Source organism: Zophobas morio, unplaced genomic scaffold (genome assembly GCF_036711695.1).
Source record: "Zophobas morio isolate AGI-343-1 ecotype UQ-CSIRO unplaced genomic scaffold, CSIRO_AGI_Zmor_V1 ptg000008l, whole genome shotgun sequence".
Lineage (NCBI taxonomy): Eukaryota > Metazoa > Arthropoda > Insecta > Coleoptera > Tenebrionidae > Zophobas > Zophobas morio.
This window is the reverse complement of record NW_026972113.1, coordinates 10,486,308-10,599,141: the sequence shown is the minus strand read 5'-3', so window position 1 is coordinate 10,599,141 and position 112,834 is coordinate 10,486,308. Positions and strand designations below refer to the sequence as shown.

Below are 112,834 nucleotides of genomic sequence, written 5' to 3'. Positions count from 1 at the left end.
AAGATATTAAAGGTCCCCGACGTTTCTTGAAATTCTTCGTTCGGGGACCTTTAGATTCCTCACACTCTTTAAAAAAAGACACTAGGGGATTCTGGGGATCTTTCTCATTTCTAAAAAGACCAATTGGGGAGCCTGAGATGTTTGACATTCTTTAAAAAAAAAGACACTTGGAACTCCTGAGATTCTTATTGTCGTTCTTTATCTGTATTGAGTGTTCTGTGGTTCTTTAAAAAATAAGACACTAAATGTCCCTAGGGTCTTTCAGATTCTTAAAAAAATAACATTTGAGGTACTTGAGATTCTTGACATTCTTTAAAAAAAAGACACTCGAGATCCCCGAGGTTCTTTCAAATCCTTTAAAAAATTATATTCAGGAACTTGAGATTTTTTACATTTTTTTAAAAATACCAAGAGAGTCCAGAAAATCTTCCTCAATCCTGAAAAAAGACAATCGGGGACCTTGAGATTCTTGACATTCTTAAAAAAAGATACTACGACCTCCCGATATTTTTGATACTCTTGCAAAAAAGACACTGGAGATTCCCGAAGTTCTTTCAAATTCTTAAAAAATGACATTCGAAGACCTTGAGATTCTTGACATTCTTTAAAAAAGAGACGAAAGTCACTAGAACTCCCCGAGATTCCTTCAAATTCTTAAAAATAGACACCAGCGGATCCCGAAAATCTTTCTCATTCCTGAACCGGAGACAAAAAGATTCATGATATTCTTTAAAAAAAGACACTACAGATCCCCAAGGTTCTTTCAAATTTTTTAAAAATATACATTCAGTGACGTGAGATTTTAACATTTAAAAAAAAAGACACTAAGAGCACCCAGACAATCTTTCTCATTCCTAAAAAAAGACAATCGGGGACCTTGAGATTCTTGCCATTCTTTAAGAAAAGACACTAGAGATCTCCGAGGTTATTTCAAGTCCTTTAAAAAATTATATTCAGGAACTTGAGATTTTTGACATTTTTTTTTAAGATACCAAGAGAGTCCAGAGAATCTTCCTCATTCCTGAAAAAAGACAATCGGGGACCCTGAGATTCTTGACATTCTTAAAAAAAGATACTACGACCTCCCGATATTTTTGACATTCTTGGAAAAAAGACACTGGAGATTCCCGAAGTTCTTTCAAATTATTAAAAAATGACATTCGAAGACCTTGAGATTCTTGACATTCTTTAAAAAAGAGACGAGAGTCACTAGAACTCTCTTTCAAATTCTTAAAAATAGACACTAGGGGATCCCGAAAATCTTTCTCATTCCCAAATCGGGGTTAAAGAGATTCTTGATATTCTTTAAAAAAAGACACTAGAGATCCCCAAGGTTCTTTCAAATTCTTTAAAAATATACATTCAGGGACGTGAGATTTTAACATTTAAAAAAAAAAGACACTAAGAGCACCCAGACAATCTTTGTCATTCCTAAAAAAAGACAATCGAGGACCTTGAGATTCTTGACATTCTCTAAAAAAAAGACACTAGGAACTCTCGACATTTTTGACACTGTTGAAAAAAAGACATTCGAGATCCCCGAAGTTCTTCCAAATTCTTAAAAAATGACATTCGAAGACCTTGAGATTTGTGACATTCTTTAAAAAAAAATACTAAGAAATTTTCTAATTCCTAAAAAAGGGCAATCCCGGACCTGGAGATTTCTGACACTCTTTAAAAAAATAAGGATCCTCGAAATATTTGACAGTCTAGGAATTTGAGATTTTTGACATTTTTTAAGACAGACACTAAGAGAATCCAGAGAATCTTTCTCATTCCTAAAAAAAGACAATCGGGGACCTTGAGATTCTTGACATTCTCTAAAAAAAAAGGCACCAAGGGAACCTGAGATTCTTTCTTAAGAAAAAGACACTACGAACTCCCGATATTTTTGACACTCTTGGAAAAAAGACACTAGAGATCCCCCAAGTTTTTTCAAGTTCTTAAAAAATGGCATTCGAAGGCCTTGAGATTCTTGACATTCTTTAAAAAAGAGACGAGAGTCACTATAGAACTCCCCGAGATTCTTTCAAATTCTTAAAAATATACATTCAGGGATGTGAGATTTTGACATTTTAAAAAAAAGACACTAAGAGGACCCAAAGAGTCTTTCTCATTCCTAAAAAAAGACAATCGGGGACCTTGAGATTCTTGACATTCTTTAAAAAAGACACTACGAACTCCCGAGATTGAGACTCTGGACATTCTTGAAAAACAAAAGACGAGAATCTTTTTCATTCCTAAAAAAAGACAACCTGAAATATACTGTGACATTCTTTAAAAAAAAGTCATCAAGGTGGCCTAAGATTCTTTCTTTAAAAAAAGATACACGGAACTCCCGAGATTTTTAACACACTTGGAAAAAAAGACACCAGAAATCCCCAAAGTTCTTTCAAACTCTTAAAAAATGACATTCGAAGACTTTGAGATTCTTTAAAAAAAATACAAGGCACTTTCTCATTCCTAAAAGAGGACAATCGGGGACCTGGAGATTTCTGACACTCTTTAAAAAAAGACAATAAGGATCCTCGAAATATTTGACGGTCTAGGAAGTTGAGATTTTTGACATTTTTTAAGAGAGACACTAAGTGGACCCATAGAATCTTTCTCAATCCTAAAAAAAGACAATCGGGGACCCTGAGAGTTCTGACATTCTTTTAAAAACAAAGGCACTAAGGTAACCTGAGATTCTTTCTTAAGAAAAAGACACTATGAACTCCCGAGACTTTTGACACTTTTGGAAAAAAGACACTAGAGATCCCCGAAGTTCTTTCAAATTCTTAAAAAATGACATTCGAAGACCTTGAAATTCTTGACATTCTTTGAAAAGGAGACGAGAGTCACTAGAACTCCCCGAGATTCTTTCATATTCTTAAAAATAGACACTAGTCGATCCCGAAAATCTTTCTCATTCCTGAATCGGAGATAAAGAAATTCTTAATATTCTTTAAAAAAAGACACTAGAGATTCCCGAAGTTCTTTCATACTCTCAAAAAAAAAGACACTTGGAGAATTTGAGATTCTTGACATTCTTTAAAAAAGAAAAAGACACTGGAGGTCCCCAAGGTTCTTTCAAATTCTTTAAAAATATACATTCAGAGACGTGAGATTTTGACATTTACAAAAAAAAAGACACTAAGAGGACCCAGAGAATCTTTCTGATTCCTAAAAAAAGACAATCGGGGACCCTGAGAGTTTTGACACACTTGGAAAAAAAGACACCAGAAATCCCCGAAGTTCCTTCAAATTCTTAAAAAATTACATTCGAAGACCTTGAGATTCTTGAGATTCTTTAAAAAAAAATACGAGACACTTTCTCATTCCTAAAAAAGGACAATCCGGGACCTGCAGATTTCTGACACTCTTTAAAAAAAGACACTAAGGATCCTCGAAATATTTGACGGTCTAGGAAGTTGAGATTTTTGACATTTTTTAAGAGAAACACTAAGAGGACCCAAAGAATCTTTCTCATTCCCAAAAAAAGACAATCGGGGACCTTGAGATTCTTGACATTTTCTAAAAAAAAAAAAACACCAAGGAAACCTGAAATTCTTTCTTAAAAAAAGGACACTACGAACTCCCGAGATTTTTGACACTCTTGCAAAAAAGACATTCGAGATCCCCGAAGTTCTTCCAAATCCTTAAAAAATGACATTCGAAGACCTTGAGATACTTGACATTCTTTAAAAAAAAAATACGAGGCACTTTCTTATTCCTAAAAGAGGACAATCGGCGACCTGGAGATTTCTGACATTCTTTAAAAAAAGACACTAAGGATTCTCGAAATATTTGACGGTCTAGAAATTGAGATTTTTGACAATTTTTAAGAGAGACACTAAGCGGACCCAGAGAATCTTTCTCAATCCTAAAAAAAGACAATTGGGGACCCTGAGAGTTTTAACATTCTTAAAAAAAAAGGCACTAAGGAAGCCTGAGATTTTTTCTTAAAAAAGACATTACGAACTCCCGAGATTTTTGACACTCTTGCAAAAAAGACATTCGAGATCCCCGAAGTTCTGCCAAATTCTTAAAATATGACATTCGAAGACCTTGAGACTCTGGACATTCTTGAAAAAAAAAGGACGAGAATCTTTCTAATTCCTAAAAAAAGACAACCGAAGATATACTGTGACCTGAGATTCTTCACATTCTTTAAAAAAAAGTCATCAAAATAATAATCAAAATAGGAGAAACTTTCTCATTCCTAAAAAAGGACAATCGGGGACCTGGAGATTTCTGACTCTCTTTAAAAAAAGACACTAAGGATCCTCGAAATATTTGACGGTCTGGGAAGTTGAGATTTTTGACATTTTTTAAGAGAGACACTAAGAGGACCCGGAGAATCATTTTCATTCCTAAAAAAAGACAATCGGGGATCCTGAGAGTTTTGACATTCTTTTAAAAACAAAGGCACTAAGGGAGCCTGAGATTCTTTCTTAAGAAAAAGACACTACCACCTCCCGATATTTTTGACACTCTTGGAAAAGACACTAGAGATCCCCGAAATTCTTTCAGACTCTTAAAAAATGACATTCGAAGACCTTGAGATTCTTGACCTTCTTTAAAAAAGAAAAAGACACTAAGAGGACCCAGAGAATCTTTCTCATTCCAAAAAAAAAAAACAATCGGGGACCTTGAGATTATTGACATTCTCTAAAAAAACGCACCAAGGGAACCTGAGATTCTTTCTGAAAAAAGACACTACGAACTTCCCAGATTTTTGACACTCTTGCAAAAAAGACATTCGAGATTCCCAAAGTTCTTCCAAATTCTTAAAAAATGACATTCGAAGATCTTGTGATGCTTGACATTGTTTCTCATTCCTAAAATGGGGTAATCGAGGACCCGGAGCTTTTTGACACTCTTTAAAAAAACACTAGGATCTTGGAGATATTTGACGTTCTTTGTTTCTTTAAAGATACTAGGAACTCCTGAGATTCTTGTCATTCTTAGAAAAAAAGTCACTAGAGGTCCCACAGGTACTTTCAAATTCTAAGAAAAATGACACTCGGGGACCTTGAGATTCTTAATATTCTCCAAAAAAAAAAAACACTGCGAACTAATGAGATTCTTGACATTCTTTAAAAAAAAAGGCACTAAGGGGGCGTGAGATTCTTTCGTAAAAAAAAGACACTACGAACTCCCGAGATTTTTGACACTTTTGGAAAAAAAAACACTAGAGATTCCTGAAATTCTTACAAAATTTTATTTGGAGAACTTAAGATTCTTGGATTATTTGAAAAAAAAAAACACTAGGGGAACCCCGAGAATCTTTCTCGTTTCTAAAAAATAAAAATTTGGAGACATTGAGATACTTCGAAAAAAAGACACAAGGAACTCCCGAGATTTTTAACACACTTGAAAAAAAAAAAGGCACCAAGAGGACCTGAGATTCTTAAAAAAGACACTACGAACTCCCGAGATTTTTGACACTCTTAAAAGACATTAGAGATCCACAAAGTTCTTTCAAATTCTTAAAAATGACATTCGAATACCTTGAGATTCTGCACATTCTTGAAAAAAAAAGGACGAGAATCTTTCTCTTTCCAAAAAAGATAATCTGAGGTTCTTGACATTCTTTAAAAAAAAAAGTCATCAAGGTAGCCGAAGATTCTTTCTTAAAAAAAAGATACAAGGAACTCCCGAGATTTTTAACACACTTGAAAAAAAAAGACATTAGAAATCCCCGAAGTTCTTTCAAATTCTTAAAAAATTACAATCGAGGACTTTGAAATTTTTGACATTCTTTAAAAAAAAAATACGAGAAACATTCTCATTCCTAAAAAACGACAATCGGGGACCTGGAGATTTCTAAAACTCTTTAAAAAAAGACACTAGGATCCTCGAAATATTTGACGGTCTAGGAAGTCGAAATTTTTAACATTTTTTAAGAGAGACACTAAGAGGATCCAGAGAATCTTTCCAATTCCTAAAAAAAGACAACCGGGGACCTTGAGATTCTTGACATTCTCTAAAAAAAAAAGGCACCAAGGGAACTTGAGATTCTTTCTTAAAAAAAAAAGACACTACGAACTCCCGAGATTTTTGACACTCTTGGAAGAAAGACACTAGAGATCCCCGAAGTTCTTTCATACTCTCAAAAAAAAAATGACATTTGGAGAACTTGAAATTCTTGACATTCTTTAAAAAAGAAAAAGACACTGGAGGTCCCCAAGGTTCTATCAAATTCTTTAAAAATATACATTCAAGGACGTGAGATTTTGACATTTAAAAAAAAAGACACAAGAGGATCCCGAAAAACTTTGTCATTCCTAAAAAAAGACAATCGGGGACCTTGAGATCCTTGACATTCTCTAAAAAAAAGGCACCAAAGGAACCAGAGATTTTTTCTTATGAAAAAGACATTACGAACTCCAGAGATTTTTGACACTCTTGGAAAAAAGACACTCGAGATCTTCGAAGTTCTTTCAAATTCTTAAAAAATGACATTCGAAGACCTTGTGATGCTTGACATTGTTTCTCATTCCTAAATTGGGGTAATCGAGGACCTGGAGCTTTTTGGCACTCTTTAAAAAAACCACTAGGATCTTGGTGATATTTGACGTTCTTTTTTTCTTTAAAGACACTAGGAACTCCTAAGGTTCTTGTTATTCTTAAAAAAAAGTCACTAGAGGTCCCCCAGTTACTTTCAAATTCTTAGAAAAATGACATTCGGGAACCTTGAAATTTTTAATATTCTCAAAAAAAAAAAACACACTGGGAACTAATGAGATTCTTGACATTCTTAAAAAAAAGACACTGGAAGTACCCAAGTCTCTTTCAAATTCGTAAAAAATAACATCGGTGACCTTGGGATTCTTGACATTCTCTAAAAAAGAAAAAGACACTGGAGGTCCCCAAGGTTCTTTCAAATTCTTTAAAAATATACATTCAGGGACGTGAGACTTTGACATTTAAAGAAAAAGACACTAAGAGGACCCAGAGAATCTTTCTCATTCCTAAAGAAAGACAATCTGGGACCTTGAGATTCTTGACATTCTCTAAAAAAAGACACTACGAACTCCCGAGATTTTTGACACTCTTGCAGAAAAGACACTCGAGATCTCCGAAGTTCTTTCAAATTCTTAAAAATGACATTCGAAGACCTTGTGATGCTTGACATTGTTTCTCATTCCTAAAACAGGGTAATCGAGGACCTGGAGCTTTTTGACACTCTTTAAAAAAAACACTAAGATCTTGGAGATATTTGACGTTTTTTGTTTCTTTAAAGACACTAGTAGGACCTCCTGAGATTCTTGTCATTGTTTAAAAAAGTCACTAGAGGTCCCCCAGGTACTTTCAAATTCTTAGAAAAATGACATTCGGGAACCTTGAGATTCTTAATATTCTCAAAAAAAAAAAAAACACTGGGAACTAATGAGATTCTTGACATTCTTAAAAAAAATACACTGGAAGTACCCAAGTTTCTTTCAAATTCTTAAAAAATGACATCGGTGACCTTGAGATTCTTGACATTCTTTAAAAAGGAGACGTGAGTCATTAGAACTCAACGAGGTTCTTTCAAATTCTTAAAAATAGACACTAGAAGATCCCGAACTCATTCTTGAATCGGGGACAAAGAGATTCTTGATATTCTTTAAAGAAAGACACAAGAGATACTAGAAGTTCTTTTATATTCTCTAAAAAAAATGACATTTGGGGAACTTGAGATTTTTGACACTCTTTAAAAAAAGACACTAGGGATCCTCGAAATATTTGACGGTCAAGGAAGTTGAGACTTTTGACATTTTTTAAAAAAGACACTAGGAGGACCTAGAGAATCTTCCTCATTCCTAAAAAAGACAATCGGGGACCCTGAGATTCTTGACATTCTTTAAAAAAAAGTTACTAAGAGGGCGGGAGATTCTTTCTTAAAAAGAGACACTACGAACTGCCAAGATTTTTGACACTCTTGGAAAAACAACACTAGATATTCCCGAAATTCTTAAAAAAAAAATTATTGGGAGAACTTAAGATTCTTGTATTATTTGAAAAAAAAACACTAGGGGAACCCCGAGAATCTTTCTCGTTCCTTAAAAAAAAAAATTTGGAGACATTGAGATAACAAAAAAAAGACACAAGGAACTCCAGAGATTTTTAACACGCTTGAAAAAAAGACATTCGAAATCTCCGAACTTTTTTCAGATTCTTGAAAAATGACATTAGGAGACCTTGAGATTCTTGAGATTCTTAAAAAAAATACGAGACACTTTCTCATTCCTAAAAAAGGACAATCGGGGACCTGGAGATTTCTGACACTCTTTAAAAAAGACACTAAGGATCCTCGAAATATTTGACGGTCTAGGAAGTTGAGATTTTTGACATTTCTTAATAGAGACATCAAGAGGACGCAGAAAATCTTTCTCATTCCAAAAAAAGACAACCTTGAGATTCTTGACATTCCTTTAAAAAAAAGACACCAAGGGAACCTGAGATTCTTTCTTAAAAAAAAGACACTACTAACTCCCGAGATTTTTGACACTCTTGCAAAAAAAACATTCGAGATCCCCGAAGTTCTTTCAAATTCTTAAAAAATGACATTCGAAGACCTTGAGATTCTTGACATTCTTTAAAAAGGAGACGAGAGTCACTAGAACTCCCCGAGATTCTTTCAAATTCTTAAAAATAGACACTAGAAGATCCCGAAAATCTTTCTCATTCCTTAATCGGGGACAAAGAGATTCTTGATATTCTTTAAAAAAAGACACTAGAGATCCCCGAAGTTCTTTCATACTCTCAAAAAAAAAAGACATTTGGAGAACTTGAGATTCTTGACATTTAAAAAAAAACACTAAGGGGGCGGAAGATTCTTTCTTAAAAAAAAGACACCACAAAATTTTTGACACTCTTGGAAAATAAACACTAGATATTTCCGAAATTCTCTAAAAAATTTTTATTTGGAGAACTTAAGATTCTTGTATTATTTGAAAAAAAACACTAGGGGAACCCCGAGAAACTTTCTCGTTCCTAAAAAAAGAAAAAACATTTGGAGACATTGAGATACTTAAAAAAGACACTATGAACTCCCGAGATTTTTAACACACTTGAAAAAAAGACACTAGAAATCCCCGAAATTCTTTCAAATTGTTAAAAAATAACATTCGAAGACCTTGAGGTTCTTGACATTCTTTAAAAAAAATACGAGAAACTTTCTCATTCCTAAACGAGGACAATCGGGGACCTGGAGATTTTTGACACTCTAGGAAGTTTAGATTTTTGACATTTTTAAAAAAGACATCAAGAGGACCCAGAGAATCTTTCTCATTCCTGAAAAAAGACAATCGTGGACCCTGAGATTATTAACATTCTTTAAAAAAAAGTCATCAAGGTGGCCTAAGATTCTTTCTTTAAAAAAAAGACACAAGGAACTCCCGAGATTTTTAACACACTTGAAAAAAAAGACACTAGAAATCCCAGAAGTTCTTTCAAATTCTTAAAAAATGACATTCAAAGACTTTGAGATTCTTGGCATTCTTTAAAAAAAATACGAGAAACTTTCTCATTCCTAAAAAAAGGACAATCGGAGACCTGGAGATTTTTGACACTCTTAAAAAAAAACACTATGATCTTAGAGATATTTAACGTTCTTTGTTTCTTTAAAGACACTAGGAACTCCTGAGACTCTTGTCATTTTAAAAAAAAAAGTCACTAGAGGTCCCTCAGGTACTTTCAAATTCTTAGAAAAATGACATTTGGGAACCTTGAGATTCTTAATATTCTCAATAAAAAAGGCAGGGAACTAATGAGATTCCTGACATTCTTAAAAAAAAAGACATTGGAAGTACCCAAGTTTCTTCCAAATTCTTAAAAAATGACATCGGTCACCTTGTGATTCTTGACATTTTTTAAAAGAAAAAAGACACTAGTTCCCGCCGAAATTTTTGACATTTAATAAAAAGACCCAGACCCCAGATTCTTGTTTATTGCATACGTACACAAACCAACAGATTAAACTAGAAATCGACATCATCGTGCTCTACAAGCTGCGAAAAAACCCAAAACTGGGCAGTGAATAATGAAACTGTTTCTGTTATGAATCACAAAATAATACTCCTATATATTTTTTTATTATTATGTTGGTATTGAATTTATCACTAAATACGTCAATTTGTCGGAGCTCGATTTTTAAATTCAAAGTTGAATTTAAGAAATGGAAATTTCTGCACGTATTCAAAAAATTGCAGACAAAGCAACCGCAAATTTGTTGCCTGCAAAATCCGCAGGTCGACATAAAGTGGAATACCAAAAATTTATCAAGTGGTGTGAAGAAAATGAAATTAGCGAATTTTCGGAGACGACGCTCTTGGCTTATTATTTCCAAAGTAAATCGGAAATGGTGAAAGCATTCGCTAACTGCCGCAATTTTACTATTAATTTTATTAATAACAGTAAAGTAAAGTGGTTTAGTTCTTACCTGTAAATGTTTAGTTTATATCTTGTTGTACAATTCAATAAGTACGTTTTTTCGCAATACATTGTCTTGTGGTTATTATGATTCTATGAGGTCGAGAACAGACTGAATAACATCACTAAATAAAGTTTAAACTGTTTTTTAATTAACTAGAACAACTAGAACAAACAAAATCACATAATTACTATCGCCAGTGTTAACTGTCAAATTGCTACCAATCCTAATTTTGATCAACAAATTCCCCTGTTTATACTTTTTTATATTTGAACCACATTTGTTATAATAACACTTGTAACAATCAATTTATTTTTTGTGTTCCAACTATGACAGCCCAAAAAATCTACATCACACTTGCAACATGATTGAAATTTCAATTTCTGCAGCTGGTTAAGAACAGGAGTGCAGAAGACGTAAAAATCATGACTGGTGTATCCTTTGACAGCGCCATCTACCGATATACTAGTAATAAAAAAACCTGTAATATCAAATTCTGTCACCTGTTCGACAACCTATGATCCTGTCCTGAGATTGAAGCCCCAAGCTCGTCAGCTGGCAATTCTGACTGGAAGTCGACGACCAGCTGGCAAACATGTTTTGAACTTTTTGCCTGATGATGAAATACAAAAAAAATGTAGACATTAAACTATGGATTTTTACAGTGTGATCATAAATAAATAAAAGCGACATACTTACAACAAATATATTTAGTGCAATACATTATACAAATAAATAAGTCGTTAACCAACATGGCCGAATTTAGAGAACACAAATGTACCATAGCACCTACAAAATACTGAATAACATTATTGTTCAACACCTTTTCATGATATGCATAATATAAAAATGTTTCTTGAAAAATGGTCACAAAAAGTTGTATGTATAGTACACAGCAGTACAAAAGCTAACGCGTTAAGTCATTATATACAGGGTGGTTGAAGCAAAAGTAAGTAGGAACGATATTCAAAACTCACTACAGAAAGAACGTCAGTAGCAAAGGCCGCGAACTTGGTGCTTATCCTGAGATACTTAATATGTACAAGAAAAAAAATCTGAAGTCCTAACCCTAAAATAAATGCTCATGAACTCCTTAACAGTACACTGGAAATGAAAAATAGTAACAGTTATCACAATATTAGTAGAATGTACACTTCTACTCAACCTAAAGTAGTACGAGTTTCTTTGGAATCGCAGTGAATACAATTTTGAGTGTCACTCCAAACAAACAGGAATGATCAAGTGTCAGTTCTCTACCAACGTCAAGAAAATAAAACTCGCGAAGCCACAAGAAAAAAAGTTACCAACTACCCTAACCTATTCATCTGAAGCATTAATACAGCAGGAAGTTCTATTTTCTGATTGCTTTTTCGTCAAATCTACCGTATCCGTGTAGAGACACTCGTTCTTGTCGGCCCGGTTTTCCAACCTCAGCCAGTGCTGCACCGCCGTGGCGAAGGCCTCTTGGACGTTACTGGCGTTCTTCGCCGAGGTTTCGATGCACGCGGAGATCGCGTTCTCGTTGCACCAGGTCTCCATCTCCACCTGGGACACTTCCCGCTCGTTGGCCTCCACGTCCGACTAAAACCAACCAATAAAATCGCGCCACAACCCCACAAAAATTACCTTATTCCCTATGACAATGAATGGAAACTGCACGTTTTCCTTCACGTCGGCGTAATACAGAAACTCGTTTTTCCACATCTGCAAATTCCGGAAGCTGTGTTTATCATCGATGGCGTACGTCAGCATGCAGATGTCGCTGCCTCGATAAAAGGGGGTCCTCAACGTCTTGAACCTCTCCTGCCCCGCGGTGTCCCAAATCTGCAACGTGTACGTCTCCCGGTCGATCTCGATGTCTTTGTTCAAGAACTCCACTCCGATGGTGTGGAACGAGTGTTCGTCGAACTGGTTGGACACGAACCTGTTCATGAGACAGCTCTTCCCTACGCCCCCGTCGCCCAGAATCACCACCTTCAGCAGCGTGTTCTTGCTCGTGGGTCTCATGTTGACTCTTGAACCCATCTCAAAGTTTATTATAACATCATCGCGTTTTATGGTGCGGGGACTTTCCTGGTAAATAAACACAGATATGAGGATTCCACCGTCGTGACTCACGCAATCGATTATATTCTTACCAATTTCTTCCCTGTTTGTTGGTGTTTTTTTCAGCGATATGACTAACCGCAAATGTCAACTTGACGTTTGTCATGTGTCGGGTAACCTTGACGGGTTGGTTGGATTAAAGTGGGTGTGGACGTCGCTGGGTCCGTACCAATTTAAATGGGTCATTATGCAATTTAATTGTTGGGTTTATGATGCGTAGGTAATGAGAGGAAGTTCCGTTGCCTCCATTTTTTAAAAGTGGCGCGTGAAGTGTGACGATGGTCGCCAGAGGGCGCGCGCGATTTTCTTTGTTTATTGTTTTGGAAGATCTGTTTTTTTATGGTTGTGGGTGTGTATTTGAGGTATGTTGTGTCCGTGATAAGATAAAGTTGCTTGTTTTGAGCTTTTTTATGGGTTTGGTCGTTGTATTAAGGTGAAATCGCGAAGATAATATTGACAGTTGAAGGCAGTGGCGGCGGCCAAATTTGTTAACACGAGGGGCCATGCCAACTCTAATAAATGTACCATTACCAATTAATAAAAAAAAAACTCAAAAAATGATAAAACCGAGAAAACTATTAACAATTGAACACATTTTTTTGTTGGCAATTCTGAACTGTTGGTAGTAATGCTGTAAGTCAGTTCACAGTTGTCAGTTTTGACATTTGTACTTCGTTCTAAAGCAATCTTTTTCTAGAAACATATACAAACTAGGTACTTAGCAAAAAATTTTGACTTGACGTCATCGCATTTTTGGAAGGTTAAAATATCTCACCGAAATACAAGTATTTCCTGTGTATCACTGTCTACTAGTTCAACTAAAATTCTGATCAGGTTTTTAATTCAGTTGAATTATGGATTAGTTTGGTTCAATTCAGTTCAGTTGAGGCTGAATATAGTTCAGACGGAGTTCAGTTCAGTTTAGTAATGGTTGAAATTCACTTCAAGTGCAAATCAGGTTCAATTCAGTTCCGTTGAATTCAGTACAATTTCAGTTTAATTCAGGTTTATTTCAGTTCACTTTAATTTAATTCAGTCTTAGTTCACTTCGAGTTCAGTTGAGGTTGAGTACAGTCAAGACTGAGTTCAGTTCAGTATAATTCAGACCAAAGTTTAGTTCAATTCAGTTTAGTTGGGTTGAAACTCAGTTCTGATCAGGTTCACTTTAGGGGCAGATCAGGTTTAGTTCGGTTCAAATTTGAACCAGTACAAGTATGGACGGGTCAATTCAGTTTTAGTTCACTTCGGATTCAGTTGAGATTGAATATAGGTAAGACTTGGTTCAGTTCAGCTTAATTTAAACTAGAGTTTAGTTCAGTTCAGTTGTGATTGATAGTTAGATTAGATCAGGTTCGTTTTCGTTATAATTTGATTTAGTACGGGTCCTGATTGTTTTGATTTTAGTTCAGACCCTGTTCATGTCCAACTCAGTTTAGTTCAGATTTAGATCAGATCCTTTTCAGTTCTGGTTAGATTTAATTCAGTTCTGTTGAGGTTAGGGTAAGTTTAGTTCAATTTAGGTTAGGCTGATTAGGTCAAACTCAATTCAATTCAGAACCGAACCAGACCTAAACTGAGCTTGATCTAACCTGAACTGAACCTAGCGTAACCTGAACCGAACCGTATTAAACCTAGGTCAGAGTTCAGTTCAGACTCAATTCGTTTTAGTTCAAACTCTGTTCATGTACAGTTCAGGTCAGTTCCAGCCTTGTTTAGTTCAGATTTAGTTTACGTTCAGGTTATATAAGTGCAGTTCAGGTTCAGTTCCGATCCTGTTTAGTTCGGTTTATCTTAGACTAAGCTCAGTTCAATTTAGGTCAAGCTCAGTTCAGTTTAGGTCAAACTCAATTCGAGTCAAGACCGAACCTGAATTGAATGGAGCTTGACCTGAATTGAATTGAGCTTGATCTGAACTGAACTGAGCCTAGCCTAACCTGAACCAAACTGAATTAAACCTAGATCAGAATATAGTTCAGTTGTAATTGAAACTCATTATAGATCAGGTTCAGTTCGGTTCAAATTTGATTCAGTGCAGGTTTTACAAGTGCAGTTCAGGTTCAATTGCGGTCCAGTTTAGTTCGGTTTATCTTAGACTAAGCTCAGTTTAATTTAGGTCAAGCTCAGTTCAGTTTAGGTCAAACTCAATTCGAGTCAAGACCGAACCTGAGTTGAATGGAGCTTGGCTTGATCTGAATTGAGCTTGATCTGAACTGAACTGAACCTAGCCTAACCTGAACCGAACTGAATTAAACCTAGACCAGAATTTAGTTCAGATGTGATTGAAACTCAGTATAGATCAGGTTCAGTTCGTTTCAAATTTAATTGAGTAAAGGTTCTGTCACTTCTGACTCAGTTTATTTTAGTTCAGGCTCATTTCATGTTCCAATTTTGTTTTGTTCAGATTTAGTTCACGTCCAATTTAGTTCAGGTTCGATCAGTGTGGTTCAGGTTCAGTTCAGGTCCAGTTCAGTTCTATTTAGGTTTAATTCAGTTCGGTTTAGCTTAGACTAGGCTCAGTTCAATTCAGTTTAGGTCAAACTCAATTCAATTCAAGGCCGAACCTGAATTGAATTGAGCTTGGCCGGAACTGAATTGAGCTTGATCGGAACTGAACTGAGCCTAGACTAACCTGAACCGAACTGAATTAAACCTAGATCAGAATTTAGTTCAGTTGTAATTGACTCTCATTATAGATCAGGTTCAGTTCGGTTCAAATTTGATTCCGTACAGGTTCTGTCAATTTTGACTCAGTTCATTTTAGTACAGGCTCAGTTCATGGTTAGTTTATTTCAAGTTACAGTCTAGTTTAGTTCAGATTTAGTTCACGTCCATTTTAGTTCAGGTTCGCTCAGTGTAATTCAGGATCAGTTCAGGTCCAGTTCAGTTCTGTTTAGGTTTAATTCAGTTTGGTTTACCTTAGACTAGGCTCAGTTCAATTCAATTTAGGTCAAATTCAATTCAATTCAAGGCCGAACCTGAATTGAATGGAGCTTGGCCGGAACTGAATTGAGCTTGATCTGAACTGAACTGAGTCTAGACTAACCTGAACCGATCTGAATTAAACCTAGACCAGAATTTAGTTCAGATGTGATTGAAACTCATTATAGATCAGGTTCAGTTCGGTTCAAATTTGATTCCGTACAGGTTCTGTCAATTTTGACTCAGTTCATTTTAGTTCAGGCTCAGTTCATGGTCAGTTTATTTCAAGTTCCAGTCTAGTTTAGTTCAGATTTAGTTCAGTTCAGGTTCTATCCAGTTCTAGTTTCATTCACTTCAGGTCAAGCTCAACTCAATTCAGTTCAGGTTCTGGTTTAATTGAATTCAGTTCATTTCAGGTTCTGGTTTAATTTTCGTCAGTTTTAAGTCAGGCTTAAGTCAGTTCACGTTCGGTTCGGTTCCGCTTTGAATCAGTTCAGATCCTAAGATCAGTTCAAAATTAGCTCATTTAGTTCAGTTCGTATTCAGTTCAATTCAGGTTTAATCCAGTTCAGAACAGGCTCAGTTCAGTTCAAGTGCGGTTGGGTTCTGCTTTGAATTAGTTCGTCAAATTTCAAATTGAACTTGACAGTCTGTCAGTAGTACCAACTTCCAAACAAAATTACGAACGCACATATGATACTGTGTGATCAAAAATGACTGAGTCTGTTGGCAGCACTTTTTAAACAAAGGTGATAACTTGTCTTGTGTTTATGTTGGCATAAATAACTGTGTGACAGATGCGATAAAAATGTCAACAATCTGTCAATCTTGACAGCTGGCAACCGGAAATTATTGAAAACATGATGATAGATCACGCGGTAATAGCAAAAAAATCATGGTTACTTCATAAATTTTAATCAATAATATTAATAATAATGCTTTTATCGAGGTGACTCTGAGTTATACCTATACGTAAGTAAAAATTTCAGTTAATATTTAAGTAACTACCATTTGAGATGACGTCACCAAATTTTTGCAAAAGATAAACTAAGAAATTTCGATAGAGAGTTAAGAATGAAGATGGAAGCATTATTTTTATTAGTAATCTGTCCAGTAGTTTCGAAGCGGCTACTCCTTTATATTCCAACTAGAAAATATTACATTATTGAAAATATTCGCGGTGGACCCTTTGAAAAAGTGCGGTGTGGCGCCACTGCTTCACCCTAAACCTATAAACAAACTCCAGATGTCGCCTCGGTCGCTTCGAAATTTGCCAATTTACGCCCTCCAGCCGCCAGTTCCGGGCACGGGGGCCCCGAACCCCGTCGCAGCCCCTCATGCCGCCCCTTTCGGTTCGTTTATGATTTATTTGGCGTTCGTTGCGTCCGCAAAGTTGCCGCTCTGCCCCTTGACAGGTGACAGTAGGTGTCGCCACCGTCCATTTTTTAATTTCCATTGTTTTTACAGACGATTGTGAATTGAGCATTTTTTGTTAGTTTTGAGCGTCGAGCCGTGCGACAGTTGTGCGTCGTTTTTGAGGTTATTCGCGCGTTGGGGGCTGCCGCCGCCGGCCCATCGTGTCCTAGCGTCGAACGCGACCTCCCCGCACCCGATTACCGTTCGGTGCGTAAAAATCAGTCGCTGCAATGGTTTTACCTGAACTCGGTGTCAATAAACTCTGCTGAAGGTGTGCCGTGCATAAATCCGATCGTGAAAGTGAAAATTGCCATTACCTAACGCTGTGCTTTCCCAATATTTTCGGCTGTCTGGATCCGGCCAAGGATGCGTTTCCTCTGGACAGGGAGATAAGGGGTATGTATTGTGCGTGGTATGGACTCAGTGCGATTTTTTCCCGTTTAAACGCTAATCGGGGTGTAGAGCATGCAAGTAGAAGGTATTTGGATTTCGGCCCAAGGTGAGCATACATAAGTACAGTCATTCACCCAAAGCACCTCTCTCTCGGCTAAGTAAACGAGTGACAGGTACTCGAGTGTACTGTACACGGATTGAAGGTCGCGCCTCGGCGGTCACGTGACGAACAGGGCCGGCTCAAGGACGTTGCGTTTTCAGGCGGGTGCAATAAACCCATCGGTCGCGCGGGGAGATAACGATCGAGAGCGCGAGGATGAGTCGGGGTTTCGATCGAAGAGCGACGGATTTCGGCGAAGATTTTCGGATGGTGAAAATCTCGGGATCGCACGACGAGGCGAAGGCGTGAAAGTTTCGAAAGTGGTCAGGAAAACGGAGCGGTTTGTGCGGCGGGGGCTCGAAAGCGCGTTTTTGCGAAGCTCGAGGAGGTCCGGTAAGCGGAATGTGGCGTTGACGTCATCGGGTTTTGGGAGGGATATACTAAAGATTTTTTGACAGGCCTTTTTATTTATTACTGCGATGTTCAAGTTTTCACTTATTAGACTATTGTATGTAGAATATGCGAAGTGTTGCTTTTTTTTTTCAGGATTGCCAGTGGAACAAACTAAAAAATCCCAATTTCAGCCTCTGAGGTTTCAAATTTGGGCGTTTTATGGAATCTCTTTTTTGTACCTCTATTATTTCTAACCCGTTTTAAAGTGTACAATACAATATACAGTACAATATACAACACAATATACAATACAATATACAATACAATATACAATACAATACAATATACAATACAATATACAATACAATATACAATACAATATACAATACAATATACAATACAATATACAATACAATATACAATACAATATACAATACAATATACAATACAATATACAATACAATATACAATACAATATACAATACAATATACAATACAATATACAATACAATATACAATACAATATACAATACAATATACAATACAATATACAATACAATATACAATACAATATACAATACAATATACAATACAATATACAATACAATATACAATACAATATACAATACAATATACAATACAATATACAACACAATATACAACACAATATACAACACAATATACAAACAAATTGAAAAATCTAAAATTTAAAAATTCGAAAAACTAGAATATTGAAAAATTGAAAACTCTAGAAACTGAAAAATTCCCAAAATTGAAATGTTGAAAAAGTGTAAAATCGAAAAATGTAAAATTTATGTATACATATTTAAATGTAAAATCCCCAAACTCCGTTTTCGAAGAATTGGGAAATCGAGAAGTCGAAAAATCAAGACACTGAAATGGCCCAAAATCGAAAAATTAATTGAAAAACTGAAAAATTTAAAATTAAAAAAAAAAACGACGGATCGAAAAACCGGAACATTAGAAATCGAACAACTGAAAAATTCAAAATTCTGAGACCGAAATGTCGAAGAGTCGGAAGATAGAGAATTTGGAACATAAAAAAATAATTGGCAAATAATAGAAAAGTGGAAGAACTGAAAAAGTGAGAAATCTGAAATTTAAAAAATCGAGACATTGGAAAATCCCAAAACCGAAATTTCTAAAAATTGATAAATCGAAAACTTGAAAAATCGAGCATTGGAAAGGTGGTAAGATTTTAAAAATCTAAATATTAAAAAATTAAAAATTGGGAAATCGCAACATCAAAAAATCGTAAAATTTAAAAACTGAAAAATCAAAAAAAAAAAACAAGAAATCCTGAAATTGAAAAACCTCCAAACTGAATTCTCGAAGAATTGGGAAATCGAAAAATTGAAAAGTCGAAAAATTGAAAAATAAAATAAAAAATGGAAAAATCAAAAAATCAAAATATTTCAATCGAAGCATCGAGAAATCAAAAAATAGAAAAATTTAAATTTGGAAAAATTGACAATCAGAAAACTTGGACAACTGAAAAATCGAGAAATCTAAAATTCAAAAATTTGAAAAATTAAAGAATCAAAAGATTGAAAAATCGAGAAATCGAAATATGTATTGAAAAATCCCAAAACCGAAATATCGAAATGGATAATCGAAAACTTAAAAAGTCGGGAAATCGAAAAATGTTAAAACTCAAAAAAAACCGAGATGACGAGAAATCGTAATATCGAAGAATTTAAAATTAAAAAAAAATCGAAAAATTGAAAAACTGAATAATAAAAAAAAAGAAATCCAGAAATTGAAAAATCTGAATTCTCCATGACGTATGAAATCGAAAAATTGAAAAATCGAAAAATTGGAAAATCGATAAAAGGAAAAGTCAAAAAATTGAAAATCGAGAAATAGAAAAATAGGGAAACTGAAACAGACCAAAATCGAAAAATTAGTAATTGAAAAATCGAAAAACTGAAAAATAGAGAAATTGAAAAATTAAAATATCCAAAAATCAAATCACCGATAAACTGAAAAATCGAAAAATCTAAAGTTTAAAAAATCGAAAAATTTGAAAACCTAAATATCGAAAAATATATCCAAAAATTGAAACTGAAAAATTGAGAAATTTAAAAGTCGAAAATTTAAAAAAATCTGAAAATTGAAAATTCAAAAAACCAAAAAACCTGACAAATTGAAAAATTAGAATGTCGAAAAATTGAAGAAGGATTGGAAATCGAGAAATCAAAAAAACAAAAAATTCAAAATTAAATAAATATCGAAATATTGAAAAAATTCAAAAACTGAAATACCGAAAGATTCAAAAATTGAACTCAAAAATCGGGAAATCTAAAATTTAAAAAATGGAAAAATTAAAATTTCGAAAAATTGACTTCGATAGTTCTAATGAAAAATCGGGAAATCGAAATACAGTAAACCCTCGTTAACACGAACTCGTCGGGACCATGATCTTGACCAATTCGTGTTAACCGAATTCGCCATAACCGAAAATCACTTTTTGACATTTAAATAAAAAATATAACAAAAACAAATGTATGTATAAAAACAACTTATTTAAGCTGAGTTTTCTTCATAATAGATTTCTAACAATATATAACCAAATTTTGAGCATTAGTACTAGTACTACATACATATAAAATTTCATGGAGCAATTTTCCTAAACAACTTTCTGAAAAAATTTGACGCAAATGATCCCAACATTAATTTTTTTTTTATTTGAGATCGGGTTTTCAGAATGGTCGATTATGTAGATTTTGGAATGGTGAACTTTTTAGCTACTGCAGTTTGCATTTTCGTTTTAATATTAATGAATTTTTGGCCTCCTTTTGGTTTTTGATCTGCCATCTTGGACGTTAGCATATTGAACAATAAGAACGAACTGATTACAACTCGGTAAACCACACAGACATATTTTTGCGTTGTGCTTACTAGATGCCCATTAAGATAAAGTAAATCGTATTTGAGCACGATGCAAGGAGTTTGCACTTTTTGTTCGCGTTAACCGAGTGATTTTATATGAGAATTATAACTTGGGACCGAAAAAGTTGTTCGAGTTTCGTATTAACCGAATTTCGTGTAAACCGAATTAAGTTGCATTCATTTTATAAGTGGACTGTTTGGGACTTCGATTCCAGTTCGTAATAACGAGGTGTTTGTCTTATCCGAGTTCGAAGTAACGAGGGTTTACTGTAGAATCGAAAAAATTAAATTCAAAAAATCTAAAATTTAAAAAATCGAAATATGTATTGAAAAATCCCAAAGCTGAAACATCGAAAAAACTGAAAAAATCACAAAACTGATAAATGGAAAATCGAGAAATCTAAAAGTCCAAAAGTCGAAAATTTAAAAAATCGAACAATTATTGTAAAGTCAAAAACCTGATACATCGAAAAATTTAAAAATTGAAAAATTGAGGAATCGAAAAAGAATAAAATTTAAAAAAATCGAAACATTGAAAAATTCAAAAATTGTGAAATATTGAAAAATTCAAAATCGATGAATCAAAAACTTGAAAATTCCCAAAACTGAAAGATTTTAAAATTGAGAAATCTAAAAATCGAAAAATTGAAAAATCATAAGCCTGATTAATCGAAAAATTGAAAAGTTGGAAAACCAAAAAATTGAGAAATTAAAGAACTCAAAACAATTTTTCAATTCCCAATGGAAATCTAAAATTTAATGAATCGAAACATTGAAAAATCGAAAAACTGAAATATCGAAAAATCTAAAATTTAAAAAATCGAAAAATTTGAAAACCTAAATTTCGAAAAATATATCCTAAAATTGAAACTGAAAAATTGAGAAATTGAGAAATTTAAAAGTCCAAAAGTCGAAAATTTAAAAAATCGGACAAATATTGTAAAGTCAAAAACCTGATATCCCGAAAAATTTAAGAATTTGGAAAATCAAAAAATTGAAGGATTAAAAAATTTAAAAATTGAAGAATCGAAGAACACAATTTAAAAAAATCGAATATTGAATATTGAAAAATTCAAAATCGATGAATCAAAAACTTGAAAATTTCCAAAACTGAAAGATTTTAAAATTGAGAAATGTAAAAATCGAAAAATTGAAAAATCATAAGCCTGATTAATCGATAAATTGAAAAATTTTAAAAATTAAAAAAACTCAAAAATAGGGAAATCTAAAATTTTAAAATTGGTAAAGTTAAAATTTCGAAAAACTGAAGACTCGAAATTTCTAATTCAAAAATCGAAACAGCGAAAATATTGAAAAATCCCCAAACTGAAACATTGAAAAATGGAAAATCTAAAAATCTAAAATTCCAGAAATCGAAAATTTAAAAATCGAAGGACTGGAAAATCGGGAAATAGAAACAACAACAAATCAAAATAAAACTTTAAAAATACATACTGAAAAATTCAAAAACTGAAATGTTGAAAAATTGAAAAATCGATAAATCGAAAATTTTAAAATTCCCAAAACTGAAACCTGATTAATTGAAAAATTGGAAAACCAACAAATTTAAAAAGTCGGAAAATCTAAAATTTAAAAGTGGAAAAATTAAAATTTCGAAAAATTGATGACTGGAAAGTTGTAATGAAAAATCGAGAAATCGAAATATGTATTGAAAAATCCCAAAGCTGAAACATCGAAAAAATGGAAAAATCACAAAACTGAAACATTGAAAAATGGAAAATCGAGAAATCTAAAGGTCCAAAAGTCGAAAATTTAAAAAATCTAATGATTACTGTAAAGTAAAAACCTGATACATCTAAAAATTTAAGAATTTGGAAAATCAAAAAATTGAAAGATTAAAAAATTAAAAAATCGAGAAATCTAAAATTTAAAAATTGAAGAATTAAAGAAGAATAAAATTTAAAAAAAGAAAAATATGGAAAAATTCAAAATCGATAAATCAAAAACTTGAAAATTCCCAAAGCTGGAAGATTTTAAAATTGAGAAATGTAAAAATCGAAAAATTGAAAAATCATGAGCCTGATTAATCGAAAAATTGAAAAATTGGCAAAGCAAAGAACTGATTAAAGAACTAAAAAATTGGGAAATCTAAAATTTAATGAATTGAAAAATTGAAGAATCGAAGGATTGAAAAATTAAGAAATCGAAATAAAAAAAATTCAAAATAAAATTGAAAATTCGATAAATCGAAAACTTGAAAATTCCCAAAACTGAAAGATTGAAAAATTGAGAAATTTTGAAATCGAAAAATTGAAAAATCATGAACCTGATTAATCGAAAAATTGAAAAATTGGAAAATTAAAGAACTAAAACATATTAAAGAACTTAAAAATCTGAAATTTAAAAATTAGTAAAGTTAAAATTTCGAAAAATTGAAGACTCGAAAGTTCTAATGAAAAACTGAGAAATCGAAACAGCTAAAATATTGAAAAATCTCCAAAAAATCTAAAAATGAAAAAATTGAAGGATTGAAAGATTGAAAAATCGAGAAATTTAAAATGTTTATTGAAAATTCCCAAAACTGAATACCGAAAAATTGATAAATCAATAAATCGAAAAATCCCAAAACTGAAACATTGAAAAATGGAAAATCGAGAAATCTAAAAGTTCAAAAGTCGAAAATTTAAAAAATCGAACAATTACTGTAAAGTAAAAACCTGATACACCTAAAAATTTAAGAATTTGGAAAATCAAAAAATTGAAATAATAAATCGAAAAATCGTAGTATCGAAAGATCGAACAATCATGAAATCGGAACATCGAAAATTAGGAAATTTAAAATCGAAAAATCTAAAACTAAATATCGAAAAATTGATAAATCGACAATTCGAAAAATTCCAAAGGTATAGTGCGGTTATGGCTTAATTGGTACTCAACAGAATCGTAAATCCGCTTGCCCGGAAGGACCTTCTCCTATAATAACAGTAACAAATAAAAATTCTTATAAAGTCAAAGCCGTAAACACACTATATCTTTCGTCAGACTTTACCTCAAATCTCCAAATAATCCATAAAACGATAAAATTCTCGGTGACTAAGAAATAAAAACCTGAATTAAAATTATCGCCATCTCGACTTCGTAACTTTGAAGCTTTTACGAGCTCCGTTTGCGATAAACGTTATCATTCCGACCCGAACAACCATGATTCCGCTGAGACAGACAGTGTGACTTTCGGACGTAATTAAACCAATCATCCTCGTAATAACAGCGGCGTAGACGGATTTTCGAGCACTTATTGTTTGCAAAGTTCCGCATGATTTATAAATAATTCGAAAGCCACTTGTTATAAAATTAGACGTTGCGTTTTCGGTGTATGATTTGCAAAATCTAACCGTCCTAAATTCCTTCGTGCAGCCGTTATCAGAGTTTATCTGTCCTTGGCTGAATTAGCGAGTTCAGATAATTTGTTTATATTGTTTTTCGGAAAGAATGTTGCAAGGAGCGACGTTGGCCATAAAAGGAGCTAATGAGACGCTAATTGCCGGTTAAAATACTGTTATTTGTTAATACGTAATGTCATAGGTTTGAATGCACATAATCGAAAATATAAAAAGCAAATGTCAGGTAACCAATTATTGGAGAACGTGACGAAATATTAAAAATTCGGTTTTGCGAAAAATCGGGGGAAGTTTTGTGCATTCCACAAGGTTGGTTTTATCCTTTCGAATAATTTAGATAATTGTTCTGCACGCTTCCAATGCCAATTCCGCCCAAAGAACTTTCTTTTCGTTTTTTCGCACTTGCTAATTTTGGCGCAATTATTTTAAATTGGCGACTTTTCCGGTGTTGGCACAGTTTCCTCCTGGTTTCTTTTTCTAAGGTTATGAATCCGTTTATGTAGAATTTGCATTCGCGGAAATGTTCGCAGTAGAAACTCGTCGGTTTAGAATTTATTAGTCGTGATTTAGCCAAAGGTCAGCATTGAAAGGATGCGAAATGTGCAATATTAATTGTGCACTTTTCTTTGTGTTAATTTGATATAGTCGAATTGGAATGAATAGTCGGCATTGGACACAATCAAGAACAATCGCAGCGAATTTCTTTGAAATTTGGCACAATTGTTATTGGGGAACAAAAAGACATTATTATTCTCCGGTATGTAATCATATTTTTGTGTTTTTGTTACAACCACAAGAAAACAATAGCAGTAACTTAATAACAATCATGTAATTAACACACACACAGTCATAGCGAACTTACTCATCAAACTGTGATGACATGTCATTTTCTTAATTATTAATAAACGGTCTTTTACTAAACGTAAATTAAACAGCAAATAAGTACCTGTTTTCGCGAAGTACCAGTGACTAAACAAACTTCGTGTAATTTTATTTTATACACTCCTGGAAAATTTAAATTTGCGTTGTTGAAGTTTGAAATGACCACTCTGTATGTTACAATTAACCTTTGGGTTCTTTGTTTTATGAAAAAAATGTTTGTTGAAAGCGTTTCCGTTTATTTATTAATGCGACCGTTAATATCCATTTTCCTTTTCCGTGAGAGTGATTTGGAGTTGACCCCTTGTTTCGGTCGAGTACGTGGGTGTTTTAATATTTGAGTGCTGTTCAACATCCTGTCGAATTCGTTGCGGATTGACAGGTTTGGCTCGTCATTGGTGCGTCATTTGTGCGTTCTAGATGAGAAAATTACGAGAAATTTTGTTATTTTTTGATGTAATTTTATTATAGAGCGAGTGAAGTGAGCTCCAAGAGCGAGCGAAGCTCGAGTGTTCATGTAGTAGTTCGACAACAAAAAAGTTATTTGGTTGTAGCCTTCTGAAGGTCGATGACGTCATGTTAAAACGATGTTTAGTAGTAATGATACTATTTTGTTTTCCAACGACGAAAAGTAATACACGATAAATTAAAAAAGGTCCCTAGCTTCCGTCCGTCTGTCTGTTTGTTTGTCTATTTGTCTTTTTGCCATTTTTGCTTATGCTTTTTTAACGTTTTTTTGTTACTTTTTGTCGCTTCTTATGGTTTTTCTCCCTTTTTTGGGGGGCCCTTTTTGTTTTTAGTTTTGCGCATGGCCTTTTTTTAATGATTTTTTCGATTTTTCTGTCCTTTTGTCTGTTATTGCCCTTTAGAGCTTTTTTGTGGATTTTATTACTTCATTTCTTTTTGAATAATTTTCGACCTCTTGTATATTTTTTTTATGTTCCAAAACCGAAATATCGAAAAATTGTTAAATCTAAAACTTGAAAAATCGAGAAATCTAAAAGTTTTAAAAATCGAAGAACCGAGATGTCTAAAATCGAAAATTCGAAAAATCGAAATAAAAAAAAATTAAAAATCCGAAAATCGGAACATCAAAAAATTGCAAAATCGAAAAATTGAGAAATCTGGAAATTGAAAAATAAAAAGATTGATCGAAAAATATGAAACTGAAACAGCATAAAATCAAAAAATTAATACTTGAAAAATTGAAAATTTTTAAATTTCTTAAACTAATTATTCGAAAAATCGAAAAACTGAAAATTTGGCAAACAAAAAACCGAAAAATTGAAGAATCTAAAATTTAAAAAATCAAGTCTATTTTGTTGTGTTTTGTAGTCACCGTTTTTTTGTTGCATTCTTTGCCTCTAAAATCGAAAATTCGAAAAATCGAAATAATAAAAAAAAATTAAAAATCGGAAAATCCGAACATCAAAATATTTGCAAAATCGAAAAATTGAAAAATGTAAAATTTAAGTAATCGAAAAATTAGAAAAAAATTGAGACAAATCGAAACGTCGAAAAATGGAAAAGTCGAAAAATCAAAAAATTAAAAATGAAAAGATTGGGAAATCGAAAAATCTGGAAACTGAAACAGCATAAAATCAAAAAATTAATACTTGAAAAATTGAAAATTTTTAAATTTCTTTCTACTAATAATACGAAAAATCGAAAAACTGAAAATTTGACAAACAAAAAACCGAAAAATCGAAGAATCTAAAATTTAAAAAATCAAGTCTTTTTTGTTGTGTGTTGTAGTCACCTTTTTTTTGTTGCATTCTTTGCCTCTAAAATCGAAAATTCGAAAAATCGAAATAATAAAAAAAGATTAAAAATCGGAAAATCCGAACATCAAAAAATTGCAAAATCGAAAAATTGAAAAATGTAAAATTTAAGAAATCGAAAAATTATGAAAATTGAAAAATTAGAAAAAAATTGAGACAAATTTGGAAATTGAAAAATCTAAACGTCGAAAAATGGAAAAGTCGAAAAATCAAAAAATTGAAGAATGAAAAGATTGGGAAATCGAAAAATCTGGAAACTGAAACAGCATAAAATCAAAAAATTAATACTAGAAAAATTGAAAATTTTTAAATTTCTTTCTACTAATAATACGAAAAATCGAAAAACTGAAAATTTGACAAACAAAAAATTGAAAAATCGAAGAATCTAAAATTTTAAAAATCAAGTCTTTTTTGTTGTGTTTTGTAGTCACCTTTTTTTTTGTTGCATTCTTTGCCTTTTATATATATTTTTTTTGTGTAATTGTTTGACCTCTTGTTTTGTGATATTAAAAAAAATCCAAAACCAAAATATCGAAAAATTGTAAATCTAAAACTTGAAAAATCGAGAAGTCTAAGACCCAATTTACAGAAAGCGAAGTTAAAGTTAATTCGCGATTAACTTTTAATTGAGGTTCGTCGCTAGGCAACGTGCAGGTTTTAACCAATCACGGCCTAATATTCCACATTTTAATCCTGTGTTAAACTAATCGAGGATTAAATATTTAATTCGCTGTTCTATAAACCGGCCCTCAAAGTTTTAAAAATCAAAGAATTCGAAAAATCGAAATGATAAAACATTTAAAAATCGGAAAATCGAAAACGGAAAAATCGAAAAATCAAAAAATTGAAACAGCAAAAGAAACTGAAAATTTGTTAAATAAAAAGCCGAAAATGAAGAATCGATAGACGAAAAATCGAGAAATCAAAACATCGAATAATCTAAAATTTCTTTTTTGTTTTGTTTTGTGTCATCTTTTGTTGGATTCTTTGCCCTTTTTTATCGTCTTTTTATCACTTGTTGTTCCCATTTCTTGGTGATTTTTTTTGTCAACTGTTGTCGCCTTTTTAGAGCTTTTTGTGGATTTTGTATTTTTTTTTTAATTTTTTGAACTCTATTTTTGTGATATTATTTTTTGTGGTGGCGGTTTTTCGCGTTTTTTAATTTTTTCTACATGTTTTCACATTTTTTTGTTGATTTTTCTTTTATTTTGTTTGTTTTTTCCTACATTTCTTGTGGCTTTTTGTTTTTTAGTCGTTGTTTGATTTTGTAATTTTTTTCTTTTTTATATTTTCCTTTTTCCCTCTTTTTGGGCCTTGTTTTATTCGCTTTTTTTGTCACAATTTGTAGTCATTTTTTTCTAATGGCCTTTTTCTAAATTTTTTAATGGATTTGTTTGACCTTTATTTATTCATTTTTTTAGTTTTCTTTTTGGCTCTTTTTTCAATGTCTTTTTTGATGAATTTTTGACTCATTTGATAATGTTTTGTGGTCTTTTTATCGCACTTTTTTAACCCTTATTTATCGCCATTTTGTCACCTTGATCCTGGACTTTTTCGCATTTTTTATGATTTTCTGTGACCTTTTTGAATCACTTTTAGTCATGGCCGCCTTTTGCGGTTTTTTTTTATTATTCTTATTTTTGTCCTGTTTTCGCAATTTTTGTCGCCTTTTTTGTGGAGTTTTCATCGTTTTTTATTTTATTTTTTTTCTACTTTTCCTGTCGCTTTTGATTTTTTGTTGATTTTTTGACCTTTTTTGTCAATTTTGTTTGTCTTCTTTGTTGATTTTGTCTTCTTTTTTTGTGGCATTTTGTCACTTGCGTTCTCTTTTTTTTGTTGTTTTTTTTGTGATTATTTTTGCCATTTTTTTACTCACCTATTGACGTGTTTTGGGCCCATTTTTGGTAATTTTTTGTAATGGCTCATTTCTCATTTCAGGAAATAAATTTTTATTTATTTAATGGATTTTTTTGTCCTCGGTTTTTGTGAAATTTTTTTATTCTTTTCTATTTTTTTTTTTACTTTTCTTGTAGCAATTTTTTGTTTTATTTTGACAATTTTTGCTGATTTTTTTGTAGGTTTTTTAATACGTTCTTTTTTATCCTGTATTTTTATAACCTTTTACTAATAATAATAATAATAATACGAATATTTTGTAAAGACCTTTGGTCCCTTTTTTCGAGTTTTTGCCCCTTTTTGTATTGTAGCTTTTTTGTTGTATTTTGCCACTCTTCCTCTCTTTTTTGTGGTCATATTTGCCTTTTTTTACTCTCCCATTTTATTCGCGTTTTTTGCTCCAGTTTTGGTCACTTTTTAATGATCTTTTTCTCTTTTTTTATGAATTTTTTTGTCTCCTGTTTTTTCTTTTTTTTTTGGTAGCATTTTTTGTGGGCTTTTGGCCCTTTTTTTAGTGTCTTCTTTTTGTTTGCATTCTTTGTGAACTTTTTTGACTCATTTATCTTATTTTTTGCCGCCTTTTTTTTGTGGACTTTTTTTATTTTCTATTTTTTACTTAGCTGTTTTGTAGCCATTTTTTGTCGCCTTTTTTGACACTTTTGCCACCTTTTTTTGCTGCATTTTTTATGGATTTTTTAGTACGTTTTTTGGTATTTTTGTCCTGTATTATTGTGTCTCTTTGTATGGACCTTTGGTCCATACAAAGCGGAGTTTTTGCCGCTTTTTGTTTTTTTTTGTCACTTTTTCTCAATTTGTATTTTTTGTGTTCTCTTTTCTGTTCTCCTTTTTTTGCTACATTTTTGGTCACTTTTTCTAATGGCCTTTTTCTCATTTTTTTGTGGACTTTTTGGCACATTGTTCATTGTATCCTCTTTTTTTTGTATTCTTTGTGACCTTTTTTGACTCTTGATCATTTTTTGTCGTCTCTTTTGTGGACTTTTTATCATTTAATTTAGGTTTTACCTATTGCGCATTGAATTATTAATAATAATAATAATTTTTTATTTTCTTTTTTTACTTTCTTACCGCTCTTTGGTAGCAATTCTTGGTTTTAATTTTATCACTTTTTGTAATCACCTTGTTTTTGTAGCATTTTTTGTCGTGACCTTTTTTCTTAATTTTTTATTATTGTTTTGTCCTGTTTTCATGTTTTTGTGGACTTTTTGTTTTTTTTTTAAATCGTTTTTGCCACTTTTTGTAGCTGTTATTTTGTCACATGATGTAGTTGCATTCATTCTTTATTTTCTATTTTTATCGCCTGTTTTGTCATTTTTTGTTGCCTTCACTCTTGATTTTTGTCTTCAGTTTTTGTAACCTTTTGTGTGGACTTTATCAGTTTTTTATAACTTTCTATTCTTTTTTTTTGACGCATTTTGTCGTTTTTTATTTTTTAGTTGCGCTTTTTAGAACTTTAATAATCATTTTGTGGTGGCTTTTTTATTGATTTGTTGTCATCTGTTTTTTCATTTTTTGTCCTCTTTGTTATGGACTGTTTGTGCTTTTTTCAATGTTTTTGTTTTGTTGCATTTTTTGTTTTTTGAGTCAACACGCCTAAATCTATATCCCAGAATTTTTTGTGGATTTTTAGACAACTCTTGCAAAGAGAAAATTTTCAATTTGGATTTTTTAAATTTTAAGTTTTCAAATTTTTCGATTTTTTAAATTTTCAACTTCTCGATTTCTCAATTTTTCAATGTTTCAGTTTTGGGATTTTTCTAAATATGGATTTAACAATTTATCATGTTTTTGATTTTTTAATTAATCGATTTTTGTTAATTTTCAGTTTTGGGATTTTAAAATTTGTCTATTTTTTGTGGATTTTTAGACAATTCTTCAAACTTTTTTGGGGTCATAAAAAAATTAAATTTGCAAAACCAAATTTTTATAATTCATCAAAGAAACTGGATTTGTTTGATTGTACTTTTGGGGCGAGGGAAGTTCTCTCTAAATAACTATAGACCTTTTTTGTCTAATAGGTGGAGATAATAGTTTCAATACTTAAAAAAATAGACAGTCCGCTAAAAATGATGACAAGATAATATTTATTAACAACAAAAAGTCCTCAGTTGCATAATACAAAAAAAAAAACACTCCGACCAAAGTCCCAAGATCTCCTTATCTCCTTATCACACCTCTTTCGCTTCACCCAATCACCGTTAAACCGTAAACGCAAATTAATTCCGTCCATTCCCAAAGGTCACATCCACACACCGCCGCACGCCACTGCATCGACCGCACACACACTCACACTCGCACACGCCCCGTCCTTCCCCAGCCCGCCGCCGCCGCCGCTGCCGCCTTTCTCGCGTCCTCCTCTCCGTTATTACACGCCGACAAAGAAGGAGCCCAGCGACCAACCAACGACCGACCCAGCGTCCAGCTGGGCCGCGATAGCCCGCGCTCAGGTTGCTGCCGATGTGCGCCAAACAGGTAGTAGTACAAAGCGCAGTGGCGGTCGCTAGTGCTGGCCGAGCCGCGGACGAGGCCGCTTCGCGTACCGCGGAAAAATCGTAGTCGTCGTCGTGGGGAAAAATCGTCCGAGAGACGCCCGTGAAGGGGCGGCGAGTGAGTGCTGCGTGGCGCGCTGTCGTCGGGGGCGGCCGTTGGACCCGGTTCGCCGGATGACCTTGAGGTTGGACACGTGACCAAGGGCCTTGACCTTACCCCCACCTGGACGCGATCAGTACGTATAGGCGCTGTCTGTGGAACGAACGGTTCGGCGCGCTGCGGGATCGCGGCGGTGTTATCTAACGTGCGCTGGGGGCGGCGGCCGTTGGCAGTGTGGAGGCTGTGGCCCACGTTTCCGGCTGTCCGTCGTCCGAGAGCACGGCGGCGGTCCGTCGACGGTTAGTGGGTTAGGGATCCACGGCCGACTTGTGTTTGCGGAAAATGTTTTTTTTGATACGCTCCGGAAGCTTGATGACGTCATTTCGAAAAATTATCGAGTGAATTTTGGTTCTGGTGGAAATTGGAACGAATCACGTCGGCACGGTGTGTTGGAAATTTTAAAGCCACACTGAGTTTGTTTGGAACCATAAACTTTATTTTTGTTTATTTATTTATCCAGTTTTATTGACAGCGTAAACAGCAACGTAAATCCCAGGAAAGCAAAGATGTTATTGAAATTTATTTTACGGATTTTGTGGGCGTTTTGTGTATTTCAGTGAATTTCGCCCGTCCCTTCCAAACAGTTGATGACGTATTCGCAGAAATTACTAAAAACGTGCTGAAAATTTTGCCAACAGAAATGACGTCATCTCGAAATTTTACAATAGTGAATGTTATCTAAATTTTACAAAATGACGTACTCCTCCACTTGTGGTTTATGAATCCGTGTTGAGTTTTGCCGTGGCTTCCAAATTTTTGGAAAGAAAAATCAAAATTGTGTAACATTTTACAATTTAACTTTGAAATTGCAAAAATCGACTTTTTTGAAATTTTCTGGACGTTTTAACGTTATTGGAACCATGGTATTGCAAATGTTATCTTACAATTTTGGTGAATAAATCTTATTTCAATGTTAAAAAGTAACATAGAATTAATGAATCCATGCTCTAGACAAAATTTAAAAAAAAAATGAAATTGTATAACAATTTTTCCATTTTTCGGCTTTTCGATTTTTGGATTTCCCAATTTTTCAATTTTCGTTGACTCAATTTTTCGATTCTTTTATTTTTGTATTCAATTTTTCGATATGTCAGTTTGAAATTTTTCGACTTATCAATTTTTTTGTTTCTCAGTCTTTGGTTTCAGTTTTTCAGTTCTTCAATTTTTCGGTTTTTGGGTATTTCAAAATTTTTCAGTTTCAGTTTTGAGATTTTTCGATTTATTGATTTATCAATTTTTCGATATTTTTTTTGTGATTTTTTAAATATTAGTTTTCACGATTTTCCAATTTTTAATTCTTCAATTTTTTGCTTTTCCAATTTCATAATTTTTCGTCTTGACAGGTTTTTGATTTTTTGATTCTTCTTTTTCGATTTTAAAATTTTTGGCTTTTCGGTATTTCGATTTGAAAATTTTTTCGACTTTTGGAATTTTCGATTTCTCGATTTTTCAAGTTTTCGATTTTGTAAAAATCTTCAACGTTTCAATTCTTGGATGTTTTCGATTTTTTAAATTTTGGCTTTTTCGATTTTTTGATCTTTCGATTGCTCGATCTTTAGATTTTTCAATTTCGATTTTAAAATTTTCGACTTCTCGATTTCTCAATTTTTCGTTTTGGAGGATTATCAATTATTCGGTTTATCGAGTTACCAATTTTTCGATATTTAGGTTTTGGGATTTTCCAATACATATTTCAATTTTTCAAATTTTAGATTTTTCGTTTTTGCTGTTTCCAATTTTTCAATGTTTCAGTTTTAGAATGTTTGAATTTTGGAACTCTCAATTTTTCGATTATTCAGGTCTTCGATTTTTCTGTTTTACGATTTTTAAAATTTTCGATTTATCAATTTTTCAGTTTTAGTTTTTGGGATTTTTCAATGTTTCAATAATAATAATCTTGATTTATAGAGGATTCCGATATTTTAATAATTGTAGATTTCTCGATTTTTCAGTTTTTCAAATTTGCGATTTATCCGGTTTTTGATTTTTTAATTTGTCAATTTGTTAAATTTTCGATTGCACAATTTCTTAATTTCTTAATGATCCAGTTTTGGGATTTTAAAATTTCGATTTTTTAGGTTTTAGATTTCTCGATTTTCGGGTTCATCAATTTTTCCGTCAACTTTTCGAAATTTTTAATTTTAGATTTTTTTGATGTTTCGTTTTCTCGATCTTCCGATTCTTCCATTTCTCGGTTTTAGATTTTACAATTTTTCGATTTTTAAAATTTTTTCGATTTTCCGACTTACCCATTTTTCAATTTTTTGACTTTGGGATTTCCCAAGAGTTAGATAAAATTAATAAACTCTACAATTTTTAATACATATGTATTTCAATTTTTTAATTTTTTGATTTCTCGATTTTTCAAGTTTTCAATTTCTCAAATTTTCAACGTTTCAATTTTGGAATTTTTTTAAATTTTTTAATCTTTGATTTTCCAATTTTTTTATTTTTTGTGATCTTCGACTTCTTGCTTTTAGATTTTTCAATCCTTCGGTTTATTTTTCTATTTATCGATTTCTGGATTTTTCAATTTCTCGGTTTTTGGACTTTGCGGTTTTTTGAATTTTTGAATTTTCCAAATTTTCCATGTTTAATTTTTCAATTTCTGGATTCTCCTTTGTTTTTGATTTTTCAGTTTTGTAGTTTTTCAATTCTCCAATTTTTCAATGTTTCGACTTCAACTTCTCGATGTCTCCATTTTTCGATTATTCCAGATTTTTGATTTTTTAATTTGTTGATTTTTTAAATTTTCGGTTTCACGATTTCTTAATTTCTTAATGTATCAGTTTTGGGATTTGCCAACTGTTTCAAGTTCACGATTTTTTAATTTTTCGATTTCCGGGATGTTAAACTTTTAATACATAAGTTTAGGATTTCTCAATTTTTCAACATTTCATTTTTGGTATTTTTTTCAATTTTCAAATTTTTGATTTCTTGATTTTTCGGTCTCTCGATTTCTCGGTTTTTCAACTTTGCGGTTTTTTGAATTTTTCGGTTTTCCAATTTTTCCATGTTTCAGTTTTTCAATTTTTCGGTTTCAAAATTCTTGCGAGAATTCAGTTTGCGTATTTTTCAATTTATGTATTTCTCATTTTTTTGATTTTTCGATTTCTCGAAGGTTAAATCTTTTAATAGATATTTTAGTTTTTCGAATTTTCGATTTCTCGATTTGACAAGCTTTTGATTTTTGAATTTTTCAACATTTCAATTTTGTGTGTCATTTTTTTATTTTAGATACTTCAATTTTTTGAAGTTTCGTTTTCTCGATCTTCCAATTTTTCGCGTTCTTGGTTTTAGATTTTTTAATTTTTCGGTTTATCGATTTCCCGATTTTTCAATTTTTCAATTTTGGGTCCTTTCGGTTGCTCTGTTTTTCAATTTTTCGATTTCTCGATATTTTCATGTTGCGGTTTTTCCATTTCTCGGTTTTTTGACTTTTCGGTTTTTCGATTTTACAGTTTTTCCATATTTTGATTTTTCAATTTTTCCATTTCCTAAAATAAATATTGGAGAATACAGTTTAGGTATTTTCAATTTTTCGGTTTCTTAAATTTTACATTTTTCGATTTTTCAATATTTCGAGTTTACGATTTTTTGATTTTTCGATTTCAAAAATTTTTCAACATTTCATCTTTGGGATTTTTCGATTTTTTAATTTTAGATTTCCCCATTTTTCAATTTCTCAATTTTGGGTCCTTTCGGCTGCTCTGTTTTTCAATTTTTCCATTTCTCGATATTTTCATGTTGCGGTTTTTCCATTTCTTGGTTTTTTGACTTTTCGGTTTTTCGATTTTACAGTTTTTCCATATTTCGATTTTTCAATTTTTCGATTTCCTAAAATAAATATTGGAGAATACAGTTTGGGTATTTTCAATTTTTCGGTTTCTTAAATTTTACATTTTTCGATTTTTCAATATTTCGAGTTTACGATTTTTTGATTTTTCGATTTCAAAAATTTTTCAACATTTCATCTTTGGGAGTTTTCGATTTTTTAATTTTAGATCTTTCGATTTTTCTATTGTTCAATTTCCCGATTTTTCAATGTTTCGATTTTTCGATGTTCCAATTTTTCGATTTCCGGTTTTTCGATTTTTCAATTTCTCGACTTCTTTTTTTGATGTTTTCGTTTTCTCGACTGTTAAATTTTTTAATACATATTTCAGTTTTTCGATTTTTCGAATTTTCAAGTCTTCGATTTCGCAATATTGAAATTTGTTATTTTTTTTTTAATTTAGATTTTTCAAGTTTTTGGTATATTTTTCTATTTATGGATTTTCCGATTTATCGAGACTTTGGTTTTTTGACTTTCCATGTTTCGATTTCTCAATTTTTCAATTTTTCGGTTGTTCAATTTCCAGATTTTTCAGTTGTCCAATTTTTTTTGTTTTGAGCTACATATTTCAGTTTCTCTGATTTTTGGATGTTTCAGCTTTTCTATTTCTCGGTTTTTTGACTTTTCGGTTTTTCGATTTTCCAATTTTTACATATTTCAGTTTTTGGAATTTTCGTTTTCTTGTATATCTCGCTATTTGGATTTAAAACATTTTTCGACTTTTGGATTTTTCAAGTTTTCGATTTTGTCAATTTTTCAGCGTTTCAATTCTGAGATTTTTTCAGTTTTTTAAATTTTGACTTTTTTCGGATTTTGATTTTTCTGTAAACAAAAATACCAAATAGAACTGATTTTTCCAAGAAACGAGTTTTGTTGGGTTGCACTTCAGTGTCGAGGGAAGTTCAATTTTTCGATTTCCCGAAATAAATATTCTAGAATACAGTTTGGGTATTTTCAATTTTTCGGTTTCTTCAATTTTACATTTTTCGAGTTTCCGATTTTTTGATTTTTCGATTTCCTGAGGTTACATTTTTTAATACATATCTACACATTTCAATTTTTCGAATTTTCGTTTTCCTGTACATCTCGATTCCTAAAATTTTTCAACATTTCATCTTTGGAATTTTTTCAATTTTTTAATTTTAGATCTTTCAATTTTTCGATTGATCAATTTCCTGATTTTTCAATGTTTCTATTTCTCGATATTTTCATGTTTCGATTTGTCGATGTTTAAATTTTTCGATTTTTCAAATTTTCAATTTCTCGACTTTTCGTTTTTTTGATGTTTCATTTTCCCGAGTGTTAACATTTTTTAATACATATTTCAGTTTTTCGAATTTTCAAGTCTTCGATTTTTCTATTTTGAGATTTTTTCATTTTTTTTAATTGCAGATTTATCGAAATTTTGATTTTTCGACTTTCCATGTTTCGTTTTCTCGTTGTTACAGTTTTATTTCTCGGTTTTTCGACTTTCCGGTTTTTCAGTTTTTCGTGTTTACGATTTTTTGATTTTTCGATTTTTCAAATTTTCAATTTCTCAACTTTTCGTTTTTTGATGTTTCATTTTCCCGAGTGTTACATTTTTTAATACATATTTCAGTTTTTCGAATTTTCAAGTCTTCGATTTTTCTATTTTGAGATTTTTTCATTTTTGTTAATAGTAGATTTATCGAAATTTTGATTTTTCGACTTTCCATGTTTCGTTTTCTCGTTGTTATAGTTTTATTTCTCGGTTTTTCGACTTTCCAGTTTTTCCATTTTTCGTGTTTACGATTTTTTGATTTTTCAGTTTTTCGATTTTTCGAATTTTCAAGTCTTGGGTTTTTCTATTTTGGGATTTTTTGATTTTTCTAATTGTAGATTTTTCAATTTTTCGGTTTATTTTTCTATTTATCGATTTCCCGATTTATCGAGATTTTGATTTTTCGACTTTCCATGTTTCGATTTCTCGTTGTTTCAATTTTTATTTCTCGGTTTTAAGACTTTTCGGTTTTTCAATTTTTCGGCTTATTTTTCTATTTATCGATTTTTGGACGGTTCAATTTTTCGATTCATCGGTTTTCCAATATTTTGATTTTGGGTTAATTCAGTTTCTGTTTTTCGAATTTCCAATTTTTCCCTATTTCGATTTTTTAATTTCTCGACTTTTCGTTTTTTTGATTTTTCAATTTTTCGAGTTCGATTTTCCGAGTGTTAGTTTTTTTAATTCATACATATTTCAGTTTTTCGAATTTCGATTTCTTGATTTTTCAATTTTTCAATATTTTGAGGTTTCGTTTTCTCGATCTTCGACTTCTCCGTTTTAGATTTTTCAATTGTTCGATTTATCGAGATTTCAATTTCCCGATTTTTCAGTTTTCCATGTTTTTTTTTTGTTTTGGACTATTTCAATTTCTCTGTCTCTCGATTTTTCGATTTCTCGATGTTTCAGTTTTTCTATTCTCTCGGTTTTTCGATTTTCCAATTTTTACATATTTCGATTTTTCAATTTTTCGTTTTCCCAAAATAAATATTCCAGAATACAGTTTGGGTATTTTCAATTTTTCGGTTTCTTCAATTTTACATTTTTCGAGTTCACGATTTTTTGATTTTTCGATTTCCTGAGGTTAATTTTTTTAATACATACATATCTACATATTTCAATTTTTCGAATTTTCGTTTTCCTGTACATATCGATTTCTAAAATTATGGGATTTTTTCAATTTTTTAATTTTAGATCTTTCAATTTTTCGATTGATCAATTTCCTGATTTTTCAATTTTTCTATTTCTCGATATTTTCTTGTTTCGATTTGTCGATGTTTAAATTTTTCGATTTTTCAATTTTGAGATTTTTTTCATTTTTTTTAATTTTTGATTTTTCAAAATTTCAATTTCTCGACTTTTCTTTTTGTTGATGTTTCATTTTCCCGAGTGTTACATTTTTTAATACATATTCAGTTTTTCGAATTTTCAAGTCTTCGATTTTTCTATTTTGAGATTTTTTCATTTTTTTTAATTGTAGATTTATCGAAATTTTGATTTTTCGACTTTCCATGTTTCGTTTTCCCGTTGTTACAGTTTTATTTCTCGGTTTTTCGACTTTCCGGCTTTTCAATTTTTCGTGTTTTTAGAATTTTTTGATTTTTCGATTTTTCAAATTTTCAATTTCTCAACTTTTCGTTTTTTTGATGTTTCGTTTTCCCGAGTGTTACATTTTTTAATACATATTTCAGTTTTTCGATTTTTCGAATTTTCAAGTCTTGGGTTTTTCTATTTTGAGATTTTTTGATTTTTCTATTTGTAGTTTTTTCAATTTTTCGGTTGTATTTTTCTATTTATCGATTTCTCGTTGTTTCAATTCTTATTTCTCGATTTTAAGACTTTTCGGTTTTTCAATTTTGCGACTTATTTTTCTATTTATCGATTTTTCGACGGTTCAATTTTCCGATTCCTCGGTTTTCCAATATTTTGATTTTGGGCTAATTCAGTTTCTGTTTTTCGAATTTCCAATTTTTCCATATTTCGATTTTTTAATTTCTCGACTTCTCGTTTTTTTGATTTTTCAATTTGTCGAGTTCGATTTTCCGATTTTTCAATATTTTGAGGTTTCATTTTCTCGATCTTCGACTTCTCCGTTTTAGATTTTTCAATTATTCGGTTTATCGAGATTTCAATGTTTCGATTTTTCGATTGTTCAATTTCCCGATTGTTCAGTTTTCCTTATATTTTTTTTTTCTTGTTTTGGACTATTTCAATTTCTCTGTCTCTCGATTTTTCGATTTCTCGATGTTTCAGTTTTTCTATTCTCTCGGTTTTTCGACTTTTCGGTTTTTCGATTTTCCAAACTAAAATAAATATTGGAGCTTACAGTTTGGGTATTTTCAATTTTTCGGTTTCTTAAATTTTACATTTTTCGATTTTTCAATATTTCGAGTTTACGATTTTTTCATTTTTCGATTTCAAACATTTTTCAACATTTCATCTTGGGGATTTTTCGATTTTTTAATTTTAGATTTTTCGGTTTTTCGATTTTTCAATTTCTCGACTTCGTTTTTTGATGTTTCGTTTTCCCGACTGTTAAATTATTTAATACATATTTCAGATTTTCGATTTTTCGAATTTTCAAGTCTTCGATTTTTCAATTTTGAGATTTCTTAATTTTTTTAATTTTAATTTTTCAATTTTTCGGTTTGTTTTTCATTCGTGGATTTCCGATTTATCGAGATTTTGGTTTTTTGACTTTCCATGTTTCGATTCCTCAATTTTTCAATTTTTCGGTTGTTCAATTTCCAGATTTTTCAGTTGTCCAATTTTTTTCTTTTGAGCTATGTATTTCAATTTCTCTGTTTTTCGATTTTTCGATTTCTCGATCTTTTCATGTTTCGATTTTTGAAAGTTTCAGTTTTTCTATTTCTTGGTTTTTTGACTTTTCGGTTTTTCGATTTTCCAATTTTTACATATTTCAGTTTTTGGAATTTTCGTTTTCTTATACATCTCGGTATTTGGATTTAAAACATTTTTCGACTTTTGGATTTTTCAGTTTTTTAAATTTTGGCCTTTTTCGGATTATGATTTTTCTGTAAACAAAAATACCAAAAAGAACTATTTTTTCCAAGAAGCGAGTTTTGTTGGGTTGCACTTCATGGACGAGGGAAGTTCTCTCGAAATAACCTTCGACCAATTTCCATACACCATACAATATTAACTACACTGAACAGAATGCGCGAGCTACCACGGGTGCGCCAACAAGCATTCGCATAAAATTTCCATATCGCATATTTTTCGTTGGCGCAACCGAAGCGCTCGTCCTCCCGTCGTCGACATTTATGCCGCAGCTTTTAAAAATCCGTCCGTGAGCAGCCCCCCACCACGGCCGCCTGCACGAAAACAACCCAAAACCACGTTAGCTCGAAGATGGACGCTCTCCGTGTCCTCGGAAGGTCGAGCGGCCTCTTATTAAACATGCTAATTATACATGTATGGAGTGAGGGCATCACATCAGGAAAACATCCGCCGAGGCCGTCGACGGACGGACACTCAACTCGACTCAAATCAACAATATAATCGCATTCCTTCGCTGTTGTCGCGGCGCGCGATGGCGAACAATTTTTAACCCCCTCGAGATTCGTCGCACCTCGGCCCGACGCCTCGGCGCGAAATTTCCGTCGAAAACGCGATTTTTCTCGACACCGCGAGCCGGTTTACTTCAATTAGAATGCGGATCTACCTCTCACATTACCATGGATCCGATTGGGTTAGTTGAACCGCAATGGTTGGGTTATGAGCTTATTTACCTTTTTATTGAAAATTATTCGAATGCCGAACGGCGATCTGCATAACTGGATGCCGCGATTATCTCATCGGAACGCGTTGAAAGTCGGCTTCGGGGAGACGTCCTTGTGGAAAATGAGGATATCGAGATTGGAACGAACGCTCGAACCACTAGCTCGAGTACGAGAGTCACAATTGCGAAAAATCGAAAAAAACACATATAATTCGCCGCCATTTTGTTTTTTGTTTCGGCGCCGTTTCTTTTTCTTTTTTGACCGGAACGACCCTCAGCCCGGCCCTGCATCCATCCCATTACCGCATATCCATGAGCTATTTTTTACCTGTACGTTCTCTCCGACTGAGGCAATCTCCAATAACCTCGACTTTGCTGCACATAATTGTCGTAACTTTTGCAATGGAATGCGTCGGGTTTAGTTTTTTTTTCGCCCCGATGTTGGTAATGTGTTTCCAATCGATAGGTGAGCTAATTTATCGTGAAAAAACCGTTTCAACTGCACGCTCATTTAAAACTGGATTGTCATAATTATTATTATCCGAAGATTGTAATTAATTTGAACGGTGTGAGTCAAGCTTTTTCCTAAAACATACAAGGTGTGTCTTAATGCACGGGTGGTCCGAGGCAGTTCGAGGAAGTGCTCGAGAGGCCTTGTTGTGTTATTTGAAAATCTGCGGTGAAGGTTTCACGAGTGACACATCCAACTCGAAAATGTTGGGGATTAGAGTTGGCCACAACGATATGCATTTTATGGCTTACCTTGACCCACTACGTTTTTGGAAAAAATCCAAGAGGCGGATTTCAGAGACGAGTGTGCCTATTCCAGTGGAACACCTGTTTAAAGTAACACGTGTAATTTCCGGCGAATTAGTTTCACTTTGTACGTCGAGTACGGGCAATGCGGCGTCAATGTCAACACGTTCGTAGTCAATTGTGTGGAGAGATTTTAACGACATTCTAACATTCTAGGTTTATTATTTTAAACACGTAACTTAATCAGATAATTCAATTATAATTTGTTTCTTTGAAGCAGCGCAATGTCATTGTTGTAACGCTCGTGATTTTGGTTTTTTCTTTAATCTACGGAGTGTTCTAACACCCGAAACTGTAAAAATAGGTTTGCAACCGATTAGTGAGTGAGTGATTAATTTTTTGAGACATCCTGTATAATCAAATTAAAAAATCTGGATGTATTGGCATACTATAATTTTCACATTAAATTTCAAAGATTGCCAGACCACTTTTTTATTCGAGCATTCGGCGTTTTACCTATTTTAGGCAGTATTTATCTAGCAAAATTTTGAGATGACGTCATCCAGAGTGTCGATTTTGTAGTTTGTAAAATTTTTATTTCTTGCCCCAAAAAGTAGACTTCTACGATAAAAAGTAAAGGTGAATTAATAAATCACAAGTATAGAAATTTTTTTGAATCACCTATATCTGTTGACTCATAAATAGACGACTGGAAAAACAAATACAAGATTATAATAGCACATGATCGAAAAAAAGTCGTCCAGGAGCCTGTGAAATTTATTTTTGAAATTATGATGTTGGCATTACAGCTATTTGACATTTTATTTGACGTTTATTTTATCATAATTGTCAAAGTAAACAAAGAATGCGTCGCTGTTGCCAACATAATTGTTTTAACATTAAATTTCAAAGGTTGCTAGACGACTTTTTTTATTCGATTACATATTTCAGACAGTATTTATTTAACAAAATTTTGAGATGAAGCCATTGAGTTTTTTTTGTCGTAACCTTAAAAATTATGCAAAATTTCAGAACAGTCGATTTAGTTTGAAACTTAAATTGCAAAATTTGGTGGAAAATTTTGATTTTTTTTCCAAAAATTGGCACTTCTAGGATAAAAAGTAAAGCCAAATTGATAAACGACAAGTATAGAAATTTTAGTGAGACACCTGTATCAGTTGATTAATAAAATAGACGATTGGGTAAACATAAATACAAGATTATAATAGCATTGATCGATAGAAAAGTCGTCCAGTAGCCTGTGAAATTTATTTTTGACATTATGATGTTGGCATTGCAGCTATTTGACATTTTATTTGACGCTTATTTAATCATAATTGTCAAAGTAAACAAAGAACGTGTCGCTGTTGCCAACATAATAGTTTTAACATTAAATTTCAAAGGTTGGTAGACGACTTTTTTTATTCGATCACATATTTCAGACAGTATTTGTTTAACAAAATTTTGAGATGACGCCATTGAGTTTTTTTTTTTTGTTGTAACCTTAAAAATTATGCAAAATTTCAGAACAGTCGATTTAAATTGCAAAATGTTGATGGAAAGTTTTGATTTTTTTCCAAAAATTGGCACTTCAAGGGTAAAAAATAAAGGCAAATTAATAAACCACAAGTACCGAGATGTTTTTGAATCACATATCTGTTGATTCATAAATAGACGATTGGAAAAACATAAATACAAGATTATAGTAGCATATGATCGAAACAAAAGTCGTCCAGGAGCCTGTGAAATGTATTTTTGAAATTATGATGTTGGCATTGCAGCTATTTGACATTTTATTTGACGCTTATTTAATCATAATTGTCAAAGTAAACAAAGAACGCGTCGCTGTTGCCAACATAATATGTAGTTTTAACATTAAATTTCAAAGGTTGGTAGACGACTTTTTTTATTCGATCACATATTTCAGACAGTATTTGTTTAACAAAATTTTGAGATGACGCCATTGAGTTTTTTTTTTGTCGTAACCTTAAAAATTATGCAAAATTTCAGAACAGTCGATTTAAATTGTAAAATGTCGGTGGAAATTTTTGATTTTTTTCCAAAAATTGGCACTTCAAGGGTAAAAAATAAAGGCAAATTAATAAACCTCAAGTATAGAAAATTTTTAGAGACACCTGTATCAGTGGATTAATTAAATAGACGATTGGGTAAACATAAATACAAGATTATAATAGCATTGATCGAAACAAAAAGTAGTCCAGTAGCCTGTGAAATTTATTTTTGACATTATGATGTTGGCATCGCAGCTTTGTGACATTTTATTTGACACTTATTTAACCATAATTGTCAAAGTAACCAAAGAACGCGTCGCTGTTGCCAACATAATTGTTTTAACGTTAAATTTCAAAGGTTGCTAGACGACTTTTTTTATTCGATCACATATTTCAGACAGTATTTATTTAACAAAATTTTGAGGTGACGCCAATGAGTTTTTTTGTCGTAACCTTAAAAATTATGCAAAATTTCAGAGCAGTCGATTTAAATTGCAAAATGTTGATGGAAAGTTTTGATTTGTTTCCAAAAATTGGCACTTCAAGGGTAAAAAATAAAGGCAAATTAATAAACCACAATTACCGAGATTTTTTTTAATCACCTATATCTGTTGATTCATAAATAGACGATTGGAAAAACATAAATACAAGATTATAGTAGCATATGATCGAAACAAAAGTCGTCCAGGAGCCTGTGAAATTTATTTTTGAAATTATGATGTTGGCATTGCAGCTATTTGACATTTTATTTGACGCTTATTTAATCATAATTGTCAAAGTAAACAAAGAACGCCTCGCTGTTGCCAACATAATAGTTTTATCATTAAATTTCAAAGGTTGGTAGAGGACTTTTTTTATTCGATCACATATTTCAGACAGTATTTGTTTAACAAAATTTTGAGATGACGCCATTGAGTTTTTTTTTGTCGTAACCTTAAAAATTATGCAAAATTTCAGAACAGTCGGTTTAAATTGCAAAATGTTGGCGGAAAGTTTTGATTTTTTTCCAAAAATTGGCACTTCAAGGGTAAAAAATAAAGGCAAATTAATAAACCACAAGTACCGAGATTTTTTTTGAATCACCTATATCTGTTGATTCATAAATAGACGATTGGAAAAACATAAATACAAGATTATTGTAGCATATGATCGAAACAAAAGTCGTCCAGGAGCCTGTGAAATTTATTTTTGGCATTATGATGTTAACATTGCAGCTATTTGACATTTTATTTGACGTTTATTTAACCATAATTGTCAAAGTAAACAAAGAACGCGTCGCTCTTGCCAACATAATTGTTTTAACATTAAATTTCAAAGGTTGCTAGACGATTTTTTTTTATTTGATCACATATTTCAGACAGTATTTATTTAACAAAATTTTGAGTTTTTTTTTTTTGGTGGAAAATTTTGATATTTTTTTCCAAAGATTGGCACTTCTAGGATAACAAATAAAGGCAAATTAATAAACCACAAGTATAGAAATTTTTTTTGAGACATCCTGGATAAGCAAATTAAGAAGTAAAGATGTATTTGTAAACCATGAGTGTGGACTTATAAACTACGATCGAAACAAAGTCCTCTAGTAGGCCATGAAATTTATTTTTAAAATAATGATGTTGGCGTTGCATCTATTTGACACTTTATTTGACAGTTATTTGGCCACGACTGTCAATATGAACAAATAACACGTCGGTGTTGCCAACATAAAAAGTACTATGTACTATATTAAGAAAAAATAAAGCCAAAGATTAAACCCATCATGATCTAAATAGTAATAAAGTTTTCATTCGTTGACAGACCTAGGGGCGGAGCCTAATTGTAAAATCCATCTTCCCTTACAAAAATTTACCATTTTAAACGTATTTTAAGTTTCCAAGAATAAAAAAATCATCACAATTGAGATGGGGTGGGTGGACGGGGTTTATATATTTTTTTTGTCTTAATATACTTAGTATTCTTTGAACAACCCGATACTCAAAAACATGTTTTTAATTTCTTGTAAAGAAATAAGTATTTTGCAGTTAAGCTCCGCCCCTTTGATTCACAGCGAATAAAAAAAATCATCACAATAGAGATGGGGCGGGTGGGCGGGCTTAAATTTGCTTGTTTGTTTTAATGTGTGTAGACTTCTTTTCAGAACCTGGAACTTAAAACATGTTTAAAATGGAAAATTTGTATAAGGAAATATCGATTTTGCAATTAGACTCCGCCCCATAATTGCAAAATCCATATTTCCTTGCAAAAATGTACCATTTTAACCATGTTTTAAGTTTCTTGTTGTGAAAAGATGGCTATGTATATTAAGAAAAAAAAGACAAAATATAAGCCCCGCCCACCCGCCCTATCTCAATTGTGATGATTTTTTTTTATTCTTCGTAAGTCGAGAGGCAGAGCTTACTTGTAAAATACTTATTGTTCTACGAGAAATTACCATGTGAAATGTGTATGTGTTATACAAAGAAAACTAAAATGTATCGAGTAAAAAAAAAACACCAAAAAAGAAGCTCCACCCATTCGTGATGAACTTTTCATTCGTTGTAAGACCGAGGGCCGGAGCTTAATTGCAAAATTGATACTTTCCTACAAAAATTTACCAATTTAGACATGTTTTATTTTTCTTGTTCTCGAAATAAATCTACACATATTAAGAAGTAAAGGTAAAAGATATCCCCGCCCATCCGCCCTTTCTCGATTGTGATGATTTTTTTTTATTCGTCGTGAGCCAAAGAGGTGGAGCTTCACTGCAAAATCCTTATTTCTCTACGGGAAATTAAAAACATGTTTTTGAGTATCGTGTTGTTCAAAGAATGCTATCTATATTAAGAAAAAAATAAAGTCAAAAATTAAGCCCCACCCATACCTGCTCTGATCTAAACAGTAATGGAAGTTTCCATTCGTTGGCAGTCCCAGGGGCGGAGCCTAATTGCATAATCCATATTTCATTAGAAAAATTTTAAACGTGTTTTAAGTTTCTAAGAAGAAAAAAATCGTCACAATTGAGATGGGTTGGGGGGGAAGGCGGGGTTTACATTTTGTGTTTTTTTTTCTTAATATACTTAGTATTCTTTGAACAACCCGATACTTAAAACATGTTTTGATTATCTTGTAAAGACATAAGTATTTTGCAGTTAAGCTCCGCCCCCTTGGTTCTCGGCGAATAAAAAAAAATCATCACAATAGCGATAGGGTGGGTGGGCAGGCTTACATTTTGTCTTTTTGTTTTAAAATGTTTAGACTTCTTTTCACGAAGTGGACAATTTGTATAAGGAAATATCGCTTTGCAATTAGGATCCGCCCGATAATTGCAAAATCCATATTGAAATTTACATATTTCAGACAGTGATTTTTAACATTTTAAGATGACGTCATTGAGTTTTTTTTACCGTAACCTAAAAAATTTTGCAAAATTTCAGAATAGTGGATTTTATAGTTTAAAAGTTAAATTGCAAAATTTCCAAAAATTTGCTCGTCTAAAATAAAAATTAAAGATAAATTAATAAACCAAAAGCATAGAAATTTGTTGGAACATCTTATATAAGCAAATCAAGAAGTACAGATGTATTTGTATGCCATGAGCGATCGTTAAAAATTGGAATATCTGAAAATTGAGGAATTGAAAAACTCAAAAATTGAGAAATCTGGAAGACGAGAGATTGAACGTGGAAAAGTCGAAAAATCGGGAAGTTGAAAAACTGAAAAACCAAAAGCTTTAAAAATCGAAGAATTTAAAAATCAAAAAATCAAAATCCAAAATGTCGAAAGATTAGAAGATCGAGCGATCGAAATACCAAGAAATTGAAAAATCTAAAATTTTAAAAACCGAAAAATCAAAATATGGAAAAATTGACAAATTGAAAGATGTAACAACAGAAATCGGGAAAAACTGAAAAATCAAAAAAACAAGAAATCAAGAAATTGAAAATTCTTCAAATTGAGAAATGGAAAAAATAAATAATCGAAACATCGAGAAATCAAAACCTTAAAAAATCGAGAAAACGCAAAATCGAGAAGTCGAAAAATCGAAAAACTCAGAAATTGAACCGAAAAATTAATAATTGAAAAATTCAAAAATTTTAATTCAAAAAATTGGATAAATCTAACATGAGAAAGTCGAAAAATCGAGAAATCGAAAACTTGATTAATCGAAAAATCGGAAACTTTGAAAAATTGGAAGACTGAAAAATTAAAGAACCGAAAAATAAAAAAATAAAAAGCTTTAAAAATCCAAGAACTTGAAAACCAAAAAATCGAAATCCAAGAAGTCGAAAAATCAGAAGATCGAGCAATCGAAACACCAAAAAATCGAAAAATCTAAAATTCTAAAAATCAAGCAAAGGTTTAGTTGTGATCACATTGCAACCATTTATCTGTCGGACTACTGTTAAATATGTAGGAGTAATTTGTATGTTAATTATTTTTTCAAAAATCACATTTTGGACTTGTGTTTTTAAAATTGAGAGTGGACTTGGAATCGTGAAGAATAAAGAGCACAGAAAAAATCAATATTAAGTTATACGTTTCAGAGCCTGTAACGACCGGGTCAAAAAAAACAAACAAATTCCAGATAAAGTCGAAAAGTCGAAAATCTAAAATTTAGAAAATATCGGGACAATTCCAAAAAGTCAAAAAATCGAGAAATCGGATATTCGAAAAATAGAGAAATTCAAAACTGGGAAAATAAAAAAAATAAGGAATCGAAGAAACGAAAAGTAAAAAATCAATCATTTCAAGAATCGATCGACTAATTCAAAAATTGAAATTTTAAGAATCCATCGATTAATCCAAAAATCAGAAAATTCATATATGTATCGCAAAATCCAAAAATCGAAAATTCGAGAAATAGAAAGCGAAACGTCGAAAAATCCAAAAATCGATAAATCAAGGATTCCAAGTTAGAAAATCCATAACTCAAGAAATCGAAAATTTGAAGAACTCGACAATAATGAAGTTGGAAAATCCAAAAATTGAAAAATTGAAGTCTAAAAATCTAGAAATGAAAAACTGCAAAAATCAAGAACTCGAAAAAGACGAAAAACACAAAACAAAAAATTGATAATCAAAGAAATCAAGAAATTGAAAAATCTTCAAACTGAGTTTTCGAAAAATTGAAAAATTTGCTCGTCTAAAATAAAAATTAAAGATAAATTAATAAACCGAAAGCATAGAAATTTGTCTAGTAGTAGGCCATGAAATTTATTTTTAAAATAATGATGTCGGAGTTGCAGCTATTTGACTCCTTATTTGACATTTTTGTGACTGTAACTGTCAAAGTGAAAAGGACGCGTCGGTGTTGCCAACATATGTTTTAACATAGAATTTCAAAGGTTGCTAGACGACTTTTTTGTTCAATTGGATTGAAGTTTACGTATTTCGGACAATATTTATTTAATACAATTTTGAGATCATGTCATCGTAAGCTTAGAAATTTGACTATTTATTAAACTTTAAAAATTGTTGGAACGTCGTTGGATTTAGCTCGATCTCGTCCGGCGACCTGCAACGAAAGCGACATTCCTCAGAGAAATTTCGCGTCGTCTTTTTTGCCAAAATCTCGCGACTCGAGATTCCGCTTTAATAACCGCCATCCTGCATGCTCATTAATAAATCAATCTGCAAGAAGCTGCAAGTCAAACTCTCCTATTCATTCCGATTCTGATTGATGAAGTCCGCAAACCCGTAATTATCGAAAAAATCCATCGGCCGGAGTTTGTCATGAACCGTCGAGGATTTTTTGCGGCTCGGAGGCAGGCCCGAGGCGAAGCCGAGTTTTTCTCGCTTAGCTGATACGGACTCGGTGTCTTGACCCTACGGCGGCTCCACCCAGATCTCGGTGCATTCCAATATGCACGTAGAAATGCCTACCGAACAACTGCACTTACCCACTTGCACATAAATTAATAAAACCTTATAAGGTGTTGCCGGCTTGTACAGTTTCCATTTATTAAATGAATGCGAGTTGCGTAAGATCGAGGAAAGGGTGGTGGTGGGTTAGAACGCGTCAAGTCATCGATTTTTTTACCATTCGCGGCAATTATGACGTTCTTGGAAGCCCCCACCTACCACTATTTGAACTAACCGCAACAAAAAACAACCCATAACATGTTATGAGACTTTTGTTCAATACTCGCCACATATTGAGTTAAGTCAAGCGCTGAAAGCTTTGTGCTTTTTTGTGCGACTTTTTTCGACCAAAGTTTATTGACAGGATTCAGTGTGGTATTATAATACATATTTAGTAGTTACTAATCGAATCTTGAAGATATGGCGATAAAAAACCGAAACTCGATCACCTTGTGTGCGAATTTATCGAATCACGAAGCGGAATTTTTATCGAACCGCAATGTGTAATTTTATTTAAAGGCGAGGAGGTTTAAATGTGGTAAAATAATGCGTGGAAACGTCGAGGATTAAAATTCGGGCGAATTTAATGACGGGTAATTACAGGACGCTGCGCGCTCAAATATTTCGGGTAGGTCGCTGACGAAAAACGAAAATAACGCGGGACCGGGTCGAAGCGGCCGCCCTGCGATACACCCAACGCTGAATATTTCAAATTCGTGTTTCTACACCTTTTGCAGTGAGTCAGATGCACCGGTTTCGCTTTCTCACGTGCGAAATAGTTACAAAACCGAAGCGATTCGAAGCATCCACTAATCGGGTTCGGAATTTGGAAGGGTATCCTGCAATAAATCATTCGCCGGCTTGTGAAACACAAAGGTTACAAAATACGAGTCCATTCACATCCAAAACTGGTGCATTCACGTAAGCACAGGTCGGTGCAGTGTCTTTTGCAATTATAACGGTCCGAGTAATTGAGTAATTATTAAGCACGCTCGGAAAAACGCACGAGAATCTTAACAGATATTTATTAATTTGCATTTGCTGGATGGGATATAAATATTCAAGATTTTAGAGGCTGGAGATCTTCCGTTAGCCGTCCGTTATGTTCTGCGTCAATGTGGACCAGGTGTGCGAGGCTCCAGAGCTATTTTTTCTGGTAATTAACCGAGATGCGAGATACCGGAGAGGATCGACTCGGTGAAAAATCCGACGTGGAAAATTGCGCGTCGGAGTCGGGTTATTCATTGTTGACACGAGATTACTAAGCAGATCGTTGACAGGACACGAAGTTTCCCATTACGCGAGACCGACCCATAAATAATAGATTGTGAAACTAATTGTATGGTAAATTGAATTGTGAATCATAAATTATTCTTGCCGAGACCATCTATAATCGGACTTTCTTTTCTCTTGGTTGGTCATTTCGATTTTTTAATCGAGAACTCAACTTTGACAAGTTCGAGTAGAGAAATTGTGGCGCAGACGTCACGATTGTGGCGCCAAATTCAAAATTTCCGTACGACGATTATTTATTATTTGATTAAAAATCCATTCCTGAAAATTTATAAAAGCACGTATCAAAGGCGTTTTGTCGGTTTAAGTTTCTTGGTGTCGAAATAAGTACGCATATTAAGAAAAAAAAAGGCCAAATATAAGCCCCGCCCACCCACCTTATCTCAATTCTGATGATTTTTTTCATCCATCGTAAGCCGAAGGGCGGAGCTTAACTGAAAAATCTTTATTTTCTTACAAGAATTTACCGTTTTGAACGTGTTTCAAGTTTCTACGATTAAAAGAAATCATCGCTAGTGAGATGGGGTGGGTGGGCGGGGTTTATATTTTACCTTTTTTTCTTAATGGACATAGTCTTGTTTGAACAACACGATACTCAAAAACATATTTTTATGTTATCAGTAGATGCATTTTTATGGTGTGATATTTTTGTGCAACTTTTTCTTTTCGTTAGTTCTAGAATATGAGAAAGTAGGTCTTCTATTTCCGGTGTCTGTCTGTTGGCGATTTTTTTGGTACATAATCACCTAGCAAAATTCATTTGTCCTGTCAAAATTTTGCTAGGGAAATTCGACCGATTTGTTTTTTTTTTTGTCATGTTGGCAATATATTTAAAATTTTATGATAGCATACTTGATTATCAAACTGACATTTGTGACACCAAATCAGGTGCCAGTAATTCCTTAAAAAGAGACACTAGAGAGTCCCCCACTATCTTTAAAATTATTAAAAAAAGTCACTTCGGGATTATATATTTAAAAAATAAAAAAGACACTAGGGGCCTCCAATATCGTTGAGAATTATTGAAAAAATGACACTAGAAACCCATATATTCTGTTGAATTGTTACAAATTCTTAAAAATGACACTAAGAGCCTCCGAGATTATCGAAAATCATTGAAGAAATGACACTTAGGGTCTCCGAGAGCCTTGATGATCATTGAAAAAAATGACACCAACTAGAGACACAGAATTCTTTTGAATTCTTATAAATTCTTAAAAAATGACACTAGGGATCCAGAAATTCTTTAGAATCCTTACAAATTTTTGAAAAAGTGATACTAAGAGCCTCCGAGATCGTCGAGGATCATTGAAATAGTGACAGTTCGGACATAGAAATTCTTTAGAATTCCTACAAATTCTTTAAAAAGACACTAGGGATCCAGAAATCCTTTGAGTTCTTACAAATTCTTAAAAAATTACACTAGGGACCCAGAGATCCTTTTGAATTGTTATAAATTATTTAAACAATGACGCTAAAAGCCTTCGAGATCATCGAGAATCATTGATAAATGACACTAGGGACCCAGAAATTCCTTTGAATTAACACTCTCTCTAGCGTCTCCCAAATTCCTAGAGAATCATTGAAAAAATGACACTAGGAGCCTCCGAGATCAACAAAAATCATGACACTAGGACATAGATATTCATTCTTTAGAATTCATATAACTTTTTAAAAAATGACACTAGGGTCAAAGAGATTTTTTAAGAATTCCTCCAAATTCTTTAAAAAAGTGACACTAGTGAACCAGAGATTCCGTTTAATTCTTACAAATTCTTAAAAAAGACTATGGACCCAGAGATCCTTTTGAATTCTTACAAATTCTTTAAAAAATGACACTAAGAGCCTCCGAGATCATGGAAAATAATTGAAAAAATGACACTAGGGACCCAGATATTCCTTTTAATTCTTACAAATTTTTAAAGAAGACACTTGGGACCCAGAAATTCTTTTGAATTAACACTAAGACTCTCCGAGATCCTATAGAATCATTGAAAAAATGACACTAGGAGCCTCCGAGATCAACAAAAATCATTGAAAAATGACGCTAGGACACAGATATTCTTTAGAATTCTTACAAATTCTAAAAAAATGACAAGGATCCGGAGATCCTTTTGAATTCTTACAAATTCTTTAAAAAAATGACACTATGGACTTCCGAAAATCTATAGGATTCCTAGAAATTCTTAAAAAATGACACTAGGGGCAAAGAGATTTTTCTAAATTCCTACACATTCTTAAAAAATGACAGTAGGGACCCAGAGTTCCTTTTGAATTCTTATAAATTCTTTAAAAAATGACATTAGGGACCCAGAAATACTCTTGAATTCCTACAAATTAAAAAAAAACACAAATGGTCTCCGAAATCCTACAGAATCATTGAAAAAATGACACTAGGAGCCTCCGAGATTAATGAAAATCATTGAAAAAATGACACTAGAGGTCCAGAGATCCTTTTAAATTTTTAAAAATTCTTTAAAAAAAGACCCGAGGTCCTAGAGAATCATTGAAAAAAATGACACTAGGAATCCAAAGATTTTATTTATTTCTTACAAATTCTTCAAAAATGACACTAGGAGCCTCCGAGATCAACAAAAATCATTGAAAAATGACGCTAAGACACAGATATTCTTTAGAATTCTTACAAATTCTAAAAAAATGACACAAGGGATCCAGAGATCCTTTTGAATTCTTACAAATTCTTTAAAAAAATGACACTAGGGACTTCCGAAAATCTTTAGGATTCCTACAAATTCATAAAAAATGACAGTAGGGACCCAGAGATCCTTTTGAATTCTTATAAATTCTTTTAAAAATGACATTAGTGACCTGGAAATTCTCTTGGAATTTCTACAAATTCAAAAAAAACACAAAGGGTCTCCGAAATCCTAGAGAATCATTGAAAAAATGACACTAGAGCCTCCGAGATTAATGAAAATCATTGAAAAAATGACACTAGGAACCCAGAGATTCTTTTGAATTCTTACAAATTCTTAAAAAATGACACTTGGAACCCAGAAATTCTTTAGAATTTCTACAATTTCTTAAAAAATTACACTAGGGGCTCAGAGATTGTTTTGAGTTCTTACAAATTCTTTATTAGACACTAAGGTTTCCCAAGACCCTAGAGAATCATTCAAAAAATGACACCAGGGACCTAGAAATTCTTTTAAATCCTTATAAATTCTTTAAAAAAAGACACCAAGGATTCAGGATCCTTCAGAATTATTAAAAAAATGAGACTAAGGACCCCGACATTCTTTTGAATTCTTATAAATTCTTTAAAAAAGACAGAGGTCTCCGAAATTCTCTTGAATTCTTAAAATTTCCTTGCAAAAATGTACCATTTTAACCATATGCCTAGTTTCTTGTTGTAAAAAGATAGCCATGTATATTAAGGAAAAAAAAAAGGCACAATATCAGCCCCGCCCACCCACCCTATCTCAATTCTGATGATTTTTTTCCTCCATCTTAAGCCGAGGGGTGGAGCTTAACTGAAGAATCTTTGTTTTCTTACAAGAATTTACCGTTTTGAACGTGTTTCAAATTTCTACGATTTAAAGAAATCATTGCAAGTGAGATGGGGTGGGTGGGCGGGGTTTATATTTTACCTTTTTTTTCTTAATGTACATAGTCTTTGAGCAACACGATACTCAAAAACATATTTTTAATTTCTTGTAAAGTATTCAACTATTTTGCAGTTAAGCTTCGCCCCGCCCCCTTGGTTCACGGCGAAAAAAAAAAATCATTACACACAAGAATGTACAAGAAGATATTGAAAGAGGAAGAAAAAAAAAACTATTGTGGTGTAATCAGTATATCTGGCAACCCTGCTGACGTTTTGCATGGTCATTTCTTGTAAAGAAATAGAGGTTTTGCAATTAAGCTCCGCCCCTTTGGCTTACGACGAATAAAAAAAATTCATCAGGATTGAGATATGGGTGGGTGGGTGGGGCTTATATTTTACCTTGTTTTTTTTTTAATGTTGTGTCATCTTCTCGCAACAAGAAATATAGATTTTACAATATTAACCTCCGCCCCTCGATCTGACAACAAATGGAAAATTCATCATAATTGTGATGGGCGGGGCTTAATTTTTGGTTTGTCTTTACACATCTTCATGTTTTTTATTTTTTTGTAGAGAAATAAGGTTTTGCAATTAAGCTCCGCCCCTTTGGCTCACGACGAATCAAAAAATCATCACAACTGAGATAGGGCGAGTGGGCGGGGCTTATATTTTGCCTTTTTTTCTAAAATATATAGCCATTTTTTCATAACATGAAACTTAAACTAGTTTAAAATGGAAAATATGTGTAGGTAAATATCAGTTTTATTTCCTTGCAAAAATGTACCATTTTAACTATGTCCTAAGTTTCTTGTCGTGAAAAGATGGCTATGTATATTTAAAAAAAATGGAAAATATAAGCCCCGCCCACCCGCCCTATCTCTATTCTGATGATTTTTTTTATTCGTTTTGAGCCAAATGGGCGGAGCTTAATTGCAAAATCCTTATTTCTCTACAAGAAATAAAAAACATGTTTTGAATATCGTGTTGTTCAAAGAATACTATGTGTATTAAGAAATAAAACAAGCCAAAAATTAAGCCCCACCCATATCCATCCCATGTTCAATTGTGTGTTGAATTTTGCATTCGTTGTCAGACCGAGAGGCGAAGCCTAATTGCAAAATCCAAATTTTCTGACAAAAATTTACCATTTTAAACGGGTTTCAAGTTTCTAAGAATAAAAAAAATCATCACAATTGGAATGGAATGGGTGGGCGGTATTTTATGTTTTTCCTTTTTTTTAATATGCATAGTATTCCTTGAATAAGACGATACTCAAATACTTGTTTTTATTTTAAAGAAATAAACATTTTGCAGTTAAGCTCTGCCCCCTTCGTTCACGACGAATAAAAAAAATCATCACAATAGAGATAGGGCGGGTGGGCGGGTTTACATTTTGTATGATGAATTTTCTATTTGTTGTCAGATCGAGGGGTGGAGCTTAATTTTGTAAAATCTATATTTCTTGTTGCGAGAACATGACAAAGCATATAAAAAAAACAAGGTAAAATATAAGCCCCACCCACCCACCTATATCTCAATCGTGATGAATTTTTTTATTCGTCGTAAGCCAAAGGGGCGGAGCTTAATTGCAAAACCTCTATTTCTTTACAAGAAATGACCATGTGAGACGTCACCATGGTTGCCAGATATACCGATTACACCACAATAGTTTTTTTCTTCCCCTTTCAATATCTTCATGTTCTTTTCAGAAGATCGGAATTCCCTATTTTTTCTCAAAATAGTCTATTTTCAACAATTTGATATCTCAAAAATATGGAGTTCGTAATTGAGCTCTGCCCCTCCGTCTCACGACCAATAAAAAAATTGATCACAAGAGAAGGCGGGTGGGTGGGGCCTCTTTTTCTTAACATATACAGTTTTCTAGCAAATCGATGCTTAAATCATGTTTCACAAATTCTTGTATAATTTCTTGTGATATGAACATTGTAAATAGGCTCCGCCCCCCGTTTCACGACGAATAAAAAAATAATCGCATTTGAGATGGGGCGGGCGGGCGGGGCTTGTGTTTGGCCTTTTTTTTTTTTCTTTTTAATGTACCTAGTTTTTTTCACAACAAAATACTTCAAACATATTTAAAATGGTAAACTTTTGTACACAAATGTGGAATCTGCAATTAAGCTCCGCCCCTCGATCTGACAACAAATGAAAAATTCACCACAATTGAGATCGGGGCGGGCGGGTGGGGCTTTGGCTTCTTGTGCATATATATAGTTTTCTTTCAATATATCCGTATCCATCCCAACCTCAAGTGTGATCAATTTTTCATTCGTTGTCAGACCGAGGGGCGGAGCCTAATTGCAAAATCGATACTTTCCTACAGAATTTTACCATTTTAAACATGCTCCTTTACCTTTTCCAAATTCAAAATTTCCGTACGACGATTTCATTTATAACTTTCCAAATCCTCTAAGATTATTTGGTTGTTGTAAAATTACTGTACGTAAGAATAATCTGTTCTTACCCTACTCTCGCCAGCACAAAGCCTGCCCTCGCGCTTTCGTAAATCGACCCAATCACTCAACGGCGGCGCCACAAGACACCGATGCGTGGGTCGACGCAGTCCAGACGACATTCTCATAACCTCCAATTAGTTTCGCTTACACGTAGCGAAACCGTTCGCCCTTGTCAGCACGGCAAAAAAATCATCGCGCAAAACGTAATAATAATAATGGGAACGCTTGTGCAACGTCGGCGTCTGCGGTCGTACGTTGCGATTGAAATTTTTCGGATTTTGGGACGGCCTTTGCAAAAAACGAGACAAAAAACCGACCGTGACATAATCCATGGCGACCACTTTTGTGGATTTCGATTAATGAGGTCGGCGTTTCGCTGACCGCGCCGACGATCGAGATAGGTCAAGATGCATCCCGTGCGGACACGGGATGAGGTCATGGTGGAAATAGTCGAGTCTGACTTGCAAAGCCGCAGATGTGTAAGCAAGCCTTTAGGCGGTGATGTGTGTGACGTCATGTCGTGATAAAATTTGGCCCGCCCACCCACCCCACCGTGAGTCGGATGACGGCCCCCGGCCGTTGTTCGTACGGTCGTGTGTTGAGGTAGTTCGAAAAGCGCCAGTCGGTGTTTTAAATAGAACGGAAATATCTTATGATTGAGTCACAATGTCGCTTTTTCTTGTCTTGTGTTATAAAGTAGCGTTGAATGGATAATCTATTTTTATTGTTGCGGATTGTGATAAATATTTCACTTTTGTGGGATTAAGTCGTAATGGAAGGCGAATGCGGTAATGGCAGGTGATAAATTAGCTGCAATTACGTAAACAGTTTAAATTGTTGAACATTTGTGTCTATTGTGGAACGATTAATTCGATAAATCACTCTCTTGGCTCGTAATTGTCGCAATTTGTCGTGCGGAGCGGTTGGGTTTTGCTTTAGATTAAGAGATATATTTTTTAAAGCTGGTCTAGAACCCCCATTATATCTTACGTGGTTTTTGTGTTGTAGTTGATGCCGCCTGAGGAGACCATGCCACAGACCTTCGGGAGCGTCGGGGTGAGCTGATCTAGGCCGTCATGGCCGCAGACATGAGGTCTCCCAACGTATCCGTCACCCCCATCAACATGGAGCCCCCGTACCCGTCGACGCCGCTGACCAACTGCGACCTCCCGACGGGGGAGCCGCAGCGCACCAGGAGCGCGCCGCACCCCGGCCTCCTCAACGGCGACGTCCTCGACAGCTCCGACGCCGAGGTGGCGCAGATCGACTTCCAGTGCGCCGTCAACATGAGACACAAGAAGAAGAGGGACGGCGCCGACGTCCCCAGGCCGATGTCGTGGGAGGGCGAGCTCAGCGACCACGAGAGGGACATGTGCGTGGACGACGACGGCGGCTCGCAGGTGCGTTCGCTCACACTCGCCCCCAGGTCCTTAAATTTCCGTTGCAGGTCCCGGAGAACCTCTCCCTCTCCCAGCCGAAGCTCAACACCATCGTGAGCCTCGACTCGAAGGAGAGCCCCCTGATGCGGCTGAAGCAACCCCCGATGGGCAACTACTCGATCCACAGCACGCCCAGCAACTCGCCCCTGCTCGGCCAGAGGCACCCGGTGACCGGCGTCCCGATGATGGGGCACAAAGACATGATGCACAAGGCCTTGAACGTGCCGCCGACGCCGAGCCCGGACTCGGCCATCCACTCCGCATACAGTGTGTTCAGTTCGCCGAACCAGAGCCCCCTGACGCAAAGACATATCACGCTAACGCCGAACCTGAGCCGGAACAATAGTGATGCGTCCCATTCGAGCTGTTGTAGTTATTCGAGTGTTTCGGTTTCGGTCTCGCCGACGCAGCAGTTCTCGCCCACGCACAGTCCTATTCAGGTCAGTGGTCGATTTTCACCATTTTTACCCCGGACGCAAGATGCGCTATGTCATGAACGCGATATACGCCGGACGCGGGATGCGCCGCATCGTGAACGCGAACTGTATATACATTTTTTTAAAAATTTGTAAGTCGGTCAAAGTTTGGAATGCCGCTTGCTTTCTTCGATTAATTTATTGTTCTGCCCACGCGGCGAAGGATAATGTAATATCGAGGTGCGATTTTACATTGCAGAAACGTTGACATTATGAATACGATATTCACTTGAGAGTGGCTAATTAGTGCCTACGTTGAAATGGCGTTGAATTATTTATTATAAGTTGCGTGTGTTTGTAATCAAGTCGGCCTGGGTGGTGGGTTAAAAATTGTGATTGTTTGAGAGACGTGGAGAAAATTTCCAGGGACGTGACTTGCGGTTATTAACACTATTATAAATAAAAGGTCGACGTATTGAAAAAGTGGCTCGAATTTTGATCGACAGACAATGGGTCGGTTTTTTTGTAATGGAGATAAATATGCGATAAAAGGGAAATTCGATGATAAGTTGAGTGAAATTTTCGACGTTTTAAAAAATTCGTGACGTTGGAGATTGACTCGAAATTTTGTTGTTTAATTTTCTTGGTTTTTGAATGCCGACTGTTTGGTGAATTCAGTTTTTTATTTTTCGAATTTTGGAGAAGTATTTTTCGAAAATTGGAAGAATATCAGAAGCCACGGACATTTTTGGCAGTGTTTTCATAAATTTTGAATTATTGGTGAAAGAATTTTTATTATTTTCGATTTTTGGAAAATTAAAACAATTTTATTTAATGTTTCTGCAATTGTTCTTGAAAAATTTTGTACTTTTCGTGACAGCCGAGTTTGGCTTGAACCATAAACAAAAAAGAAATTTAAAACAATTTAATCAACTTTTATTCATTTATTAAAAAAAACTTAGCAATTGTGACAAATTTTCAAAAATTTAAAAGTGATAAAAAAATTTACAGATTAATTAAATTTTGTATTTTGTTATTATTGAGTGTTTGGTGAATTCAATTTTTTTATTTTTCAATTTTTGAAAATTTTGCTTTCTGGAAAAGTATTTCTCAAATCTGTTATCAAAATTAACGTTGTAATATTTTTTGAACACTTTTTACAATTTTCGAAAATTTGAAGGATAACAGGAGCTCTTTTAAATAAATTTTGTATTATTAGTGAATGAAATTTTGATATTATCGATTTTTAACAAATTAAAATATTTTTATTTTGTTTCTGCTGTTGTTTTTGGGAAATTTTGTACTTTTCGTAACACCGAGTTCGGCTTGAACAAAAAACAAAACAAGAATTTAAAACAATTTAATTGACCTGTTTTTCAGTTCATTTCAAAAAATTAAAAATTTTGACGAATTTTCAAAAATTGAAGAATGGTAAAAAATTTTGCTGATTACTATTTAAATTTTGTATTTTTTAATTAGTGAGTGATTGGTGAATTCAAAATATTTTTCAAACATGTCAAAATTAACGTTGTAATTTGGCAGATCTACAGTTTTTGAAAACTTGAATGATAGATAACAGGAGCTCCTAAGGACATCTTTGGTACTTTTTAAATAAATTTTGAATTATCAGTAAACGAAATTTTGATTATTTACGATTTTCTAAAAATTAAAATAATTATGTTTCGGTTGTCTTATTGTTTTAGGGAAATTTTATTTTCGGAACGACCGAGTTTGACTTGAACAAAAAACCAAAAAGGGATTTTAAAACAATTTCATTGACCTGTTTTTCAGTTGTTTAAAAAAGTGGAAAATCTTGACGAATTTTCAAAAATGTTCGTTTATAATTTAAATTTCGTATTGTTAAATTATTGAGTATTCGGTGAATTCAATTTTTTTTATTTTTCAATTTTTGAAAATTTTGGTTTCTGAAAAAGTACTTCTCATAAATTTTATCAAAATTAGCGTTGTAATATTTTTGGAACACTTAACAGTTTTCGAAAATTTGAAGGATAACAGGAGCACTTAAGACATCTTTGGTATTTTTTAAATACATTTTGAATCAGTAGTAAATGAAATTTTGTTTATTTTTGATTTTCGAAAAAAAACCAAAAATGGATTTTAGACAATTTATTGATCTATTTTTCAATTTATTTAAAAAAGTGGCAAAGTTTTGACGAATTTTCAAGAATTGAAGAACGATGAAAGATTTCCCTTATTATATTATGCATTTGATAAGATAAGACTGATTTTGGTAAATGACATACCCTCTAAGAAAATAGAGGGTGGGTGGGCGGGGCTAGTATTTGATGAGATAAGACTATTTTGGCAAATGACATAGTCTTTAAGAAAATAGAGGGTGGGTGGGCGGGGCTAGTACTTGCTAAGACAAAACTGATTTTGACAAATGACACACGCTCTAAGAAAATAGAGGGTAAGTCTTATCTTACTAACATAAGATTGACGATAAGTCAACAAACAAAAACAGAAAGAGGACAGGAAAACGAAAACTTTTACGAGTGAGAGTGACGCATCGAAAAATAATATTTTCGATTTTATAAAAATTAAATTAATTCTATTTTATTTTTCGTACTGTTTTTGGGAAATTTTGTTCTTTTCGTAACGACCGAGTTTGGCTTGAACAAAAAACAAAAAAAAAATTTTAAACAATTTAATTGACCTGTTTTTCAGTTCATTTAAAAAAATGGAAAATTTTGACGAATTTTCAAAAATTGAAGAATTGTAATAAATGTTGCTGATTATTTAAATTTTGTATTTTTTAATTAGTGAGTGATTGGCGAATTCAAATTTTTATTTTTCAATTTTTGAAAATTTATCTAGGTTTCTGGAAAATATTTTTCAAAAATGTTGTCAAAATTAACGTTGTAATTTGGCAGATTTACAGTTTTTGAAAACTTGAATGATAGATAACAGGAGCTCCTAAGGACATCTTTGGTACTTTTTAAATAAATTTTGAATTATCAGTGAACGAAATTTCGATTTTCTAAAAATTAAAATAATTTTATTTCGGTTGTCTTATTGTTTTGGGAAAATTTTATACTTTTCGTAACGACCGTGTTTGACTTGAACAAAAAAGCAAAAAGGGAATTTAATACAATTTCATTGACCTGTTTTTCAGTTAAAAAAAATGGAAAATTTTGACCAATTTTCAAAAATGTTCGTTCATAATTTAAATTTCGTATTGTTAAATTATTGAGTATTCGGTGAATTCAATTTTTTTATTTTTCAATTTTTGAAAATTTTGGTTTTGAAAAAGTACTTCTCATAAATTTTATCAAAATTAACGTTGCAATATTTTTGGAACACTTCACAGTTTTCGAAAATTTGAAGGATAACAGGAGCACTTAAGACATCTTTGGAATTTTTTAAATAAATTTTGAATGAGTAGTGAATGAAATTTTGTTTATTTTTGATTTTCGAAAAACAAAAAACAAAAATGGATTTTAGACAATTTATTGATCTATTTTTCAGTTTATTTAAAAAAGCGGCAAAGTTTTGACGAATTTTCAAAAATTGAAGAGCGATGAAAGTTTTGCCTTATTATATTATGCATTTGATAAGATAAGACTGATTTTGGTAAATGACATACCCTCTAAGAAAATAGAGGGTGTGTGGGCGGGGCTAGTATTTGATGAGATAAGACTATTTTGGCAAATGACATAGTCTTGAAGAAAATAGAGGGTGGGTGGGCGGGGCTAGTACTTGCTAAGACAGAACTGATCTTGACAAATGACATACGCCTAAGAAAATAGAGGGTAAGTCTTATCTTACTAACATAAGATTGACGATAAGTCAACAAACAAAAACGGAAAGGGGAGAGGAAAACGAAAGCTTTTACGAGTAAAATTTTCGATTTTATAAAAATTAAATTAATTCTATTTTATTTCTCCTATTGTTTTTGGGAAATTTTGTTCTTTTCGTAACGACCTAGTTTGGCTTGAACAAAAAACAAAAAAAGAATTTAATTGACCTGTTTTTCAGTTCATTTAAAAAAATGGAAAATTTTGACGAATTTTCAAAAATTGAAGAATGGTAAAAAATATTACTGATTATTTAAATTTTGTATTTTTTAATTAGTGGGTGATTGGTGAATTCAATTTTTTATTTTTCAATTTTTGAAAATTTATCTAGGTTTCTGGAAAAATTTTTCAAAAATGTCAAAATTAACGTTGTAATTTGGCAATCTACAGTTTTTGAAAACTTGAATGATAGATAACAGGAGCTCCTAAGGACATCTTTGGTACTTTTTAAATAAATTTTGAGTTATCAGTGAACGAAATTTTGATTATTTTCGATTTTCTAAAAATTAAAATAATTTTATTTTGGTTGTCTTATTGTTTTGGGTAAATTTTGTACTTTTCGTAACAACCGAGTTTGGTTTGAACCATAAACAAAAAAGAAATTTAAAACAATTTAATACAACTTTTATTCAGTTTATTAAAAAAAAACTTAGAAATCGTGACAAATTTTCAAAAATTTAAAAGAGATAAAAAATTTTACAGATTAATTAAATTTTGTATTTTTTAATTATTGAGTGTTTGGTGAATTCAATTTTTTTATTTTTCAATTTTTGAAAATTTTGGTTTCTGAAAAAGTATTTCTCAAATCAAAATTATCGTTGTAATATTTCTGGAACACTTTACAGTTTTCGAAAATTTGAAGGATAACAGGAGCTCTTAAGGACATCTATGATATTTTTTAAATAAATTTTGTATCATTAGTGAATGAAATTTTGATATTATCGATTTTTAAAAAAATAAAATATTTGATTTTGTTTTTGCGGTTGTTTTTGGGAAATTTTGTACTTTTCGTAACACCGAGTTCGGCTTGAACAAGAAACAAAAGGAGAATTTAAAACAATTTAATTGAACTGTTTTTCACTTCATTTAAAAAAATGGAAAATTTTGACGAATTTTCAAAAATTGAAGAATGGTAAATTTTGCTGATTATTATTTAAATTTTGTATTTTTTAGTGAGTGAATTCAAATTTTTATTTTTCAATTTTTGAAAATTTATCTAGGTTTCTGGAAAATATTTTTCAAAAATGTTGTCAAAATTAACGTTGTAATTTGGCAGATTTACAGTTTTTGAAAACTTGAATGATGGATCACAGGAGCTCCTAGACATCTTTGGTACTTTTTAAATAAATTTTGAATTATCAGTGAACGAAATTTTGATTATTTTCGATTTTCTAAAAATTAAAATAATTTTATTTCGGTTGTCTTATTGTTTTGGGGAAATTTTATACTTTTCGTAACGACCGAGTTTGACTTGAACAAAAAACAAAAAGGGAATTTAAAACAATTTCGTTGGCCTGTTTTTCAGTTGTTTAAAAAAGTGGAAAATTTTGACGAATTTTCAAAAATTGAAGAATGGTAAAAAATTTTGATGGTTATTATTTAAATTTTGTATTTTTTAATTAGTGAGTGATTGGTGAATTAAATTTTTTATTTTTCAATTTTTAGAAATTTATCTAGGTTTCTCGAAAATATTTTTCAAAAATGTTGTCAAAATTAACGTTGTAATGTGGCAGATTTACAGTTTTTGAAAACTTGAATGATAGATAACAGGAGCTCCTAAGGACATCTTTGGTACTTTTTAAATAAATTTTGAATTATCAGTGAACGAAATTTTGATTATTTTCGATTTTCTGAAAATTAAAATAATTTTATTTGGGTTGTGCTATTGTTTTGGGGAAATTTAGTACTTTTCGTAACAATCGAGTTTGGCTTGAACCAGAAACAAAAAAGAAATTTAAAACAATTTAATACAACTTTTATTCAGTTTATTAAAAATAAACTTAGAAATCGTGACAAATTTTCAAAAATTTAAAAGAGATATAAAATTTTACAGGTTAATTAAATTTTGTATTTTTTAATTATCGAGTGTTTGGTGAATTCAATTTTTTTATTTTTCAATTTTTGAAAATTTGGTTTCTGGAAAAGTATTTCTCAAATCAAAATTAACGTTGTAATATTTCTGGAACATTTTTTACAGTTTTCGAAAATTTGAAGGATAACAGGAGCTCTTAAGGACATCTATGATATTTTTTAAATAAATTTTGTATCATTAGTGAATGAAATTTTGATATTATCGATTTTTAAAAAAATAAAATATTTGATTTTGTTTTTGCGGTTGTTTTTGGGAAATTTTGTACTTTTCGTAACACCAAGTTCGGCTTGATCAAAAAACAAAAAGAGAATTTAAAACAATTTAATTGACCTGTTTTTCATTTCATTTAAAAAAAATGGAAAATTTTAACGAATTTTCAAAAATTGGAGAATGATAAATTTTGCTGATTATTATTTAAATTTTGTATTTTTTAGTTAGTGAGTGATTGGTGAATTCAAATTTTTTATTTTTCAATTTTTGAAAATTTATCTAGGTTTCTGGAAAATATTTTTCAAAAATGTTGTCAAAATTAACGTTGTAATTTGGCAGATCTACAGTTTTTGAAAATTTGAATGATAGATAACAGGAGCTCTTAAGGACGTCTTTGGTACTTTTTAAATAAATTTTGAGTTATCAGTGAACGAAATTTTGATTATTTTCGATTTTCTGAAAATTAAAATAATTTTATTTTGGTTGTCTTATTGTTTTGGGGAAATTTTATACTTTTCGTAACGACCGAGTTTGACTTGAACAAAAAACAAAAAAGGAATTTAAAACAATTTCGTTGACCTGTTTTTCAGTTGTTTAAAAAATTGGAAAATTTTGACGAATTTTCAAAAATTTTCGTTCATAATTTAAATTTCGTATTTTTTAATTAGTGAGTATTCGGTGAGTTCAATTTTTTAAAAATTTTTAGAAAAATTGAAAATTCCAGTACCTAACGAAAATCGAAAACTCAGAAATCAAAAAATCGAAAAGAGAAATATAGGAGAATTGAAAAATGAAAAATCGGGTAATCAAAAACCGAAAATTAAAAATTTGAAAATCGAGATTTTGAATAATCGAAAAGCCGAAAAATGGAAAAATCGTAATTTCGAAAACTGAAAATTCGAGTAACGAAAATCGAAAACTCGATGAATCAAAAAATCGAAAAACAAAAAACTGAAAATTCGAATTCGATGAATCAAATATTTTAAAAGCGAAAACCGAAAATTAAAAATTCAAAAATCCAAGAAACGAAATATCGGAAATCGAATAATTGTGGAAAAGTTGAAAAATCGAGAAATTAAATTAAAAAAAATTGAAAACCAGAGATCGAAAAATCGAAATTTTGAAAAATTGAAACCTGGAAATGTCAAAAATCGAAAAATGAAGCTTTAAAATTCGAGTAACGAAAATGGAAAACTCGGGAAATTGAAAAATCGGCAGATCGGAAAGGAGACGTTTGAAAACTCAAATTTTGGAAAATTGAAAAGTCGAAAAACGAAAAAATTGAAAAATGGGGTAATTGAAATTGAAAAAATTGAAAACTAGAATATCGAAATTTCGAAAATTGAAAATGAGAAAAATCGAAAATTCTAAATATCGATCGAAAACCCAAAAATTCAGGTTAGTACCTGCTAAAATAAGATCGATTTTGGCAAATGATTGTTTTAAATTTTTCAAAAAAAAAACGGAGTCCAAAATTAACTCAAAAACAGGTCAAGTCAGAATTTTCCAAAAACAACACCGAAGTCCCCCAAAAATTGAAAATTCGAAAAATTGTTACTTTTCGAATTTTCAATTTTTCGGATTAATGATTTCCCGGTTTTTAAACTTTCGTTTTCTCAATTTTCAAAAATTTTCGTTCATAATTTAAATTTCGTATTTTTTAATTAGTGAGTATTCGGTGAGTTCAATTTTTTATTTTTCAATTTTTGAAAATTTCGGTTTCTGGAAAAGTACTTCTCATAAATTTTATCAAAATTAACGTTGTAATATTTTTGGAACACTTAACAGTTTTCGAAAATTTGAAGGATAACAGGAGCACTTTAAGACATCTTTGGTATTTTTTAAATACATTTTGAATCAGTAGTAAATGAAATTTTGATTATTTTTGATTTTCGAGAAATTAAAATAATTTCATTTTGGGACATTTTGTACTTTTCGTAACGACTGAGTTTAGCTTGAAGAAAAAACAAAAGTGGATTTTAGACAATTTATTGACTCATTTTTCAGTTTATTTACAAAAGTGTAAAATTTTGACGAATTTTCAAAAACTGAAGAGCGGTAAAAATTTTTGCTGATTATTTAAATTTTTAATTTTTCAATATTTGAAAATTTTGGTTTTTGCAAAGGTATTTTTAAAAAAAATTGTCAAAATTAACATCGTAATTTGGCCTATTTACTGTTTTCTGTTATTATTTTTTGGGAAATTTTGTACTTTTCGTAACGTAATTTAATTTAGCGTTTTTCAATTTGTTCAAAAAAGCGGAAAATTTGGACGAATTTTTAGAAATTGAAAAGCAGTAAGTTTTCATTTATTGTTTAATTTCTTGATTTTTAAATATCGACTATTGAATCAGTTTTTGTATTTTCAGTTTTTCTGGATTTAAATTTTTTGAAAAGTATTTTGGTAAAGTTAATGATGCTTATTTTTTACAATTTTCGAAAATTAAAAGGATAACAGGACATTTTTAAAGACATTTTGAATTCTTGATGAATCAAATTTTTATCATTTTCGATTTTTGGAAAATTAATTGTTTTTCAGTGCATTTTTAGACAACAAAAAATTGGGTCGTTATTAAGCAGATAAACCAAAATTTAACCCAAATTTGTACTTGATCCACTTCGAAAAATTCGTGACGTCATACATACATGTTATTAATTTTTGGGAAATTTTGTACTTTTCGTAACGTAATTTAATTTAGCGTTTTTCAATTTGTTCAAAAAAGCGGAAAATTTTGACGAATTTTTAGAAATTGAAAAGCAGTAAGTTTTCATTTATTGTTTAATTTCTTGATTTTTAAATATCGACTATTGAATCAGTTTTTGTATTTTCAGTTTTTCTGGATTTAAATTTTTTGAAAAGTATTTTGGTAAAGTTAATGATGCTTATTTTTTACAATTGCACATTTTACAATTTTCGAAAATTAAAAGGATAACAGGACATTTTTAAAGACATTTTGAATTCTTGATGAATCAAATTTTTATCATTTTCGATTTTTGGAAAATTAAAATTGTTTTTCAGTGCATTTTTAAACAACAAAAAATTGTGTCGTTATTAAGCAGATAAACAAAATTTAACCCAAATTTGTACTTGATCCACTTCGAAAAATTCGTGACGTCATCCATAGAGTGCTAGATTGCGGAAAAACGATGATGTCATCTCTTGTCAGAATCGTGCATCCCTTCCACGAAACTGATGACGTCATCTTAAACATCGATAATTTTTTAGATTTTCTCGATAACTGTCGTCGTCAAGATCTAGACGTGGTGTTATCGTTTAATGTAGCACTAGCGATTAAACTTACAGGTGCATTTAGATAAGATCGAATGACACGTTCCAGACGCAAAAATGACGAATTACGCTACACAAAGAACGTCTGACAGATCTTTCATAACTCGAGCCCACTTTTCAATTAGCCCCATTATGTAATTTCCGTTTCTTTAAATATTTGCCCACGAAAAAAAGCCGCAAAAAATATCTGTTATTTTAGAAGCTGTTATTAGTCATTTGAAACTCGTTTAGTGATTCATCCTGTATGCGTTAGGCAGTAAGGTACCGTAAACGGCACCAAAATGCCAATAATAGGAACCCGAATCTTAGCGATAATTAACTGTACACTAACAAAACACGCAGAATTCACACCGAAACCATCCGCAATTGTTCCAGCCATAAAGGTCAAACGTCGCATTTCAGGCGAAGACGCTAATTTGCATTGACGTTATTTCAGGGTCGCCATATGCACAGTATTCACAACAGCCCTCTACATCACAACGTACTCTACAGAAGTCTACAGGAAGACCCCAGCGTCCAATACAATGACCACGATGGCCTCGACGAGGCCGAAGATAAGACTGGCTTAGTTCATACCTCGCTCCCCGCCCAGCCGGGCATATCCAGACAGCAGTTGATCAACAGCCCATGCCCGATCTGCGGCGACAAAATCTCGGGATTCCACTACGGGATTTTCAGCTGCGAGTCGTGCAAGGGCTTTTTCAAACGCACGGTACAAAACCGCAAGAATTACGTGTGCTTGAGGGGGGCGGCGTGCCCGGTGACGGTCGCCACCAGGAAGAAGTGCCCCGCGTGCAGGTTCGACAAGTGCCTGCAGTGCGGGATGAAACTCGAAGGTGATTTTTAATTATTTGACAGACATGCAATAACCGGTTATGGTTCCAGCAATTCGCGAGGACCGGACTCGTGGGGGCCGTTCGACGTACCAGTGTTCGTACTCGTTGCCGCCGTCTTTGGCCAATCACGCCGAATTGAGGGCTAGCAGTAACGACCTGAGACAGAGCGTGGAGGCGCACCATGGTCTAACGGTCAAGCTGGAACCTGGAGATGGGTCCACACACCACAAGCGAGGGACCGTGCCGGGGTCCAAGGGTGTCCCGCCGTTATTGCAAGTGAGTGTGTCAACAACCCGAGTATCCGCTCAGTGCTAATCCCGCTCCTAGGAAATAATGGACGTGGAGCACCTGTGGCACTACAACGAAATGGAACTGAACAAACTGAGTACCGAAGGCCACCTGGGGAAAGAAGGTGGAAGCGGCGCCGTCCATAACCTGTCGAATCACCCTCTCCTCGCCGGTACCGCTCTAGCCGGCTCCACCGACACCAACCCCGACTTCGTAGCGAATTTGTGCAATATAGCCGACCGCCGACTCTACAAGATCGTCAAGTGGTGCAAGAGCTTACCCCTCTTCAAGAACATATCGGTAATCACCGCAATCATCCCCGCACTGGGTACAAATTTCGTTCCAGATCGACGACCAAATCTGTCTCCTCATCAACTCCTGGTGCGAGCTGTTGCTGTTTTCGTGCTGCTTCAGATCGATGTCCACCCCGGGCGAAATCCGGGTGTCTCTGGGCAAAAGTATCACTCTAAACCAGGCTAGAGACATGGGCATGCAAGCTTGCATCGAGAGGATGCTGAATTTCACGGAGCAGCTGCGCAGGTTGCGGGTGGACCAGTACGAGTACGTCGCGATGAAAGTCATCGTTTTGCTCACATCAGGTGGGTGGAAATAGCGGTGTGAGTGTGACTTATTGAGGGTTTTAGATACGTCGGAGTTGCGCGAAGCGGAGAAGGTGAGGGCTTCGCAGGAGAAGGCGTTGAAGGCGCTTCAGGACTACACGCTGAGTCATTATCCTGATAGTCCTGCGAAGTTCGGGGAGTTGTTGTTGCGCATTCCGGAGTTGCAGAGGACTTGTCAGGTGGGTGGAAATTCGTAGCGGGTGTCTGGAAAATGGCGTACATAAGTATGGCGGTTTCAGAAGTCCCAATTTTGATCATTTTTTGGAAAAATTAGTCTTCAGTACTTGCTAAGATAACGCTGATTTTGGCAATGCGGTACCCTCTAAGAAAAAAAGGGCGGGTGGGCGGGGCTAGCTGCTAAAATAACACCGATTTTGGCAAATGAGATCCCTGCAAGAAAGTTGAGGGCGGGTGGGCGGAGTTAGTATCTGCTAAAATAAGATCTATTTTGGCAAATGACATACATGACATGGGTGAGACGAGATACCTTCTAAGAAATGAAAGGGTGGGTGGGCGGGGGTAGTACCTTCTAAGATAAGACCAATTTTGGAAAATGAGAGATCCCGATATGATTGAAAATTCGAGTAACGAAAATACAAAACTCGAGAAATCAAAAAAATGAAAATTGAAAAGTCTAAGAACTAAGAGAATGGAAGAATTGAAACAATGGGAAGTTCGATTATTTCGTTTTCCCATTTCTCAATTTCTCGACTTTTCAATGTTTTGATTTCTCAACTTCTCGATTTTTCATCCTGGACATTGATATTTTTCAAAAAAAAAAAATTAAAATTGAAGATATTTCTCGGGTTCTCAATTTTTCGATTTTCCGCTCTTTCAACTTTCGATATCTCAATTTTCGATATTCCAATTTTGTTTCAATCTTTTTATTTTTCGATTTTTCGAGTTTCCAATTCCTCGATTTTTTAATTTCTCAATTTCTCGATTAATCGATTTTTTTATTTTTCCACTTTTCGATTATTTTGTTTTCAGATTTCTCAATTACTCGACTTTTGAAAGTTTTGATTTCTCAACTTCTCGATTTTTGATCCTGGACATCGAGATTTTTGGAAAAAAAATCAATATTGTAGATATAATTTTTCGATTTTTTGACTTTTCAATTTCTCTATTTTTCAACTTTCAATTTTTCGATATTTCAATTAACGATTTTCAGTTTTTCGCGATTTCAGTGTTGGAATTTTTCAATTTTTCGATTTTCCAATTCCTCGATTTTTCAATTTTTCGAGTTCTTGATTTCTCGACTTTTCAATGTTTTGATTTCTCAACTTCTCGATTTTTCATCCTGGACATTGATATTTTTCAAAAAAAAAATCAAAATTGAAGATATTTCTCGGGTTCTCAATTTTTCGATTTTCCGCTCTTTCAACTTTCGATATCTCAATTTTCGATATTCCAATTTTGTTTCAATCTTTTTATTTTTCGATTTTTCGAGTTTCCAATTCCTCGATTTTTTAATTTCTCAATTTCTCGATTAATCGATTTTTTTATTTTTCCACTTTTCGATTATTTTGTTTTCAGATTTCTCAATTACTCGACTTTTGAAAGTTTTGATTTCTCAACTTCTCGATTTTTGATCCTGGACATCGAGATTTTTGGAAAAAAAATCAATATTGTAGATATAATTTTTCGATTTTTTGACTTTTCAATTTCTCTATTTTTCAACTTTCAATTTTTCGATATTTCAATTAACGATTTTCAGTTTTTCGCGATTTCAGTGTTGGAATTTTTCAATTTTTCGATTTTCCAATTCCTCGATTTTTCAATTTTTCGAGTTCTTGATTTCTCGACTTTTCAATGTTTTGATTTCTCAACTTCTCGATTTTTCATCCTGGACATTGATATTTTTCAAAAAAAAAATCAAAATTGAAGATATTTCTCGGGTTCTCAATTTTTCGATTTTCCGCTCTTTCAACTTTCGATATCTCAATTTTCGATATTCCAATTTTGTTTCAATCTTTTTATTTTTCGATTTTTCGAGTTTCCAATTCCTCGATTTTTTAATTTCTCAATTTCTCGATTAATCGATTTTTTTATTTTTCCACTTTTCGATTATTTTGTTTTCAGATTTCTCAATTACTCGACTTTTGAAAGTTTTGATTTCTCAACTTCTCGATTTTTGATCCTGGACATCGAGATTTTTGGAAAAAAAATCAATATTGTAGATATAATTTTTCGATTTTTTGACTTTTCGATTTCTCTATTTTTCAACTTTCAATTTTTCGATTTTCCAATTTCTCGAATTTCAATTTCTGGATTACTGAATTTGAAAATCTAAAAACCGAAAATCGAAATTTCGAATATGTAATCGAAAGATGGAAAAATTGAAAAATCGAGAAATTGAAAAATGGAATATCTAAATTTCGCAAAAAATCGAAAAACTGAAAAATGGAAGAATTGGAAAATGAAAAATCTGGAAATCGAATAGAAATCAAATTGACAATTCGAATATCGAAGTATTTGAAAAGCGAAAATCGGAAAACCGAAAATTCGAAAATCTATAATCCAAAAATTAAACATTGAATATTGAAAAATCGAAATTTCGAAAACTGAGAATGGAAGGATTGAAACATTAGGAAGTCGAAAAGAAAATTGAATACCGAAAAATCGGAAAACCGAAATTCTAAAATCTAAAATTCGGAAATCGAAAAACCAAAAAATTAATAATGAAAATCGAGGAATTGAAATTGATAAAATTGAAAACTAGAATTTCAAAAACTAAAGTCGAAAAATCAAAAATTCGATGAATCAAATATCTGAAAAATCGAAAATTAAAAAAACGACAAATTGGAAAGTTGAAAAATTGAAAAATTCAAGAATGGAAAAATTAAAAATTTGATTGACTAAAAACCAGAGATTGTAAAAATTCTAAAAATCAAAAATCGAAAGAACGAAAAGTGGAAAGTTTGAAAATTCGAGCAACGAAAATCGAAAAGCGCAAAATCGGAAAGTAAAAAAATTAAAAAGTTTAAAAACTGAAGAAAGTAAAAATTTTAAAATGGAAAATTCGAAAAATCAAAATCGAAGTTCGTAAAGTAGAAAGAGTGAAAATTCGAGCGTTGAAAATCGGAAATTCGAGAAATTGAAAAATCGAAGGAAACATTAAAAATTCGAACATTGAAAAATGAAAATTCCATGAATCGAGTTTTCAAAAAACCGAAAAATCAAAAATTTCAAATTTCCAATAATCGAAACGTAGAAAAAAAAAAATATCGAAAGTCGAAAAATTGAAGAATTTAAAAATCCAAATTTTGAAATATCGAAAATTCGATGAGTCAAATACATTTTCAAAAAATCAAAAGTTCGAAAATCGAGATATTGAAACATCGAAAAACTGAAATTGAACAAATTTAAAACTAGAATATCGAAAATTCGAAATATCAAAAACTCTGAAGCTGACAAATCAAAAATTCGGTAAATCAGATATTTGAAAAAACGAAAATTCGAAAAGTTGGAAAATTGAAAAATTGAAAAGTCGAAAAACTGGTGACTAGAAAAGTTAAAAAATCAAGAAATCGAAAAATAAAAAAACTGAAAAGTCTACAAATTGAAGAATGTCATTATAAAAATGAAAAATTACAAATCGAAAAATACAAAGAATGAAAATTGGACCAACGAAAATCGAAAAATGGAAAAGTCCAAAAACTGAAACAAATTGAAAATTCGGGTATCGAAAGCTCGATGAATTAATTATTCGAAAAATTGAAATTAAAAAAATTGAAAACTAGAATATCGAAATTTCGCAAAAAATCAAAAAACTGAGGAATGGAAGAATTGAACAATTGGGAAGTCAAAAAGAAAATTGAATTCCGAAAAATCGGAAAACCGAAATTCTAGAAACTAAAATTCGGAAATCGAAAAACCAAAAAATTGAAATTGATAAAATTGAAAACTAGAATATCGATAAATCGAAATTTCGAAAACTAAAGTCGAAAATTAAAAAAACGACAAATTGGAAAGTTGAAAAATTGGAGAATCCAAGAATGGAAAAATTAAAAATTGTATTGACTAAAAACCAAAGATTATAAAAATTCTAAAAATCAAAAATCGAAAAACGCAAAGTAAAAACATCGAAAATAACGGAAAGTAAAAAAATTAGAAAGTCTAAAAACTGAAGAATGTAAAATTTTAAAAATGGAAAATTCGAAAAATCAAAATCGAAGTTCTTAAAGCAGAAAAGTGAAAATTCGAGCAACGAAAATCGAAAAACGCAAACTAAAAACATCGAAAAATCTGAAAGTAAAAAAATTAAAAAGTCTAAAAACTGAAGAATGTAAAATTTTAAAAATGGAAAATTGGAAAAATCAAAATCAAAGTTCGTAAAGTAGAAAGAGTGAAAATTCGAGCGTTGAAAAGCGGAAATTCGAGAAATTGGAAAATCGAAGGAAACATTAAAAATTCGAACATTGAAAAATGAAAATTCCATGAATCGAATATTCAAAAAACCGAAAAATCAAAAATTCCAAAAATTGAAAATTCGGAAAACTGAAAAAAAATTTAAAAGTCTGAAAACTGAAGAATGTGACTTTCGATTTCTCAATTTTTCAATATTTCAATTTTGGTTCAATCATTTTATTTTTTAATTTTTCGAGTTTTCAATTTCTCAGTTTCTCGAATTTCGATTTCTGGATTACTCAATTTTTGGATTTCTTAACTTTTTCAATTTTCGATTTTTCAAATTCTCTATTATTTCGTTTTCCCATTTCTCAATTTCTCGACTTTTCAATGTTTTGATTTCTCAACTTCTCGATTTTTCGTCTTAGACATTGATATTTTTCAAAAAAACAAATCCAAATTGAAGATATAATTTCTCGGGTTCTCAATTTTTCGGGTTTTCGATTTTTCGCTCTTTCAACTTTCGATACCTCAATTTACGATATTCCAATTTTGGTTCAATATTTTTATTTTTCAATTTTTCTAGTTTCCAATTCCTCGATTTTTTAATTTCTCAATTACTCGACTTTTTAAAGTTTTGATTTCTCAACTTCTCGATTTTTGATCCTGGACATCGAGATTTTTGGAAAAAAAATCAGTATTGTAGATATAATTTTTCGATTTTTTGATTTTTCGAGTTCTCGATTTTTCAACTTTCAATTTCTCAATTTTTCGATATTTCAATTAACGATTTTCAGTTTTTCGAGATTTCAGTGTTGGAATTTTCCAATTTTTCCATTTTTAAATTTTCGATTTCTCGATTTTTTCATTTTCGGATTGTAAAATTTTTTGATTCTCAAATTTTTGCATTTTCCAATTTCTCGATGAAGGGATTTTTTGATTTCTCGACTTTTTGATTTCTCGATTTTTCGACGTTACGACTTTTTGGTTTTCCCTTTTCTAGATTTCTCGAATTTTCAATTTTTCGATGATTCCAGTTTTGGATTTTTTCAAATTTTCTAGTCAATTTTTCCTCGACTTTTGAATTTTTCGATATTTCAGATTTGGGATTTTATTTTCGATTTTTCGACATTTTAATTTTTCAATTTTTTAAAATTTAGATTTTTCGATTTCTCCATTTCTTGATTAATTGATTACTCACTTTTTCGATTTCTTGACTTTTTCATTTTTCGATTTTTCAAATTGTCGATTATTTCGTTTTCCCATTTCTCAATTTCTCGACTTTTCAATGTTTTGATTTCTCAACTTCTCGATTTTTCGTCTTAGACATTGATATTTTTCAAAAAAAAAAAATCAAAATGGAAGATATAATTTCTCGGGTTCTCAATTTTTCGACATTCCAATTTTGGTTCAATCTTTTTATATTTCAATTTTTCGAGTTTCCAATTCCTCGATTTTTTAATTTCTTAGTTTCTCGATTAATCGATTTTTTTATTTTTCGACTTTTCGATTATTTTGTTTTCGGATTTCTCAATTACTCGACTTTTCAAAGTTTTGATTTCTCAACTTCTCGATTTTTGATCCTGGACATCGAGATTTTTGAAAAAAAAATCAATATTGTAGATATCATTTTTCGATTTTTTGTCTTTTCGATTTCTCGATTTTTCAACTTTCAATTTCTCAATTTTTCGATATTTCAATTAACGATTTTCAGTGTTGGAATGTTCCAATTTTTCCATTTTTAAATTTTCGATTTCTCGATTTTTTCATTTTCGGATTGCAAAATTTTTTGATTCTTAAATTTTTGCATTTTCCAATTTCTCGATGAATGGATTTCTTGATTTCTCGACTTTTTGATTTCTCGATTTTTCGACGTTACGACTTTTTGGTTTTCCCTTTTCTAGATTTCTCGAATTTTCAATTTTTCGATGATTCCAGTTTTGGATTTTTTCAAATTTTCGAGTCAATTTTTCCTCGACTTCTGAATTTTTCGATATTTCAAATTTGGGATATTATTTTCGATTTTTCGACCTTTTAATTTTTGTAAATTTTCGATTTTTCGATTTCTCCATTTCTTGATTAATTGATGCTTTGATTTTTCGACTTCTCAATTTATAGAATTTTCGATTTTTCGATTTCTCGATTGTTCAACTTTCTCTTAATTCTTCACTTTCCAATTTTCCAATTTTTCAGTTTAACGATTTTTCAATTTTTCAGCTTCTGACGTTTTTAAATTTCCGACTTCTCAATTTCTCGATTTGTCGAATTTCAGTGTTTCAATTTCTCAATTTTTCATTGTGGGCGTAGTAGAGATTTTTGCAAAAAAAAATCAAAATTGTAATAGCTATAACAACTTTTTGATTTCTAAAAGATTCCTTTAAATTTATCTGGAAATAAAACACCGGGGGACCTAGAATAACTGCGAACATTTTAAGGGTGCCGTCTGGAGGCAAAATATCTGCCTGGTCAAAGTGAGAATAAAACGACCCGGGAGATGCTGCCTCCTGTTAGTGAATTGCTAAAATGTGAATAAATGCAGCACCGATCCGTAGAATTCTACATTTTACTGTACGGAAATAAGTTTTAGTACACAAGCCGCAGTGCCTGTCTAGCCATAATAGTTGCAAACAAAACCCGGGTACCTGAATTTACCCTTGACCGTTCAAAACCGGAAAGATGTAAAACTCACTGATTCATTTTCCTATTTTGGCTACAGTTAATTCTTTCCAGTTATTTATTTTGTTTCCGTACTTAAATTGTTTTCGGTAAATATATTAAATATATGTAAATATTAAAGTACCTCCTACTGTCGGGGAATCATCTGTAGATATGTGATTTATTCCTATCAAGGATGTGTCGTTTGTCTGAATTACAGGAACATCATGTAAAGCAAAAATTGGTCGCGCCAAGGTACTATTTACGAACGGGAGGGATTTTCCACATTTGTAGGCTAAACTTGAAATAAGAGAATTAACAATATTTCCGGTATAAGTAAATATTTTTATTATTTTCCTACTATCTGCACTGTCGGACATGCCCATTCATTACAAATAGAATATTTTTGGCGGAAAATGTTTCTTAAACTTAATAATGTATAAGAGTTTGGTTTTGTTATTTACTTTATCGTTTGCAACAAAACAATAGTAATAAAAATAAAAATATATTTACCAAGTAAATAACAATAAATTGTTAAAATTATTAGCCGCAATCGTTTGAAAATGAATAATAACGTGTCCTTGAAGCTATTAGCCACATAACAAAATTTTTTACTTTCTTCAACGCAAATCATTAGTACGTTGTATGCAAGTAATTCTAAGCATTCAACGGTGGTTTTTTATGTAAGTACTAAAATATTCATGTTAATTATTTTGGCGGCTAACTGCATGGCAGAAGGCAGTTTATTTAAAAATTTGACTTTGCTTAAACTGTTTGTTAGTATATCGTTTTGTAAGGATTTAAATAATTAATTTTAAATTTTTAATAGAAGCAGCTGCTATTTTTTATGCATATTAACTTTGACTTGCACTTTTAATTTTACGTATATCATATGCTTGCGCATCGTAAACCTCATTTTTTTGTATAAGGTGTAAATATTTTTTGTTCACTACATATTTGTCATACTGTTTCGGAAAGATTTAATTTTAAATTTTAGGCTTGAACAACAGCTTGAACGTAATTTTAAATTCGGAAAAAAATTGCTACTCAAATGGAGTCGAAAGCGTGTACAAGGGATAATTTCAGTCCGCAATACCAGTCCCACTTCCGGTGACAAACAAAAGTTGTTAAATTTATTGTAGGTGGTTGTTTACATCTGGCTGGTAGAAATGGTAGAGTCCTATGAATGTAATTGTTTGAAATGCACGTAAAGTACCTTTTTTCGGCAAAACTCAGTTTTGGAACAGTTGCCAATGTTACTACCACTTTGTCAGTGTCTGCCTAAAACATAGTTTCGGTCGTCCACTTACAAATTATTTGCACTATATTTTTGTTGTTACACCTTATTTTATAATAATGGCTCGTGACAAATTTTATCTACGCAAAAAAAAACAAAACGTGCAATTAGCACAAAAAATTGTACAAACAGTAAAAAAATACATAAGTTTATTGAATTGAAATAAAAACATCCAACTTAAACGAAATCATCAATACTTTTATCAAGTATGTTATAAGCTGTGAAACATTAATCCTTTTCCCGTCATAATTCAAACTACAACATTTTTAGATTCAAGGTCAACTGGAAATTTGTGAAAAGGAGATTTGCTACTTTGTGGTTTATAGTGGAGATAAGAATGACCTCCATATAGAAACAATATTTAGAGATCGAAAAATATGGACAGAAATTATGTTTCCAAAATTAGAAAAATTCTATCGCTGCTGTTTGGCTCCTGAAATAATACTGAACAGGAGGTCAAAAAATTTGAAATGTTTAAATTTTGTTGGTTGTCTGTATGCCCCATTTTTTAAGGGATTAGTAATATATAATTAAAATAAGCAGCATTTACAAATATTAATATTGCATGGGTTCGGTTTAACAAGTGTGTGCTGTGAAATTATACTGAGTATTACAGTCTGGATAGAAAGTCGCTAACCCGATTTGTTCTGTTACTGTCCTACAGAAGATAATATGCTTTTCTACCTGCCATCAACTCATCTCTCTTTAATCATACCTATATCGGCGTAGGTTGATTATGATTACAAAACTTTGACATCGTTTTACTTCTTTCATCTTCAGCAACAACTCAATGACGTTTCAGAGTATATATAATAAAACACGTTTCAATTTTATTTTTCATAAAGGATAAAAAATAATTAATATAAAACAGATTTATATGTGCCTCAGCTGCGGAGGATTGTAAATACCTTTTGATCTCTTAAATAAAACATACTTTACTATAACTAACTTTTAACGTATCCATCTTTTTTACTCTTTTAGTAAAAAAGATGGATACGTTATTTTGTCACTTCTAAAAACCGAAATGGTATTGTAAAATCGGAAATGCGATATCAAAATTTTATTCCGATAAATCGCTGAGTAAAAACAGCTCCCCCTGGTGGACAAGGTCCACATTAAATTAAGTCTGCAACCAAACCAGAATCTAAGTAAACCTGTATTCTGCTACGGCATCATAGCGCGTTTAATGGCGATTTCTCGTTTCAACAGATTCTGTCTTTTCGAGAGTTATTTACCTCAGTCGTGAATTTTTTAGGATTATAAATGGTATCAAAAGAAAGCTGACACTTTTCCCCAGGGGACCTCCTATCTCAGAATGCAAATCACTTCAGCACTTCTTCAAAAAATGCATCAATGTACCGGTTAAATCTGGTGTAAAAATTGGCCAACTTTATAATTTTTTTTTGTAAAAACTGCGGACTAGATATGAATATAAATATGGAGGTCCCCTGGACTCAAGTTTCTTAATTCGAAATATAATTTTTTTAAAGCGATATATCCCGTATTTTCAAAATGCAACTCCGGAAACCACGACGATGTTTTCAATGTATTTAGTATAGGGCAAAACCGATCCAGACGCGAGCCTTAAACGTAGAGTTTTGACAACTTTGACAATTTTTGATATGTCAAATGTCAAATGGAACTGTCCAATTATTACAAAAACAACACAACCATGTCTTTGTACATTCTAACTGAAATGGTAATTTAACATCAAACAAAGAGCGTAGCGATTTTCCAGACACCCGGTATAGTGTGAATATCAGTGTTTGACTGTGGTGGAATTTCAGGTGGGGAAGGAGATGTTGACGATCAAGTCGAAGGACGGCGACGGGCCGAGCTTCAACCTGTTGATGGAGCTCCTCCGAGGGGATCACTAGATGTGCCTTATTAGCTTTGGTGGCGGGGTCATACTTACAGACAGTATTGCTTATTACTCTTAGCTTTAAGTGGAATTTTACGTACTTAGTAACGTGCTGGACACTCGATTCACGTTTCCAGCATGTCTGATATTGAAACTGACATAGTTATAGTTTGAGTTGCAGCTCTGTACAGACATGCGGAAATTTTAAGGTTAGGTTTGACGGAATTGTATATATATTTTTAAATTAAGTTTCTATTTTGATATTTTTTATTATATATTATCTGAGGCTATTTATTGTGCCGAAACGTTGACGAATTTTTCTAACAGTTATTTTAGTAAGGCGTGCTCAAAGTATCTAATACGAGTCGGGCATAGTTTTTGCAATCGATTGTATAGCGCTTCGTGATTGGTCATCGAGTGGCCAATCGAGTCACGTTTTCACGTTTACACGGGTCACTCGATGATGGAGCATGAAAGCCCTACTGTTCCATTCCAATGGCGTGTTGATTTCAAGCGGTCAAACTGCTTTGCACGTAACGTAACGTACTCAGCGTAACGCATGCGCAATCATGAACAATTAGATTAGCCATCCTTGACGTCACGTTACGAATTACGGTATGCGTTGCGCTCGTGGACAAGACTATTGTTGTAAATAGTCTTTTTTATTTATTCAAAAAAAAAATAAAAAATAAAAATATTTTTGTAGTGCCAACACTTTAAATTTGTCTTTCGTTACGCACTCTATTAAAAATTGTTTTATTTATTTATTCGGACGCAACTTGTTATTTATTGTTGGCGTTGACTTTTAAAGTTGTGGAAAATTTTAATGCACGATTTTCGCTGCATGATCATCTGTACCAGTGTCAATATTAAAAAAAAAAAAAGAAAAAACATAAGACTTAGGGGAGGCCTTCCATGCCTGCATACAATGCAGTATTAGCCCTAATACTTTTTGTACTTGTCATTTACTAGCAATTTATACAAAAACAATTTTGTATTGAAATATTTAAATATACATTACATCAAAACAAGTCGTTTTCATTCATTAATATATTGTAAATAAATTTTAACTAAAGTTGTAAGCACAGAATGATGTATTCGTTAGACAATCTAAAACCTAGTCAGCCTACAGCGATAAATTTATTATTTACACCAATCACAATCATTCTTTCCTCTCGTCCTCGTCCTCCTCCTCCCAGTCGTCCATCAACTTGTGCACCGTCTCCCCCGCCGCCTTCGCCTTCTCCTTCTGGTCCGACTGCTGCGAATCCGTGTCCTCCCAGTCGTCCAGAATGGAGATCTTCGTCGAGATGGTCTTCTGGTGCGAGTCTTGCGAAGACTGAGAATTCTCATCATTGTACTGACTAGTGGAGGTGTCGCTCTGCGACAACTCGGGCTCGCCGGCCACCTCCTCCCTCGTCTTCTCGTCGTCCCCCAACTCCTCCTCGACCTCCTTATCCTCCTTTTCCTTCGTTTCGTCCTCCTCTGCAACCACCTTGCTCGCTTCCTCAATTTCTTCGTCAGTTTTCTCCGGTTGGGGTTGCTGGGGTTCCGCTTCGTCCTGGAATTCCACCAAGCTCGACTCCGGGATTTCCTCCCGATATTCCTCCCGAAGGGGGGACGCTTCTCGCTTTTCTTCCACGGGAGGCGGAGCCGCAGGCTCCGGCTCCGCCTCAGGTGCAAGCACCTCCCCCACTTCCGTTAACTCCGCCTCTTCCGCCTTCGTAGTCTCGACTTCGTCCACCTTTTCGGGTTCTTCAGGCGTCTCTTCAGGTATCTCTTCAGGTGTTTCTTCAGGTGTTTCTTCAGGTGTCTCTTCAGGTGTCTGCTCAGGTGTTTCTTCAGGCGCTTCTTCAGCCGGTGGCGCCTCTTCTTGACTCTCCACCACCGCCGGCTCCGCCGCCTCCTGTGGGGCGGTTTCCTCCGCAGGCACTAAAGGCGACGTGAACTCCAGCTGCTCGCCCTGCGTTAAACTCTCGATTATCGCGTCGGCGCGCGCGGGCGGCGCTTCGGGTTCTTTCGCCGGCTCCTCCTTCTGGACTTCCGGTTTGCTCTCTTCGTCGTAGAGAGACTCCTGTTTTAATTCCTGGTGGTTTTCGATCTCGCGCTGGATCATCTCGATTGACTCGATGTGAGTATCCTGGGGGTTCATCACGACTTGGCTGGCCGTGGAGGTGATTGTGGCGCCGTTGCGGATTTCGAGCATGCCTTGGGAGTTCACCATGATGTTGTCCTGCGAAAATAGCTCCAATTTATTGTGAAAAAAAGTGGTAGGTTATTTCGATAGAAGTTCCCTCGCCCGTGAAGTAATAAAGCCCGCTTTTTTGAAAAATTATAAAATTTGGTTGTGATTTTATCGAAAGGTCGCAAATCGAAAAAAAACAGTTGAAAATCGAAAAACTAAATAATGACAAAATTTAAAAGTCCAAGAATTGAAGAATGAAAAAGTAAAAAATCGGGACATGGAAAAGGAAACAAATCGAAAATCGATTCAAAAAAAAAAAAAAATTCTAAAATCAAAACGTTGAAAAATTAAAAAATTGAAAATTTGAGTAACGAAAATAGAAAACTCCGGAAATCAAAATATCAAGAAATAAAGTTGAAAAATCGAAAAACTGAGGATGGAAGAATTGAAAATTGAAAGCTTGGAAAATCGAAAATTCTAGAATCTAAAAACCAAAAAATTAAAAATTCGAAAATCGAGATTTCGAAAAATCCAAGAAACGAAATATCGGAAGTCTAATAATTGGATACTTTTAATATCGAAAATCGAAAACTCGGGAAATCAAAATATAGGGAAGTAAAAAAGTCGAAAAATCCAAAAGGAAACAAATGGAAAATTTGAATACCGAAAAATCGGAAAACCGAAAATTCTGGAATCTAAAAATTGGAAAACGAAAAACCAAAAAAATTGTAAAAATTCTAAAATCGCGATTTCCAAAAATCCAACAAACAAAATATCGAAAGTCGAAAAATCACAAATTCTAAAATCGAAAAGTCGAAAAATAGAAAAAATCAAAAATCGGGAAATTGAAATTGACAAAATCGAAAATTTGAAAAACGAAAATTCGAAATTTGAAAAATTGAAAATGAGAAAAATCGAAATTTCGAAAAATCCAAGGTCGAAAAATAAAAAATTCGATGAATCAAGTATTTGAAAAATTGCAAAATAGAAAAACTGAACAGTGGAAAAATTAAAAATTCGGGAAAGCGTAAAACAAAAAAAAATAAAGTTTAAAAACTGAAAACGTTAAAACTGAAAATTAAAAATTCTAAAAATCATAAAATCGAAGGAACGAAAATTAGAAAAATTGAAAATTGAAAATTCGAGGAACGAAAAACTGAAGAATGGTAAAATTGAAAAGTAAAAAAATTAAAAAGTCTAAAAACTGGAGAACATAAAAATTTAAAAATGAAAAATTCAAAAAATTAAAATCTAAAATACGAAAAGTAGAGTGAAAATTCGAGCACTGAAAATCGGAAATTCCAGAAATCAAAAAATCGAAAAGTAAAAAAAAAATTAAAAACCAAAAATTCAAAAATCGAAGGAAATAATTTAAAAATTCGAACATTGAAAAATGAAAATTCCATGAATCAAATATTCCAAAAACCTTATATTCAAAAATTCTAAAATCGACAATTCCAAATTTCCAAGAATCGAAATGTAAAAAAAACCGAAATATCGAAAGTCGAAAAATTGAAAAATCTAAAAGCGAAAAATCGAAACGTTGACAATTGGAAAAAATTAAAATCTAAAAATGAAAAAGCGAAAAGCAAAAAATTGAAAAATTGAGAATGCAAAAATTGAAAATTCGGGAAACCGAAAAATCAAAAATTCGAAAATTGAGGTTTCGAAAAATGTAAGAATCGAAATGTAGAAAAAACGAAATATAAAAAATCGAAATTTCGAGAACTGAAAATTTGAAAATTCGAGTAACGAAAATCGAAAACTCGGGAAATCAAAATTTCGAAAAATCCAAGATTGAAAAATCAAAAATTCGATGAATTAAATATTTGAAAAATCGAAAAAAAAAGCAAACAATTGGAAAGTTGAAAAATTGAAAAATAAAAAACTTAAGAATGGAAAAATTAAAAATTCGGGAAACCATACATTAAAGTTTAAAAGTTGAAGAACGTAAAAATTGAAAATTCGAGCAATGAAAATCAGAAAGACAATTCGGGAAATTAATAAATCGAAAAGTAAAAAAAAATTAAAAACCAAAAATTAAAAAATTTAAAAGCGGTAAATCGAAATGTCAAAAAATGGAAAAAATGAAAATCGAGAAATGAAATGGGAAAAATACAAAACTCAAAAAATGGAAGAATGTCGAAAATACGAAAAGTAGAAATTAAAAATGAAACAAATTAAAAATTCGAATATTGAAAAATCTAAATACAATGATAAAATATTCGGACCGAAAAATCAAAAATTCTAAAATCGACAAATCTAAATTTCCAAAAATTGAAATGTTGAAAAAAAAATAAATATCGAAAGTCGAAAAATGGAAAAAAAGGAAAAATCGCGAAACGAAAAAGCGACACGTAAAAAAATTGAAAAACTGAAGAATGCAAAAACTGAAAATTCGGTAGAGCGAAAAGACTTAAAAGTTCAAAAACTGAAGAAAAAAATAAAACAAAAAATGGATAATTCGAAAAATCAAAAAACCGAAGAATAAATAAAGATTGAAAATTATGGAAACGGAAAAATAAAAGTCTAAAAACTGAAAATTGTAAAAATTGAAAATTTGAAAAATCAAAAAATTGAAAGATTGAAAATTTGAGCAACAAAAATCTAAAATTTGAAAAATAGAAGAATTGGAAATTCGAAAAGGAAATATTGAAAAATCAAAAATTCGATGAATCAAATATTCGAAAAACCAAAAATTTCGAAAATACAGAACCCGAAAAATCGAAAACAGAAAAAACAAAAATTCTGAAATCGACAATTCCAAGAATCGAAGTGTAGAAAAAAACGAAATATCCAAAGTCAAAAAATGAAAAAACAAAAAATTGAAAATTCGGGAAACCGAAAAATAAAAATTTAAAAGTCCAAAAACCGAAGAATGTAAAAATTGAAAATTCGAAAAATCTAAGAAACGAAAAGTAGAAAGATTGAAAAATCGAAAAACTGAAGAGCGCAAAAAAATGAAAATTAGGGAAAGCTCAAAAGAAAAAAATTAAAAGTCTAAAATCTGTAAAACGTAAAATTTGAAAATTCGAAAAATCCAAAAATGGAATAATTGAAAAATTGGGACATCGAAATTAAAAAAATTGAATCGAAATTTGTAAAAATGGGAAAAACAAAAATTTGAAAAACTAAAGAATGCAAAAAACTGAAAATCCGGTAAAGCGAAGATTTAAAAGTCTAAAAAAATAAAAAATGGAAAATTCGAAAAATCAAAAATTGAAAAAACGAAAAGAAAAAAATTGAAAAATAAAAAAACCGAAGATACAAAGAATATTGAAAATTAGGGAAACCGAAAAATACAAGTCTAAAAACTGGAAAATGTAAAAATTGAAAATTCGAAAAATCAAAAATTCGAAAATGAGATATTGAAAAATTCAAGAATCGATCTAGAAAAAATGAAATATCGGAAGTCGAAAAATCACAAATTCTAAAAACGGAAAGTCGAAAAATGGAATACATTATTGAAAAATCGAGAAATCGGAATTGAAAAAAAATCGAAATTTCGAAAACTGAAAATCCGAAAAATCGAAAATTCAAAACTTCGAAAACTGAAAAAACAAAAATTTGAAAAATGAGAAGCTGAAGAATCAAAATGTAAAATGGAAAATTCCAAAATTTAAAATCGAAAAACCGAAAAATCAAAAATTCTGAAATCGACAATTCCAAGAATCCAAGTATAGAAAAAAACGAAATAGTATCGAAAAATGAAAAAAAAGGAAAAATCGAGAAATGAAAAAGTGACAAGTAAAAAATATTGAAAAATCGAAAAATCGGAGGATGTAAAAACTAAAAACCGAAAAGTAAAAAATTTGAAAAACTGAAAAGCCGGTAAAGCGAAAAGATTTAAAAGTCCAAAAAAATTAAAAATGGAAAATTCGAAAAATCAAAACTTGAAAAAACGAAAGGAAAAAAAATTGAAAAACCAAAAAACCGAAGAGTACAAAAAAGATTGAAAATTAGGGAAACCAAAAATAAAAGTCTAAAAACTGAAAAATGTAAAAATTGAAAATTCGAAAAGTCAAAAAATTGAAAAGATTGCAATAACTGAAAATCCGGTAAAGCAAAAAGATCTAAAAGTCCATAAAAATAAAAAATGGATAATTTGAAAAATCAAAAACTAAAAAAAAAACGAAAAGTAATAAAAATTGAAAAATAAAAAAGTCGAAGAATACAAAAAAGATTGAAAATTAGTGAAACCGAAAAATAAAAGTCTAAAAACCGGAAAATGTAAAAATTGAAAATTCGAAAAATCAAAAAATTCAAAGATTGAAATTTCGAGCATCAAAAATCGAAAATTTGAAAAATAGAAGAATTGGAAAATCGAAAAGGAAACAAATTGAAAATTCGAATATTTAAAAATCTAAAATTCGATTAATCAAATTTTTGAAAAACCAAAAAATCAAATATTCGAATATTCAAAAATCTAAAATTCGATGAATTAAATTTTCGAAAAACCAAAAAATCAAAAATTCGAAAATCGAGATATTGAAGAATCCAAGAATCGAAAGCTAGAAAAAATTAAATATTCGAAGTCGAAAAATCGCAAATTCTAAAAACGGAATACATACATTGAAAAATCGAGAAATCGGAATTAAAAAAAAATCGAAATTTCGAAAATTGAAAATCCGAAAAATCGAAAATTCAAAACATCGAAAACTAAATAAATAAAAATTTCAAAAATGAGAAGCTGAAGAATCGAAATGTAAAAAAAATGGAAAATTCGAAAATTTAAAATCGAAAAACTGAAAAATAAAAAATTCTGAAATCGACAATTCCAAAAATCGAAGTGTAGAAAAAAACGAAATATCGAAAATCGAAAAATGGAAAAAAAGGAAAAATCGAAAAATGAAAAAGCGAAAACTAAAAAAATGAAAAATTGAAAAATCTAAGAAACGAAAAGTAGAAAGTTTGAAAAATCGAAAAACTGAAGAACACAAAAAAATGAAAATTAGGGAAAGCGCAAAATAAAAAAAGTCCAAAACCTGAAAAACGTAAAATTTGAAAATTCGAAAAACCCAAGAATGGAATAATTGAAAAATTGGGACATCGAAATTAAAAAAATTGAAAAATCGAAGTACAAAAGATGAAAATTCGAGTTTCAAAAAATTAACAAATCGGAAATTTCAAAAATCGAAAATTCGGTGAATCAAATGTTAAACTTAAATGTATAACCTTAAAGCGTTCACGATTTCAAAGCACTAGGTTCTGCAAAATGTTATACAACTTTGATTTTTTCCTCAAAAATCTGGACTTTCTAGGGTAAAAAGTCAAGACGGATTCATGAATCACACATAGAGGAGTAATGAAATTCTGTAAAATTTAAACTAAAAATTTTGATTAACGATTTAAGTACCTTCCGATTACCTTGAAACACGATTTTGCAGTTTCAAAGTTAATTTGGAAAATGCTGTTATACAATTTTGTTTTTTTTTCCAAAAACCTGGATGTCTAGGACAAACACTCAACACGGATTCATAAACCACAACTTAAACAACATTTACTACAATAAACTAGTAACAGACGAGTGACAGAAACAGGGACCTATTTTTTCGTACTGTCAAAAAATTTACCTGTGACGTGATGAACTGCTCCTGCTGCCCATCCACCGGATGACTATACAACACCACGATATTCGAATTGTCGTTATTAACCTCCTCCTGATTATCCCCGTAGTCGTGGTCCGTCAACACCATCACCAACTCGTCAGTCGAACCGATATCGCCCGAAGACAACATCGACTGCGTTATCACCCCATCAGTCGTAATAACCTCGTTCTGAGTCGTCGTGAACGAGTCGCGCCCCGACAATTCCGGCAAAATAAACTCGGGCTGTTCGTTTTGGTCGCTGAACGTCTGCTGATTCGGTTGCAAAAATATCTGCTGACTATCATTCAAAACGACGATGTCGACCAACCCCAGACTCGTCGCTATCCCAGTAGCCACATTATTCAACGCTTCGGCTTCCGAACTCGGTTCTAGAGTGAGCTGTCGGGTGTGTTCTTGGCGCTCTTGAACCTTCACATTCGATAAAATGTTCACCTACGAAAAATAAAAAAATTGTAGTAGAGTGACGCGAAAGTGGCGCAGTCGGTTATTACTTTTTTCGAGCCTTGCGGTTCGGGGTCGGAGATGATTTCGGGGAGAATGTACTCGTCTTTGACCGCCTCGTCGTCGTCGAGCTCCTCCATGTAGTCCATCTCGTCTATGCTCACAATCCCGTCCCTCATGGCTTCGCTCTTGTGCTGCCCCCTCACGTGCGAGAACAAGTTAACCCCGGATTGGAACCGCTTCGTACAGTACTGGCAATCGTAGTTGCTCTTGTTCGACTTCCCCGTGTGACCCGTGATCTGTATGTGACTCGTCAAGGTCGTCTGCGACGTGAACGCCAGCTTACACTCCATACACTGGATCTCGTTTTTGCCGTGACGTAATTTGTGTTTCGTGAGTATGTTGGAGGAAAGGGCGATGAAAGGGCACTGGTCGCACTTGGGGAAGTTGTACCCGGGGGGCGGCTTCATCCCGTGTTTCGTGTACAAGTGATACATCAGCAGGTTCTGCTTGTTGCATCTGTGACCGCAGTACTTGCACAACTTCGGATCGAACTTTTCGTTGTGGACGTCCGTCATGTGTTTGCGGTACAAGTAGTAGAGGACGAACTCGACGGGCTCGTCGTCGGTGCTGCACCGGTCGCACATCCACGGAGCCTTGTTTTCGGGCCTCGCCTCCGCCTCGCGGTTCTTCACGGGCTTCGGCGACTCCACCTTCTGGATTTCGGTGACCTTCAACCTCGGCGCCCTCTCCACCTTCGCCACCTCCGGCGACTTATTCTTCGCCATGATCTTCAACCGAATGTTTTTATTCTTTTTCACTAGTTGTGGGTACTTTTTTAGAATCTCTGTCACGATTTTCTCGTGATTCAGCTCCCCGGCACTTTTCCCCTCCGTGGCGATGCTAATCGTCGTTTGTTTGTTCTCGGGCTCGTCGAACCTCACCTTCTTCACCACCCCTCCTTTCTTCTGCTCCGGCATCTTCCTCTTGCCGAGTTCCGGCATCTCCACGTCGTCCAAGTCCGCGTCTTGGCTCAAGCCCGACCTGATTTTCTGCTCCTTGACGTAGTTCTTGAGTTCCTCCATGTCTAGACTGGGGCTGCCGAGCTTCTTCGCCGGGATCGCGGCCCGGTTGGCGTTGGGTATGTGCCTGAGGTCGTCGAAGGAGGTGGTGGCGCGTTGCTCCTCCTCCTGGGTGAGGAGGGGCTTGCTGGTGTACGAGATTTCTTCGAAGCTGGTGTCCATGGGGTTGAGCGGGGGCAGGTCGTCGTCGGGCCACTCGAAGCGGGTTGGCTTGGGCGTGTTGTCGGGGATGGAGAGGGGGTCGGGGGGCGGGGCCCACTTGGGTTCCGAGTAGCTCAGTTGGGAGACGCTGTGCGAGTGGGAGGGCGACGGAGCGGGGATGCTCTTGCGCTTCCAGACGGGGAGTTTGCGACCGGGGAGGGGCGCCGGTAGATCCGAGTGGTGGGGGGGCTTGGGCGTGGACTTTTTCACTTAAAAATAGAAAGCCTACTCTTTAATAACTTCCCCCAACAAATTAGAAATAGAATTTTTCTTTTTTGTTCCTTTTTTAATTATTCGACTTATTAGTCGTTTTTTCAATTGTAGATTTTTTCTGTTTTATGATTTTTGAATTTTTCGTTTTTCAGTTTTTGATTTGAAATTTTTCTAATTTTCGTTTTAAAAAGATAAAAAAATTTGAAGATTTTCACTTTTTCAATTTTACGATTTTTTGATGTTACCATTTTCCAACTATCGGATTTTAAAACTTTTTCATTTATGACTTTTCAATTTTTCGATTTTTAATTTTTCAGTTTTTCCATTCTTAATTTTTAATTTCTTCAAATTTTCGATTTATAATTTCTTTTTTTTGCAATTCCAATTTTTTCAATTTTTCGATTTATAAACTTTGAATTTTTTATTTCTTTAATTTTCAGTACGCAACTCTTCAAGTTTACATTTTTAAATTTGTCAGTTTTTGATTTTTTTAATTTTGGATGTTTCTATTTCTTAGTCCGATTTTGTTTCTTTTTTTTTTTAATTTTACGGTTATTTCATGTTCTGATTTTATAACTTTTCTTTTTTCTCGATATAAAATTTTCCAATTTTTTGGTTTTCAATTTTTCATTTGAAATTTTTCTAGTTTTCATTTTAGATATAATTTTTTAAAATTTTCGCTTTTTCAATTTTCCGATTTTTGAATGTTTCCATTTTCCAACCATTGAATTTTAAAACTTTTTCATTTATATGATTTTTCAATTTTTCGATTTTTAATTTTTCAGTTTTTCGATTCTTCATTTTTAATTTCTTCAAATTTTCGATTTATAAATTTTGAATTTTTTATTTCATTAATTTTACGTATGCAACTCTTCAAGTTTCCATTTTTAAATTTGTTAGTTTTTCATTTTTTTTTTTTTTATTTTGGACGTTTCTATTTCTTGGTCCGATTTTGTTTCTTTTTTTTTTTTAATTTTACGGTTATTTCATGTTCTGATTTTATAACTTTTCTTTTTTCTCGATATGAAATTTTCCAATTTTTTGGTTGTCAATTTTTCATTTGAAATTTTTCTAGTTTTCATTTTAAATATAATTTTTTAAAATTTTCTCTTTTTCAATTTTCCGATTTTTGAATGTTTCCATTTTCCAACTATTGGATTTTAAAACTTTTGCATTTATATGACTTTTCAATTTTTCGATTTTTAATTTTTCAGTTTTTCGATTCTTCATTTTTAATTTCTTCAAATTTTCGATTTATATAATTTCTTTTTTTGCAATTCCAATTTTTTCAAATTTTCGATTTATAAACATTGAATTTTTTATTTCTTTAATTTAACATACGCAACTCTTCAAGTTTACATTTTTAAATTTGTCAGTTTTTCATTTTTTTTTTTTTATTTTGGATGTTTCTATTTCTTGGTCCGATTTTGTTTCTTTGTTTTTTTTTTAAATTTACGGTTTTTTCATATTCCGATTTTATAACTTTTCTTTTTTCTCGATATGAAATTTTCCAATTTTTTGGTTTTCAATTTTTCATTTGAAATTTTTCTAGTTTTCATTTTAAATATAATTTTTAAAAATTTTCGGTTTTTTAATTTTCCGATTTTTGAATGTTTCCATTTTCCAACTATTGAATTTTAAAACTTTTTCATTTATATGACTTTTCAATTTTTCGATTTTTAATTTTTCAGTTTTTCGATTCTTCATTTTTAATTTCTTCAAATTTTCGATTTATAATTTCTTTTTTTTGCAATTCCAATTTTTTCAATTTTTCGATTTATAAACTTTGAATTTTTTATTTCTTTAATTTTACGTACGCAACTCCTCAAGTTTGCATTTTTAAATTTGTCAGTTTTTGATTTTTTTTAATTTTGGATGTTTCTATTTCTTGGTCCGATTTTGTTTCTTTATTTTTTTTTTAATTTTACGGTTATTTCATTTTCTGATTTTATAACTTTTCTTTTGAATTGAATTTTAAAACTTTTTCATGTATATGACTTTTCAATTTTTCGATTTTTAATTTTTCAGTTTTTCGATTCTTCATTTTTAATTTGTTCAAATTTTCGATTTATAATTTCTTTTTTTTTGCAATTCCAATTTATTTCAAATTTCTAAAATTTGTTTTTCATAGTTTTTCGATGTTTCAATTTTTGTTTTTTTCGATTTATAATTTCTTCTTTTTGCAATTCCAATTTTTTTCAAATTTCTAAAATTTGTTTTTCATAGTTTTTCAATGTTTCAATTTTTGGTTTTTTCAGTCCTTCGATATTCAATTTTTCGATTTTGCAATTTTCCGTTTTTTCAGTTTTTCGATTTTTCAATTTTTCCTAACTTCAACGTTTCAAATCAAAAAAATTGAAAAATTGCAAAATTGTCAAATTGAAGAATCGAAAATTAAAAAACGAAAAAGTATAAAATGAAAACTTGGAAATCAAGATCTTGAAAAATTGAAGAAATGAAAAACTGAAAGATCAAAAATTGGGAAACTTGAAAATCGTCAATCAACAAATTAAATATTGTAAAATCGAAATATTGAAAATTAAAGAAACCGGAAAATCTGATAAGTAATCTAAAAGTTGCAAAATTAGAAAATGAAAAAATAGAAAACTAGAATATTGAAAATTCGAAATTTCGAAAATTGAAAACGAGAAGAATCGAAAAATTCGCAAAATCTAATGTCGAAAAATAAAAAATTCTATGAATCAAAAATTTTAAAAATCAAATATTAAAAAAACCAAAATTCGAAAAATCGGAAAGTTAAAAAATTGAAAAAGAAAAAACCGAAGAATGGAAAAATTGAGACTTCGGAAAACCAGAAAATAAAAAAATAAAAGTCCAAAAACTAAAGAAAAAAATAAAGTCGAAAAATCAAAAATTTGAAAACTAGAAGAATTGAGAAATAGAAAAATCAAAAAAGAAACCAAAAATCCGAATAATAAAAAATCAAAATTCAATTATCAAATATTCGAAAAACACAAAATTTTGAAAATTGAAATTTGAAAAAAGAAATCAAAAATCCGAATAATAAAAAATCAAAATTCAATTATCAAATATTCGAAAAACACAAAAATTTGAAAATTGAAAAACCGAAAAATCAAAAATTCTAAAATCGATAATTCCAAATTTTCAAGAATTAAAATCTAGAAAAAACGAAATATCGAAACTCGAAAAAAGGAAAAAATCTGAAAATCCAAGAATGTAAAAATTGAAAACCGAAAAGTAAAAAATTTGAAAAACTGATGAATGTATAAATTGAAAATCCGGGAAATCGAAAAATATAAAAACGGAAAAATCAAAAATTCTAAAATCGATAATTCCAAGTTTCCAAGAATCGAAATGTAAAAAAAAACGAAATATCGAAAGTCGAAAATTGGAAAAAAAAAATCGTGAAATGAAAAACCGAAAATTAAAAAAACTGAAAAATCGAAGAATGTAAAAATTGAAAACCGAAGAGGAAAAAAAATGAAAAACTGAAAAATTGAAAAATTGGAGAAATCAAAAATCGAAAAAACGAAAACTAAAAAGATTGAAAAAAAATTCAAGCACCGACTTCAAATTTTCGAGTCAAAAATGAAAAAGTAAATAAGTATAAAAAGAAAACTTGGAAATCAAGAACTTGAAAATTTGAAGAAACGAAAAATTGAAAAATCAAAAATTGAGAAACTTAAAAATCGTGCAAAATCGAAAAACTAAATACTGTATAATCGAAATACTGAGAATTAAAGAAATCGGAAATTCTGATAAATGATCCAAAAATTACAAAATCAGAAAATCTAAAAATGAAAATGAAAAAATAGAAAATTCTCAATTTCGAAAATTGAAAATGAGAAAAATCGAAAATTCGAAAACTGAAAAAACGAAAATTCGAAAAATTGAAAAAGAAAAATGAAAAACTGAAAATTCGGGAAACCGGAAAATTAAAAAATTTGGAAGTCTAAAAACCGAAGAATGTAAAAAATGAAAAATGGAAAATTGAAAAATCGAAAAATGAAAAGGCGAAAAGTAAAAAATCTAAAAAATCCAAGAATCTAAAAATTGAAAACCGAAAAGTAAAAAATTTGAAAAACTGAAGAATGCAAAAATTGAAAATCCGGGAAACCCAAAAATAAATATTTAAAAGTCCAAAAACCGAAGAATGTAAAAACTGAAAAATTGAAAATTCGAGAAATGAAAAATCGAAAAGCAGAAAATTGAAAGAAAAATTGTAAAATTGAAAAATCAAAAATGGAAAAACGAAAAATCGAAAGATCAAAAATTGATAACCTTTAAAATCGTGCAAAACCGAAAACTAAATATTGAAAACTCGAAATATTGAAAATTAAGAAATCGGAAAATCTGATAAGTAATCCAAAAATTACAAAATTAGAAAATCTAAAAATGAAATTGAAAAAATAGAAAATTAGAAAATTCTAAATTTCGAAAATTGAAAATGAGAAAAATCGAAAATTCGAAAAATCTAATGTCGAAAAATAAAAAATTCCCCGAATCAAATATTTGAAGAATCAAAAACTAAAAAACGAGAATTCGAAAAACTGAAAAAGAAAAAAAACTGAAAAACTGAAAATTCGGGAAACCGGAAAATAAAAAAATTTGAAAGTCTAAAAACTGAAGAATGGAAAAGTCGAAAAATCAAAAATCGAAAATTCGAAAAGTAGAAAGAGTGAAAATTCGTGCATCGAAAATGGGAAACTCCAGAAATCAAAAAATCGAAAAATCAAAAATTTGAAAAACGGAAATGAAAAATTGAAAAATCGAAAAATGAAAAGGCGAAAAGTAAAAAATTTGAAAAACTGAAGAATGTAAAAATTGAAAATCGGGGAAACCCAAAAATAAAGATTTAAAAGTCCAAAAACCGAAGAATGTAAAAACTGAAAAATTGAAAATTCGAGAAATGAAAAATCGAAAAGCAGAAAATTGAAAGAAAAACTGTAAAATTGAAAAATCGAAAATGAAAAAACGAAAAATCGAAAGATCAAAAATTGGTAACCTTTAAAATCGTGCAAAACCGAAAACTAAATATTGTAAAATCGAAATATTGAAAATTAAAGAAATCGGAAAATCTGATAAACAATCCACAAATTACAAAATTAGAAAATCTAAAAATGAAAATGAAAAAACAGAAAATTAAAAAATTGTAAATTTCGAAAATTGAAAATGAGAAAAATCGAAAATTCGAAAAATCTAATGTCGAAAAATAAAAAATTCCCTGAATCAAATATTTGAAGAATCGAAAACTAAAAAACGAAAATTCGAAAAATTGAAAAAGAAAAAACTGAAAAACTAAAAATTCGGGAAACCGGAAAATTTAAAAACTTGAAAGTCTAAAAACTGAAGAATGTAAAAACGCAAAGTGGAAAAATCTAAAAATCAAAAATCGAAAATACGAAAAGAAGAAAGATTGAAAATTCGTGCATCGAAAATGGGAAACTCTAGAAATCAAAAAATCGAAAATTCGAAAAATCAAAAAATCTAAAAATTGAAAACTGAAAAGTAAAAAATTTGAAATACTGAAGAATGCAAAAATTGAAATTCCGGGAAACCCAAAAATAAATATTTAAAAGTCCAAAAACCGAAGAATGTAAAAACTGAAAAATTGAAAATTCGAGAAATGAAAAATCGAAAAGCAGAAAATTGAAAGAAAAATTGTAAAATTGAAAAATCGAAAATGAAAAAACGAAAAATCGAAAGATCAAAAATTGATAACCTTTAAAATCGTGCAAAACCTAAAACTAAATATTGTAAAATCGAAATATTGAAATTAAGAAAATCGGAAAATCTGATAATCCAAAAATTACAAAATTAGAAAATCTAAAAATGAAAATGAAAAAACAGAAAATTAGAAACTTCTAAATTTCGAAAATTGAAAATGAGAAAAATCGAAAATTCGAAAAATCTAATGTCGAAAAATAAAAAATTCCGTGTATCAAATATTTGAAGAATCGAAAACTAAAAAACGAAAATTCGAAAAATTGAAAAAGAAAAAACTGAAAAACTAAAAATTCGGGAAACCGGAAAATTTAAAAACTTGAAAGTCTAAAAACTGAAGAATGTAAAAACGCAAAATGGAAAAATCAAAAAATCAAAAATCGAAAATACGAAAAGTAGAAAGATTGAAAATTCGTGCATCGAAAATGGAAACTCCAGATATCAAAAAATCGAAAATTCGAAAAATCAAAAATTTGAAAAATGAAAAGGCGAAAAGGAAAAAACCTAAAAAATCGAAGAATCTAAAAACTGAAAAACTGAAAATTCGGGAAACCGGAAAATTAAAAAATTTGGAAGTCTAAAAACTGAAGAGTGTAAAAAATGAAAAATGCAAAAATTGAAAATACAGGAAACCCAAAAATAAAGATTTAAAAGCCCAAAAACCGAAGAATGTAAAAACTGAAAAATTGAAAATTCCAGAAATCAAAAATGAAAAAACGAAAAATCGAAAGATCAAAAATTGATAACCTTTAAAATCGTGCAAAACCGAAAACTAAATATTGTAAAATCGAAATATTGAAAATTAAAGAAATCGGAAAATCTGATGCGTAATCCGAAAATGACAAAATTAGAAAATTTAAAATTTGGAAAATCGAGGAATTGAAAAATCAAAGACTGAAAATTTGAAAAATTGAATAAACAAAAAATTATAAAATCGAAAGAAATTTTGAAAACATAAAAGAAATGAAAAAACGAAAAGTTGCGATATAAAGTCCAGAAAATGAAAATCAAAGGATCGGGAAAAACTGAAAAATCTAAAAATGGAAAAATTAAAAAATGAAAGAAAGCGAAAAAACGAAAAATTGTTATATCAACAAATGTAGTGAGTCGTTCTTGGTTTAATTAATAAATTAATGAATGAGAGAGGATTTATTAAGCAAAATTTTGCGATGACGTCATCAATTTTTTTGGGAGTAGTTTCAGAGATTGTGTAATAAAAATTGATACGACAGACATAACGGAAACGGGGGACTACTTTTTTCGTACTGTAGAAGTCATAATACGTCGAGAAAACACGAAAGTGGCAAGCTCACGCTCAGGAATTAATAAACAAATGTGACCCTTAGTGTGACTCGTTATTAGGTCACAGCTTGAACGTGTTCAGTATAGGTTAGGTTAAATTTTTAAAACCGCCGGTTAAAAAATTACCTGCTGTACCGAAGTTGTGGGGGCTCTCTGGGGGCTTCTTCTTCACGCTCTTCACCACCGGCGCCACCGGCTGCTTCTGCGCGTCGAGCAGCTTCGTCAAAATCGTAATGTTCATAATTTGTGCAGTTTTGTACAATTTATCAAAAATAGACAAGTGGAACTCTAGCATCCCCGTATACATGAAATTGACGATGGGGACAATGACGTCGGCCTGCAGGTCCGCCGGCATGACGATCACGTTCTCGTCCAACCCGCACGTCTGCTCCAGGTACTGGAAGTACTCGGTGCAGGCGTTCATGACCAGCCGATGCACCTTCAGCTGGACGTTGCCCTCGAACTGGAGCGTCATGTCGCAGTAGTCAGTCTTGCTGAAGAACATCTGCAGGCGTTGGAGGAAGAAGATCCCCCAGTTGTCGACTCGCACTTGCTTCGTGTTGTCGCCCATGTTGGCTTCTAACCTCATACTAGTCTAGTTCAGCTCGGGGGGGACAGACATGGGGGCGCCTCGTCGGGGCTGCAAAGCACGACTTAGCACTAGCTTCACGCTTAAAAAAGAAAAAGAAAAGGCCAACTGTGGGAAGGCGAACCTTGAGGGGGTTATGTGCGGTGAAGAGGGGCTGGTTTCGGCCGGTTTTCGCTCGGACGGGCTTGGCATTGTTGGTTTTTTAATGTTTTTAATTCAAATTTACTGACCTTTTCCTTATATTGAAAATATTAGCTCCATCTCTACAGACGCATAAACATATTGGAGATACGCTACTACTTCTTTGTATTCGTAGGTGGCGCGGTCGTTGCGAGGAAAACAGCGCCAAGTTTGAATTTCGGGCGAGGAAAATCGGCGGAATTAAAAGAATTTTTACAAGAAAGGAGACAAGGGGTTGGAGTGAGTGAGGGTCTGCTGGACAACGAAGAATTTTTAGTTGGGTGAGTGATGGACTGTTTTTCTTTGATTGTTGCACGCAAACTGTACCAACAATGATTCATGAATAGTCCGATCAATGATTGGTTACAGGTGATGATCGGAAGATGGCGCCGCTACGAAAATTTGTAACTTGACGGGTAGAGGATGGAGGGCAGGGCCGTACTGGGACCACTGTGGAAGTAAAAATTGACATTCTTTTGAAATTTTCACGAAAAGTTATCCAAACTGGCAATTTTGAACCCGATTCTCAGGGTCATAGTAATTATTAGATGTCAAAAATGTTTTCTATGTTCTCCCACATTTTGTTTATCTATTTCATGTGGCCTTTGTTACCATACATTGCCCTAAATTTTTGACTTCGTGACCTTCAATGTCTACGAAGTCTTCCACATTTTCATCTATTTTATGTTCTCTCAATTTTGTTACTTTATCATTTTTTATTTCAGTAGGCCTTTGCTACCCTAAGATGCCCTAAAAATTTTGTAATATAGCCCAAATTTTGGTTTCGTCACCTTAACTGTTTACAAAGTGTTCCAAATTTTCATTTTTTAACTGAAATGTCGCCTTTATGTTCTCCGGCATAACGGTCATAGCAATTATTAAATGTCCAACATGTTTTTTTATGTTCTTCTGCATTTTGTTTCTGGATTTTTACTTCTCGTGACCTTCGTTGTCGTACAGTGCTGTGGTGACCGAATTTAAATCAAAGTTTTCGCGCTGAAATTAATTGACAGCGGCGCGAAATCGCATTTGAATAATTTGAATTTGAAAAAAAAGGTTCAATCACGAAAAGGAACTCCTTAAACATAGGCAACCAAATATGCATGGATGGTCTAATGCACGTAGCGCTTAGGAGTTAGTTGCATGATCTTTGGGTTAGATGGCAGCACGTAGCGCTAGGGTAATTTCAGTTAGAGGGTTGGTAGAAAAGCGGCATGGCGGTAGAATGTGTCATTCTGGTGTGTTTCGTGTAAGTGTAACCACGTGGTAAGAACTAGGTTTAAATTAGTTGGTTTGGTAGTTAATAAAACGGGAGGAAGCCTTTGTTTAACGACGATCAAACGTATTTTTCATAATGATACAGTTGTCCCCAACCCGCGCGGTAAATTCTTGCGCCCTTTTAATCGAAAATTGCAGACTTCCGGTCGGACGCGAACACGTGTTGTGAATCTGTTTCTTTGTTTGTAAATTCACCAATCAAGCTAGTTTTTCTTAATACTCAGCTAGAGCAAACACAATTTAACAATCAGGATTATTTAAATTAACCATTTGCTAGAAGATTTCATGAAATTCACTTAGTCAGGAAAAACACCTTATGTTTAATTACGAATAGGTCTCTGGATGCATATACGTAAGTGTTACATTATAACACTTCTAAATTCTTCACACAAGATTGTTAATAGTTCATTTACGGCAGTTAAACAAGTTCATTATACTGCGGACTGGCGGGGGGTTATGATATTTTCTCCCCTTAGGTGGTTATCATCGTTATCACGATTAATTCATCGGGGCATGTTTCGCAACGCCAGATTGATTAATTAATTAAGGCATGCCCCCAACGCTACAGAAAATTTACGTTACCGAGACGCTTTTTCCTCGCAACGATTTTGGATTTTTACATCACCGAGACGCTTTTTCCCTCGGAGCGATGATTGGATATTTTTGTATTTGTTTATTATGTGTTTTGTTGGGGTAACCAGTTCGTAGTATTTTAAACTCTCAAAGTAAATTATTTCTGAAGTAACCAATCACTTAATGATATAATTTGGCATAATGTAAACTCTTTGTTTGAACTGTTGATAAAGTGTGGCAAATATTAATCTCCTGTAAATTATGTTAACTCTGCAATTTTTCACATCATACTATATTTCTTAATCTCACAATCTTAACCTCAGTAATTTTATTTGTTGTATAAATTTAATTGAACGTAAATTTCATGTTCTACAGTTCTAACCTCACATAACATTTCTATTTGTACAAGTTTATTTCACACCAGATCTTTCGTCTCATAAATCCTTGCTAACTTTTGTTTTGTAAATACTTTGTCGATGAATGTTTTCTATCATATAAATTATTTGATGTCCAACTTTAATCCCACATAAGAATTATTTGTTGTTTAAGATTTCACAAGATTGTATGGCGAATTTAAATGTTGTTTATTGCTCTTTGAAACTTTAACACTTGTTCAGTTGTTGTTAACATCAGAGTTATAAGGGATTGAATGTTTTAAAATGGAATTGAGGTTAAATGATACAGAAAACGTGGCAGAAGCGAGGTTTGGTTCCTAGTCGAGCTGGCGAGATTTATCGCGCCACCTGTACAAGTCCACAGGTTTGGATAGATTCAGGGGGCGGCCGCCGACGTTGTGAATTTCTCGATTTGGCCCAATAGTCGAGATCTTTGCGGGTTGGAAGACCGTAATGGCCTAGTTCCGCAGGGCAAAGTTCGTCATGGGATATGCGTGTGGGGTAGGCTTTGCGATAGATAGAATCACCGTCGCGGGGGGAGAACAGTTCCAGACCGGTAGCTCAGACTCCGCTTATGCTACAACGCTCCAGGGGTACTTTTGTTGTACTCCTGTTAACTGCCGTAACAAAAAAAAAAAAGGGAAAGAAGATCGGCCGCCACACGCCTGTAATAACTTGTGTACTTGCATCCAGTTACTTGATTCGGTTTTTGCTTTGTTTATTAAACTTATGATATTCAAATATTTGCATTGATTCCAAACAGATTTATAGAATTTTCCATTTGTTCGTTTTTCATATGTGTATGTCTGTAAATTCGCGAGTGTTTTTCTTCCAGTCAATTCGCGAGTGTTTTTCTTTCAGTCAATTCGCGAGTGTTTTTCTTTCACATATCTTAAGGGTTTTGAAATGTAATAAAATGTCGTCCGGGAATAAAACCAAGGGGGTTTTTGCGCTGAGGGGTAAATCTTCGCAGCGTATTTCCCCCTGTGAGGGTGGTGCCGTTTCCCCCCCTCCAAAACAATTTCTGTTAATTATTTCTTGCGCTCTCGACAGTGTATGCACTTGTATGAAAGAACTTCTTCCCGCCATTTTTCAAAACCACAAAAAAAAAAAACACACAACGTAGGTTCTCATTAGTTAGACGATCACAGCCAAGGCCAAACTTTGAATTTTTGAATTTTTCGCGGGCCTTTCAAACTGTTTCAAGGTCAAATTTTAAGGCGGGAAGTTTGGGTTATCACAGTGCCCTAAAAATTTTGTAATGCAGACCAAATTTCGATTTTGTGACCATAAATGTTGAGGAAAGTGTTCCAGGTTTTAATTCTTGAACGCAATTCCCTTCTCTATGTACTCTACAATAAGGGTCACACTAATTATTAATTGTCCACGATGTTTTTTTTTATGTTCACCTACATTTTGTTTCTTTGTCGTTTTTTATTTTTTCGTGGCCTTTGCTACCGTACAGAGCCCTAAAAATTTTGTTATACAACCCAAATTTTGATTTTGTGACCTTAACTGTCCAGGAAGTGTTCCAGATTATAATCCTTGGACGCAATTCCCTTCTCTATGTACTCTGCCATAAAGGTTACAGTAATTATTAATTGTCCAAAATGTGTTTTTCTGTTCTCCTACATTTTGTTTCTTATCGTTTTTTATTTTTTTCGTGGCCTTTGCTACCGTACAGAAAACTAAAAATTTTGTTATACAACCCAAATTTTGATTTCGTGACCTTAATTGTCCAGGAAGTGTTCCAAATTTTCAAATTTAAATACAATTGTCGCCTTTATGTACTCAGAGATAAGGGTCATGGTAATTATTAAATATCGAAATTATTTTTTATATTCTCCCACATTTTGTTTCTGGATTTTTACTTCTCGTGGCCTTTGTTATCGTACAGTGTCCTAAAAATTTTGTAATACAGGTCAAATTTTGATTTTGTGATACAGGTCAAATTTTGATTTTGTGACCTTAAATGTCGAGAAAAGTGTTCCAGATTTTAATCCTTGAACGCAATTCTCTTCTCTATGTACTCTACATAAAGGCTCACAGTAATTATTAATCGTCCACGATGTTTTTTTATGTTCTCCTACATTTTGTTTCTTTATCGTTTTTAATTTTTTCGTGGCCTTTGCTACCGTACAGAGCCCTAAAAATTTTGTTATACAACCCAAATTTTGATTTCGTCACCTTAACTGTCCAGGAAGTGTTCCAGATTATAATCCTTGGATGCAATTCCCTTCTCTATGTACTCTGCTATAAAGGTTACAGTAATCATTAATTGTCCAAAATGTGTTTTTATGTTCTCCTACATTTTGTTTCTTTATCGTTTTTTATTTTTTTCGTTGCCTTTGCTACCGTACAGAGAACTAAAAATTTTGTTATACAACCCAAATTTAGATTTCGTGACCTTAATTGTCCAGGAAGTGTTCCAAATTTTCAAATTTAAACACAATTGTCGCCTTTATGTACTCAGAGATAAGGGTTATAGTAATTATTAAATATCGAAATTATTTTTTTATGTTCTCCCACATTTTGTTTCTGGATTTTTACTTCTTGTGGCCTTTGTTATCGTACAGTGTCCTAAAAATTTTGTAATACAGGCCAAATTTTGATTTTGTGATACAGGCCAAATTTTGAGTTTGTGACCTTAAATGTCGAGGAAAGTGTTCCAGATTTTAATCCTTGAACGCAATTCTCTTCTCTATGTACTCTACATTAAGGGTTACAGTAATTATTAATCGTCCACGATGTTTTTTTATGTTCTCCTACATTTTGTTTCTTTATCGTTTTTAATTTTTTCGTGGCCTTTGCTACCATACAGAGCCCTAAAAATTTTGTTATACAACCCAAATTTTGATTTCGTGACCTTAACTGTCCAGGAAGTGTTCCAGATTATAATCCTTGGATGCAATTCCCTTCTCTATGTAGTCTGCTATAAAGGTTACAGTAATCATTAATTGTCCAAAATGTGTTTTTATGTTCTCCTACATTTTGTTTCTTTATCGTTTTTTATTTTTTTCGTGGCCTTTGCTACCGTACAGAGAACTAAAAATTTTGTTATACAACCCAAATTTAGATTTCGTGACCTTAATTGTCCAGGAAGTGTTCCAAATTTTCAAATTTAAACACAATTGTCGCCTTTATGTACTCAGAGATAAGGGTTATAGTAATTATTAAATATCGAAATTATTTTCTTATGTTCTCCCACATTTTGTTTCTGGATTTTTACTTCTCGTGGCCTTTGTTATCGTACAGTGTCCTAAAAATTTTGTAATACAGGCCAAATTTTGATTTTGTGATACAGGCCAAATTTTGAGTTTGTGACCTTAAATGTCGAGGAAAGTGTTCCAGATTTTAATCGTTGAACGCAATTCTCTTCTCTATGTACTCTACATTAAGGGTCACAGTAATTATTAATCGTCCACGATGTTTTTTTATGTTCTCCTACATTTTGTTTCTTTATCGTTTTTAATTTTTTCGTGGCCTTTGCTACCGTACAGAGCCCTAAAAATTTTGTTATACAACCCAAATTTTGATTTCGTCACCTTAACTGTCCAGGAAGTGTTCCAGATTATAATCCTTGGATGCAATTCCCTTCTCTATGTACTCTGCTATAAAGGTTACAGTAATCATTAATTGTCCAAAATGTGTTTTTATGTTCTCCTACATTTTGTTTCTTTATCGTTTTTTATTTTTTTCGTGGCCTTTGCTACGGTACAGAGAACTAAAAATTTTGTTATACAACCCAAATTTTTATTTCGTGACCTTAATTGTCCAGGAAGTGTTCCAGATTTTAATCGTCAACCAGAAATCTCGCTTTTACGCACTCTGGGATAAGGGTCATAGTAATTATTAAATACCGAAATTGTTTTTTTATGTTCTCCCACATTTTTCTTTCTGGATTTTTACTTATCGTACTCTGCAATAAGGTTCACAGTAATTTTTTATTGTCTACGCAGTGTTCCAGATTTTAATCGTTAACCAGAAATCTCGCTTTTACGTACTTTGGGATAAGGGTCATAGTAATTATTAAATATCGCAATTGTTTTTTTTTATGTTCTTCCACATTTTCTTTCTGGATTTTTACCTCTCGTGACCTTTGTTATCGTATAGCGCCCTAAAAATTTTGTAACACAGGCCAAATTTTGATTTTGTGACCTTAAATGTCGAGGAAAGTGTTCCTGTTTTTAATTTATGAACGTAATTCCCTTCTCTATGTACTCTGCAATAAGGGTCACAGTAATTATTAATTGTCCAAAATGTTTTTTTTATGTTCTCCTACATTTTGTTTCTTTATTGTTATTTATTTTTTCGTGGCCTTTGCTACGGTACAGAGAACTAAAAATTTTGTTATACAACCCAAATTTTTATTTCGTGACCTTAATTGTCCAGGAAGTGTTCCAGATTTTAATCGTCAACCAGAAATCTCGCTTTTACGCACTCTGGGATAAGGGTCATAGTAATTATTAAATACCGAAATTGTTTTTTTATGTTCTCCCACATTTTTCTTTCTGGATTTTTACTTATCGTACTCTGCAATAAGGTTCACAGTAATTTTTTATTGTCTACGCAGTGTTCCAGATTTTAATCGTTAACCAGAAATCTCGCTTTTACGTACTTTGGGATAAGGGTCATAGTAATTATTAAATATCGCAATTGTTTTTTTTTTATGTTCTTCCACATTTTCTTTCTGGATTTTTACTTCTCGTGACCTTTGTAATCGTACACCGCCCTAAAAATTTTGTAACACAGGCCAAATTTTGATTTTGTGACCTTAAATGTCGAGGAAAGTGTTCCTGTTTTTAATTTATGAACGTAATTCCCTTCTCTATGTACTCTGCAATAAGGGTCACAGTAATTATTAATTGTCCAAAATGCTTTTTTTTATGTTCTCCTACATTTTGTTTCTTTATTGTTATTTATTTTTTCGTGGCTTTTGCTACCGTTCAGAGCCCTAAAAATTTTGTTATACAAACCAAATTTTGATTTTGTGACCTTAATTGTCCAGGAAGTGATCCAGATTTTCAAATTTAAACGCAATTGTCGCCTTTATGTACTCAGATATAAGGGTCATAGTAATTATTAAATGTTGAAAATGTTTTTTATTTTCTGCTACATTTCGTTTCCTGATTTTTACTTCTCGTGACTTTTGTTATCGTATAGTGCTCTCAAAATTTTGTAATACAGGCCAAATTTTGATTTTGAGACCTTAAATGTCGAGGAAAGTGTTCCAGATTTTATTTCTTGAACGCAATTCCCTTCTCTATGTACTTTGCAATAAGGGTAACAGTAATTTTTAATTGTCTACGCAGTGTTCCAGATTTTAATCGTTAACCAGAAATCTCGCTTTTACGTACTCTGGGATAAGGGTCGTAGTAATTATTAAATATCGAAATTGTTTTTTTATGTTCTTCCACCTTTTGTTTCTGGATTTTTACTTCTCGTGGCCTTTGTTATCGTAGTGTCCTAAAAATTTTGTAATACAGGCCAAATTTTGATTTTGTGACCATAAATGTCGACGAAAGTGTTCCAGATTTTAATTCTTGAAATCAATTCCCTTCTCTATGTACTTAGCAATAAGGGTCACGGTAATTATTAATTGTCCAAAATGTTTTTTTTTATGTTGTCCTACATTTTGTTTCTTTATTGTTATTTATTTTTTCGTGGCCTTTGCTACCGTTCAGAGCCCTAAAAACTTTGTTATACAACCCAAATTTTGATTTTGTGACCTTAATTGTCCAAGAAGTGTTCCAGATTTTCAAATTTAAACGCAATTGTCGCCTTTATGTACTCAGAGATAAGGGTCATAGTAATTATTAAATGTTGAAAATGTTTTTTTATTTTCTGCTACATTTCGTTTCCTAATTTTTTCTTCTCGTGACCTTTGTTATCGTATAGTACTCTCAAAATTTTTTAATACAGGCCAAATTTTGATTTTGAGACCTTAAATGTCGAGGAAAGTGTTCCAGATTTTATTTCTTGAACGCAATTCCCTTCTCTATGTACTTTGCAATAAGGGTCACAGTAATTTTTAATTGTCTACGCAGTGTTCCAGATTTTAATCGTTAACCAGAAATCTCGCTTTTACGTACTCTGGGATAAGGGTCATAGTAATTATTAAATATCGAAATTGTTTTTTTATGTTCTTCCACATTTTGTTTCTGGATTTTTACTTCTCGTGGCCTTTGTTATCGTAGTGTCCTAAAAATTTTGTAATACAGGCCAAATTTTGATTTTGTGACCATAAATGTCGACGAAAGTGTTCCAGATTTTAATTCTTGAAATCAATTCCCTTCTCTATGTACTTAGCAATAAGGGTCACGGTAATTATTAATTGTCCAAAATGTTTTTTTTTATGTTCTCCTACATTTTGTTTCTTTATTGTTATTTATTTTTTCGTGGCTTTTGCTACCGTTCAGAGCCCTAAAAATTTTGTTATACAAACCAAATTTTGATTTTGTGACCTTAATTGTCCAGGAAGTGTTCCAGATTTTCATCTTTACGTAATTGTCCCCTTTATGTACTCAGAGATAAGGGTCATAGTAATTATTAAATGTTGAAAATGTTTTTTTATTTTCTGCTGCATTTTGTTTCCTGATTTTTACTTCTTGTGACCTTTGTTATCGTACAGTGCCCTAAAAAATTTGTAATGCAAACCAAATTTTGATTTTGTGACCTTAAATGTTGAGGAAAATATTCCAGATTTAAATCCTTGGACGCAATTCCCTTCTCTATGTACTCTACAATAAGGTCACAGTAATTTTAAATTGTTCAAAGTATTTTTTTATGTTTTACTACATTTTGTTTCTTTATCGTTGTTTATTTTTCGTGGCTTTTGCTAACGTACAGAGCCCAAAAAATTTTATGATACAGCCCAAATTTTAATTTTGTGACCTTAACTGTTTACGCAATGTTCCAGATTTTAATCTTTAATCGGAAATCTCGCCTTTAGGTACTGTGGGATAAGGGTCATAGTACTTATTAAATATCGAAATTGTTTTTTTACATTCTCCCACATTTTGTTTCTGGATTTTTACTTCTCGTGGCTTTTGTTATCGTATAGTGCCCTAAAAATTTTGTAATGCAAACCAAATTTTGTTTTGTGACCTTAAATGTCGAGGAAAATATTCTAGATTTAAATCCTTGGACGCAATTCCCTTCTCTATGTACTCTACAATAAGGTCACAGTAATTTTAAATTGTTCAAAGTATTTTTTTATGTTTTACTACATTTTGTTTCTTTATCGTTGTTTATTTTTCGTGGCTTTTGCTAACGTACAGAGCCCAAAAAATTTTATGATACAGCCCAAATTTTAATTTTGTGACCTTAACTGTTTACGCAATCTTCCAGATTTTAATCTTTAATCGGAAATCTCGCCTTTAGGTGCTGTGGGATAAGGGTCATAATAGTAATTATTAAATATCGAAATTGTTTTTTTACATTCTCCCACATTTTGTTTCTGGATTTTTACTTCTCGTGGCTTTTGTTATCGTATAGTGCCCTAAAAATTTTGTAATGCAAACCAAATTTTGATTTTGTGACCTTAAATGTCGAGGAAAATATTCCAGATTTAAATCCTTGGACGCAATTCCCTTCTCTATGTACTCTACAATAAGGTCACAGTAATTTTTAATTGTCCAAAATGTTTTTTTATGTTCTCTTACATTTTGTTTCTTTATCCTTTTTTATTTTTCGTGGCCTTTGTTACCATACAGTGTGCCAAAATTTTTTGTAATACAGCCCAAATCTTTTTTCATGACCCTAAATGGCGCAGATTTTCATCTTTGAATACAATTTTGGCCGCTATGTGCCTCGCTATAAGGCTATAGCAATTATTAACTGTCGAAATGTTTTTTATTTTGTCACACATTTTATTTCTTTATCGATTTTTGTTTCCCGTGGCCTTTGTGACCATAAAATGCCCCCAAATTTGATTTAACCTTAAATGTTGTAGACTTCCTTCATGAACGCAATTTTCGCTCCAATGTACTTTGCGATAAGGATCATAGTAATTATAAAATGTCTAAATCTTTTTTTATTTTCACACATTGTGTTCTTTTTTATTTCTCGATACCTTTGTTACCAATACCATACAGTGTCCCAAAATTTTATAATACAGCCCAAATGACCTTAAATGGTGAACGCAATGTTCGCCTTTATGCATCCCGCGATAAGGGTCACAGTAAATATTACAAGTCGAAATTTTTTTTTTATATTATTTTTGGATAATTTTTTATCTTTAGATCGTTTCCTACTTGTCTGGCCTATATTACCATATACAGTGTCCCCAAAACTTTGTAATTCAACCCAAATTTGAATTTCGTGACCTTGACGATGTTGATGACATCTGATTGAAATAAGTTTTCTTTTTATAGTTTTATATTTAGTAAAAACCTCCGCCAGTCCTAAATCGTGTACAGAGACGAAAAACCATGCAAAAACGACAACAAACGTTATCGATTTGATCATATCAAACACCCGAGATAACGTTGTGTTTTGAGGTTATGTAGCCAAACTGTGATAACAATCCAGCGATTTAAAAAACAATATTTCTAGGTGAGACACAACGTTTTATTGTTACGAAATTACAAATTCCAACACAGGTAACCAAAATGACCAACAATTCCCACTTCTTCGACTGCGAAACCACCACCATCGATAACTACCCTTGCAAGAAATGTCCGTTCCGAACCCCCCTAGCCGTCTTATTAAAACAACACAAGACAAATCGTTGTATTAAAACCGAAGACAACGTTAACCCCCCGAGTTATATTTGTAAAGGGTGTGCTTTCGAAACATTTTTTATCATGAAGTGGCTACAACACACAGCTGAATGTAACCAAGTGGAACAAAGTCCCCCCAGACTGTACCAGTGTGAACTGTGCCCCTACCAGACGAAAATTCTAAGGGCTGTGGAGTCCCACAGACTTGAGGTTCACAGTGAAGAAAGCACGTTTGTGCGGTACCATTGTGACCAGTGCGACTTTAAATCGAAACATAAGTACTCGCTGAAGGCGCACCAAATCTCGAAACACCTCAAAGACGACGAAATTGAGTGGTACCAGTGTGAGAAATGCCCATACAAAGCCAAACAAAAGTACTCTTTGAAAAGGCACGCGGATCGCGAGCACGTGGATGAGACTGAAATCAAGTGGTACCAATGTAACGAGTGTCCTTTTAAAACTAAGTACCGCTTTTATTTGAATCAACACAGAAGTAGGACACATGTTGGGACTAAATATAAGGGTGGTACGACTGGTACTAGGTACAAGTGTGACCACTGTGAGTACCAATCTAAACATAAATATTCCCTAAACGCCCACACCGTTTCAAAACACTTGAAAGACGACCAAATTCGGTGGTACCAATGTGACAAGTGCCCCTACAAAGCCAAACAGAAGTACTCTTTAAAAAAACACAACTACTGGGAGCACTTAAAAGACACCCAGTGGTACCAATGTAACAAGTGCAAATACAGAACTAAGCACAAGTACTACCTGAAGAAGCACGAAAGTCGACACTTGATGGACAAGAACGTCAAACAATACAAGTGTCAACAGTGTCCATTTGAAACCGATTTACAAGAATATTTGGAGCGCCACGTCCTCAATAACCACCGCGCCATCCAGTGGTACCACTGCAACAACGAAAAATGTCCCTATAAAACTAAACATAAGGATGACTTAAAAAAGCATTTGCAGTTGCAACATTGTAACGAAAAATCCATCAAGTGGTACCACTGCGAAAAATGCCCCTATAAAACCAAGTACAAGTATAATTTGAAACAACACGGTAGAGTGCACGTCACCACTGCCAACCCCCAGAAATACAAGTGTGAGGAGTGTCCCTATGAAACCAATTTCAGTGAGTACTTGAAGAGACACATTTTTAACAAACACCGAGACGAAAGCGAGATCCAGTGGTACCACTGTGAGCAGTGTACTTACAAGGCTAAGTTTAAGTCAGTGTTGAAGTTGCACGTCAACGCCATACATATAGATGAGAAGGACATTAAGTGGAATCAGTGTGACCAGTGCACTTTTAAAACTAAGTACATCAGGTGTTTGAAGGAGCATAAAATCGCGTTTCACGAAGACGAGACGGAGGTGAAGTGGTACGAATGCGAGCAGTGTGTGTATAAGACGAGGTACGCGCATAATTTGAAGGTTCACGTGATTAGTAAACACGTGAGTGAGAATAATATTAGGTGGTATCAGTGCGACAGGTGTCCGTATAAGGCGAAATTGAAAGGCAACTTGAGGAACCATTTTACGTATGTACATGCGAAGAAAACTGTAAAATTGATATGAACACAATAAATCGAAAGTTGTTGCTTGTATTTTTACTTTTGATGCACAGAATTTGTGAGAATGGGGATAGAGTGCGTTGCGCAGATGCTGGTTGTGGAAGAATGGGTGATGTAAATTGTAACACTAAGTATTTACTCATTAAACCAAAAACAAATAAGATCATAGGCTTAGTGTTATTTTTTCTATAAGGTAACAATCTTGGGGTGCTCTGGCGATTTTTTTTTTTGAGAAGCTGAAAGAATCTTGGTGTTATTTTTTTTAGGCACCAAAGAACTTCGGGGTTTCCTAGTGTTATTTTTTTAAAAAGCTGAAACATTTTCGAGGTTCCCTAGTATATTTTACAGGGCGAAATAATATTGGGGTTATCTAGTGTTTTTTTTGAGGGAAAGGTGAAAGAATCTCGGGGACTCCCAGTGTTATTTTTTTGAAGTAGGTGGAGAGAATCTTGGGGTCGCCTAGTGTTATTTTTTTCTAAAATGGGAAAGAATTTCAAGGTCCCCTAGTGTGTTTTTAACGAAGCTGAAAGAATTTCGAGGGCCTAGTGTTATTTTTTTTAATGACAGAAGATCTCGGGTTTTCTAGTGTTATTTTTTGGACTCCTAGTGTTATATTTATAAAAGGAAGAATCTCAGGCGCTCCTAGTGTTATTTTTTGGGGAAGTTGAAAGAATTTCAGGGGCTCCTGGTGTAATTTTTTTCTTCTAAAAGGGGAAATAATCTCGAGGTCCCCTAATGTTTTTTTAAATAATTTGAAAGAATCCCGAAGGCTCATAGTGTTTTTTTTTAAACGACAAAAGAATCTTGGGTTTTCCAGTGTTATTTTTGGGAGTCTGAAAAAACCTGGGGGGGGCTTAAGTGTTATTTTTTTCTATAAGGCGGAAGAATTTTGGGATCGTCTAGTGTTATTTTTTGGAGAAGCTGAAAGAATCTCAGGGACTCCTAGTGTTATTTTTTTCTAAAACAGGAAACAGTCTCGGGTTCCACTAGCGTCTTTTTTTTTAGAGAAACTGAAAGAATTCCGAAGTTATTACTATTTTCGTCTATAAAGCGGAAGAATCTCGGGATCACCTAGTGTTATTTTTTGGCGAAACTGACAGAATCTCGGGGGCCCCTAGTATTAATTTTTTCTAAAAGGCGAAAGAATCTCAGGGTTCCCTAGTGTCATTTTTTGGAGAAGCTGAAAGAATCTCGGGGGGGAGCAAGTGTTATTTTCTTCTATAAGGCAGAAGAATTTCGGGGTGAAGTTGAAAGAATCTTAGGGGCCCTTAGTGTTATTTTTTCTAAAAGGCGAAAGAATCTCGGTGTCCCTAGTGTTATTTTTTTGTAGAAATTGAAAGAATTCCTAAGGCCTAGAGTGTTATTTTTTTTAAACGTGGAAGGGATCTTGGGTTTTCTACTAGTGTTATTTTTTAGAGAAGCTGAAAGAACCGGGGTGGGGGGGCAAGTGTTATTTTCTTCTATAAGCTGGAATAATTTCGGGGTCGCCTAATGTTATTTTTTGGAGAAGCTGAAAGAATCTCGGGGGGGAGCAAGTGTTATTTTCTTTTATAATGCAGAAGAATTTCGGGGTCTTATAGGGTCTATTTTAGTGAAGCTGAAAGGGTCTAAAAGTTCCCTAGTGTCCCCTATTGTTTTTTAACGAAGCTGAAAGAATTTCGGGGGACTAGTGTTATTTTTTTTTATTGACAAGAGATCTCGGGTTTTCTAGTGTTATTTTTTGGTGAAGTTGAAAGAATTTCAGGGGTTCCTGATGTTATTTTTTTCTTCCAAAAAAGAGAAATAATCTCGAGGTCCCCTAATGTTTTTTTAGAGAATCTGAAAGAATCCCGAAGGCCTATAGTGTTTTTTTTTTAAACGACAAAAGAATGTTGGGTTTTCTAGTGTTATTTTTGGGAGTCTGAAAAAACCTTGAGGGGGCTCAAGTGTTATTTTTTCTATAAGGCGGAAGAATTTCGGGATCGCCTAGAGTTATTTTTGGAGAAGCTGAAAGAATCTCGGGGACTCCTAGTGTTATTTTTTTCTAAAAGAGGAAAGAATCTCAGGGTTCTCTAATGTCATTTTTTGGAGAAGTTGAAAGAATCTCGGGGGGGAGCAAGTGTTATTTTCTTCTATATGGCAGAAGAATTTCGGGGTGAAGTTGAAAGAATCTTGGGGGCCCTTGGTGCTATTTTTTCTAAAAGGCAAAAGAATCTGGGGTCCCTTGTGTTATTTTTTGTAGAAATTGAAAGAATTCCGAAGGCCTAGAGTGTTATTTTTTTTAAACGATGAAAGAATCTTGGGTTTTCTACTAGTGTTTTTTTTATAGAAGCTGAAAGAATCTGGGGGGGGAGCAAGTGTTATTTTCTTCTATAAGGCCGAAGAATTTTGGGGTCCTATAGGGTCTATTTTAGTGAAGCTGAAAGGGTCTAAAAGTTCCCAATTGTCCCCTAGTGTTTTTTTAACGAAGCTGAAAGAATTTCGAGGGCCTAGTGTTACTTTTTTTAAATGACAAGAGATCTCGGGTTTTCTAGTGTTATTTTTTGGAGAAGTTGAAAGAATTTCAGGGGCTCCTGATGTTATTTTTTTCTTCCAAAAAGGAGAAATAAACTCGAGGTCTCCTAATGTTTTTGTAGAGAATCTGAAAGAATCCCGAAGGCCTATAGTGTTATTTTTTTTTTAACGACAAAAGAATCTTGGGTTTTTAATGTTATTTTTGGGAGTCTGAAAAAACCTGGGGGGGGGGGCTCAAGTGTTATTTTTTTCTATAAGCTGGAAGAATTTCGGGATCGCCTAGAGTTATTTTTTGGAGAAGCTGAAAGAATCTCAGGGGTTCCTAGTGTTATTTTTTTCTAAAAGAGGAAAGAGTCTCGGGTTCCCTAGTGTCATTTTTTGGAGAAGCTGAAAGAATCTCGGGGGGGAGCAAGTGTTATTTTCTTCTATATGGCAGAAGAATTTCGGGGTGAAGTTGAAAGAATCTTACTATTTTTTCTAAAAGGCAAAAGAATCTTGTGTTATTTTATGTAGAAATTGAAGGCCTACAGTGTCATTTTTTTTAAACGATGAAAGAATCTTGGGTTTTCTACTAGTGTTATTTTTTATAGAAGCTGAAAGAACCTGGGGGGGGAGCAAGTGTTATTTTCTTCTATAAGGCGGAAGAATTTCAGGGTCGCCTAGTTATTTTTTAGAGAAGCTGAAAGAATCTCGGGGACTCCTAGTGTTATTTATTTCTAAAAGGTCAAAGAATCTCGAGGTCCCTAGTGTTATTTTTTGTAGAAGTTGAAAGAATCTAACGGCCTCCTAGTGTTATTTTTTGGAGAAGCTGAAAGAATCCCGGGGTCCCCTAGTATTTTT

General features: G+C 32.6%; 4 protein-coding genes across 10 annotated transcripts; 2 read left to right on the top strand and 2 right to left on the bottom strand.

Moving 5' to 3' along the window:
- Positions 1 to 11,097: 11,097 nt before the first annotated feature.
- LOC135125309 (ras-related protein Rab-9A) lies at positions 11,098 to 12,743 on the bottom strand. 2 transcript variants are annotated; one of them, XR_010279866.1, is made up of 4 exons: positions 12,544 to 12,743; positions 12,032 to 12,478; positions 11,571 to 11,986; positions 11,098 to 11,509 (listed from the first exon to the last, which is right to left on the bottom strand). XR_010279866.1 is itself a non-coding variant. In XM_064050793.1 (3 exons), exons 2-3 carry the CDS (start codon positions 12,428 to 12,430, stop codon positions 11,723 to 11,725), a joined length of 663 nt encoding a protein of 220 aa, XP_063906863.1. In that variant the 5' UTR covers positions 12,431 to 12,478; positions 12,544 to 12,743; the 3' UTR covers positions 11,098 to 11,722. The 2 variants fall into 2 exon arrangements, 1 of the variants encoding a protein (XP_063906863.1); XM_064050793.1 differs by having other exon boundaries at positions 11,098 to 11,986.
- Positions 12,744 to 16,717: 3,974 nt separating this feature from the next.
- Hr39 (Hormone receptor-like in 39) lies at positions 16,718 to 80,472 on the top strand. Of its 2 annotated transcripts, none has more exons than XM_064050785.1 (9): positions 16,718 to 17,242; positions 57,279 to 57,670; positions 57,718 to 58,149; positions 67,971 to 68,370; positions 68,420 to 68,646; positions 68,698 to 68,958; positions 69,005 to 69,257; positions 69,303 to 69,457; positions 79,368 to 80,472. In XM_064050785.1, exons 2-9 carry the CDS (start codon positions 57,347 to 57,349, stop codon positions 79,455 to 79,457), a joined length of 2,142 nt encoding a protein of 713 aa, XP_063906855.1. In that variant the 5' UTR covers positions 16,718 to 17,242; positions 57,279 to 57,346; the 3' UTR covers positions 79,458 to 80,472. The 2 variants fall into 2 exon arrangements, with proteins under 2 accessions (XP_063906855.1, XP_063906857.1); XM_064050787.1 differs by lacking the exon at positions 16,718 to 17,242 and adding an exon at positions 31,056 to 31,303.
- A 4-nt stretch (positions 80,473 to 80,476) lies between these two features.
- On the bottom strand, positions 80,477 to 97,093 carry LOC135125305 (centrosome-associated zinc finger protein Cp190). Of its 4 annotated transcripts, none has more exons than XM_064050782.1 (5): positions 97,000 to 97,093; positions 96,307 to 96,851; positions 87,727 to 89,168; positions 87,200 to 87,667; positions 80,477 to 81,686 (listed from the first exon to the last, which is right to left on the bottom strand). In XM_064050782.1, the coding sequence occupies exons 2-5, from the start codon at positions 96,767 to 96,769 to the stop codon at positions 80,604 to 80,606; spliced, it is 3,456 nt and encodes a 1,151-aa protein (XP_063906852.1). In that variant the 5' UTR covers positions 96,770 to 96,851; positions 97,000 to 97,093; the 3' UTR covers positions 80,477 to 80,603. The 4 variants fall into 4 exon arrangements, with proteins under 4 accessions (XP_063906852.1, XP_063906851.1, XP_063906854.1 ...); XM_064050781.1 differs by having other exon boundaries at positions 96,307 to 96,820; XM_064050784.1 differs by having other exon boundaries at positions 80,477 to 81,674; positions 96,307 to 96,820; positions 97,000 to 97,092.
- A 10,414-nt stretch (positions 97,094 to 107,507) lies between these two features.
- LOC135125304 (zinc finger protein 142-like) lies at positions 107,508 to 109,534 on the top strand. 2 transcript variants are annotated; one of them, XM_064050780.1, is made up of 2 exons: positions 107,508 to 107,696; positions 107,752 to 109,534. In XM_064050780.1, exon 2 carries the CDS (start codon positions 107,808 to 107,810, stop codon positions 109,503 to 109,505), a length of 1,698 nt encoding a protein of 565 aa, XP_063906850.1. In that variant the 5' UTR covers positions 107,508 to 107,696; positions 107,752 to 107,807; the 3' UTR covers positions 109,506 to 109,534. The 2 variants fall into 2 exon arrangements, with proteins under 2 accessions (XP_063906850.1, XP_063906849.1); XM_064050779.1 differs by having other exon boundaries at positions 107,509 to 107,751; positions 107,799 to 109,534.
- Positions 109,535 to 112,834: the final 3,300 nt, after the last annotated feature.

What these genes read in the sequence shown, in the direction of transcription:
- LOC135125309 (XM_064050793.1), bottom strand. Translation starts at nt 12,430, where the DNA reads ATGGGTTCAAGAGTCAACATGAGACCCACGAGCAAGAACACGCTGCTG. An exon ending in TCATTGTCATAGGGAATAAG is followed by an intron (nt 11,987 to 12,031) that starts GTAATTTTTGTG and finishes GGTTGGTTTTAG; the next exon opens with TCGGACGTGGAGGCCAACGA.
- Hr39 (XM_064050785.1), top strand. Translation starts at nt 57,347, where the DNA reads ATGGCCGCAGACATGAGGTCTCCCAACGTATCCGTCACCCCCATCAAC. An exon ending in ACGACGACGGCGGCTCGCAG is followed by an intron (nt 57,671 to 57,717) that starts GTGCGTTCGCTC and finishes TTTCCGTTGCAG; the next exon opens with GTCCCGGAGAACCTCTCCCT. An exon ending in GTGCGGGATGAAACTCGAAG is followed by an intron (nt 68,371 to 68,419) that starts GTGATTTTTAAT and finishes TTATGGTTCCAG; the next exon opens with CAATTCGCGAGGACCGGACT.
- LOC135125305 (XM_064050782.1), bottom strand. Translation starts at nt 96,769, where the DNA reads ATGAGGTTAGAAGCCAACATGGGCGACAACACGAAGCAAGTGCGAGTC. An exon ending in AACCGCAAGGCTCGAAAAAA is followed by an intron (nt 87,668 to 87,726) that starts GTAATAACCGAC and finishes TATTTTTCGTAG; the next exon opens with GTGAACATTTTATCGAATGT. An exon ending in AGCAGTTCATCACGTCACAG is followed by an intron (nt 81,687 to 87,199) that starts GTAAATTTTTTG and finishes AATAAATTGGAG; the next exon opens with CTATTTTCGCAGGACAACAT.
- LOC135125304 (XM_064050780.1), top strand. Translation starts at nt 107,808, where the DNA reads ATGACCAACAATTCCCACTTCTTCGACTGCGAAACCACCACCATCGAT.